General features: G+C 38.9%; 2 protein-coding genes across 9 annotated transcripts in view; both read right to left on the reverse strand.

Annotated features, from left to right (window-relative positions):
* Positions 1–2,363: 2,363 nt before the first annotated feature.
* LOC149313078 (nephronectin-like) lies at positions 2,364–83,917 on the reverse strand. Of its 7 annotated transcripts, XM_089526024.1 has the most exons (15): positions 83,412–83,917; positions 72,790–72,890; positions 55,165–55,215; positions 52,730–52,822; positions 48,556–48,648; positions 43,902–44,021; positions 43,003–43,122; positions 40,352–40,486; positions 35,005–35,127; positions 32,904–33,020; positions 31,127–31,585; positions 14,878–14,973; positions 13,456–13,554; positions 10,486–10,742; positions 2,364–6,619 (listed from the first exon to the last, which is right to left on the reverse strand). In XM_089526024.1, the coding sequence occupies exons 1-15, from the start codon at positions 83,480–83,482 to the stop codon at positions 6,524–6,526; spliced, it is 2,031 nt and encodes a 676-aa protein (XP_089382150.1). In that variant the 5' UTR covers positions 83,483–83,917; the 3' UTR covers positions 2,364–6,523. The 7 variants fall into 7 exon arrangements, with proteins under 7 accessions (XP_089382150.1, XP_089382143.1, XP_089382144.1 ...); XM_089526017.1 differs by lacking the exon at positions 48,556–48,648; XM_089526018.1 differs by lacking the exons at positions 48,556–48,648; positions 55,165–55,215.
* A 9,259-nt stretch (positions 83,918–93,176) lies between these two features.
* Positions 93,177–144,179, reverse strand: part of GSTCD (glutathione S-transferase C-terminal domain containing) — a 66,478-nt gene continuing 15,475 nt past the window's right edge. For both annotated transcript variants that reach the window (XM_089526025.1, XM_089526026.1), the window contains exons 6-12: positions 119,232–119,347; positions 118,965–119,009; positions 115,410–115,538; positions 110,852–110,985; positions 107,317–107,347; positions 97,562–97,631; positions 93,177–93,613 (exon numbers count right to left, since the gene is read on the reverse strand). In XM_089526025.1, the coding sequence (XP_089382151.1) occupies positions 93,477–93,613; positions 97,562–97,631; positions 107,317–107,347; positions 110,852–110,985; positions 115,410–115,538; positions 118,965–119,009; positions 119,232–119,347 (662 nt within the window). In that variant the 3' untranslated portion in view covers positions 93,177–93,476. The remainder of the gene's footprint in view (positions 93,614–97,561; positions 97,632–107,316; positions 107,348–110,851; positions 110,986–115,409; positions 115,539–118,964; positions 119,010–119,231; positions 119,348–144,179) is intronic.

Here is a 144,179-nt window from a genome sequence, read left to right on the forward strand (position 1 = left end):
ACACTCAGTGGATGGATGGGTGATCGAATGTATGAAAGAGAGATGCAAATTTCATTCATACATGTGATTGTCATTCTCTGATATCTAGTCACCTTTTCATGCTCTAATCTATCACAGGTCTGCTTAGCTGCATACAGAGAAGATGTAGTATACTGTGCATGCGTGTCTACATGGCCATATTTACATACACTGCATTTTGTTGATTTGGAAACATATTCTTTTCTTCCTTGCCAAGCAGTGATAAAAGGTATCCCTGTCACTCTTGTGCAATGTACACACTATTGTGTACACATCCCCATCACACTTGTACATGACACCATTTTCCTGCAATACATATGGAGCTGGACTGAGCTCATTGTGCATATAGATTTGTGGATGTTGCTTGAAACGATCATGAGTAGGCAGTTGTGGAATATAAACAGTCTTATTCTTTATAATTATACCTCCACAAAAGGCCCTGGAGAACATATCTAGAGCTATTAAAATATAGCATGAAACTAAGGAAAATTGGCCTATAAATGAGAAAATGAAATAATTTGATGAAAAGTCAAATAAGAAATCAATTAGATGAAAACAAGTTTGAACAATCAAGGTGCCAGTGAAATTTATAGGCAAAGGGGTACAACTCCAGATAGGACAGCTTTTTTAAAAAGCTGCCTTCTGATGGTGCATGGAATATGTGCATATGGCTTCAGCATCTGCTGTTTGCATTGCTTTTAACAATTAAAGGGGATGTAATTTAGCAGTTCAGTTTTGTGGTGCATGCACTGTTCTTGCATCTGGTGGCCATGCATCTCACCACAAAAGATATATGACTTCCCTCATTAGCTATTTTACACCAGAAGCATGGCAAGCAGATGAAGAAATAACTCATGCATCTAGTTTCTCTTCCATGCCAGACTTTACCCATACTGACATCATCTTAAACTTGATAAAATGTCACTAGAAATAGTAACTTGCATCTCTTGTCAGGGACTATTGGGAAGAGCTTTTGCCCATTATATGCAACAAAGCATAATATATGAAACCGTAATGTTCAGACCAACACTGAATGCACCCAGTGCCACTGGGGGGGGAGACCACTTAACCTGGTGAATTTTATGCTGGGTCCCTTACCACAGTGTCTTTTTTGTGTGTGCAATCCAGATCTTTGATAGTGTAATTATGCTGCCGAATCAATTTGGGTTGTGAGGCACCATTTCCTTTCCAGTGGATGCTAGTGTGAAAGGGAAGGTGGTTAAAATTGCCTCAGAGAGTTTTGGGGATGTAAAACTGATGCCCCCATAGTGAGAACGTCAATACGGTATTGCATCATCACAGACATCCGAATCTCCTTGATACAAAAAAGTAAGTATTAATGCTCCCATGGTGAGCTGTGTCAAGGTTAAAAGACCAATGCCTCAGTCCTGAATCTTCTGCATACTCTGACATCAACCCTTTATATGAACTAACATCCTATTCATTTCAGTGGATAAGTCACATGTGTGATTCCTCCATTGAACTGAACTGGGTAGCAAGTGAGGCTTGATGCAAAGGAGCCGCAGGCTTTGTTAATAAGGTCTTATTTAATAAAGTAAAATGAATCTTGACTTGGCCATGTAAACCCACTGGGTGATCTTGTACAAGTCACAGTCTCTCAGCCTCAGGGGATGGCAATGGCAAATCTGAAGGAACTTGCCAAGAAAACCCCATTATAGGTTTGCCTCAGGGTTGCCATACTAGAGCTCAAGGGGAAAAAATATGGAAGCATTTGGCTACAATTAAGAAAATTACTTGACTATCTACAACTATAGGAGCATTACTTTTTGCCCTCATTTGGTCCCAAAGCAACAGAACCTGGCTCCAGAGCCAGACTATGACAATTTGCTATCTGAGATGAAAGACAAGATGGCATCTTCCATTTGATGTCACCAGGGGCTTCATAACACTCATGATGGAACAGCTATCACTGCAGTTGATAGCAGACAGATAACTAGGTGGCAGAAAGCAGGTCATGTCATATGTTTGTCTTCCAACAGCTCACCACTATTCATCACTGGACAGCATTTGAAGTAGTTGCTTCATATTCTCTAACGACAGCGGTAGCCATGGTGCAAACTTTTTAAAAACAACTTTCAAAAATGGATAAAAGGATTATTTACATTGGGAGGAGGGGGAAAGCAAAAAAAGTCTCAGTGTACAAGACTGGTGCAAGTCTTCAGGTGGACTTAAGGGGATCCTAGATTGTGGCTTGTCAAAGTACTTCCCATTAGAAGACAAGGTTGGAGTAGATTCTCTGACTTTAACCAGGTGTTATCATTGAGCTAATTCACTTATCATGTTGTTGGCTAAAAGAGAAACAAGTAAAATTGGATACAATTCAGCAAATTTCAAAATTTACTAAATATTAACACCAAACATTAATACCGAAGTTGCACAGGCATCACTGGGGCTTAAATTAAAGGTAACCAAGCTAAAACAATCCCATTTCATTGCTTTTACAAGAATATGTCATGATTAACTTTTCCATGATTGTGTCCACTGCCTTCAAGCCATACTTCACATATCAAGATTGAAGTTTGTCTTGTCATAGCAATAATCGTAGAACATTCAAACACAGCTATACCTAAAAACATCCTTAAAATATAAAGGTAGTATTTAGTCTAAAGAAAAAAATGATTACATTGCAAGTATTGTTTGTTTCCACTTCAAATAGCACATCAAGCAAATTTAACACACTTCATTGGCATCCTAAATTTTATCATTCCAAAATGTGGACTAAAACCTACACATCTATGTGTCTTTGTGTACATGACATACACATAAGAACCCAATATATGAACAGCTAATGTGATCATAGATGCTTTTAATGTAGCCACTGGGCTGTGAAATTAACGTCAACCACAAAAACTGTAAGAACTCCACATCTGTCTTCAGGTTTACAACACTGACTATATAAAGAAAACACCATGAGTTACAATTAACACTGTTTTATCCCAGTATAGCAAAATTATTGGCTCTACAGACGGTTTATTGAACATCACCAATCTGAGACCCATAGCAAGAAGCTGCATGGTAGCATCATTCAAAGAAATTAATTTAATTGGTAAAACAAATTTCAGTGCATGCTGCTGCTAGCAGAAGATGACTGATTTTATTTGCATAATTGTCATTGCTCACTGTTGGTCAACTTAGCTGAACCAATGACTGAACTACCTGAGGACACCCTACACATGAATAGAAAAGTATGAACAACACATATGGCTTTACAATGAGGTGTGCACATCTGGAAATTGCAAGAGTGAATTATTGCCCTCATGATGTACTATGCCAAGTTAAAGATAAGAGTTTTTCCTTGACATGAATGTCTAGTCATAATCTCCATTACTAAACTGAAGAGCCAGCCTTGTCCAAGGACTACTATGGTGGTCATGTGGCCAACATGACTGTACCAAACATGTTACCTTCCTACTGAACTGTTACCTATTTAGCTACTTGCATGCTTTCAAACTCCTAGGTTGGCAGAAGCTGGGAACTAGTGACGGGAGCTCACCCCATCATGTGGCACTTGGGCCTCGAACTGCCAACCATCCAATCTTCCAATAATCGGAGTTGGCATCTTAACCACTAAGCCATCTTATAAATCAGCTGAGAATCATGGCTGCTTCTTAGTTCCAGCAGATGACTTCTGAGTTTGTTGTGACTGTTTCATGGGAGAACTGGTTTACCATAATCTGAAAAATCTTCAGGTCTCGCCCATGACCCTTTTGTATTGATTGTCTGCTTCTGTTATCATCCTATCTCCTGCCATCTTAAGCTCTTTTAAAGATGCTGCTACCATATGAAGGAACAGATAAAGGCAGCATCATGTAGTGGTTTGAGTGCTGGACTATGACTCTAGAGGTCAGGGTTTGAATCCCATCAGCAATGGAAACTCACAGGGTAACCTTGGGAGACTCTCACATTCTTAGTCCCAGAAGACCCTCTGATAGGTTTATCTTAGTGTCTCCATGAATCAGAAATGACTTGAAGGTACACAATAAAAGATTGCAACATTGAACACTGCTTGTGGATTCACCTCCCAGGGGATGCTTGTTTGTCCCCCATTCATCATATTTCCATGAAGAATATCTTGCTTTCCTAATATGTTTGTTTTAAATCTTCTAAGCCACTTCCATGTCTCTCATATTAGAATTTTACATTGTACTGTTGTCATTCTATTGTGCTTACTATTATAGTTCTATTTTTTCTGTCTGTTACTGTGGGACTACAAGCCAAAATGAAAGACACAATATAGAACTTTAGAAATAAATTTTGGAAATAAATATGTAATTAACAAGAGAGATGAGCTATGTGGCCCCTTCCACCATAAAGATCAGAGAAATATAGGACCATTTCTCCGATGTCCTAGTGTGGTCAGCAATAACTTGGGTGGGTTATAAACTGCCGCTTTGAGGCGGTCTGCCGCCGCCGCCACTTGCTCCGTGCGGGAGCCACAGCAGCCACACCGCGCGGCTCCCGCACGGACCGAAAAAGAAGCTCCAAAATGGAGCTTCTTTAAGCGGTGCCTCTGTGACGTCGCGACATGTTCGGACGCACAGCGTCCGATACGTAAAGATGGCGCCGGCCGTGTGGAATGGCCGGCGCCATATTGTACGGACAGAGTCCGTATTAGAGCCAGGGGCGTCTAGAAGAGACGCCCCTTTTTTAAAATGGGACGTCCTGCGGACGTCCCAAGTGGCGGTTTGTAACCCGCCTTAGTGTTTATTCACCTACTAGTCTTACTCTGCTCCTGAAGATCAGATTGTCTCTCCAAAAATGATAGTGATGAAAGAAGACAGAAACTCAACAGAAGGATACCTGCTGTTTGTTCAGGATGGCCAAATTCGTCTTTTGGCTTTTAATAGCTTCTGAGAAAAAGAACTCAAACCTGCCAATTACTTCCTGTCTATCAGTATTAAAATAGCCAGGTTTTCCTATTGTTACCAATTACATGTGCCCTTTCTTCACAGAGAAGACTTTTGGCTTGGATAATGATTGCTTCTCTTGAAACTTGATATCCAGTTTGCCATTAAGGGCTTGCATCCTGTTTATATTCATAAACTATACTTCATAAAATGAACCCGTAACTTTTTTGGAATTCACATGTATGGTCTTGCTGCAATGCAATGACCAAAAGTGTTCCCAAAAAACTACTGTATAAACCTGCTACCTCTATCATCGGAGGGGTTTCTGAAGGCCAGAGAACAAGGAAGCAAGCAAAGAAGTTTCCAACCCTCCCTAACCAGTGAAGTGCTTTGTGATAGCAACTGTGACAGTCTCTAAGTGGTTTGCTGTCACAAAATACCTTGCTACTGGGAGAGGGCTGGAAGCTTTTCACTTGCAATCCTGTTCCCTTGTATTTCAGGAAACTCTCCATTGGCAGAGGTGCCAGGCTTACATAGTAGGTGTTTTTAGGGTGGGGTGGGGAGTTGGGTCCAGAGACATAGTTACAATGCGCAAGCTCTGATGACATAGGAGATCCACAATTGTTGTTTATACGGTCACTTCAGTATGCAAAAGGATCTTGTAGAACCTTTGTGACTGAAAGAAAGAAGCTGGTAGCATGAAATTTCATAGACTTGAGCCTACTCCACACTACTGAGGAGGTAGATTCAAAAGCTTGTGCTACCAGCTTTTTTCTTTCAGTTAGTCTCAAATCTGCTATAAGTTCTCTTTGCATAGTGATTTTCCAGTCTAACACAGCTATGTCTTTGAATGCTCACTTCAGTTTTTTTATAACCATATAAAATAATTTGCTAGCTTAGAGATAGTGATTATCTATTAGTGACAAACTGTGAAAAGAGTAATTTCCCATGACTATCACAGTGGATATGTATATAATAATCTAACTTTGATGTGTTTAGCTGCCAATTTATCTTGCAACTAATTTTTACAAAAAACCACATATAAATACATTAGTATACATACATATTTATACAGAACACAGCACTACTAATATTAAGGGATGCAGTGCCTACTCTATAATTGCTTCTTCTTAATAAAAAGGAAAACAAATCCAAAAGAAAAAATGCTACTATATATATATATATAAATGTTGGTGTGTCTTCAAAATTCAAGAGTAGTAGAACCACAGTTGAGAGTTACTTTCAGTTTATGAAGCTGAACTAGCTCCATGATATTATATAAACAACAATAAAAATGGAAACCACACAAAATGCCATTATGTAACTGTTATGTGTATCAAAGGATCCTTTTGATGATGTCTAGTCACTTGTTCTTCATAAAGGATATTTATATCCATAATTCAGAATTCAGGATGTCTTTATCACATATCATATGTATGTGAGCCAGATAATTGTTAATTGCAGTCTTCAGCATAAGTTTGATCTTGCTGTGCCCTTACAGAAAATTTGCTTTATTTAGATGGCAGTCTACTGGGATTTCACAAAGATGAGGGAGAAGAATTATTCAACTCATCACCCGCTTTGGCCAAGAGGCATGGACAACAAAGTATGTTCTCTTTGCCAGACTGTCTGTACCACTAATGGTCTTGAGAGCATAGGCCTTTCCTCAAGCTCACATCATCCAGTCCAATTTCACCCGTCTGTCCTTTCCCTCTCTCTCCTTTGAAAATAACCTGGGGAAAGAAGATATGTTTCAAAGATAAGCCGTAACATAGTGAGTATATTACATGACCAAAAGTACAGCACTGCTTCTCAGAGTTCCCATCATAAATTCAGAGTGGCACTTGGGAACAAATACAACTCTGTCCCGTATCCTATTAAAAATGCATAAACAAAGATCCTTCCCCAGATATGTCAGGTTATTGGAGATGCCATCATGTGCATTTGGCCAACCTTTCTAACCTTAACTAGTGACTGCATCCTCTCAATGTAATGTAAATATCCACATGCACAGATATACTCTGCAAGTACTACACAACCCCAATGCAGAACAGCAACATGTCAATGACTAAAGGCTGTTGCATAATATATGATGTGCAACATGCAATGCACAGTATGTGAAGACAAGGCACATGCTATCTGTGCAGTTCTGCATTCTGCCACTATCAACAAAATACATCTTTTGCACAATGGTGATGCTTTGGCCCCACATTCAGAGCTTACCTTACGCAACTGTATGTCCTTCACCAGCCAGTCTGTGCATGAGATCTGCTGATATGGAACACTCTGAGAAGTACTTTGGTTATAAAATAAATTTTCTTTGCCTTCCAATGGATAGCAAAGAGGCAAGAGCAGCCTGAAAGCTGCGTCAGGAACATTGGGGCTGTTTTAGGGCTCTTTTTCTCCTGTAATCTAATTTGATGAGTTAATGCTAGAATTCTGATGAGCTTAGTTAGCTAATATTTGGACTGTTCATTTTACTTTAAAAACTCCTGTCTATGATCTCTCTGTTTTGTTCTTTCACTAATAGAATTGGAAACAGAACTTGATTTTACTCTTTTTCCTAGCCTTCATGTATTTGCTGACCATGTTAACCTTGCTGGTAAAGCATTTTAAAAGACTATCTTTCTTCATGAGAATTCGTGACATTTGTTGTTTGTTGTTAACTGCCCTCAAATCATCCCTAGCTCAGGGCAATCCTGTGCAAGAGACATCTCCAAGATCCCCTGTTCTTTACTGCTCTGCTTAAATCCTGTAATTTCAGTCCTGTGACTTCCCTGATTGAGTCTGACTGACGCCACTACCCTCTGGTATGCTGTCCTTGGGAAGACACTCCCCAAGTTCATGTGTCTTTTCTGGGTGTCCAATGACATTTTAACTTTGGTTTGCATCCTGTTGGTGAATTACAATGCCATAGGTCCAACTTGCACACCATCACAACTTTGTTAATTGTTGCATAGGTTGGAATTCTGACCATACAACAACCAGCCTTGTCAGCTGTGCACCACCCCGCCACACACACTCATATGGACATTTCCATGTTGTCAGAGAGCGGGGGATGAGCAGTGATACATCCAGCTAAATTCTTGTAGCTGAATGTGCTGCAAAGATGTCACCTGCAGAAACCTCTCAAGGGTGCCCTGAGGTTTCTGTAGATGCCTATTGCAGTGTATCCAGGTATAGGAAAATAGCTGGATGTGTCCCACTCATCCTCCAGTTCACTGATAATGTGGAAACATATGTGTTGGGGAGATTGCACTGCTTACAATGTAGGTTTTGGGGGCTAGCAGTAGGAGGCATGTCTACAAAGACAGAGCTACATGATATCTATATGTTTTCTAATGCAACATCTCTGACATCTTTCCTTATATACTCAAGACCTGTCTATGATTTGAAAGTGTATAGCTGCATCTTGTATGAGTATTTTCTGGCATTTGTACTTCCTCAATGAACACAAGAGTAACCCAAAAGCAAAAAAAACAACAACAAAAAAAACCCTCTATACAAACCAATTTGGTTTTATCCCAGGAGGTTCGGTCTTACTGACATTAGCACTAAGTGTTTTGTATCCCTGGTGTTTATTGCTTTGACTAGCATGTTTGGTGATCTTCAATAAATTCAAGGATATGCACAGTTTACAGATACTATCCACATTAACTTGATCCCATTGCAGCAGCTTTAGTCTGCTTAGCCAATGGTAAGGAATTATGGACAATGCAGTACAAAACAGCTGGGAAGCCACAGTTGAATATCCCTTCTTAGGATAAAGCACACTGTCTCCACAACTTCATTAATGATCACTTTGATCTCAATACATCTGCTTTAATCTTTCCAAAGAAGTTTATTATTTGGTATTCAAAAAGAAACCTTGTGAGCTACCATCATCTACTAGCTCATAAAATCTGCTGTAGTTCATCAAGTCTGGTTTTAAATATGGAAGTTCTTTTTGTTCCATGATAACACCATCTGGACACATTCTATTTCAAGGAGAATTCCACCCTGCAAAAATGAATTATTCTGAACAGTGAACCACTTGAGAGCCACTTTTGAAGTACAACAGGAATGGTGTTGCCTATGATAACTCTGGCAGCCATGTGCTCCTATTAAAATCTAAGATCCCCTTGGCCACTCAACAACTTCATAAAAGAGGAAGTATGAAAACAGTTGAAAGAATGCATGAATGCATGAGAACTTTCAATTGCATATACATTCTCTTTTGACACTCTTGGGCTGATCCAACCAACTACTGTTGGCTCCAACATGAATCACATCCAGGAGATCTCTCATGGTTCTCTGTGACCAAATTGGAAATTGTAGTTTAAGCAAAGCCAAGAAACAGAATATTAAAGAAAAACATGTGTCTTTAACAAAGACAACATATCTCAAAGGTTAATCTTGGGACAAATCATAGTTCATTAATTGGGAATTCTTTTAAAGCTGCAGTATTTCAGGCATGAGAGGACAGAAACACTTCAATCAAAATTCAAAACTGAGTCAATTATATAGCGTAGTTCAATTCAATTCTTATTTTGTGTTGCCAAGTAAATTACAATTCATATTCCAATTTGGTCATGTCCTACCATGGTTTTTTGAAGCATTGAAGTGGCAATCCTACACATGCATATCTGGGTAAATCTCACTGAACCCACTGGGCTCTATGGCTGAAATCCTGTTAGTGAGATATATCTGTGTAAGTTGGTCTATGTATGTGGGCAAATTATTTGCCTTAGTGCAACAGATATATTCAGATGACAGCTGTGGATGTGAAATTGCACATACTGTCTGTGCACCACAGTTGTGAACTGTACACTTCAGATGCACATTGTGCACAGAAGGTTGTAGAGTGTGTGGCACTGCACAATGGCACCCAGTTATAAATCTGCATTGTGACAAGTTGCTATTCTGCATGGGGATGCATAGTGATGACATAGTGTGTCTCTGCATGTAGATATTTATGCTATGAGAGGATATTGGATTGCAGCCTATCTCTGATTTGACATTTATGTATAGTTTTTTTTTACTTTTTAAATTAAGTTTTCACACAAAACAGAAATGAAAACAACAAATCAACAAAACACAGTCCATTATTTCCCCCGCCATATATATATATATATATATATATATATATATATATATGATTTCCCACACCCCCATACCTAAAACATGGATGTGTATCTTTTATGTACTTCTTCATTAGTATTGAAGACATTCACTCCTTCCTTATATTTACAAGGGTAAACAGCTATTTCATCCTTCAAAACTCAAAAGCTACTTGTATTGTAGTCCCTCTTTTCTTTTTAAGAAAATGGATAGACATTAATAGGATTTCAATGGAAAAGGTGTAATGTTAGGGGGATAATGATAATATGAAAATAACACATTTTAAAAGGATAGTTCTGCAAGTTTAATTTTTGGAATGTGTCACCAAAAAAGGTGCATAGCAGACAGTGCTTTTTCAAGATATATCTTACATTAACCACCCAGGACCCCAGGTATTTAAAACTCTTAGAAATTAACAGAAAGTAATATTACACCCAGCAACAGAATCACACAAAGCTTCATCTTTCTTCCATTCTCTGTATCTTAGAACTATACTCACACTTCTGATGCCAGATCCTTGCAATGTTATTTGTGTTTGTCTCCAACCATGTCCACCGTTCCTTCCCCAGACTGCTGGTCCATGAACACCAGCTTTTCTTACAAAGACTTGAAGCAAACCAGAATGCATCCCAGACACTTTATGCCGGAAGGACAGACACAGATCCCCCAACTGAGCCAAATGGCCAAGTGGAAGGATCAAACGGGCAGCTCGTCCTGCTTTTCCTTTTGGTTCAGAAATAGATAAATATTGTCCACCTGTTTTTTTTAAAAAAAGAACAACAACAATAACAACATTCTCAAAATATTTATAGGAATCAGAGCTTGTGAAGTTACATTTGAAAGCATAAATTATTGGCTGTAATCCTGCATTGGGAAATGTATGTATGGCACATAGCTAAGCTGCCACAGCTACATCTCTTGGTGCAACTTTTCCCTTCACTCAGCTTTTAAGTGATGGAGAGCCCCCAACACAGCCATCTCCATATTGTTGGAGAGTGGGGTGATAAACAGAGACGTGTGACAGGCATCCATATGGACCTCGAGAAGTCTTTGGGAAGTTGTGCAGATGATGCCCTTGCAGCATTTCCACCCTCCAACAATGTAGAAAGGACTGCGTAGCTGAAGAGGGCTAATTTGCAAAAGGTGGTAGTTGTGCAGTTAGTAAAGAAATCCACCACGAGAACCCAAAAAGTTGTGATGGTGTATGATCAACATTTCTCTGTGTGTGCATATCTGCATGTGCATTGGCCTTCAAGTTGCCTGACAACTTATGAGGAACCCAGATCAAGATCAAAAGGGATCTGGTGCCTTTAGGGTATTTAGGCCCTACTTGTTTTTTTGTTGTGTGCCTTCGGGGTTGTTCCTACTAGGTGAAACCCCGCGTTCTGAATCGAATCCAAGGAGTGGCGTTCCTATTAGGATCCGATTTAAACCTAGAACGGTTCTAGAGCAACCCGCAATCGTCCTCACTACAAATCGAATCGTAGAGTGGGATAGAAATTGAAATCGAGCTTTCCTCATTTAACGCGTGTTAAAAAAACACTAGGGTCCAACCTACGTTTTTCCATTGATTCGAGTTAGGAACCAGAGTATTTAAATAGGAACGACAGCCTTTGAATCGGGTTAGATGGATGGGAGGAGCGGACTGCGATGGGGCTGGCCTTGGGGGAGTTGCCCTTTCTGTCCCCATCTGTCATGGCTGTCGCCATTTTTGCTTCCCTCACCCCTTTGTCCGCTGTGGTCTTTCAATAAGAGATAAGGATTATTTTTAGTTTTTATTTTAATGGTTTACAGGCGCTTAATCTCTTCAGCGCTTTAAGCGCCTGAAGTCCCGGCGGTGGATTGCAACCTCCCCTCTGTGTGGGGAGAGCCCATTTCTAACGGAGGAGAGGCAGGAAGGGAAGGCTCCTCTCCAAGAGTCATTCCCTGCCTCTGATCTCGCCCAGACAGGGAAGGGAAGGCTCCTCGCGAGGAGGCATCTGATCTCGCCCAGGCAAGGAAGGGCTCTGATCAATGGCGGGGGGGGGGGGAATAGAGCCTTTCTCCCTCCCTTTCTCAAACGGAATCTGCCTTCTCCTCCAACCCTGGAAAGAGAATCTTTGGGAAGAGTGCTCCCTCCCTGCTTTTCCAGCAGCCTCCTTCATTGATCTCTGTGCTCTCTGAAGGGATTCTCCCTGGCTGTCTTTTGGGAGACATGAAGAGGGGATGCTGTCATGGAAAACCTATCCCATAGTTCCTCTGGAAAGAGCTTGGGTTTCTTAAATTCGCTTTGCCAGAAGCCTCCCCCATTGATCTCTGGGCTCTCTGAAGGGATTCTCCCTGGCTGTCTTTTGGGAGACATGAAGAGGGGATGCTGTCATGGAAAACCTATCCCATAGTTCCTCTGGAAAGAGCTTGGGTTTCTTAAATTCGCTTTCCTAAATTCGCTAAATTCACAAACAGTCAATGAAATGGAAACGATGCCAAAAGATAAATCGCTTCCAAATATTCCGGATTAACGTTACGTCATTCTGACGTACTATTGATTGACAGCTCCAAATAAGGTATGGAGGAGAAGAATCGCTTTATTTAAACACTGATTTCATGCCAAGTAGGAATGCTTGCAGGTAAAAACTTCAATGTAAATAACCAGATGGGAACGATGAACAAAGCGATTCGGATAGCGGGATAAGAACAGTGTTATTTTGAATCGATTTTATTAAAAACGTATTTTAAATCGTTTCAAATCTTAAGTGGGAACAACCCCTTCAAGTCATTTCCAATTTATGGCGACCCTATGGTGAACCAATATATATAACTATATAAAACACAATTCCTCTTTTTCTGTTATAAAAATAAAAGTATGGAAATGCCGACTAGAGAATAGACATTAGAATCCAAAAGGTGTTTACATAAAATTGTTCTACCTTAAATCTAGTTACTTTCAACTACAATCTCTTCAGCTATTTTTCAATGGCTGTATCAGAAAGCACATCCAGGACCTTTCTTCCTGAAAAGTGTTCTCAAATCCAAAATTACCAGTGTACATTTCTTTAAAAAAATGGTTGGCTGCTGGTTATTATTATTATTATTATTATTATTATTATTTTACTTATTTTATTCAATTATTTTCCACCTTTTTCCCAATAAAGGGACTCAAGGATACATACCAGATTACCGCATTACACTCTTATAGCACTGCTATTCCACTCAGCAATTGGGCCTCACTGAACTACAAACCTCAGAATGCAACAGGAGGCAGCCAGAGCAGTAAAAGTGGAACAGCAGCACTATAAGAGTGTAGAGCGGTAATGTGGATAATATGAAGCCTTCCCCAACCTGATGCTCCCCACCAGATGATTTGGACTACAGATGTCATATTCCTTCAACATTAGCCATTAAGACCAGGGATAATGGGAACTGAAGTCCACATGATATGCTCTCTTAATCTTTGGTGACTTATACTAAATGCAAGGAAATCAAGCCATACCTGAGAAATCTTTAACAGGTTCCCAGTGTGAATCATCATCTTTCTCTTTCATCCATCCACAAAGGCCATCATCAAAGTTACAACTGTGAACAAGAATACCTGCAAATAAGAAGGCAAAGGTCAACAGGAGAAGGCCTTGATTGTTACAGCAGATGAGCTGCAAAGTTGGGGGAAGCCTACAGTCATTGAATTACAACATGCAGAACCAGTTCTTTTTTAAATGCTGCCCTCTCTCTCCACTCTCCTTTAAAAGGTCATCCATTGACACACATTATTTCTTTGGTCAAAGTTTGAAGATATCAAAAGGTGAGTTTTGAATTTTACAATAAGGCTTCTATAAGGCTCCCATTTCTTCTATTATTCAAAAACTGAATGTGGTGAGTAACCTTAGGCCATGCTTTTATACAGTAAATACAACTGCTTTGTGTGCACAAATATTAAAGATGTGTATATGTTTGCCAATAATGCTGTAGTTGAAGTGAAAAATGCAGCATATTCCCATAAGTAATGTTTGCTGCCTAAAGGATGGATATATGGTCTATATGATTAGCCTCAAAGGCATACTGATAAAATCTTTAATATGCCCTTAGCTAATTTTCATGGATGACATCAAAAAAGTTGAAAGTCCCTCAAAGTATACATGCTATATGTAGGCATGGTTGGGAAACGCGGGACAGAATTTGGACAATAAATTACATATTGTTCTTGTTGGCCAATGTGTCTGAGTTACCAAATGTTGCAGCAGCACTGAAAGTAATCAGGTACAAATGTGTTCACAGCCCCCTCTAATGGGAGGCTAGTAAGGGAAGAGTGGTTTGAAGCTATAACAAATGCTAAAAACTGAACTTGTAACTCTGTGCACAGCTATCCTTACTGTCTAGGTTAACAGTGAGGTGGGTGTCCTGAAAAGAGAGAAAATTGTTACTTATTTAATTTGTTATTGTATATTTACTGACAGGAAGGAGGAGAAGTTCTCGGGGGATTTTTTTGCCTCATATACCAAGATAACTTGGATAGCTTTGGAGATTATGCACCTTGATGTGGTTGGATGTGTGGGTGTGGGGCGGACACCGTTTGCTGCTTTGCCTTGGGCAGCACAGTGACAAAACCAGCCCTTTCCCTGTAGATTTTACATTTTACATGAAGTCAGCTCAAACCAGTTTAATCCTTCTGTGTGACAATATGTTTAATGTGCTTAGTTTCTTTAAAGCATCTTGCCTTAAGGCTGGGCTGTCCAAACACTGTCTGAGCTATTAACTAGTTGATTTAGAAATCATATTCAAAGCACAAGAATTAAAAAGTGTTTTATTAATATACACACAGACACACAAAACACACACGCACAGGTTGCTTTTTTTTAAAAAAAGAGTTGTTTGGCAAATGAACCCACACAGGATCCCAAGGGAGAAATATGATGGCTACCTGGATCATCGTTTGCTTCATCCTCATCAGCACTAATCCCTCGTTCAATTTCAAATGTTTCAAAGAGATTATTGCTCACTCCAGGCTGGCGTGGAACTGGAGGGAAAGGAGGAAGGAAGTAATTTAAAAAGAATTAATAAAATAGATAAGGAAATAGGTTACTGACCAATTTCACCTTTAATGTAAAAAATAGAGGAAATGCTTCTGGCACTGAAGTCTCCAGGAGCAAAATCTAATTAATCGCTTTTCATGTATAGATTCATAACTGCCCACCCTCCATAATTCATACAGTAACATTCATTATCTAGTTTCTCTCCAAAGTGTGTAAAAAAAAGCCCAAGAAATGTTTCAAATGGAGCACCTCTTCCCTTGAATGCTTCCATTTTTCCTTCCATAATGGTTACGATGTTTTCTAAAAAATATAAGTCATTACAGTTCTGATAAGACCAACTCTTCTGTGGCATCTTAGCGGGACAAACTAGAGGTACAGACCTTAAAAATCATACCTTTTTTGGACTACAAGGTCAGAAATTCTCAGTCACACCCAGTGGCATGGTAGATATACTGTAGTTTGAAAAAGATAGCTTTTCCAAGCTCAACATCCACTATGCATGCAGGAGTCATAAGAAAATCCTGCACTATGCCTGCCTATGTCCAGCTAGTTGTATACCAGTTTTACCTTAAATCTGTTTTTTCATGATTACAAACGAACCATTTGTGTGCGCTGGTTCCCCAATTCTAAAGGGAAGATCTCCACATCACTGCACTCAGATACAACTGAAGAGTGGATATAAGATCTGCTCCCTAGACATGACTCCATGGTCTCTCTGATCCCACCACTCCTTGGACGGTTGTTACAATATAATATATGTATTCCAAATTTGTACAGCATTATCTGTTACACAAACACTAGTGATGCAAAACAGCTGTAAACTGTAGCAAAATCAATTACTTCACTTTTTTCAGCTGTCTTTAGAATTCCCTTTTCAGAGACAAAAAGACATCCAGTAACAGAAGCCAGGCATTTAAATTTTATTGTGGTTTCCAGATATTAATGCATCCTTTGGCTTTTTGAATATATGTCGTTTCATTTTATCTTCAGTACTGAAAGAAATTATGTATGAAAGGCACCAAAATAAGTTTGCAGTTCGCAGTTCGCAATACTGATGCAAAAAGTAATATTTGTTATCAGTTTGACATGGAACAAATAGGTTTCATGATACATAACAAATAACTGTAGTTCTGTTTCTTCTAAAGCTCAGCTGTTGTTCCTGTCCTTGCTGTAGCAACAATACAACATCTATACCCCCAAGCTATTATAAAAATCATTTAGAAAAAGAAGATGCAAAGCCTTTATTAGAAAGCTGTTTTACATTTTAGGCAATTCTTTTCCTACTGGCCACAAGTAGGAAGAATATTCTAACCAATGTTGACTAGTGGCTTCTCTGTCCACTCCAAGTATTACACCAAACTTTAAGCAAACTCTTCAGGATGCTGAACCCTATCTTCAAAATAGGATACCTCCTTCAAAGTCTGGACCCAGAGTGGAGTTCCTTAGCCATTGAAATGGAAGCCATCACCCGTCTCTGTTTCTGAGAGTGTCATTCTCAAAGAGCAACCTGAGGACAACAGCCAGCTATATCAGAAGAAGTAGCAGCCTTGGCTTCGCTACCCATTCTGCACACAACACCTCTTATCTGCCACACCTGAGACCCTGTTTATTTCTTCAGGAGGCAAATCAGGGGAAGAAGAAAGAAGCCAATTTTATAATTCTGTCAGATGTTAAAGATACAGGGGGAGCATCCTCAGGTTTGTGACTTGATAGTCCAGTCCAACCTGTATACAGGCATATGCCAAAGACCTGCCCAAAAGCCTTCCTAAAATTATTCCTGATTCTTGTTGTAACAAACATAAGTGGGTATTCTGGGAAACAAAACTGATAAGAACTGGTATGTTTAATACATTATTAATGAAAAAAGTAAGACATTTAAGAGGCTTACTGTGACCACAGGATAACCATAGTTATCTAGGCACATTGCTTTTATCATTTTAATGATTCACTATGAAACTGGAGAGAGCCAGTGTGACATAGGTCCAAAACACATTGGAGAAATAATCCAGTTTGAGACCGCTTTAACTGCCCTGGTTCAGTGCTAGAGAATCCTGGGAACTATAGTTTATCGTGGCACCAGAGCTCTCTGACAGAGAAGGCTAAATGTCTCACAAAACTGCAGTTCCCAGAATTCCCTAGCATTGAGTCAGCACAGTTAAAGCAGTTTCTAACTAGATTATTTATGCAGTGTTTTTTGGACCATAGTGTTCGGGTGTTGGATGGTGACTCTGGAGATCAGGGTTCAATTCTAGACTTGGCCATGAAACCCACTGGGTGACCTTGGGCAAGTCATGCTCTCAGCCTCAGGGGAAGTCAATGCCAAACCTCCTCTGAAGAAATCTTGCCCAGAAAGCCCATGATAGAGTCACATTACAGTCACTGTAAGTAGGAAATGACTTCAAGGCACACAACAACAGCCTGGAACTGGAATACTTAGTGTTCTCTCTCAGCCTCACATCAAGTTTAGTTTTCTAAGTATGACAAATAAACATGTAACACATTTCTACAACTTAATACTATTTTTAAAGCAGGAATGGGCCAGCTACAACTTAATTTCAAATGCAGTCTGTCAGCAATCAGTTCAGACATCTGGCAAGAGTCTGATTTCCCTCCTCTGGCAATTGGTAGGGAAGGGGATGGAAAAGAAGAAAGAAAAGATGTGGGAAAGAAAATAAGGTGGTAAGGAGGAAAAAGGAGATGACCTTATCCACTTTTGTCTGTGGCCCAGAACTCGGAAAATTTCCTTTATTAGACTGCAACCTCCATGCTAACTTGGGGATCCTTGGTACAGTGGTACACAAATGTAATTTTTCCAAGCTTTCGTCAGACCCCACTCAGTGGCACATTCAACATCTGTCCCCCAAGTTCTGAAGCCTTCATCTTAAAATAGTGCTTCTCAGGCTATTTGATTTGGGAGACCATAAATTATTTTGTTCCCAATGTGCCAGGGACAGGCATTAATCTGTGCCCATTTGGTACAATTGTTGCTTTCTTTCCTGGAATCTTGCCAGGAACCAGCAGCCATTGGCTCAGGAACTAGCACCAAGGACCACAACTTTGAGTAGCTGTGCCTTAAAGCAGACTTCATCTTGCTCTTCACTAGATTGAACAGCTCTTTGCTACATAAAAAATATTTTTAAACTGGAAGGTAGGACTCCTTGAAGCTTGTTTAGATATAAAAGCTCTGATTTTGCAACATATTCTGATAAAAACACACTGTGATAGATTTACCAAAATTATGAACAATTCATAAAACATCAGAATGGGCAACTGAAACCTGATGGAGATCAGTTGCTATTTCATGTTTATTTCTACTCATTAAGTTCATTAAATATAATTTTGATGTTTTCTGCATGCTCTGGCAGAAAAGTGAGGTCGTTGCAAAAACAGATACTTTGCTAGGCTAGTACATTAATTCCAAAAAATTCACAAAAAGCACATAAAGATCTCCAGAAAACTGGGGAGTGCCAACCTGAACCTGTGCAAGCAGAATGTTTTTAAAGGCTAATTAAATGAAATTTTTCACTCTGCCTTTTAATCTTGATTGCTTTTATCTATTTGCCAGTGGCAGAATTTGGTTGGGAATGAATTATGTTGTGGTTAATCATGATTAAAGGTTTCAGTTACAAGCTGATTCCAAGTCTGGCAAATGTTGTAGGAAAATCTGTGTACTAAATATCAGATATGAGATTAAACTGATTGGTAAATGAGACATTTATTGAAAGAGAATGAGTAAAAACAAGAGTACAAACATCCTTCATATATTTATTTATTTTCTTGTTGTTTTGTTGTTGTGTGTCTTCAAGTCATTTCCGGCTTATGGTGACCCTAAGATGAACCTATCGTGAGTTTTTGTGGGGCTGAAAGAGTGTGACTTTGTCAAGGACACCCAGTGGGTTTCCATGGCCAAGCGGAGAATCAAACCTGTCTCCAGAGTCCCATTCCTATTTTCAAACCATTACACCATGGTGGCTCTACTAATTATTATTTGTAAAATATTTATATTCCACCGTAAACCATCTCTGGAAAGCTTACAATAAAATTAGTTTAAGCAGTTTAAAATTTTAAACAATAAAAATATAGAAACAAAGAATTGGAAGAGGCGACAAGAGCCAGCAGTCCAACCCCCTACCATGCCGCAATACACAAAGCACTTCAGGCCTATGGCCATCCAATTTCTGTTTAAAAATCTCCAAAGAAGGAGACTCTGCCACACTGTGAGGGAGCATGTTCCACTATCAGACAGCTCTTACTGTTAGAAATACTTCCTAAAGTTGAGGTGAAATATCTTTCCCTGCAGTTTGCATCCATTGCTCCGTGCTCTAGTTTCTGGAGCACCAAAAACAAGCTTGCTCCATGCTTAATGTGACACCCCTTCAAATATTTAAACAGGGCTATTGTATCACTTCTTAACCATATTTTTTCCAGGCTAAACATATGCAGCTCCCTAAGTCACCTCATAGGGCATGGTTTCCAGATCTTTCACCATTTGGTTGCCCTCCTCTGAACACATTCTAGCTTGTCAACATCATTTCTGAATTGTGGTGCCCAGGACAGGACATAGTATTCCAGGTGACCAAAGCAGAATAGAGTGGCACTATTTACTATCTTTCTATTGATGCAGCCAAGAATTGCATTGGCTTTTTAGCTGCTGCATCACACTAACTCATGTTCAATTTGTGGTCTAATAGGACTCATGTCCTGTCGTCAAGCCCGGTGTTCCCCATCCTATATCTGTGCATTTCATTTTTATATTTTATTTGTTTGTTTGTTTCCCGCTCTTTTCCCAGGACTGGGACTCATCCTAAGTGTAGTATCTTACATTTCACTATGTTAAAATTCATTTTGTTATAGTTTTGGCTCATCTTTCTAATCCATTAAGTCATTTTGAATTTTAATCCTGTCCTCTGGGGCATTAGTAACGCTTCCTAATTTGGTGTCATCTGCAAATTTGATAAGCATGCCCTCTATTGTTTCATCCAAGTCATTGATAAAGACCTAGCAGTGGGCCTAGGACAGAACCCTATATCACCATACTAGTCACTTCTCTCCAGGATGAATAGGAGCCCTTTGGGTTCAGCCAGTCAACCAATTACAAATCCACCTTAGAGTTGCATTGTGTAGCCCACATTTTACTAGCTTGTTTGCAAGAATATCCTGGGGGACTTTGTCAAAGGCATTAGTGAAATGACGATATGCTACATCCATAGAATTCATTCCATCTACCAAGCTGTAATTTCCTCCCCTCCCCAAAAAAGACAGATAAAATTCATCTAGCATAACACGTTTTTTGAGAAACCCATGTTGACTTTTTAAGATTATGGCATTCCTTTCTCAATGCTTACAGACTATCTATTTAATTATCTACTCTAGAACTTTTCCTGGTATTGATGTGAGGCTAACCAGCGGTAATCCTTTGGGTCTTCTTTTTTTTCCTTTCTGAAGATGGGGACAATATTTGCCCTCCTCCATGTTTAGAATATAAACATTCTAAATACATATTAAACAGTTGTGCAATTTAAAATTTTGATAATTTTAAATGTTATAATAGTCTAAAACCTTATATACAATACATACAAATGAAGGATATAGGATGGGGGACGCCTGGCTGAATGAAACTACGTGTGAAAGGGATCTAGGAGTCCAAGTAGACCACAAGTTGAACATGAGTCAACAGTGTGATGTGGCAGCTAACAAGGCCAATGCGATTTTAGGCTGCATCAATAGAAGTATAGTGTCTAGATCCAGGGAAGTAATAGTGCCACTCTATTCTGCTCTGGTCAGGACCCATCTGGAATACTGTGTCCAGTTCTGGGCACCACAATTAAAAAAGGACATTGAGAAACTGGAGCGTGTCCAAAGGAGAGCGAGTAAAATGGTGAAAGGTCTGGAAACCATGCCCTATGAGGAACGACTTAGGGAGCTGGGGATGTTTAGCCTGGAGAAGAGAAGGTTAAGAGGTGATATGATAGCCCTGTTTAAATATTTGAGGGATGTCATATTGAGGAGGGAGCAAGCTTGTTTTCTGCTGCTCCAGAGACTAGGACCCAGAGCAATGGATGCAAGATGCAGGAAAAGAGATTCCACCTCAACATTAGGAGGAACTTCCTGACAGTAAGGGCTGTTCGACAGTGGAACAAACTCCCTCAAAGTGTAGTGGAGTCTCCTTCCTTAGAGGTCTTCAAACAGAGGCTGGATGGCCATCTGTCGGTGATGCTTTGATTGTGATTTCCTGCATGGCAGGGGGTTGAACTGGATGGCCCTTGTGGTCTCTTCCAACTCTATGATTCTATGATTCTATGATATACACAGAAAGAATAAATCATTAGGATTGAGAGACTTTACTAAAAAACCATCTTGGCACCAGAATGAAACCAACATAATAAATAGAGTAAGGTATGTGTGTTTTAGTCATTTCTTTTAACTTTTTGCAATTTTTTCTAACATATTTTTATATTGGTTTTAAATTATTTTGACTGTTTTAAATGTTATTGTAATGTTTTCTAAATGTTTTTTTTTCTGTGAGCAGCCTTGGGTCCCTTCTGGGAGAAAGGTGGCATGCAAATTAAATAAATAACTATATTAAAATAATAAATAAATGAATAAGATTCAGTTCCAGCACACTAACCCATATAACTCATTGATTGGAACAAGGGTTAATTATTTTTATTTTTATTACTGCTTCTTTCTTATTCTCTCTCAATCCTCCCCCCCACACACACACACATAATTGCAGCACTAGTTTTGAGCTTCTATTGCTTTTCCAATTACTGTCTTCATTTTTTAGATTTATATTTTGCCAACAGGACCCTTAAGGCAGTCAGCAATAAAATATAATGAAAATACTAACACTGAAAGAGGGGAAAACATAAATTAGTCATCAGCAATCATAAGTTAAAACACTAAAAAGAAATAATATTTTTAAAAAATGAATAACATTTTGCATTGGTGGGGGCTCACTTAACCAGCTCCAAAAATCTGCTAATGATTTTAATCCTGCTAGGTACTAGAAAATCTTTAGCAAGTGATACTCATTAATATATTAATATATTTTATCTTCTTCTAGGTTTTTAATTGTAAGCTACTAGAGGAAGGGAATGGAAAGCCACCTCTGAGTATTCCTTGCTAAAGAAAACCCTATGAAATTCATGCCGTTCCCATAAGCTGACACATACACATGCTATGTTGGCCACACATACTGATGTACAAAGGGTAGGCTTCTATTTGAAGAACTGCTAAAGGAGGGTCTTCTGTCTGAAGATGTACTGTGGCTGCATCCACACTGCAGAAATAATCTGGTTTGACACCACTTTAACTCCCTTCTGGAAACTGCAGTTTATTGGGGTACCAGAGCTTCACACATCACATCATATACAGCTATACATCTATATGTATAATATGTATGCATATATATTGGTAAGTGTGATATATACCTTCAAAGAGGACAAAAAAGTATATAAAATCTAAGTTTATATATTGTCTTTTGTCTATCTCAGGAGGCATTTTCTCTCCTGGGGTGGTGAATTCATGCTAGGTTTGGACTACTTTTAACGGAACTATCCAAGGTGCTGAACCTATTTAGGAACAGAGGTTACCACCTTCAAAGTCTGGATTAAAACATGAAGTCGATTTATTGCCCCCGCCCCGACATGAAATCCATCAGCTGGCACTCCCATGTAGAGCCTGTAAAAGTGACCTTTTGGCCCTCTACTCCCAGAATCCCACAATGACCATGCTTTCTGGGAGATTCTAGGTCATGTAGTCCAAAAAGTAACTTTTCCATGCCCTGTAATATTCTGTCAGTGACTGATTCAACATAAAACAAAACAGAAGAATGAGGTCAGTTTAACAATGGCAGATCTACACTAGACCTTTTTGGAACAGGTCTGTCTTGTTGTGATTGATCCAGCATTGTCGCGGGGTATGTGCACCCAAAGACAGTGAGCTATTGATCAGTACACTGCCACTTCTGATCACCATGGAAAAACACTGTGGTTTAAAGTGGTATGTGACCACAGCCTTTAGTGGCCAATATGGTAGTTGTGTGGGACATGGCTTGCATTCTTACCATCACAGTTTTCTAACTGGGCCACTACGGAGTAGACCCCGTGACCTGGGAGGTATGTCCCAAGATCCATCATTGATATTCTCTCACACGTTGCTAGAAATCATCCTCCATGTAGGAACAAAAGGAAGATTCTATGGTCAAGTCATACTTAAATCTTCAGTTATTTAAAAATCAACAATGCTCACTAGTTTACAACAGGAATTTTAAGTGAGCTAAATTTACCCACCACAGGTCTGTCAGGAAAGAAGGAAACAAACCAAATGAGCAAACCACTGAGAATTGACATACACTAAACACTTAGGCTAGTGCCCCAATTACACTTGGACTTTTTCTGGGGTTCCACAGTGATTATGAGTAAAGGCAGGCATAATTTGCCAGTTTCGAGCATCCTTTTGCTCCAATCCCTTATTCCCTTCACTATCACTGCACCATGACCTTTTCCCTCTTGTTCACTTCCTATTCCAGTTAATGTGATGCAATGCACCCTCAGGATCCCAGCCCTATATTTGCACACATAGAATTTTTAAAGTTTCTCCTGAAGTTGGATTGATAGGGGACTCTTGTGTTTTGTTTTGTTTTTGAAATAATAACGCATTAAGCTGGTCACCACAGAAAGCTTAACAAATTGTCTACATCCAAAGCATGAAAGGAATCTCATGTGTAGGTCAGACAGCTGTGCCTTTGATTCCATGTATACCAACTAAAGGATAATACATGATTACGTATTATGGTTTTAAATTGCACATATTTATAGCTCTGAATAACAAGGCACAAATGCCAAGTAACTGGTATTTCCCAGTTACTGGGAAAGCCAATAGAAACAGTAGATGTTCAGTGTGTGGCATTAATGCTGCAATCCAAAACACTCTTATCCAGGAATCTGAGTGGACCTTTCTTCTCAGAGTTGAAAAGAATTCCATTGGAAAGTAATACAGGCCTACTTGTTAACAAAATCTCCCACAATGAAGGTATTTTTACACCCACCCAGCCCTCTTTCTTCTTCCTTCTTCTAGATATTTTAACAGCATTGGCATTGGGAGGAAACACAGATTTTCAGTGCCCAGCTGAGCAGCAGTGTGCCTGCAGCAAACAGTGCGACAATACTTGAGCAGAAAAATAGCAGTATTCTACTTTAGCTCATCCTACTGTAGGTGCCTGTGCCTTCTGAAAACAGGCAAAGTAAACAGAAGCTGTCTCAAAAACCTTTTACTGAGCATGTACAAACAGCAAACTAGTGAGAATGGAGGAAAACAAATTAGACAGCTTCACCAGTTACCCCAACATACTGGAAGAAAACATCCTTGGCCACATGTTGGAAGAAGCTTTAAAGTGACTTCTAGAAAGTTCAAAATGGTTTTGTTTATTTATGCAAGGTTTACTTGGCATGGTTGTTTCATTCCACATGTGCATAAAGTTAGGTTTCAATAAAAACTTTGCTGAAACAAGTTGCATTGCTTTTTTTTTTTTTTTTGCTTTTTTTCTTATTTTGTGATGCAGTAACCTACTGTTTCCATGTCATTTCTACCTCTGGTACCAAACGTTCTGTTAAAAAATATTAATGTTCAGGAACAGAACTATTTCATTAACTGTATAAGGAAGTCAGCAACTATGAAGTTACGGTTCCTTTTAGAAAACTATTCCTGGATTTTGTAGTATGATGAATACAAAGTATTTAAACAGAAACAAGGTTTAAAACTGGGCCTGCGAAGTCAAACAGTTAATCACACTGATTTATTGGTTAAAATTATCTAGGTGATCTGAAATAATCCTCCCAATTAACCCAGTATTCTTCATTGCCACTCTAAGCAAACTAGTGGAATTTCTAACTGCTCATGGCTACTCTGAGTTTACCCTTCCTTCTTCTTACTTTAGTGGAGCCAGCTGAAGTGAATTGATTATTTCCCTCAGGCGATGGGCAAGATCATTCAGAGACCTTTCGTTGCGTTCAGGTTTGAATCAAACATGGAAGGATCAATTTCTATTTCTTCTGAGCATCTCCAGAAGTTTGGGAACTTGAGAAGAAGCTCTGACTCTGTCGTAGCCTGGTGTAAGTAAGGTAAGAGGCTGAGTCCTGACTCAAACTGAAAAGCTGTGATTAGTACAAATATTAATCTACCCTTGGAAGGAGTCTAATAGAGGCATTACCACAATATGGAGTTGAGATTGATGCTGATTGTGCCTCCGCAAGTATATACCAGCATCTGGAGGCCTTGTGATTAAACTGCATGTTCTGAGTATCTTCTCCACACATTGGGTTTCACCATATTTAAAACAGATTTTGGATGCAGAAGTTGTTAATAAGTTTAAAAAAAAACCCTGATGCCATGTGTTTCAACAGATATGTGTTGTATTTTAATCTGTTGCTGTTTCCCACACCCACCCATGGAGAGAGGTGGGAGTAGTAGTAGTAGTACTAAATCACTGGTGACATAATAACAGTGAAATCCATGGATTGCTGTACACCAGTCCATCTGCCACAGGATGTCTGTTCAGAAGCAAGCCCCACTGAGTGCAAGGAAATTTGCTGCTATGTTTAGGATGTATAGAATTGCAAACTAAACATTTTTCTGTTGATTAATGGCCTTAGTAAGCTTAAAATCACACAGAACTTTTGAAAACCAAAGCCCCATGGACATACATGTAAAATAATTGCAATGAGGTTTCTTTCTCTGTAATATATGCATTCATATCTAATATTTATCTTATCTTCTAAATCAAAGTTCTGTATTAACATTTGTGGAAACAAAAGGGTAAAATATTTTTACACTTCTTATCTTAAAACCCCTTGTTGTTGTTGTGTACCTTCAAGTAATTTCTCACTTATCACCATCCTGGGGTTTACTTGGCAAGATAGTTTAGTAATATTACAATATTACAAATACAATGTTAGCTCTTTTCTTCAACCTTTTCACCTTTTAGCAACAGGGTTGAAGTATGAGACAACACACCACAGAGGCTTCAGTACTTAACAAGAAATGATAAAGGAATGTTCACCTTAATATATAATACAGAAATCTCTTTCAAGTATTCCACTTTACCTTAAGCTATGAATGCGCCTGTTTACAAACTGTCTCTTAATTTACCAGCCCAAGTTTTATCCTTGCTACTCTAAGGCCTCAGGAAAAGATATAATTTATTCCAATTGAACAATTTTATTTAAATACCTATTTAAGTTGTAGTAATTATTTCTAAATGTGCATCTATCAATATATATTAGCATATGTGAATTTTATGCAAATCTGTGCCCGCTTTTGGAGAGAGGAGTGCATAAATTGACATCTTCTTGTCCCTCATTTGAGAATTCTAGCTTCTAAATAGCCATACAGGTCATTTTTAGATATTTTTCCTGTGCTCCTGTTTTCCTGTCCTTCCCCTACATATGTAACACCAGAAACATCTCTCATTCTTTCTCCTTCCCTCTGCTCTTTTCTAGTCCCCAGCCTGGGGCAACCACATTTATAGATTATGTGCTAATTACTTCAGTAATGTGGTCAGTCATGAAAGGGCTAATCAGCATGTATCCTTATAGAAAGGAAATGAGACTTTTCTTAGCTTTGTTCCATGTAATGGAAGGGTGTACAACTTAAGTCCAAAGGGTGTTGTTCACCTCAACAATGATTTCATTTCTTGATCCTTTCAGAGCTCCTGTGTGTTTATCAGCTATAGGAGATGCTTACGTTTAAAAGGCATGCCATTCCTCAGGAGGAGGAATCCACAAAGGTTAAAAATTTACATGAGGCACCAAAGCTGAGCCTCATGCCCACTTGCAATCTGCAAAATGGGAACAATTACAATGACCTAACACAGTAGGATTACTGAACTAATGTACGGAAAGTGCACTATATTGTCGGGAGGGGGGAGCATGGGCATATTTAGAGTACAATTCCCAGAAACCCCAGCCAGCATGGATACTATAGACATCAATGACTCATTCTTCACTTTCATAGAATCATAGAATTATAGAGTTGGAAGAGACCACAAGGGCCATCCAGTCCAGCCCCCTGCCATGCAGGAAATCTGAATCAAAGCATCCCTGACAGATGGTCATAAAGCCATCTTACATTTCTCTGTGTTAAAATTCATTTTGTTATAGTTTTGGTCCATCTTTCTAATCCATTAAGGTCATTTTGAATTTTAATCCTGTCCTCTGGGGCGTTAGTAACTCTTCCTAATTTGGTGACATCTGCAAATTTGATAAGCATGCCCTCTATTGTTTCATCCAAGTCATTGATAAAGACCTAGCAGTGGGCCTAGGACAGAACCCTATATCACCATACTAGTCACTTCTCTCATTTTTCTGCCCTAAGTGCAGTACCTTACATTTCTCTGTGTTGAATTATTTTGTTAACTTTGTCCCAGCTTTCTAGTCTATTATTTTGAATGTTCATCTCCTCCTCTGGGATATTAGCTACTCCTCCTAATTTGGTGTCATCTGCAAATTTGATAAGTATGCCCCCAATTCTGTCATCCAAGTCATTGATAAAGATGTTGAATAGCACTGGGTCCAGGACAGAGCCCTGTGGGACCCCACTGGTCACTTCTCTCCAGGATGAAAGGGAGCCATTGTTGAGCACCCTTTGGCTTCGGCCAGTCAACCAATTACAAATCCATGTAACAGTTGCCTTGTCTAACCCACAATCTACAAGCCTGTTTGCAAGAATATCATGGGGAACTTTGTCAAAGGCCTTACTGAAATCAAGATATACTATATCCACAGCATTCCTTTCATCTATCAAGCTGGTAATTTTATCAAAAAAAGATATCAGATTTGTCTGGCATGACTTGTTTCTCTGAAATTCATGTTGACTTTTTGTGATTATGGAATTGCTTTCTAGATGTTTACAGACATTTACAGATGTTTACAGATCATTTAATGATCTGCTCTAGAATCCTTCCTGGTACTGATGTCAGACTAAGTGGACGATAATTGTTGGGATCCTCTTTCTTCCCCTTTTTGAAGATAGGGACAACGTTTGCCCTCCTCCAGTCTGCTGGGACTTCTCCTGTTTTCCAGGAGTTCTCAAAGATTGTTGCCAATGGCTCCAATATTACATTTGCCAGTTCTTTTAATACCCTTAGATATAGTTCATCTGGTCCTGGAAATTTATATTCCTTTAGATTAACCAGATATTCCTGTACTTTACTATTCTGTGCTGAAATCCCCCCATTCTGTCCTCTGCTCCTCAGGTTGAGCACCCTTTTCCTTTTCTGAGACGACTGAGGCAAAGAAGGTGTTGAGTAATTCTGCCTTTTCTCTGTCCTCTGTTAGCATTTTGCCATCTTCTCCATGTAGTGGTCCTACCATTTCCTTTTGCTGCAGACATATCCAAAAAGCCATTTTTGTTGTTCTTAACCTCTCTAGCAAACCTGAGTTCATTCTGTGCTTTAGCTTTTCTGACTTTACCCCAACACTTTAAAAGCGCCAAGGTCTCAAAATGAAATAGGAATCACATCTGTTGTTTCTCTCATTGGCTAGACAAGCTGAAAGGCAGTAGTGATTTCTTTCCTGAAAAACTATTGCACTGCATGATGATTACACATTTTGCCTTGTATCTCAACTTCTACAAAGGCTAGACACATGAGATTATCTGTATGGCACTTTTATCAGTTTCATATCACTTTAATTGTCAGAACTCCATTCTAAGGAATATTGGAACTTGGTAAGGTATACAAAATTATCTGCTAAAGAGCTCTAAATCACATTCCCAAAATACCCTGTGTTCTGGCTTTCCTAAAGAATTAAACTGATTTATTCCAGAATCCCTGCCTTTGGAGGCTACCTTCAAAATACCTCACACAAATAGTCAAAGAAAAGTCAAGTGATCAGACAAAAGAAGATTGGACGAAAGTTTTTAAATTTTTAGAATCCAGATGGGGTAAGATAGCAACATGTTATATGTGATAAATATCTTATCTATACATAGGTATTTAAGTTTATGTTTAGAGTGCTGTTATAGATAATGAATTTAGGTGAGGGTTAGTGGATCTACGATTAAATTCACATTTTTTTTAAGAAAGGCAATATCAGTCAAGAATGAAACAAATACTGGTGAAAGGAAGTCACTTTGTATGTTAGGTATGTGTGTAAGAAAGGGCATGGTTGACTAAGTTAGAAGTGAAGACAAGAGAGAAAGGGATGGGGAAGATAGTGTAGTTAAGGTTCAGAAGGAAGGAAGAAGTAAGTGAAAGAAGGTAAGAGTAGGTAGGTAGATTGACATGTAAAAGAGAAGATAAGCTGGAGAGAGAAGTGAGAGAGATAAGAGGGGTTCTGGGAAGGAATAGAAGTTGTAGGTTAAAGGTCTGATATAGGGTAAGGAAGAGACTACTCTTCCTCTTGTTGTAAATAATGCGACTAACATGTGGTGTATGATTAGGATGAATGTATTTTTCGTTTGTCTTTTATATACATATATACATACATATATATATATATATATGTGTGTGTGTGGGTGATGTTTTATTTTTGGTTTTTGTGTTTTTCTTTAGTTCTAGTAGATGTATGGTTATTTTGTATATAGTGTTTTCATGTACTGTTTTAATAATAAAATAATTAAATTAAATTAAATTAAAAAAAGTACCTCAGCAAACTACAAATAGCATAATTCACTCAGATGAAGCCATACATTTAAAATGACATGAAACGTATCTGTGTCATGTAGATACACCTTCTAGCTCAGTTCTTAGACTATGAATTTAACTTTCTTAGTATTTTAATCCTCTACCCTAATTTACTGTGATAGCAGTTCAGATGAACAAAAATGAAACCAAACAGTTGTTTCAGGGAGCAGAAAACCTCTAAGATAATTGGGGAAGAGGGGAACTTCTAGTCCAAGGAATATCTGAAATAAAGCCAAATTCACTCCTAAAGCCATCAAGGAATGTACTTGTCTATCTCCTGTAAGATAACAAAAATCAGATTGCATTTAGCTCAGCAATGTTACTGTTTATGAACCTGAACAGTAAGACTTATCCAAACACCCTCCCAAGTTCTATAATTAACATTGTACTACTAAAGATGAAACAGGGTACTGGTTATTTCTTGGCAGGCATGCTGAAATGCACAAGCCAGCAAATGTCGTCTGTGGCATGAAGTCAACTTGGCATAAAAGTAGTGCAATATCTTTCAGTACAGCTCTGTAAATGATACTTCCTCATGCAAAGAGTGTCTTTACAACCATGAGCTTTAAATGTCTCTCTTTTGGTGGGCACATTCCAGAAAGAAGGAATCAAGAGTTATTTTTAATGTGATTTTTGCAGTTGCTTAGCAATAAATACCTCAGGGATGGCTACGTGAACCCGTGCAGAAAAGTACCATACTTTTCAAAAGATTACACTCAAAAATAGATTTGGGTCCAAAAATGGCACCAAGATGTCCATTTACTTGGTGTCTTTTTCAGCTCAGTCATAATATTTAAGAAATGTCTCATATCACAGCAACTTGTTCAGTTCTCAACATATATATATATTAAACAATGACTACTCAGGAATTCTAATCTTTGTTGTTGTTGTTGTTAGTGCCTTCAAGTCAGCTCTGATATAAGATTTTCTTGGCAAGGTTTATTCAGATGGAGTCACACTGCTTCAGCTTTCAAGGAAGGCAGTGTCAAACTTTGACACCGTCTTCCTTGAAGGCTGAAGGAGTGTGACTTACCCAAGGTCAACTACTGTGTTTTCATAGTTGAGTGGGATTCAAACCCTGGTCTTCCAGAGTCCTAGTCCAATGCTCAAACCACTACACCATGCTGGCTCTCTGAAATGTTAATCTAGGCCTTCCTTACACATTGGATGTTGCCAAAATTTCCATGACAAATTCAAAAGTGTGTCATAGTTCAGATATCTTGATAAATTCCACTCAATCATGTAATACACCAGATGTACAGTATATCAAACATGTGCAACAATATGCTTGAGTTATGTGCTTTTCTTACAGCACCAAGCCTGGAATAGAAACAAATCACAGTTACAACTATTTGCAAGTTTTACACATGAGACGTCTGAAGTTTCCCACAGACAGCTTTTCACACTTCACAGGTATTTTTAAAAAAAAAAAAAAAATCAGTGCTACTTACTAAACACATCCCCACGTGGTTTCTGAGGATCAATTGGTATCCTGTTGTCAACTGTAAAGCCCTGATAAGTCGTTGTTTCATCTAGTGGTTCTTGAGTTGTAACTCTTGATATTCTTGTTGTTATAGGCTTTGGTGGAGTTGGGGGTGTTGTTGGATGTCTTGTCTCTGGCGGAGATCTTGTCACTGGCTTCAAAGCTGGTCTTGTTGTTGCAGGCTTTGTTACAAACCTGGTAAATGGTCTTTGTGTTGGCTTCATGGTTGGCCTTTGGGTTGGCCTGACTGTCCTTGGAGAAGGCTTTGCTGTAGCTATGGCTGGTATATGTGGTGATTTGATGGGTTGTCTTGTAACACCAGTTTCAGGTATCCTATTGGTCATCCCACCACTGCCTTTAGGAAAGGTTGTATTGCCCTTAAATACATGATATGGACCAGATGGATCAATCATGACTTTCGGAATAACTGTGGGTGAAGAGGAGATAGAGAGAACTGTCATCTCTATATGCAAAGGAAATAAGCAAATTTCCCTGAATGCAAGGCTAACTCCACCCAATGCTAATGTCACTGAGAGTAAGACCTGAGCTCTCCTTTATTTTGAGACAGGGTTATATCAAAAGTATTGCACCAAAATCTTATGCATACCTTTTGCTAATGCCTTTTCTTCTCCTTTACATTTTACATGTGAATAATGATAACTATTTCTATGTCTATGTGGCAATATAAACTTATGGTAAAGAAAGTACATTATTTCATAATACTGTCAAAACACTATCCTATGATAACATTTTTGGATTACAACTTTCTTCTGCTGTGCTGCATCAAGTATCTTGAAAGTTGTTACAAAGTTCTATAGTGATAAAAGGCAGTTGTTTAATAGCATAGTTCCCCATCTGGATGCCCTCCAGATAGATCGGACTACAGCTTCCAGCTTTCTGGGGAATATAGAGTTGTAGTCCTGCACATCTGGAAGATGCATCCAGATGGGGAATTATGTAATAAGCAACTGCCTTGATATTATCTCTTCAAGAATTTATAAGCATGGTAGTGTTGGGCAAGACAAAAACAGATATCCATACAAGACCATCTGAATAAAATGGACAACACTTACAGATAATTATTCAAAGAGGGGGAAAACTGAGCATATGAACTGCATATATTGACTTAAACTACCATGTTTTATGTAGTCAATTATGTTATTGCAGCTATACTGTGCTTAAGTAAATGGATATATATTCCTGAAAGAAGTATATAATTTCATTGGCACATTTTTATTATAAATTACGTGTCTTCTGCAGTTTTACCCATATACATGCTATACATTATGGTGTCGCATGGCATAGCAATGCTGCATGGTGATGTCCCCATGAATACTAATTTACAAGGTTACCAGTTTTCTAAATTTCATTCTGGAGAATTCAGCAACTTCTTCCTAGCAAATCTAATACATGTTGCAATGCTAATTCCCTGAGTTACAACTTATATTGTTAACATGTTAGGCTTAAGACAGTACAAATGACAATCTTTAAAACACTTGAGATCATGCTGAATTCAACAGGACTTAGTGTTGAGTCAGCCTCTAGGACCTTCTACATTAAAAGCTACATTACCATCTTACTTTCCCACAAAAGTGAATTGGAAGACAATGTAATCCCAGCTATGAGAGATTATTTATAAGTTATTGCAACCTTTATATTGGCTTTCTAACCTTCAAAATTGTAACAAGGACTGAACCTTCACTGCATTAGGAACTGTACCAAGACACACAGAGACTGTCCCTTACCCCACATCTCCCTCTGAGATGCCGTCTCAGAGAGTACCACATTAAAAGGATCCTGTTCACCTCTGCCATGTGCCTCAGCTGAGCCAAAACCCGTCTCATTTTCAATAGCAGCGAAAGCTGGTGAAAAATTCAGTACTATCAGCGAGGCTACAGACTGAGTTCTCCAAATAAAGAGATCTCCATTGAGTTTTAACTTATTTTCATAAAATCACTGGTTCAAATCTGGCAAACTCTTACATGCATGTCTCATGACCAACTTCCTGTTTGTACACAACTCAGAAGCAAGCACATCTTTACAAATGTGATTCTTGTTCGCATTGTTCACATGCAAAAAAATTACTTCCAAAAAGTAAAGCCCAGGAACAAACATCTTTACTTGTATAAAACTTAGATCTCTCTTAAAATGTTGCCATATGCTGCCAAATACATGCAGGAAATAGAAACAACTAGATGGCCCGGAATATCAGTAGCAATTGTACCATGCAAACGTCCTTAGGACTGAGTAAGAAACTTGTGGTCATCCAGGTGCTGATTAGCTTTAAGCCATTAACTCATGGCCATTGTTTATGCTGATGGGGGCTGATGAGGATTTGAGTCCAACAGTATCCAGAGGACCACAGGCTACACAACCTGACTTAGAATGCCGACATATTAAAGCAACTGTTATGAGAAATAGCTGGGTATGAGGAGAAAACTACTAGGCAATGAAGGGTTTTATAAAGAAATTTCTAAGCTCAGCACTGTCCAGTTTAGGCCTCCAAGGTCTCAGGTACAGGATTTTCCCAGCTCTGCTACCTGAAATACAAGGAATTGAACCTAAAGAGCCTTGTGAACGGTTGATCCCAGAGTCTAGAATTCCCTCCCAAGGGAATTTTCCACTCTCTTGCCATATTCTGGCAGACAAGGTACTTTTTAATTCAATGACCCCACTGGCATGTAAGCTGGTATCCTAATGAACAGTGTTTAATGGGTTGGGAACTGTCTTTTGTTGTTTTTAATTTGCATTTAGTTTTTAATCTGTATTTTGTTATCGTTCATTGACTTCAGGATATATCTGGCAGAAAAGTGCTGTATAAATTTAATTAATAGTGCACACGCTGCCACTAAGCTACAGGAGCTCTCCACTAGCTTAAGGAAATAATCAGTTATGATCCACCTGTGTGACCAGCAGAAATAAGTATGAATAGAAAGAAAATCAATTTAGCTTTTAGATCAAAGAAGGGAAAAATACATATACCATATATACTCGACTATCCGTCGTCCTCACATGTAAGTCGAGGGCAGGTTTTGGGTATGAATTTTGATATGACCCGTTGATAAGTCAAGGGTAAAACTTAGGTGCATGGAACAAAGAATACAAAGGATGAAGGGAAGGAAAACAATGCCAAAGAATTTATAAAATTCCAGCAGGCATAACTGTGCTCACATTAAAGGCTGGCTGGATGAGAGAGTAAAGGGGGGGGGGGGGGTGTCAGTGCTTCCAGGACATATTACGCTTTTGCCTTTCATCAGAGCATGATTCCTTTTGTACGAGTTACAGTAGTTACATTGATCTGTGGATAAGTCGACTCAGTTTTTTGTGGGCAATTTTTTAACTAAAGTTTCTAGACTCATACATGAGTATATACAGTATGAAGGATTCCTTCTTTGGCGTGATAAGGTAATATTACTTAGTGGATGATCAATATGATATCATTATTGGAACCAAAATCCCTTACAGATGTTAACAACTGAAAACAACCTTGCAGAATGCATGCCATGAAAGTGTTAATAACCTACAGCAAAGATGTAGGGAAACAGATCATATGCCTGCTAAAAGCAAACAGCAGATTGCAGACCATTAAAAGAATTAGAGCAATGTACAGAATGAGACTCCAAACTGGGTTCACTGGATTTCAGTTCTAAAAATGAAGTGTGAGGAAATGTATTTTTACACTGGTATATTAATGCTCATAAAACTTTAAATATACTCTCCATTCCTTTAAAATTGCTCAGTGAAACTGAGATGGACATAACTGGACCACACAATTTATTGCACAATAAATTTTTCTTCCCATCTCATTTGGATTTGGAATGCAAGATGAAAAGGATTATTACTTACTTATGCAGTTCATTCCATCACCTCTGTATCCATCTTTACATTTGCACTTGTAAGATCCCTGTGTGTTGTAACATTGTGCAAAATTTCCACATTGATATTGGCCATGTGAACATTCATCTACATCTGCAACAGGTAAGCAAAACATAAAAGCCTTTTTTATGTGATGCAAGTTATAATGTCCTCACATTACTTGTAAAATCATCTTCTTCCCTCTCATCAAAAAACTGAACTAAATCATAAACTTGTTTTGAAATACTGATCATTAAAGAATTGAACAAATTACTAATTTAAGTTATATTTTATGTTCTGGTCCCCTAATAACATGTTCCAAATGAACTCTGGCAGTGACCTTCTGCAGTTATTCTTGATCTATTTAGTGTAGGGTTTCTAAAGAGGTCTTTTGTAGAGGACACCAAGAAGGAATAGCTCAGAGCTTGTTGGGTTTTTCATTTTTTTAGGGCATTTGTATTATGACTTATACATAGGATTGGCACAGAAAAGAAAAGAAAAAAATCCACATTGTGGTTGTTCACTGGTTATCAAAAAACCTTACAGTGATAACTTAGTCAGGGGTATTATTCAGCAATGATCCCAGGAATCACAAATTATCAGGACTGGAACTGGTAAAAAGCTCTTCCTCTTGAATAATTCTCCAATAAATGGGAATGCTGATACATGTTTGCACAGGGATTGTCAGCTAAGTTATTTTGCTAACCATAAGCTTTGCTCTGTGCATAAGTCTTCATGAAAGTAAATCTTGCTAAGAGAACTTAAATTATTTTTTTCAGAAAATAATCTACATTAAGATTTCCAAGGCTTCACAAACTATTTCACTATAATAAGTTTCTGCAGAAGCTAAAACAAATATTCTTTCTATAACTTCTTAGCCCCTAAATCTCAGTAGATCTTAAATTAGTATTCCACAACACACAAATTTAAGTGGAATCTGTCAAGCAAGCTGATTGGGAACATTCATTACCATCAAGATCAAATTACCAACTACATTAGTACTAAAGTGTGTTACACATAATTACTCTTGGGGAATTAATAACAACCCCTATGCAATTATGGTAAAATAGCAACTAGGGACAGTATTAGCATCTGGCAGGTCCAGGCAACTGCCAGGACCTCAATACTTGATGTGGCCAATGCTGTTCTTGCTCCCCCTTTATTTATTTTTTCTGAAACCAGTGGCTGAATCTCAATGCAGGTCGTGTTCCTTATCCAAATGCTTGGGACCAGAAGTGTTTTGGAGTTTGGGTATTTTTGGAGTTTGGAATATTTGCATATATAGTGGGCCCTCCACATTTGCTGGGGTTAGGGATGCAGGACCCCCGTGAAAGTGGAAAAAAATGCTAATAAAACACTACTTTTTTTACCGGACAAAACACCTCTTTAGGAACCTCTAGGTCCTCCAGCACAACTCTATGGTTAACATCAGATCACAGAATCATGCCTAGAGAAGTGTTTTCTCTAGGAATCTCTAGGCCCTCCAGCATGATTCTGTGGTCAACTTTTGCGAAAGCTGCACAGAAGGACCTAGAGATTCCTAGAAAAAAACTTGAATCAAATCTGGAAAATTCAAAGATGCAAATGTATATGGCCAACTGTAGTTAATAATATATCTTGAAGATAGGACTCAGATCTAAACACAAAATTCATTTATGTTTCATATATGCCTTATCCACAGAGCCCAAAAGGAAGTTTATACATAATATTTAAAATACTTTTGTACATGAAACAAAGTTTGTGTGCTATAAACCATCAAAAAGTTAAGGTGTCACTATCTCAGACACCTCATGAAAAACATTTTGGATTTTGGAGTATTCTGGATTTCAGAATTCCAGATAAGGGAAACTCATCCTGTTCCACTTTACTCTCTGATAGTGCCACTAATCCAGCATCACCCTATCTATTTTGGCGAGTTCTCAGAAAGGGACCCACCTATTTGTTACCTCCACAATCATTATTATCAGTTTCAAAGCCTACCAAGTACAGGCTGAGAATCCCTTATCCGGAATGCTAAAATCCAAAATACTCCAAAATCAAAAACTGTCCACATAGGTGGTTGAGATAGTGACAACTTTGCTTTCTGAGGGTTTAGTGTACACAAACTTTGTTTCATGGTCAAAATTATTTGAAATATTGTATATAAAATTACCTTCAGGCTATGTATATATAAGGTATATACAGAACAGAAATGAATTTCATAATAATAATAATAATAATAAATTTATTTATGTTTCCCCGCCTCTCCCAGTGGATCGAAGTGGGGTTACAGACTAAATAAAAGCACAAAGTGTTTACCTCAAAATTCAATTAAAAGCAGCTAAAAACAATAAATATCCAACATCAGACAATAACAATAGCATCAACAAGCAAGGCAGGGATCATACATAGACAGGGGCATATCATTCATATCTGGGGGGTATTCATATCAGGGGGGTATGCTCAGCTAAAAAGCTCGGTTTTGACTGCTTTTCTAAATGTTTCTAATGAAGCCGCCGAGCGGATCTCCTCAGGAAGACTGTTCCAAAGTCTCAGAGCCGTTGTTGAAAAAGCTCTTTGCGAAGTAGTAACGTACTTGGAGGTTACTATTTCCAATAAGTTCTTGCCCAATGTTCTAAGAATGCGGGGCAGATTATATAGGGAGATGCGGTCCCGTATGTAACTCGGGCCCAAGCCATGTAGGGCTTTATAGGTAATAACCAACACCTTGTACTGTGCCCAGAAGCAAATCGGGAGCCAGTGAAGATCTTTTAAGATCAGTGTAATATGGTCAAACCTTGATGACCAATCTGGCTGCCATATTTTGCACTAACTGAAGCTTCCGAACTTGTTACAAGGGTAGCCCCATGTAAAGCGCATTACAGAAATCTAGACGAGAGGTTACCAGAGCGTGTACCACCGTTTCAAGGTCCCTTCGGTCTAGGTAGGGTCGCAGTTGATAGCAAGCACTTCTGGCCGTCGCATCTACCTGAGATGTCAATTGCAGGGACGAGTCCAGAAGTACTCCTAAACTGCGAACTTCGTCCTTCAGGGCAAGTGTGACCCCATCCAGGACAGGTTGACAAATTTCCTTCCTTAGACCCAAGGAGCCTATCACAAGTACTTCTGTTTTCTCTGGATTCAATCTGAGTTTGTTTTTCCTCATCCAGCCCATTACCGACTCCAGGCAGGCATTCAGGGGAGAGATGCCATCCTTTGTCCCTGTATCAGTTGGAGACATAGAGAAACATATTTGGGTGTCATCAGCATATTGATAACACCACGCCCCATATCTCTGGATGATCTCTCTCAGCGGTTTCATGTAAATGTTGAACAGCATGAGGGACAAAATAGCTCCTTGAGGGACACCAGATGTCAGTTCCCTCTTAGAGGAGCAAGTGTCCCCTAGCCGCACCATCTGGAATCTGCCTGAGAGGTAGGATCGGAACCACTGGAGCACAGTGCCCCTGATGCCCAGCTCCCTCAGGCATTCCAGAAGGATACCGTGGCCAATGGTATCGAAAGCCTCTGAGATGTCCAAAAGCACCAACAAGGTCACACTTCCCCTGTCGATGCCCAGACGGAGATCATCGAGTAAGGCGACCATGGCAGTCTCAGCTCCGTATCCCACCCTGAAGCCGGTTTGAAATGGGCCCAGATAATCAGTTTCATCCAAGACAGCTTGGAGTTGGAAGGCGACTGCTCTCTCGATCACCTTGCCCAAGAATGGCAGCAGGGAGACCAGTCTATAATTGTTTCTCACCAGGGGGTCCAGGGAGGGCTTTTTCAGACTTGGAGATTAAGATTTCCCATCTCCAAGATATCTATCTATCTATCTATCTATCTATCTGCGCGCAATATATTCCAAAACATTTTTAAAAATCTGAAATCATGAACACTTCTGGTCCCAAGTATTTCAGATAAGGGATACTCAACCTGTATTACTGACTGAAGAATCTAGGACTGAATGAGATAACATTGGATAATGTGGTACATTCCCAGTAGTGCTGCTTTTTGTAATTATATTATTGTGATCCTATCTATGGAGATGTCATTCCAACTGTATTGCTATTCCATCCCAGACCAACTACCGCTACCAGAACCACAGTGGTTTTCTTTGCCCAAAAGTGCTGAATCTCAAAGATATCAATATTTCATAATCCCTTCCCTTTTTTGGGGGGAGGGGGGTTGATCATCTTGTCCCTTAGTATTGCTACATCTGTAATCCAAGCTTTCTTCTTCACAACCACAATTATGTCTGGCATGTTATGTTCTAATTCTTGGCTAGTTTGAATCCCATAGGATTTTTATAGCTGCATCTACACAGCAGGTATAATGCAGTTTGACACTGCTTTAATTGTTATCGCTCAATGCTATGAATTTGTAGTTTTGTGGGATATTTAGCTTTCTGTGTCAAAGAGTTCTGGTGCACAACAAATTACAAATCCCAGGACTCCATAGGATGGAGCCATGACTGTTAAAGGAGTGTCAATTTGAATTAATTTTGCAGCCTATGTCATCATTTTGGCACCATTGTAGTCTTATATACCCACCAATTATATGCAGACAAACTATACGCATGATCATGGTAATGATGATGATCATCATCATCATCCCTTCTTCCAGTCTGGGACTTAAGGTAGTTTACAAAAATTTAAACAGACACAGCTAAAATGACACAAATACAGCTAGATCAATCCTCTAGGGCCCCCTCAAAACAGGAGAGGACATGAGGTGAGCATCAGTCTAAGATTCAGGCATTAACACTGGCACTTAGCAGTGTAATGGCTTCTTGATAGGTGCCAAAGGATGTCACACTGATAGTATCTGCACTGTTTTAGCCTTCATAGTTTTTCTATGCTTCATTCCATCACACACAATCCTGTGAAACTGGGAAAGCAACCGAGACAACAATATTAGCTGGATGCAAATAACAGCTACTGTATTTTAACAGGGCATTATGTATGAGATGTATGCATTATGCATGAGGAAAAAAAGAACTTCCACCAAAAACAACATATCTCAAGTTCTACATTACCATCTCTATAATATACAACACCACTTAAGCTGTGTCATGATATCATTTCCCATTTCTCTTCTCCCATCTCCCCCCCTGGGGTAAACAACAAAGTGGGATACTGAGGAAGAAATAGACTGATATGGCTGTTGGTTAGGTGGGAACCTTCCTGGTAAAACAACACAGGTTGTCATGTACATTACAGAAGATAGTGGCAATTTTGTGTTCCTGTTGCCATAACATACAGTTCTTCTGTAAAACAGATGGGCATGGTGTAAAAAATGCAAATGCATGTTCACAGTGTTCCTCTAGGAACTGTTTTGTTAACATTAGTTTAATTACCGTGACACTGGTATTTGCCTCCAATGTACATCAAATCGAAGCCTTTGTGACACTTGCAAATATAGCTTCCAAATGTATTGACACATTTCCTGAATCGGGGACAAGTAACTCTCCCAGTGGCACATTCATCAACATCTACAAACAGAAAACCAAGAATTATTTGCAGGAACAAAATTTATGTCAGGAGTTCACAACCTATTCAGCCCCAAGGATGACAATATTGGCTGAGGGCTGCACAGACATATGCATATGTGTGTGTTTGCATGCATTACTAGCAACTGGGAGGTCCTGGTATGCTTATCTTACAGGAACTGAAAGGTCCTAAATCTTATCTGGAAATGACCTTTGGCTCTGGAATTGCATTACTAACTCCCATGCTGAAAATCTGAATTAATTTTTAAGACATAGCAATGCTCAACTGTTCTTTCTCTCTCACTTGCTTGTCTAATCTTACCTCTCTACCAAACAGAGCACATTGATTTAGTTAGTTTATACTGCCAACTGTCCTCAGGAACAGAATTGCCAGATCTCGGAGTCTGGAACTGAGTCTCCAGTTTTTGTGGGTCATTCCAAGCAGGAAATAAAGATGCAAATACTCCAGTTTTGGTGACCTCAGCTCCAGTCTCAAGGAAAAGACTGTGCAGAAATTGCCAGCTCACTTTTAGAACCATGATCAATGTACTGAATTTACTGAGACTTCTCCTTCCCTCCCAGTCACTGTGACACCAGGGTTCATCCTCCACTATTCTCTGCATCCACTTTCTGGCTAGAAATTAGTAGGGTAGATGTAATGTTCGTAATCTCATCTCCCTAAATAAGTAAGAAGAAATAATTCCATCATTTCACTTTGATTTGGGAACAGTCCCTTTAACTAACATTTCTTTCTGAATTTCCAAACAGGAAAATATGCCTCCCGCTTTCTGTGTTATGTGTGTGTAAGTGTTTGAATGAAAAGCTGTGAACAGCTGTAGTTACTACTTAATGCATAATGCTTAATGACTTCACCAGGAGCTGTCTAAGGTCCAAACTGCCCTGCAGAAATAATGCAGTTTGACACTGCTTTAACTCCCATGACTAAGTGCTATGGAATTCCAGGATCTGTAGTTTTATGAGTTTGCCACAACAAACTATAAATTCCAGAATTAACTGCATGGAGGCAATAACATCCAAACAATGATACCTTCATTCGAAGTCACACTGGCTTCTTCATCAGGCAAACAAGCGAAAGAAACTGAAGATGTTAGTCATAGACCTGCATTTTCTGTTTCTGGTCTTAGTTCAGATGATAGTGAGGGCTACCTGCAGGGTGGCACCTCCACCTTTGGCCATGTGGTCATGTATGGAGTCATGGCAGTTAAAAAGGTGTCAAGCTGTATTATTTTTGCAGTGCAGATCAGAACTAAGTCTCTGGCTTTGACCTGAAACAATCCTGAACCGACTGACCCTACTCAGTCAAAAACCCAAAACAATCAGCATCAACACCGAATTTCAGTATTAAAATATTCTGATTATATTAAAACATTATTATACCTTTTATATTAATCATCATATTAAAGTATTATTATACCTGCCAAAAGTAGAAAATCTTAGCCTGGTATTTGAATGTATACAATAAAGATACCAAGTAGAACTCCTTAGGGAGGGTTTTGTATACACAACAGAGTGAGAAACAGGCCTTTTCCCTGCTAATCACATTGGCACACAGAAGAGAACTTCCAAAGATTATTTTAAGAATAAAACAGGAACATATAGAAGAAATCATATTCTTCAGATAAGACAAGTCCCAAACTGTTCAGATCTTTATAGATCAGCACCTTTGGCTTATAGTGTATAATAATGTCACTGCTCAGTGTGTTTCCCAGTCCTGAGTAGTGTGTTCCTCCAGATGTTTTGTCAAATACTGGTTTTAAGAGAGTCATGAGTGGCATCAAAAAAGATTTTTAATGTATATTTTTAAAGGAGGAAACAGGGAAATCCTCAAGTGGTGCTTAAAAGCAGCAATATATTATCGTTTCAAGATTTGTCTGACACATTTCAAGAATAATGGTCCTCAGAGGTTCCTGAGTGAGTTGTTTCAACTGTTGTACCAGGGTAAGATTAGTAGCATAACTTCTTTTTCTCCCTAGAAAGTGTGTTCATGAAATGTGCCAGACAATCTGTTCTTTTCAAGACCCGTCCTCTATTCAGTTCTTTTCTGTAATGCTTGCAAATAAGATCACTCACTATGGTAGCTGGGTTTTTTGGGTTTTTTACTTAAAGTCAGAGTCATTGAATTTATTCATTTTTTGTTTGTTTGTTTGGCTATATGTGTTTCTTTTATACTCATGGCAACATTATGCCACGCACTTTTACAAACCCATACATAGTTATTCCTGTGCATGCTTGTCTTGAGGACATACTGCATCAATTATTTAAATAAAACATGACAACATAAATCATTATGGAACAGGGAACTGACTGTTATTGTGGTGAATCTGATGCTGCCTATATTGTTATTTCCACATTCATATAATATTTGCAAATAAACAGATCACTACATAAGGACTTCTTTTGTTTCCTAGACATGAAAATTAACCATGAAGGCTCTTTGGAATGTCCCATTGCTCATGAGAGAAAACTAATACAAGAACATATTTATCTCTTTCACATACCTATACAAGTTCTGTCATCAGAAGCCAGCTGTAAACCTGGAGAAGGACAGCGGCAGCGAATCTCCCCTTTCACTACATCACAGCCATACTGACAGTTTGCCATTGAACATGTGAGGGCATCTATGGAGAAATCATCATCATCATCTTAAAAATGTTGTGTCAGGTTGCATGTCTGTTCAGGCTTTTTAATAATGTCTAAGTGAAATTTAGGAACATAGGAAGCCAATGGACAAAATACAGCTGACTTTAATAGGAAAGGCATAAACTTTTTGGAGAATATGTACTAAGGCTTCTCTCATTCTCAAATGGGATACTTGTGAGTCAAGGAATGGCTACATTCATGTAACTTGTGATACCAATACAGCCTCTTCTTCTTCTTTTTTTCCATTAACCAAGTTTATGTTTTATATTTAAAAATCTGTTGATGTTGCTTTTTTTAAAAAAAATTACAATTGTGCATCTTCCTCCCATCAGTACACGATTAACTTTGTCATTTTTAATATTCCATAAAATCTAATCTAAATTTCCCCTTTTCCTTTATTTCCATCTTTCACCAATCAAAAATATTTCACTAATTTCCTTAAATAAGAACTCTTTGAAACAATTAATCACCATTTCTCTGCATCTTTTTATAAATATTCTTAATTCATTCTTCTAACAGAAGTTTATTACATAAAGTTTTAATATTTTATGCTTATGTCTTATCACCCCATTTCTTTCCAGCATTTTATTACTTTCACCCATTGTTCCTCGTATCATTCAAGTGAGCTTCCTTGAATCATCATCGTTTGTTTATCAATTTTTATCATATCTATTAGCTTAATTAACCAATGTTGCTATTGCTTTTTAAACAAGAGATTTAATTTTGTCTAAAACCATGCAGAAGGACATTGACATACTAGAACATGATCCATCTGGCATAAGCATATATCCATTCAGACAGTAACACTTGTAACTCCCATAGGTGTTCATGCATCGGTGCTTGCATGGCCTTGGTTTCAGTCCACACTCATTGAGATCTAATCAGGCAGAGACAGGAAGAGGAAACAAAAACAGAACAGGATTTAGGTATTAGCATTTTTAGAATTGCAGAAAATGACTGCCATCAGGTTCTCTTAATGACTTAATTCAGCCTTTAATAGGGACTGGACCCTAAACTGATTCCTATGATATATTCCCCTTTATGCAATAGGAAGGACAATATGCACAAAGTGTTACTAATCACAGAATCATAGACTGCCTCTGCCTTGAAGAAATAATGCAATGTGACACTGCTTTAACTGCCATTGCTCAATGCTGTGGAATTCTGGTAATTATAGTTTTGTGAGACATTAAGCCTTCTCTGTCAGAGGGCTCTGCTGCCACGACATAGATTTAGAATAATGTTTTAAATGTTTTTGCGGGAAAGTGTATTAATATGTTGTTCCACTGATATTCTATCACTTGTTGCATTTTAATTAAATGTGTATTGAATATTTCTGCTGGTTTTACTTAATCATTTAATCTATTTGTCAATGGAAGCACCCATGCTGCCAATACTTTGTTTAATACTTTAACAGTGTGACCTCTTGCAAAATGTGCTTAGGGTAAGATTTATTTTCTTGTACTGGTGTTCCATGCATTGTCCAGAACCAATATATGGTTGAATTAAGGGTCTTCACTGTAATTCCATTACATCAAAGAATACTGAATGATTTTTCCTCTTCCCAGATGGGAAATGTTTTACACCTGCAAGTTAGATTTTGTAAGGCCTTGTATATGGACAAATAAAATTTAAGTGATCAAAGGCCTAGGCCCAGCCTAGGGCTACCTTTGGGGGTTTGTGTGGGAAGTTTTTTCCATTCTTTTAGCCATTTCACACAATTTCATCATCTCACTCAAAATGTCTTTATAGTAGGCTTTTCTTCAGTAGTATTCTTCTCATTGGCTCTACTACTTTTTCCACTGGTTACATTAAAATCCTTTATGTTATACACAATTGCCTTGGAAGGGGAGCCACCGCTGGAATAAGCACAACATACAGCAATTGGAAGAGAAAAGGCCATAACTTTTATTGTAAACAACTACAAACAACCATAACATAGGGTTGACTACAAAGCATGAGGTTTGGATCTGCCATCCATCAATCCCAGATTGATCGATGGAACCCATCATGGCCAAACTTCAGGATAACAAAGAGGCTGACTGACTAGTTAATCAGCCATTTGAACTCCGGTAACCAATCATGCGATTGTTCGCATCTCTGTCCCTTGTTACCAGGGGATGCTGAATCAATGTTGCCCCAGCAATGACAACACCACATCGCTCTCAGCACCCCTGTGTCCCATTTGGACTCCCGATCCAGTGCTATGCAGCCCTAGAAACCACGCCCACCAGATCCAAGACCTATGCTACCGCCCCTGAAGTTGTGACAGCAAACCCCACTCCCAACAGAAAGATGGTGGGTGGGAAAAGCTGAGCTGGGAATGGCGCCGACCGGAGCCATTCTGGGATTGCACCAAGCTGAGAGAAGTGCAGCCAGCAAGCCACTGCTCCCCAACGTGGGAACCAGGCTGGCCCAGTAAGTCAGGCGGTCTCCTTTCCCATTCCCATGACTACTCCCATTAAAGCATAGGAATACCTACACACCAGGCAAGTCTTTCTCTGGTAGAAAAATTATGCCCAGAAGCAAGTCTCAGGCTGCATCCAGAAAGTGATGGTTTCCCAACATTGTATGATACAACACAGGGAAACATAGGCATACCAGGTATTTAAGTTTATTGTTCGCTGATCTTAATGGATTCATTTTAATTGGTTTTAATTCTATAAGTAGCATTTAAGAACATTTTCATATTATGTTTTAGTATGTTTTTATTTATGCCTCTGCTAGTGTTTTAACTGTGTTTATTTTAATTTTTAAAGTGACTTTATGTTCCAGTAATGGAGAAAGTGTGAGATAAAAATGAAATGATGGTGATGATGAGGCACAGGATTTTGTGGAATTACCCTTTGTCAATGTCTCATTTGAACAGTGTTCCTTGTACTGTCCTTCCATTTCAGCTGTTTAAACAACACCTAAGTTATATCAATATTATTATCTGTTTATTCCAAAGGGAAAGGTAGGATAATATTTTGATTGTAAGAACTTCCTGATTTGTAACTCAGACCCTTACCCATGACACCATACACAAGAATATCTTTGTTATATATTTTTAACGAAAAACTGGATTTTTTAAAAACAGGTTTAAGCTAATGTTTGCAAGACAGCTTAACATTAGAGAATTGTTTGATGGAAGAGCAAATGTAGCATGGGAGAACTCTTACTGAAGTGGCACGCACACACACACACACAGAGTGTTTTTTTTAAAAAAGGTGGACAAACATCTTTTCTCTATTTATTGTTTCATGAGTTCCCTAAACAGCTCACTCAGAATAAATGCTCTCTGGAACAGGAAAAAGCAGAACTTTGCCACTTGCTTCTTGTACAATACACAGTTACAAAGACTTGCAGAATTTTTTCAGATCATCTACAACCCCTCTTTACTTTTCTGCTGTCCATGAAACTTTTAATGGGATGTGAAAGTTGTTTTAATGAGCCCAATTTATGCTGTTTTCTGAGAACAAAATAATTTGGCAATGAAGTCATTCACACTTAAATGCTGCAATTATACAGATGGGATTAGGAGTGGGAATCAACAACAAAAACACAATAATATAGTCACATCAAAGCTGAATATGGAAGAGCATTTAGCAGACTGGTTGTTGTGGCATTTTGAAAATGCAATCTCAAACATAAGCGCAGGCTGCAAAGCTTGGGCATTGCACTAAAAGAAGAGAGATGGTTAATGTGATTGCATACCATTCTTCAGAAAAGAGAACTTGTGAGTTGCTGTATTTCAATATAACTAATAGCTGGTGTAATAGTCCGTCTTCAGTAATGACCCATGTACTACATGTCACAACGAAATGTGATTGCCACTTAATCACATAACAATATCCCTGTTTTTCATCTTCATAACGCAAATGCTTTGAAGCTGAAATCCTTCTAGGGAGAACACTGTTTCTTGCATTACGGAGCACTTGCTGGGGTTGACCTCTATCTCCTGTTTGGTCCAAGGCTATGTGGTCCTTCTCCATGCTGTCAATACCTGTTTGTTCATTCTCTCCAAGAATACAAAACCCACCAGGCTCCAGACACCACCCCTCTCTGTATGGTTGGCTTTGTGGATTGGATGCACAACCCTCAAAGAAGATTAAGCAAGTAGCAATGCCAGAAGGAAAAATACAACATACTTAGGAAAGAAGTCCAATAAAGCCTGCCTCCATTTTTCTAATCTTATAGTTAGTACTGGACCTTCCCTCAAGTTGTAAACATAATTGGTAATGGTTTACATTACCAGTTGGTGAACATAATTGGTAATTGGTTTAAAAGGGAACTCAGAAAGGATAAAGGGGAAGATAACAGCCCCAGGGCATAAGAATGATTATTATTTAAAGATATAGAGGGACTTACGAAGTCTTATGTCACATCTGAAGTTCCAGATAACAGCTGCCTTGACACTAGTGAGAAGACATTCCTACAGGGAAGGCTAGGATATATTGCTGATTGCTAGGCTGGGGCTAATTACAAACTAATAGTATCATGAGATTGTAATCTGAAGTGTAGATACATTACAATTCCACAACACCAACACCAACCGAAGCATTTGCCTGTACAATTTAATTTGGTAGTCATTTGTTAGAACAATAACATTTCTAAAAGATCAATAATAAGATACATCAATAGTCTGCCCAAGGGAAATAGGCACCACTATTGGGGAAGGATGACTATAGCTGTGTGGCAGTGGCTCTGCAGATTCTCAAGCAGAATTCTATCTCAGCAGTTACTACCTGAATCTAACATCTCCAGATAGATTTGAAACCACTTATGGCTGAAACCCGGAGACCTATGGTCACTCAGTTAATGTAGTAATACTGGTCTAAATGGACATGGTATTGCTTGATATAAGGCAGTTTCTTGTGTTCTTCATATGCTGCTAACTAGATATGTCAGCGTTTGAGCCAAGGATGCCGTATATGCGAAGACTTGGATATAGCTCCTCTTCGTCAGATATTAATACCTATATCAAGAAAGCATATATAGCCCAAATTTGCTGTACTGTATATGTCTTATACAATCCAATATGTATTATTGGCAGTCCCACAGTACATTTTACACATATTTACAATCATTTTACATGATTCTTGTTCCCCTTCTCTTAAACCTGTTTAAGCAAGCTACATATTTCTTGGTTTAAAAGAGAGCTAAGAAAAAGCAGCATGTATTTGGAAAGACTGTAGCACAAGCACAAATGAAAGAATTGTCAAAGGTCAAGCTTTTCTAGAACAGAGGTTTAGGGCCTCAAGGAAGTGTCAATGCTCAGTTGCACTGCATGCCAAGCATACATAGGGCTTTTATGTGGCAGCCAGAAGAAGTTAATTGTCCTTTCAGCATATTTGCAAGAAGTTTCACTGTAGGTTTGAAGCCGTGCAGGTGGAAGGAATGTACCACCTTAAGTAAAGGATTTTCCTCACCCCTCCATGGGAAATTTGTTGCATGATGATCAAGAGGGCTGAAAAAAGGTGGTTCACTGGGCCAGTCATATGAAGTTGAATACAGGTGCTCAGCTTCACCAGTTGAGAAGAAGGCATAAGAAGAGTCAAAGGTCAAGACCCAGTAAAGTATCAAAGAACACCGTCTAAAAGTGTTAAATAGATGGTACATGACACATGTACATCTATCTAAAATTGTAGGACACAAATTTTGGAGATAATGTGGGGGCATAGGAACCTATCTCCATATGTGGTGGTTGAGTTCAGTAGTAAACTACTTTTGTGTATAAAATCACAACTCAGAGTATCAGCTTCTCACCAGAACAGGGCTTACTTTCACTGTTTCATGGTAACAGTTCAACTTTACCTCAAACTCGTGTATGCATTCATTAAAGTGGAGCATGAATAACTCCAGGCATACATTCTTTTTCTGCATGAAGGACTGTCCTTGCAACATTACACTAAATACAAGATCCCCAACAGGTAAGACCTCTGTATTTGCACCAAAGGATCTCTTGATTAGAGCATGTGGCTTTTCGATTCTAGAATCAAACACGAGTACCATGTTAATTTTTCATAACAGTTATAGAATTGTTACAAGGGAAATTTAGTGTGCCCAAGGCCAGTTAACTGCCCTATCTGCCAACTCTCTGATCCTTCTGTCCAGCTATCCATCTACTCCACACCTCTATCATCTCAGCAAATTTAAGAATGAGACTACACATCTGCTGATATAATTTCTAGTTATAGAAATTAAATTAGAGAGTATAGAATTTGATTAACCTGGGTTTGTTTTTGAATGGTGATTATTTCAATGAACTATAGCTCGGTATGATGTTTTGAAATTCAACCTCAATCAGAGCTCTCCCCCCGCCCCTTTCTCTCCAGCCCTGTTACAAATTCATTCATTACAAGCCAGTCTCTCACTCTCCCTTCCATCCACCACCACCACCCCAAATTGTGGCAAAATAACAGACAAATGCTAAGTATGTACACAATGGACATTCTGTTTCCTCAATGGAGTTTAACTGCTCGCTGAGTTTACAGCACAAACTCTCCCACGGAACAGGAATTAACTTATTAACCATGCTATCCTATACCTAACTACTCAAAAGCAAGCTGCATTGGGTTCAGTGGAAGGTATTGCCAAGTAACTGTGTATAGGTTTACAGTTTTACTATCCCAGTATTGGGCAGATCTTATCATGTACTAAAAACATTTTGTTCATCTAGAAGTAACTATTTTAATTGCTACAGCTCCACTAATGTAAGTCAGGAAAAGGGGAATGTGGATGCCAACTAATTAATTAAGAGCCTGTACAGGGCCTGCAGGCGAACTAGGGTTGAACTAGGGCAGAACATGCACACGCTCCAAGCCCTAGTTCCACCACCCGGATGCCATCTTGGTGCGCACCTGTACACACCAATGGCACCCCTTCAGGGACACAAAAAGAACCCATCAGGAAGTGAGTTATTTTTCATCCTTCCAAAAGCTGCAGCATCTGGTTGCCGTGGCCTCCATTTTGGGCAAAAACAGGCGGTGTTGAGTCACCCATCTGTCGAGCCCCTAAGTCACATAAACATCATGGTCCCATTTCATGATTCCTTTATTTAGTTTGCAAGGAGTATAAAGAAATATAAAGGTTAAATTTCATGCTCTACAATTTTCTTCCACTTACTGCCTTGAAAATCCCCTGGTATGTTTGTTTGCATCTATAGCTTTCTCTATCTGTCCTATAGCTGTACCTGCATACTTGTATACATACTGACCATTTAGAGATAAGAATAAAAATGAGGGCCTCAGAGCGAGAGAAGAAGAGGCAGGTATACCCCCACCATGCCTTGCCCCAGAGGCAGATGGAGGACACTTCCTCTATTCCAACTGCCACCCTGCTGACCTTGGAAGGAGAACTGGCAGTATCTGGTGGACTTGATCCTCTTCCCCACTGCCATTTCCTTCTCCTTTTGTGTCATATCTTTTCATATTGTAAAGGGAAGAGAACTGTCAAATTAGCAATCCGCAATCTCGCTCTTTGTAGCTGAAGAGTAGGGTACATAGTCTAAATGAATAAAGAAATAATGGCAATTTCCTGGATTACATTAATTAGTCCACTTAAAAGAAACTGGCAGAGTTTCATAGTTCCATCCAATTTCATTGCCACCAAAAGACCCTTTATTTGAGGAAGATACAATAATCAGAGGAGATCTGATTTCCAAGTTTAAGCAAGCATGAAAGGGAATTTAATATTTGCATCCACTAATGTTGTTCAAGAATATATTATCTGGGCACTGAAGAAATCCCTCAGTGGATCATCAAACCCTTCCATGCAGTTGGTGCTAACTGCATTTTAAAACATCTGCACATTAAATCACATAGAATGCTTTAAATTAGGAGGGCTATATAACCTACTTTACAAATGACAGTCTCCCTTGAATGGCTGCTAAAGTCCAGTCCTTTATTTGAAAGCATCTTCTATTTTCCAGCAAGGCCACCTAATAGTATCCACCTGCTAACCTGGCAATGGTCTCCCTACAAGAGAGAATTTACTGGATAAGTTCAGGAGTCACTGCTGTGCTGCTGCCACTGAGGTTTGAGCTGTGAGCAAAAGAAAAAAGGACCACAGCACAGGCATGGCAGTGGCACCTGTCCCCCGATGGGGGGATGGAGCAGATGCTAGGTGACCTTGTGGACCGGCAAGCCACACTGATACCATGCCATCAAGTTCTGAGCCTAGAGGATCATTATCTGCCCCCATTTTCTGCTTGAAGCTTGGAAGTGCCAGTAAGCAGTGGCACCTTTGGCAGCCTCTAAGCTCATCCAGTAGTGTGGATGTTCTGCCGGCCTGTGTCGTACAAGGCCACCTCTTTGAGCAGGCTCAGCGGGCATCAGAGAAAGAAGAGAGATGGACAGACACATGATCACTGGCTCTCCTTGAGCAAGCCAACATCTCCTTTCTGCAGCACCTACTGGGTTTGTTTGAAGGAGTGGCCTTGTGGCCACATAGGCCAGTGTAGTAGTTGCACAACCAGGTGAGTTCATGAGCTGGTGAAGGTGTCACCACCACTACAAAGCTCCAAGCTTGGAGGACCTTTCTCCACCCACTAAGCCAGCTCAAAGGATGTAGTGTTGCTTGGTAGGTGGAGAAAGGCGATGTACACTTGCTCACTACAAATAAGTGAGCAAATGGATGTCTCCTTTCTCTGCTCACTGAGTTGTACCTCTCCCCACCTCCTGGACCCTTGAGGAGTAGTGGTGTCATCCAGTGCAGTCTGCTCTCCCTGCACCCTCCTAATGATGCCCCAGTTCTGCCTGAAAGGATGTCAAAGCACAATCTCTGTTTGAAGGCATCCTCTGTTTGAAGGACAGTCTTGTCAAAGCCCAGAGACATAAGACAGGAGAGCAGACAAGGCCCAACAGTTAGCACATGATCAGCAGACTTTGCAGGCATACAGGACCTCTGATCAGAAGCTTTCTCACTACTGAGAGATGGAATGCATTTCTCTTTGAATTATAGTAATTTTTAAATATGAAACTTTACATATACTTAGCACATGAAAAGTGCCTCTCTCATCCTCTCTTTTGGTGATGCATTTCCTCTTTTTTCACAATATGTTAAATAATCTTCTTAATTTTCGTTTAAAAAAGGGTACTTACTATATGCATCAGGATCAGTATTTTGAGGTAAAGATTTCACTGCAGATTCCTTCAATGTTTTAAAATACTAATACTAAAGTCATGATTTGATTGCACTAAGAATGACTCCTGAGCATGTTTCTTTGAGAATAATGTAAATTCAAGTGGATTAAAAGTGCCACTCTCTTCACCTCCTTCCTTACCTACTGCAAGAAAAAAAGGATCACAGGTGCATAAGACTATTGATCTTGAGCCCTGCCAAACCAAACCAATTGGCCCTGTCATGCCCCTGAAAACCTCTATAGTTTCTCCGATGACCCAGGGAGCCAATGATGTTTTACTCAGTATTAATCTCCAGAGTCCCCACCGATTATTTCATTTGAACAACATATTGCTCTGATAAGAAACTACACTCTGCTGCTAGATTTGACAAATCATGTAGTTAGTTTCAAATGTATTTGAAAAATTCCAAGGATCTTGCTTCCTTTTAATGTTTGCTTTGGGTTTGTTTTTGTCTTCTTACCTTGATTGCATGTTTTCCCAGTATATCCTGGATGACACTTGCATTTGTTTGGTCCAACACATTCACCATGTTTACATCCAGGCTGACACACAGCTGCAAATATACAAAAGCAGTTTTGTCATTCTCCTTATCTAACTGAAGCACACATAGTAGCCCACTATAACAATTCATTTTAATATAATGAGCAATGAGGGATGATTTAAAGCAAAAAGGATGGGATGTGTGACTCCTTAATTCTTCCCCATCCTCTGCTACAACTTTCCCCCACAAATTCTCTCCATGCAACATTTAATTAAAATGTTAACATTAATTTTAAAAGATGAACTTTCTTATTTTTAAGAGAGAAAATTACATTTAATTTATAATATAATATATGGTATGTATATTACTGAGATAATGCACTGCAGGACAACTAAATGCAAAGGGATCTTGTAACACCTTTGAAACTAACTGAGCAAAAGAAGGAGTAGCATAAACTTTCATAGATTTGGTCTACAGTACTTCCACAGGGGCATCTGAGGAAGTAGACCAATTCTATGAAAGCTTATGTTACAACTCTGCTCTGTTTATAGTATACTTAAAAGTGAATTTTGTTAAATTCAACAGAGTTTACTCTCAGGAAATTAAACACAGAACTATGCTGTAAGGAGCAATTATTCTGCAATCTCTCAAGCACATTAAACAGAAAGAAACAACAAGGGTAAGAGCTGCAAGAAAAAAAGCCTTTACTAAATGTGAACTAGCCCTCAAACATTTCAGTAGTGCTGTACTACTCTAATCCTGCAATTGGATTTTATTGTCAAAAATATTACAAACATATCAGTTGTGAGCAGCACAAAAAACACTGGAACACAATAGAATAGCAATAATATTGTCTAAATTTTCTATGAAAAAAGAGTGCTTGAAGAAGGGCACCAAAATTCTATTTGAGATAACCAAGAATTTAAAAATACTTAATAAATCAAATATGCATAACCTTATAAAATAACTACTTTATTCAAGGAAGATTATTACAGGTTGAGTATCCCTTATCTGACATGCTTGGGATCAGACATGTTTTGGATTTGGAATATTTGCATATACATAATGAGATATTTTGGAGATGGAATCCAAGTCTATAAACGAAATTCATCTATTTCATGTATACTTTACACACACAGCTTGAAGGTAATTTTATACATAGTATTTTTAATACTTTTGTGTACACTGAACCACCAGAAAGAAAAAGTGTCACTATCTCACCCACCCACGAAAAAAGTTTTAGATTTTGTAGAATTTCAGATTTCTGAATTTTTGGATAATGAATACTCAAACTGTTTGCTGTAATGGTAGTGGTTAAAATGTGGTTAACATTTAAAACTTGTTAATGTGCTTTCATAAATCTTTATTATGGGCAGCTGGCCTTTAATCTTTAAGCAGCTCAATGTGCAAATGCTCACTCTGTCATATTGGAATGACAGTGCCAAATGCTGCATACATACTTCTCATATGCAGTAGAGAAATAAATTAGAAAACTAATCTAATGATGATTATAAATAAAGCAAGCATTGGATTTCAAAAGAGATCTTCAACTACATGACAGATTCTGGTCTCAGATTAGGATTCTGTATGAGCTAATCAGTGCAAACAACATTCTACTGCAGCTTTCGACAATGTCCTTTAATTGTGCACACAAAAATGGTAACACTTACTTGTGTGTGCACGTGTACAGCACACATTGGCCTAGCAGTTAAACTACTTGTATTAATAGTAAATCAATATTGCATATAAAAGATAATGCATAACAAACATTCCTTAGTATAGTACATCATATTGGAATATCTCCAGAAAGTTACTCATACAGTCAAATCTGAAGCAATGGTTCTGAACTATCACACCTGGTACACTAGTATGCTACAAGGAAAGCTGGAAATGACATGGGAAAAAATTAAGACATTATGATAGATACATCCACCTTTTTTGCTTTTTGTACTGGTGCAATCCTATGCATGTTTGTACAGTGCAATCCTATGCATGTTTACCCAAAAGTAAGCCCCGCTAAGTTTCTATAGGACTGTTCTGTATTTTAACACTGCTCACACTTACTTCAGATGACTATGAATTCAGATCCTTTGAAGTGATATCTCACAAAAATTATCAACACTTCTAAATGGATGAAGTAAATTGTTTGGAGCTTAAAGTTATTTAACATTATTTAAATAGTTAAATATGTTAAGACACAGACACATTGATAGGCAGAAAGATATGACTGAAAATAATGTAGTCACATTAGTCATTAAATCTAGAGTTTACAGGGAATTCCTTCATCCTTCTAAAATCATGTCAATAATGCATCATATTTCCTTTTAGTTTATATATACATCTTATATCCCAAACATGACTTCAGACGTCACACCATTGTGCCAAAATTATTTCAAGAAATATGTTCAGCTAACCTTTGGGTTGGCACCTTATCCTGGCTATTCTCTGCCTTAAGATGTAGAAAGCTGCAAAACAAATGTCCATAAAAAGCAATTTCAACTCTTTTTCCACGTGCAGAGAGGATGGACTTGGCTGGGAATTTATCAACTTGCTACATTCCTGGAGACTTACACACATTCAACATTCAAAGCTTTTTTCCCCTCAAATAAAAATAATAATAAACTAGGACACATTTAAAAATAGAAACACCTTAAGTCACTATCCTATTATGAGATGTTTGGAAATAGATACATTCTCTATAAAAGTCACTAAAAAGGAACGGTGTTATGCTATTGTCGTTCTGACAGAAAAAGAACTCTAGCTAAACAGTGACTAGGTCAGGGATTTCCCCCCCTTTCTTCCAGTCATAAAAGTATGTCTCCATTCCAAGGTCTAAATGCAAACCATTCTCTAGAGAGAGAAAAATTGGCCTTAAAGAGACAGTATCCTTTCATAGCTATTTATAATACCAAAATGTGCCCGCAATAGGGCCTGGAGAAGTCCCTCCAAGCGGTTGTGAAACACCTGTTTTCACCAACTGGAACCAGTTTAACCAATGGAAAGGGTGTTCAAATTTTCAATGGAAAGAGTCAAATCTTCCCTATACCTTACCTAAGAAAATAAAAGGAATTGGCTTCACAATGTCAGTGAGGTGATAAAACCAGCTGTAATTTTAGTCTGAACCTGAAAGAAGCTATCCAGGATGCGAATTTTCAGGATAAGGGCTAGGAACTTAATAGTAACTTCAAAATCTAATGCCCAGAATGGATTCATACCAGCTTTCATTATTAACTGTTATCAGTTAATAATGAAGTGCCTAACCAAGGGAAGTAATAGTACTACTCTATTCTGCTTTGGTCAGACCTCACCTGGAATATTGTGTCCCGTTCTGGGTACTACAATTCAAGAAGGATATTGAAACGTGGGAATGTGTCCAGGAGAGTGGGCAAAATAGTGAAAGGTCTGGAAACCATGCCCTATGAGGACTGACTTAGGGAGCTGGGTATGTTTAGCCTGCAGAAGACAAGATTAAGAGGTGACATGATAGGCATGTTTAAATATTGGAAGTCATGTCGCATTGAGGATGGAGTGAGCTCATTTTCTGATGCTCCAGATACTAGGACACAGAGTGATGGATTTAAACCACAGGAAAAGAGCTTCCAACTTAGCTTCTGGTAGACCTTCCTGGTGAAAAGAGCTGTTCAACTCTGCTGGCTCAGAGTGTGATGGAATCTCCTCCTTTGGAGGAGAATGATTCAATCAGTTGCAACTTTAGTAGAACACTTGAATCAAAGTGCACCAATAGAGAGTAATGTAAAAGAATAAAATGAAAGTGGTCAGTGGGATGTGCAGTCTGAATTAATACAATTTTAGGCCATGGAGTTACTATCAGATGGAATTACATCTGAACAAATTAAACATCATTAAATTTCATGTGAACAAATTAAACTTCATTAAATTTTGTGTATTGTGGATGTAGCTTGAAGATATTTTTAAGATACAAGTTTGGAACTTGTACATTAGTAAATCACTGTTATAGTGATAGCAAGTCTCAGCATATTTTTGTGAACTTTTGTCAACTCTCGGAATATTCACATCTAATGCAGCTCTTGTGTCTGTCAGGTTTGTAATGAAAATAGGAAAACATGGATAGAACACTCAATTCACATTACAAATTTCTCCTCTTTTTCTGTTTTTCTTCCCTCAAAGGAATCTAGAATCTATGTAAAACAAAAACAAAAGAAAAAGAAGCCAGCCTAAGAGAGGTCCAAAACTGAAAGGAACCAGGTGCACAGGTCACCAAGAGAGCCCTTGTAAGGCATCCTAATTACCACAGCCTTGTTTGCACCATCAAATATCAGCAACAGGAAATGTGTATAGGAGTGAGGAATGGTACAAATTTATTACCATTTATTTACTGAATAAAGGTTATCAGTGCAGCTCTTTATCACCAAAGAAGTTCTAATTATATACTGAGAACGGTTAACCTCTGAGTACAACTGAGGACGCAGATGGAGAATGCTTGTGGGTATACATGCTGAATGAGCATATTCTCCATTTAGGTATTCAGCTAAACACATGGAGGTCAGGACAAGCAAGAGCTACCTACTTTCCAATCATACATGCACCCCATGTACAAAGTCTACCTATTGTGAACAAAATGTAACACAAAGATAGTGCAAATGAAAACACCAGGGAAGGGCTCACTAATAATGTATATTTTTAGCACAATTTTTGTTGTAAAGCAAGGACACTGTTGTGTATGGGAACAATTAGTTTCAATGGACATTGAGAAAGGATACTGTTTCCTTATTACACAGCACTTATTCCCTTGCAATGCGTTTCATCAAATACAACCAGCTGATTTAAAATAAAATGACTGAAGAAATAAAGAATAGCAGAACCTCATTTTCCTGCAAAAACACAATAATGCAGTTCTGTATTTTTAAATACAACATACATAAAGATTCAAAGTTTGATACATAAAAAATAAAAATAGCACAGGTTGAGTCTCCCTTACCCAGAATTCCAAAATCTGAAATATTCCAAACCCCCAAACATTTTTTCATGGATGTCTGAGACAGCTTTCTGATGGTTCAGTGTACACAAACTTTGTTTCATGCACAAAATTATTTAAAAATATTGTATAAAATTATCTTCAGGCTATGTGTATAAGATGTATATGAAACATAAATTGATTTTGTGTCTAGACTTGGGTCCCATCTCCAAGATATCTCATTATGTATGTATATGCAAATACAGGTATTCTGAAATCCAATATCCAAAACATGTTCATTTCAGTTGGCCAATAAAGGTATCACTAAAGGATTTTTGTTTGTATTTGTTAAATGGCCAACACAGCTACCCCTGCATGGTCTCAAGCGTTTCAGATAAGGGAGACTCAGTCTGTAGTCTGTAGTCCCAAACTATACAGCTCCTTCTTAATGAGTAAACACCATTCCAGGGCATCCTTTGATCAAAATCTTATTTTTACTGAAAAATTCAGATTAGGGCACCTGAAATTATTATACAGAACTGCACTGATATGATTGCCACTATGAAGTATAAACATGTATTAAAAGGAACATAAACTAGTCGAGATGGCAGATTGTAGCATATATTCTTAACCCCAAAGCATAAAGGAAGAACAGCATTTTTAGAGCATTGTTTCTTTGCAACTGTAGCAAGAAGGCAGAAAGCATGCAAAGCCCATTGGTTATAGCAGCATCTTCAGCACCCTCCATAATTCCCTGCATAGATTTTCATACATGCATTGTACTGAAAGTGCTTTAGTGAACTTGACTAAGCAAAGCAGCTGGTTATGAGGCTGTGATCAAAGATATTTTATTGATACTGGCTTTGAAAGTAATTCCCACTCAACTAATATCAAGAAACAGGCAATGGGGATGCTAGAGTTATTACTCAAGGAGAAAGGGGCAACAGCATGAAAATACCTAGGGACTACTGCCCTAAAGTGTGCTCTTAGTTCATGTGGAGATGATCAAAAAGGCTGATGACATGGAAGTCCTTATAAGGTCTTTAAACATGCCACCAAAGTTAAGTTAGGATACATTTGCTTTCCGGATGACAACCCCCAGAACGCCACTGCTAGCTATTTTTCCAAGCATTGGTAGTAAGACAGACAACATGTACAAGAGTATATTGGCCATGTTTTCACTTTCCATGAAGATCTTTGATTTGAAATGTATGTTATTAACAGAATCAATCCCACTGTATCTTCAGAATTTATTGCTTAATAAGTGTATTTATGACTGCCGCCAGATATGGAAAGTTTGATTCAGGAGACAGAAGCCAAGAGAAGTTCAAAAATGCAGCTATCTTTGCAAAAATTCTACTTAACACATATACTGACTAATGGATTAATACAATATGAAGGCTTTCTGTTGTTCAATTTCATTGGCAGTTATAAAGGTGACAGTAAATAACAGAAGCAATAAATTCTTCATTAAATTCTGACTATACACTTTAGGTATACTTCTGGCTCATCAAATTGGTTTGGCAAATCAATTAGGAACTGGATGTCCAAGGCAGCTATAATTGGGCTGTGGCACAGTCTATGGACAAAGCTTAACCATCTAAAATTAGCTTTCTCCATCCAGATTCATTATGTGAAGTACAAGATATTTTGGAGGAAAGGTGATAAAGTGTATGTTGGCAGCACAGTTTCAGAAGTTTCTAGATGAAATGGATTATCTAGCTCCATTTTAAATTGGCCTTGGGCCTGATTATAAGACAGAGACCACTTTGAGAGAACATTTGTCGATGGTCTGTGTAAAGAACTCAACAGAGCGAGTGTGTCCTTGTTGAATTTTTTTTATCTCTCACCTGCTGTTAATGGCCTCAATCAAGGTGTCCTTCTGAGTCACCTGTCCAAAATAGGACTTGAGACATCATTTTATGGTGACTCTAGTCCTTGAAGAAGTGAGTCAAGAAGATGATGTCAGAATACTTCCATTTGACACCCAGGGTAATTGGCCAACAGGGATCCATTTTATTCCACATGCAATTTAACTCATACACAAAACTGTTAGGAGTGGTCACTAGACTTGGAATTCACAATCCTAAGTACACTGATGTTCTCAGTGTAAGAGCAACCTGATCCCAGGGGGAGAAAAAGATCAAAACTATTACAAGTGTAAATAGAAGAGAACTATGGAACATTAATGAGGTGCTGGTTCATACTGTGCATCATGGTGCTGCATTCAGATTTTCCTTAAAATAATGAAAGGTTTTAGTTATTTTCATGAAAGTAAAGAGTTACATTTTTGAAGCATGGCAGTTACTTCTTTTTTATGGGCTTTTGAAACATATGGAAATATAATTTCACTCCCTGGTCCATGCATCTGCATTGCCATATCATGAGAATGGGACTTCACAGAGGTTTCAGGGGAGTGTTCTGATCCCTTCCACAATTAACAATCTCTGGCCAGACATGTTTAGTCAAAAAATAGCCCCATGCAAACTGAATTTCAGCTCTCCCTATGGATGTATATTATTGGATAGCATTGGTGAAATGTTCTAGAGAATCACACATGCTGTCTTTCATGTCTGATAAGCTAACATAAACATCCCAGATTTTTCTGAAGTGGTGTGTAGAAAATGTTGACAAGAAATACTGCAATTTGGTCAGAACTTAAAGACATAGTTGTGTTAGACTGGATCACTATGCAAAGGGATCTATTAAAATAATCCACATTGCTGGGAAGAGGAATTGATTACAAATAACAATGTAATCTGCATTTTGTTACTCCCAAACTTCAACTGTATGTGTGAGCATGTTTGCCCAGTGCACACACGTGTCCCAGCAAATCTCATTCTCTTACATCACAAATACATATGATTATTATTATTATTATTAAACTTTATTTCTAAAGCGCTGTAATTATACACAGCGCTGTACATATGAGATGGGGTAGACCTAGAAGAATCACAGAGATCAATTTTCCACTTCCCACCAGGGGTTCATTGTACACGTGGATCCCCATGGGAAGTCTATTCTTTATTTGGTAGGCAAACTGTCTGCTTTGATTTTCAAAAGGCAGGATGTTTGAAAACAGCTGACTATGTTGGATCAGCAGTTCATAAGAATGTGTTTATTGTGAATGAAGAACAATAACAATACATGTAACAAACAGTGGAGATATTGTAGTTCCATCAGTATTATGGCATGCCAAAAGAAAACTTCTTTTAAAAGTTTTGAACAAAAGTCTTTCATGGCCTAGTGCAATGTATTGTCAAAAGTGAAACCTATTAGCCAGGCAATCCAAAACTCATACATGCACAACAAACCTTGAGCAAGCCTTTATTGTCTAGTTTTGTTTATGCTGCTAAAAAGGAAGGTGTAATAATAGTGACCTTGCTTTACTGGTTTGTTGCAAGAGAAGCTGAGTTAGTATATGAGAAGTAGATGGTGAAATGAAGTAGTATCATTCTTTAATCATACAGATGGAAGCTTCCCCATCCTAGCGAGGTATGTCCAGATGTCATGGACCCAGACAACATGGTTATTAGCTTACATCAACCATACTCTTCAGAAGTAGTGGGAGTTTTGGTCCAGCACAAGATAGGGAAGGCTGCACTAGGGTAACCTCACTCACTCACATGCACAAATACACACACACACACACACGGGGGGGGGGGGGGGTTTCTAAAAGTAATCTGTCACTTGTGTCCATTAAAAATAGATATGATGTAACCAATATGCCTCCTATACTCCCATCATGGTAAGTGCCCTTTCATTCACCCTGCTCCTTAATAGACTGGTAATATTATCATGTTCAGCATAAATATACTATATGTGTCATGTAGGCATTTAATATATTCCAGCCATTGCTAACTTGTATTAGAAAGAGGATCATATCAGTCCATGCAAAGAAGCATTATCTTAAAGTAACCCTTCAACTTGATGTAGAAGACAGTTCCAGATTTGTCTTCCTATCTAGGAGAGATGAAATGAGACAAGACTGACAGCACAAGTCTATATGTTTACTCCCACTGTACTCAATGGAACCTACTTTCATCTGAAATGTATATGGAACCTTAACTGTCAGCAAAATGGAGCAGCTAGGCTGCTAACAGATAAATTGCCGCAGGAAGGGGATGGGAGTGAAAAGCCTTATTCTAAGTTGTAACAACAGGCTGGAATGTCATCTGATTCTGGGGCTTGGGACTTAGTGACTTGTCCTTCAGGTGCTGTTCAAACAGAAGTCCCACGGTTATTTCCTTCCGAACTTTGAGAGTCTTAAATATATATATTATATATTGTATTTTCAAATCACTGTTCCTCCAAGGAGCTCAGTGTACATGGTCATGACTGACCCCTGCTCTACTTCCATTTTATCCTAACAACTTGATTAACTGAGAAGGTCTGATTGGCCCAAAGTTAGTCCAGCGTGGCTAGATAAGGATCTGATGCACCAAATGATTCCTTGACCAAAAGTTCTAACTACTACACCACAGTGTTTTTCTTTTAAAAACAAGTCTGGTTGTGTACCTTGCCCTGTGCGGTAACCAAAACAGTTCTATTAACATACAAATATACAGAAATGGCAAAGAGTTTATGTGGTTTACAGGAAAGGCCTTGAGGCACATACCACTCTTCATTTGAATAGGATCGAGGCCAAACACTGTTCCCTCAAAAATATGAGTGGGAGGTTTTTCTTTCATTAGAATAGGGAGAAGCCTGTCATTTGCAGACCTGTGTTTCTGGAGATTTTTCAAAAGATTTTCTTCAAATATGCCATTTCTGTGCCAGCTTAGTTCCTTAAGGCAGGTATAAAACACCAGAAAGTAATCCAGTAAAGCTGACTTTGATTTCAGTCTTGCTTTCACAGGAGGTTGTTGTGGTGGACTGTAGCCTTAACACAACAGAAGGGCTGCTTCTGGAAATAGATGGGACAAATCTGTTCTCCTAAACCCACCAGGAGCTGCACCCTATTCTCCAATTTTGCTGCCATACTAAATGTCTTCCCAACCTCTAGATATGACTTCAGTTGAAAACATAGCATAGCATTGTTGATAAGTCAATATGCTTTCATTAGGGATGTGGTTTGGTTTAAACCCAAGGTGAATGCACACTGTTTTCAAGTGAAAATGCATGTCTCTTTCAGCAGAACCTAGGCAAATTTAATGATGGAGCTTACAAAAATGGATTTATGGGGAGACTGGTTTTCCCACCCTTGCCCTAGTGGTTTTGATTTGGCTTTTTAAAGAAGATGCCTTTTCAAAATCATGTCACTATGAGTGCTTAGAGTTGCCATTCCTCTGGTTTCAAAACTTATCCTACCTTCAGAGAATCTTTGGAAATCAATATATTTGAGTGAAGAGCAGGTGCATTCTGCCTCCGCTAAGCACACACATTAAAAGCCTGCAATATATTTGAAGAGCAAATGAATTCTGTCTCCACTAAGCACACACATAAAAAACCTATAATCTTGAACTCTGCAGGAAATAAGCTTGCTGTTTCATATGCTACGCTGAAAAGATCCATGCCTGAATTTCTGTTATGGCATTCTTATTATCAGCCAAGTATGTTTTCTATCTGAAAGTGCAAAGTACTCTTTTTGCTTTTAAACCAATGCAAGACAGGATGTTGCAGTGTAAATAAATGCAATTATACAATAGCCAGAGAAAACCTTTTTACAATCCCGTAACCATAAGGTGATATATGATCTTCTTTATGAAGGTCAGCTTTTCCTCTGACAAACACCATAAAGAGGCAACTTCTATTCAGGAAAAAGAACACTCTGGATTCTTAAAAACTAACTACAGTGCCTTGTAGAAATATTCACACACATGCACCTTGACATGCATCTTGTTGTGGTACAACCTGGCATTGTTACCACTTGATATACATGAGACATTCAGCACTATCCACTACACTCTTATAGTGCTGCTATTCCACCTTTACTGCATTGGCTGCCTCTTATTGCATTCTGAGGTTTGTAGTTCAATGAGGCCTAAGGGCTCTTTGGCTGAGAATTCTAAACACCCCTCCTAAAACTACAAATCCCAGAATGCAACAGGAGGCAGCCAGTTAAAGTGGAATAGCAGCACTATAAGAATGTAGTGTGGTAATCTAGTATGATAGTGCAAAATATTTTTATTGTGGCACAAAAGCTACAGAAACAAAAATAAACTGGCACTTTTTAGCTGCATAAGTATTCACCTCCTGTTTCAATACTTCATAGAACACCTTTTGTAGCAATTACAGCAGTAAGTCTTTGAGGTATGTCATTATCAGCTCTGCACATCTAGATACTGCAGCTTTTGCTCCTGCTTCTTGGCAAAATTCATCTATCTCTGTCAAGTTGAATGGGGACCCTTTGCCATTTCTAGTCTTACCACAGATTCTCAGTTGGAATGAGGTATGAACTTAAAGTGAATTCTTTTTAAGGTTCTTGTTTTATAACCTCTTCAGTGTTATTCTGGCTATGTATTTAGAGTCACTGTCCTGCTGTGAGGTGAACTTCACTCTAGGCTTGGGTCCTTTGCAGATAGAAACAGGTTTTTCTCTAAAGTTCGCCCTGCATTTGGCTCCATCCATCTTACCATCCATCCTGACCATTTCCCCAATCCTTGCAACATCATTTTCCAACAGCAGCATGCTTCCCTGTGGGAATAATGTTCTTAGGACAATAAACACCATTGCCTTTGAGTTATAAACAGAATTTTGTTGGAAGGTCAAAAAGTTAAATTTGATCTCATCAGACCAGAGAGACCACTCTTTACTGTTTACTTTGTCTCTCATATGTCTTTTTGCAAATTCCACAAGGCTTTGATAAGTGTTGTTTTTCCCCCAGCAACTGCTTTTTTTCACCAGTTTTCCATAAAGTCCAACTTTGTGGAATATCTGGGCGGCAGTTGTCTCGGGGATGGTTTCTCCCAGCAGCTGCTGATCTCTCCAGCTCCTATTGAGTTACTGTTGTTCTCTTAGTTGCTTCTCAAACTAATGCATTCCATAAATGCTCACTGAGTTTTGGTAAATGACCTGTTCACCAAAGTCGCAGTTCAGCCATATTCTTTCCATTTTGTAATAATGGATTTAATGGTTCTCTAATGAGCATTCATAATTTGGAAAGATGTTCTACAACGTAATCCTAATTGGGACTTCTGTACGACTCTGTTCCACACTTGATTGGATAACTCCTTAGATTTCATGATACTGTTTACTTAGATGTGTTTTCTGGGGCCTATAGGTGTATTTCATCTGAGAAATGCACAGGAAATGCACACAGGTAGATTCCATTCAACTATTTAGATGACTTCTGGAGGCAGTGGGTTGTACCAGAGCTTATTTAGGTATGTTACAGCAGAGAGGGTGAAATCCTATGCAACCCAACATGCCGGTTTGATTTTGACTAACATGCCACAATAAAAAATATTTTGCACCCTCACAGTGTTGAGTATTTTGTGTAAATGAAATAGTAAATAATACTAATGAAATTCAATTGCATTCCAGGGTGCAATTCAACAAAAAGTGGAGAGCTTGAAGTAGTTTCAAGGCAGTGAAACTATGCTCATTGCTGCTTACCTTCCTTCATTTATTTTCATTCTTGAACATCTTTTTCCATACCAGTTACAGCAGCACCTGTCACCCCACCCCCAACTCAAGACAGTGGTATTACACAGGATGAGTGGTTAACCCATTCTGCACTGCAGTTACCAATGAATCCTCCCTCATAACTGCGCCACTCCACACAAAGCTATTAGCCATAAGAGGTCCTGATGGAAGTTTTCTGGTGCACGTGACACTCAAATAGACTCACAGTTACAACAGTGCCACTGGCTGCTATTTCATTTCCATACACAATTCAAAGTGCTTGTTATAACTACAAAGCCCTCTATCAGTTAGGTCCAAGTTATCTGAAGGACTGTATTCTCCCACACGAGTCTGCCCATAGTTTCAGATCTTCTGGAGAAGCCTACTCTCTGTCCCACCACCCTTACATGTACACCTGGTAGGAATCTAGGAGTGGGCCTTCTTGTTGGTTGCTCCCAGCCAGTGGAATTCTTTTCCTACAGAAGCTACAGTGTCGCCATCCTTGGCTGCATCCGGACTGAAGAAATAATCCGGTTTGATAACATCAAACCAGATTATTTCTCCAGTGCAGATGCAGCTGTTGCTATCCTTTCATATCTAGGGAATACTTTTTGATTTCTACAGGTCTTTGATGACTGATTGCTCACGGGGGGGAGGGGGTTCATTATATATTGTCTTGTTTATATGTTTCCCCCCCTTTGTTAATGGTTATGCTTTGAACTGCTTTTAAATTTAATTATAGTTCAATTATGTTTAAACCTTTGTATGATGTGAATATTTAGCTGAAACTGTTCTAACTTTTGTAAGCCACCTTGAGTCCCAGTTCTTGGGAAAAGGCAGAAAATAAACAAAAATAAAATTATCATCATAATCATCAATAATCAACACTGAGGTGAATATGAAAACAGACACAGGGACTGAGCAATGCTTCAAGTTAATTGCTTTCTGATAAAAAACAGTTATACCTACACCTTAGAAGACATCTGTCTTTTTTAAAAGTCATTACAAGAAAAAGGATAAGATATAGATACAGATAAATAGATACAGTCGGCCTGCCCTTTACATGGGGGAATCGTATAAGGGGGATTGAGTTTATGCTCAAATCCCATTAAGGACAGTGGGGCGAGCAATTGTTTCTATCGGGGTTTCTGCGTGAGCTCAAGCCTGCGGAAGGGGTGATCCAACTGTACATGGATGTGACAGATGACTAAAGATGGTCTACAATGTAGCATAGGATTTTAAGCTTTTTTTATAAAAAAAAAAAAAAAAGTCCTGTGTTATACAAATACTGTACCTAGCTGTGTTCAGGATGATTAACCAATTCCTCATAATGGAGAGCATGTAATTATTTACATCTGTCATCATGCAGTATTCTGTGGCTGATTTAATCTGTTCGGCAGCAATTAACATTGCAACAATTCTGAAAACATTTGCTAGTCTGCAAAGCTTTGTGGGAGGTAGTAACAGTAGAAATAAATTCCAGTGTATTAAGCACCCCCAGACAGAATCAGTAAATCCAGGTGAGACATAAGCCACTGTTGCATGCATCTAATTGGATCCACATACACAAGGTAAAAGAGGCCTAAGTGCTATAAAGGCACCAGATTCTGCCTGATCTTGGAAGCTCAGCAGGGCCAGCCCTGATTTGTACTTGGATGGGAGGCCACCAATGAATACCAATGTAGGCTGTACCTATGCATATTTCTTGCATAAGAAAATCCTATTAACTTCATGGAGTTGCTATAAATCAATAGGTGTTTTGCAAGTACACAAGGTCAGATGAGGCCATCCTTTATTACTAGAATATTTTGTAAGGAACTTTAAAATATCTGTTGCCTTCCAACAGACAGGTCCAGACCTACCATCAGGTAGAGTGAAATTGTTGCTTCAGGTGACAGATTCCAGCAAGATGTTGGAACAAGAGAGAGCTCTTTGCCACGCAGCTTGCCTGCTAAAGAAAGATTCAGCTACCATCCCAAATATTTAACTTGTTCCTTGCCTCAGGCAGCAAAATATTCTGGGAGGGCCATGCCTCTTCTGCAGTGTGCAGTGTGCAGTTGTAAATTCAGGTACCAGCTATGCTATAAATCTTCCTACAGAATCTAGACTGCTCAGCTGATGCAGTGCCATTGCATCTTAATTGACTTGATATTCTGGTCTCAGATGATAGGTAAGGAGAATGATCGTTCATCTTTGATTAACTTGAGTCTTGATATCGGGATCAGAATCAGTTTCATTTAGGATTTTATTTTGATTTGTTCATGGTGCAACATGTTCATGGTGTTATCAGTATCTAAACTGAACAGATGGGACTAACAGGCTGAATTCCAAGGCATTCTTATAGACATATTACACTGGATTACCTCTTGCCAGAGCTTGGAAATGTTGCTTGAAAAAGTAATGCATTACTCATTAATTATTGTTGTTTTTTGCAAGCCACTCATTAATTATCCATATAACTAATTTTTCATCCGCAGTAAGTAAACTAGTTTGTTATTAACCAATTACTATCAACATTGTTTTTAAAATGTTGTAGCAAAAATAGATAGAAATGGCAAAATATGGCCAAAAGTACTTTAAAAAAATAACACTTTGCCATAAGGAAATGTTAATTGTCATGCAAATATTACAACATAAACAATCTTCTCATTAAAATGTTAAAAAGTAACTGATTCTTAGAAGCCATGTAGCATTGTGGTTTGAGTGTTGGACTACAACTCTGGAGACCAGGATTCTATTCCCCACTAGGTTATTCTCCATTCATTTTTTTTCATTTTGAATATGATTTTAATTATTATTTTCCTTATTATGGCTTATTCCAGTTACAGAACACAATCAGTACCTTCAGAATTCTTTTCTGCCTAATGACTGCATTAAAATATCTTCTCTGTTCATAGCAAGGCAAGTCATTTTGAAGGAGTCACTAAGGATATGCTTATGTTAGAGACCATCCATTACAGTTTCATCCTAAATCTTCCTCCCTTGTAGATTATTGTTCATTGCATGTTGCTTCGAGCACATTTGTTGAAATAAATGTTAAGAGAATAACAGTGAAAGGCATGGAAAAGCAAACTATAATTTGAAGAGCCAAGTTAATATGCATATTTGTGAGCTGAGATCATAAACTGACAAATTTACTCAGGGATAAGTGCAGCAGCACACCTTGACAATTTGGATAACTGTGCTAGAACACATTGTGTCGTGATCATTATTTTTCCCCTCCTAGCTTCACTGCAGACCTTTGTGCCCTCCAAAACTCCAGAGGGTTTCCAAGCCCCTTGAAGCTGATTTTGGGGTGCACAGGGACCTGTAAAGGAGAAGATATCACATACGCACTGGTTTTGCTGATGGGAGACAGAACCACCCCTTTGGATTCTGTTCTTAAGTTTGTCAAGACACTACAACAGATGTTGAGAGAAATTTAGTACTGACTTTCCTATAACAAACCTGGAAATAGAGCACTAATCAAGGATACTAAACAGGATGGCATTCTGACTGCACCAGCTGTTTATATTATGTTTTCTGACACATGACATGAACAGCTGGTGCAGTAGAATGTAAACTAGCAAGAAACAGTATATCTCTAAGTACCTGAAACTGGACACAAGCAACAGGGGATTGTTTATCGCCATTATGTCCTGCATGGGTTTGACTGGTTGGCCACTCCTGGAAAGCAGAATGCTAAGACTTTTGGTGTGATACAAGACAGCAGCCCTTGTCTTCTCAAAAAGGAAATAATTGTCTATGGAGAGCCACGTTCCTACAGCACCTGAATGCAAAATGATCCTAGTGACAGCAGCATTACTTAATTTGACCACAATTACCTAGGCTGAATACCTGTGAGAATTCACAATACCTTCCCCTCCTCTGGCAACAAGGAGCTCCTTGGATGTCAAAGCCTAACATTTTTATAAGCTCCAACCCAGCAAGAAGAGGTCCTCAAATAAGGACTGCAGTCCAAAATATCTGGAGGTTACTATTTTGCCTAACTCTTAAAATGATACCTTCAAATTACAATATCATATACACAACCTAAATGTGTTTACATATACATAGTGAAGATGTGGTTAAAATGTGATGTTTTAAAAGAAAATTTAAAAAGAATAAAAAATTAATTTAAAAAAATTAAATTTTGAAATTTGAAATTTTAATTTTAAAAAATCCTGGGTACTCTTTTCTCCTCCCACTGAGCATCACCCCACTCCCACCATCTCTTAAAGCATTTTAAAGGGAAGCAGGTGAATTCCAAAGCCCCTTTATGCCAAAATGCAGGTGTTTGAGAAGCAGTGGTATCCCCTGCCTTAGGGTGAACTCCGCACCCTCCAAATGACACCACTGCCACCACCCACCCCAATGAAGATGGGCATGTAAAAAACCCAAGCAAAGTGATTTTCCTGGAAACTGCAGAGCAAGAAGTGAGTTTTTAAAAATTGTACTAAAACCTAAAAGAAATGGTTTCACTGCTGAAATGGTTGTACACCATCTGTTTCTATAGGATCAGAATCACGGTCGGTATGGGTTCTTTTCCTGTTATAGACATGCCCACAGATTGCTTTTGAAAATCATGGGGTGTAAATTCACCAAACATGACAACCTCTATTAATGTCAATGGGGTCTGCTCCAGAGAATGAAATTGAAAATACGCTGCTAATAAGTAATGCCAACAACAAAGCACACCGAAACTGGGCAAAATCAATCAGTGAAGGAAAAAAAAACCTATGATTTGGTGTAATGTGTTCAGCGCTACCTTTCAAGACATTTTAGGACACCTTCCATCTGACATCAATGTAGGTATTTTTTCTATGGAGCCAAGGTTGCATATTAACTTCAGATGATATGATATGCCACATTTTATGACAATTGTTTACAAAGTAGTGTCTGTTTGCTAGGAAAACATAATTTCTACTTGAATATCCTGAACTATGTCTCAAAGGAAAACTGGCATATAGTCAAAAAACCCTCTTGTCCTCCCCTTAAACTAAGAAGATTATGTCTATTGTGTGAGCATTACCTTTCCAGAAGCTGAATTAGGAGACAGGAAAGAGAGCATACACAATTTGCAACATCTGGAAAAGATTATACATTGTATTCTGGGGTGCTGCTAGGCTAGATGTTATTGCCAATCCCAGCAGGATATTAAATGCTGGGTTGGTTGGTTCAATATACTTTCTTGTCAGGCACCATCCTTTCGTAGGCTGGTAAAATGAGTACCCTGCTTGTTGTGGGCAATTGGTTTACACACTGTAAACCCCTTAGGGAGTGCTAATTCACTGATAAGCAGTACAGAAAGGTACAATACTTGTATTGCTATTTATTTGGAAATCAGGTTCTGCAAAGCTGCAAGAGATAAGTACATCACTGGATTGGCTTGAGCCCTATCCCTTCATTGATGGTTCAAAGGGAACCCACTTTTCAAGGCAGCACTCTCACCCTGATATTCCTCTTCTTTCTCTTCAGATCAAAAGAAAAGATGCCAGAGCCTGAGTTATGTGAATCCTATTATCAACTGAAGCAATTAGACAGAGAGCATTATGGTTTTGGACAGACATTGGAGTGTCGCTGGAGGTCTGAAAAAGACTTTATGGGAGGCATGTCCGCTACCATCTCTGAAGACTTTTCAATACTTTTTATCTACCCAATAACATATGTTTTTGTTTTGTTTTGTTTTTACCTTGGGCATCTCAGTTTATGATTCCATGGCTGTAATTTAGTATGGTACTTATGTAAGTGAACTTACTTCTGCAGAAAAATAGAACTGAGCAGTTTTGCAATGTCTGTATTCAGCAAGGACTGCCAAGGGAGCCAACAAAGTGACAGTTGTGCATTAGGACTGTTTTGCACTGGGACCATTGCACAACAGGGGCCAATGAACATTAGGAGATCCTGGTGTCCATCCGGACAATGGCTAGGAACTGATTATGCATATTAATACAGCCCAATAGCATCCGAACACTGGCTAGGGAATGCTAATGTGCATCAGGACACTCTTGCCAATGCCCTCATACACATCTTCACAATTCACTAGGGGATTTTCTTGAGCATCTTTGCTTTGTAGTTAAGTATGTATAAAGTTACACAGCATAGACCACACTATAGGATCAGAGTCTAGATTTTAAATAGTGTGTTTAGTTTCATTCATTTTTGTTATTTTAGTGTTGCACTTGCTTGTGAGGTGACCAGAGAATGTCTGTTGTGAAAGACTATATACATTCATTAATTGATAATTTGTGAACTGAGATGCATTTTAGGTCAATTATATCTATAATTAATTTAACTGTTTGTAATGCTCACAGATTTTTAACACAAAAAATGTATTATCCAACCAAGTTAAGGATTTTTTACTTAGATTTATTTCAGTGGAAGAACTAAGCATAAATATCACTCTTTTCTACAAGAAAGAGTGGGGCTCAGAAGTATATAATTTGGTTTGGATTGCACTTATTGTGCTCAATTATGGGAATAAACTTCTAATTTGATTTTGACCAAATGCCAAACACCAATTAGCAGAACTGACAGACTGTTGTGGACGTTAAAGACGAACAAACTGTGACAGGAAATACACACATGTGTCATATTACAACCAACTGCATTTTGTTGTAAACTTGAAGACAGATTAATGTTTGAAAAAAATGTACTTAATTGAGTGTGAGCTGGTATCTGATTATACACAGTATGCCAGATTTTTTAAATTGTATTTTTCTGGAATGGGTAGGCGATGTGCTTTCTATTGTGGAAATTTATAATCTCATAAATATTCCATGATTAGACTCACAACCATTACACAGTATTCAAATAGTCAAGGAGAAGAATTAACAGGATCATGAACCACAACTAATTTTGCTAGTGCCTCCAATTCAGCTGAAAGCCAGTATAGCTTTTATTCCCAACACTTCCCTAGCTTCTAGTCTTGTGCTACATTATGAACTAGAAAGGAAAATAAGAGAGTAAGAAATGTTATTATAAAACGAACTACTACAAGACACTGTCAGGTTAAGGAGAAAAGCATAATTTTGGCCAGGGATTTTTGTTTTGTTTTGTTTTTTGTTCTGTTTAAATCTTTCCCTTAACATTGGTAGGGATATTTCCAAATAGTTTTTGATTAATTATGAATGAGGACCATACATTTTTATTAAAGAGCCAAAAAAGATTTTCTTCCTATTATGTTGCTTCCGGTTAGTAACTGGCCATCATGTTTTAATTTTAGTTTTTAGAATTGGACAACAGGTAATTGCATTATCCAGATGAGAATTAAATGGACTATTTTAAAAAACAGATTAAAAGTAATGCTCAAAAGAAAATAATCTGTGCTCTCTACAGTATTTCATTTCCAATCCAATAGCACTATCAACATAGAAAGCTAGAATTTAAAATGTCTAGGATTCTTAAGCTGCCAGTGTCCTTCCATGTAAAAGCAAAAGCCCCATTGTAAGATATAAGCCCTGCATCATGTGAGTGTCTGTGATTATATGAAAGCAGTTATTAAGAAGTACAAGCCCCATTTTAAGTTGCTGAAAGCCCCAGCAGTTGCAATACTCACGTTGGCACTGGCCCCATGAATGGCGAACCCAACCCCAGCAGCAATCGACTCTGCTCCCAAATCGGCACAATCCAGTTGTGGAAAGAATTTGCCTGGGCCACCTACACCACCACCAAAAAATAAAATTGAAACAGAGTAAACACCATATCACAGATGTAACCCAGTCCTGTTGCAAGTAAAATAATGCCATTATTCTGTACATACATCATTTTTGATGGAATGGCTATCCAATTTCTTTTAAAAAAACTTATTGGGAATATTGTAATAAACAAGGAAGTCATTCCACAGATCAACATTAATAGTACATGAGTCAGAGTATATTTTAATTGTAAAAGTAAACATATTAAACATACAATATGTTAAAGAGAACTTATCTGGCATCTTGTTCAGATGCAACGGGTCTTACTATACAGTAAAGAACATTGTTCCAAAGTTTGCATGTGTTCCATGACAGACAATTAATTCTATATTCTGATTCTAGTAAGCAATAAAAGCATATCATGTACTTTAAAACAAATGTATAACGTTTGGATTTGTATCTTCTTTAGTCCGATAAAAAAAAATTCCATGAGGTTGTTGTTACAATATGGATGTCCAGTTTTTGAGTTTTTTAAGGTCAGAGTATAACTGCCCTTCCATCCTTGTGTTATCTCTGTTCCAGTTGCTGAACAAAAAAAAGGAGGAAATTAACTTTTCGTGTAAAAGACTCTAGTTTGTACCAAGCACAGCACGACACAGACAGTAATCCCATTGAAGAAGACATTGCTAAGTTTCTGACCTGTAATTTCAATAAATATGGTGTTCCAAAATCTGTTTACATCTACCACATACATAACAACTCATCAAGATTTGTTTCCCACTGATTTGGGTGTTAATGTAGTCAAGGTTTTCGGTACCAAATGTCAATGCATTCCCTTCTAACAGAGATGGTTATGAGTGGCACTTTGGTCTTCATTCTTTTTAAACTATTGTCTTCCTCAACAGCTCTTTTGATTACTATGAATTGATCTTATACTTAGACAAGATTTAAGGCTAGTTCATATATCACTTGTTGACAGGAGCATTAAATAATAGCCTGTATGTATGTAGAGTCATCACAGACAGTAGCACCATATTTCAGGGATGAGGAACATGTGGCCCTCCAGATATTAAATGGCCCAGCTATTCCTCACCCTGGCAGAGTGTATAAGGGTTCTATTTCATTTCACCTGAAATGCAGTATTTTTCATTACAGTGTGTTCTGACACTCAGTTTCCAGTTGTCAAACGTACAAAGAAAATGAACTTCTCCATGTGTATATCAGCCAGCCCCCACAAAAGCTTTTCAGAGGTTTAATCATTAATCTACTTGCCAGCTGTGATATTTGTGAGAAGCCATTTTCTATGGCCCTCTGCTGAGTTGAAGCATTAAGTGACCGAAGAGAAAACCTTTTTGGTGGTGGTGCCCAGCAGGACTTAGAACTGCAGTGGGAGATTCTTCTTGATATGATGCAAAACTTCTAAGTTTCATCATACAATGAAGATACAGACACTAGCCTCTGTGGAAATGGCAGAACCGGGGGGTAAGTGCTTGGCTTGTCCACATTATGTTAGGTTTATAAAGTATAATGACATGATAACAAAACATACTTTATCTGATATAATCGGACATCCACATGGGATGAATACCAATGGCTAAATGAATTGGGAAAAGTGTGGTAAAATTATCCTTCAGTTTAAGATCCCACTCTGTCTGTTTTATACTCTGCATGACCTAGTCCATAATTTGCATCAGTTTTTCTTCACATTTCGACACAGTATAGATGTAGCAATTATACACACATTCCTGCTCTTCAGCACTCACTGTAACATTTCACTTATCTAGGTTCATGTTTAAACTTGAGTTGCAGTCTTCTCTGGGTACTGTTTCACTGACTCTCTTCTCAAGTTATCAATTATTCAACCTACAAGATTTATATATTAAGTAGGATTTTTAAAAATAAGCCCTCCAAGAAATTTGTATGATCATGAGGTAATACAATTTATTGGGACTATAATCCAGAGAGAAATAGGGAAGTCATTACTGCATTTGTTCCAACAATTGATGCAAATACCGGGACTCTTGTGCATGTGTATACGTGACTGTCCTACTCAAATAAGTAAGAGCATTCACAAAAGCAGGTTTCTGCATGTGCAGCACTTGCCAGAGATCAGAAACAGCAGACATAAATCAGATGTTTACTGAAATTCTCATCATGATGCATGGATTGCACCGCCTTCAACTGGATGTGTTCTGTGCTCATTCGGATCTGTATCTGATTAATTTGTGCACATATAACTACTCACTATTTTTTACTCATTCACTAGATCAGGACCACATTGACTTGAAGGTTGTGGGAACTATAGACTCACAAAATAACTTTTCGAAGCTCTGACAATTGCTTAAGGTGGATTTCCATATTTATCTAGCAAAACTGTGTAACTGTACTGTCTGTGTGTGATATTGTGGTCTACATTTTACAAGGCGGGGGAGAAACAGTCCTTCATAAAATAGTTCCAGACAACTATTTTATCACACATTTTTCCACATATCTGTAACTGATACGTGGCAAAATTCTTCTCATCTCTTGAAAGGATAATGCAGGCAGCCAAGCTATTTGGACAGAGAGTAGCATGACTGCATCCTAAAGTGTATAGGTCTCAAACTGGAGGAATCTTCTTTACTAACAACTCTGCTCAGCTGGCAAGTAGACTATAAATAAATTATAAAAACTGCACCAAGATTTTTATTCTTTTCACTCCTGGCTCCCGATGTAAATTTTTATCTTACTTTTCATTTATTCTGTTCTTGTTTTGTATTATTATTGTTTGTTTTTAAACAACTTTGAACAGTTTAATTTAACTATTTTTACTCACCTCATGACAACCTGCCCTAAAAGGCAGGGTAACCATTAAAAATAAATGAGTAAATAAAGACTAGGAGTGGCTTGTATAAGCTTTGGCAGATTAATCCACTGCATCACTATCTGGAGAAAGCAGACTTAGCTGTAGTAATCAGTACTCTGGTTAGACTAGACTAGAATTAAAGCAGTATGACACCACTTTAACTGCCATGACTCATCCAAAAAGGAGTCTCTCCTCACCTGCTTCTAGGTTCACCCCTCCAGGAAGAATGAAACCACTATAAATCAGTGTTTTTAAGTCCCATTCCTGCAAAGATGCCCATAGGGATAGAATGGTTGATGATAGGGGGGAAAAAAGCTGATCATGTTCCAGCTGAACCACTGGCCCCATCCAGTTGTAAACCGCTTAGACACTGCTTAGGCGGTATGAAGTGGTATATAAATGAAGCTTGTTTGTTTGTTGTTTGTTCCCTATGTAGGCCATTCACCGAGGCGAGTAAAGTTATTTCTGCCCCATCACTAGACTTTACATCAGACTGAAATGGATCTAGATAATCCATCTCATACAGAAACCCACTGAACCAAGTGGTCATACTCACTACATGTGCCAAGAGTTTACCCAAAAATGTAATGTTGGAAACTGGGCCAGTAGTTGTCCAATACAGTAGGATCCAAAAAGGGTTTTTTTCCCGAAGCAGTGGTCTTGTAACTGCTTCCTTATGGTTTGATGAAAGTCTGCCATCTTTGAGCAAAGCACTAACTATTCTTACCCATTCAGCCAGTCCCCCTCTAGATCTTTTTAATAAGTCAGAAAGGGCAGGAGTCTAACACACATGTGCTAGCTCTCACCTCTCCAAGTATCCTGTTTACAACCTTGGGCTGTACAAACTGAGATGAATCCATTGCCACAAGATAAACAGGAACCAAAATCACATCCACTGCATTGGCATTAATTATAGCATCTGTCAAGTAAATCTGAATGATTTTACGTACCAGGCAAGTTGTTCATTGAGGGCTGTTGAATGCTTTGGATTCACCTTTCATGAGCAAGTGTGTAAAAGAATGCTTCCCACTCAAAACAGCTCTTTGCAGATGCAATTATGGCAGAGTTTTTGTTGTTGTTATTGTTTGACTGTCCATACTGTCACAGACTATGCCTTCAGAGGCTTGGTTTCAGTTGAACCTACTCTAGGTTTTCTGCAAATGTTGCTCTAGTCACCATCTCATTCAATTCATAATTGCTAGAAAAGAACTCTAAGGAGCTGATTTGGCTCCATGCCCTGAGCATGGAGACACTCAGAAGCAATTGTGTGCACTGCCCTGGTTATTCCCCCATTCCAGGGGTCAATCAAAGCTTCAACAGAATCATCTGACCAGGAAGAAAATTCCCCCCAGAGCTATTAGGAAGCCATTCCAATCCATAAGCCTCATGGGGCAAACCATCTTAATCAGTCACACATCCCTGTAGAGATTTTGAGTCCCAGGAAACCTGAACCCCACCACTGATCTGCCCATGACAATGGAACTATAGATAGTTCCTCCATCTCTGCATCAACATTGCTCCACCCAGCAAACAAACAAACATAGTCCAGTGTCTCATGCAGACAGTCTCAGCATGGTTGTAGCAGATGCAGTCCATGCCAAGGGGACTCCAACATCAACCCAAAGACCACCCCAGGTAGCTCAAGAAGAGAGTTTGTTGGCAGCAGGATAGGTGAGATAGCAATAGAAACCCTAATCTACGAAGCAACCCACCTCCTGTACACCACTGGGACCTAGAAATTTTTGGGAAATTGCACTTCATCAGTGAAGAGAATCCTAATAATGCTGGTGAGAAGAAAAACCAACTACTAGTGCAGTCTGGGGACAAACCAACCCAGATGCAGGTAAACAAGATTGTAGCAGCAGAAAAAGAAAAACCACAAAAGCTGTCAGTATTTGCAATGCCCTAACACACTTTTCACGCATGTAGAATAAGACTCACAGACGTAGTGATTCATCCAAAGTTCTGAAGGCTTTATCTTCAGTTACAATGTGTACAATACACCATATATACACACTCGAACTTCTCTCCATCAGCTTCCAACCAACTACTATACACTGTTACTCCAACCACAACACCAGCTATACCTCCACACTAACATATTTATTTTATTTTATTTCATGTGTATGCTACCTTTCTCACCATAGGGACCCAGGGTGGCTCACAGACAAAAAACATTTAAAATCTCAGAAAAGTTCAAAACAATTAAAATCTACACAAAATCACACAAAAATATACAAAAAATTAAAAGTATAGCTAAAACACACCTGCTTCACAATGATATGACTTATATACCAAATGCCTATTTAAATAAAAATATCTTGGCTTGACAACAAAAAGCAGTCAGGGAGTGGGGCATTTCAAAGGGTGGGAGCAGCCACTGAGAAGGCTCTCTCTCATGTCCTCACAAGCAAGCGTGTGATCTTGGTGGGACCAAAAAAAAGCCTTCTACTGCAGATCTTAGGGCTCTGGCTGGTTCATATGGGAAGATACAGTCTCACAAATAGTGTGGACCTAAGTCGTGCAGGGCTTTATAGGTTCAAGACCAGCACTTTGAATTGTGCCTGGAAATGAACAGGTAGCCAGTGAAGCTGTTTTGACAAAGGAGTTATATGCTTCCTGTAACTGGCCCCAGTCAGCATTCTAGTTGTGACATTTTGCAGTTGCTGGAGTTTCCAAACAGTTTCTGAAGGCAGTCCCATAGGGTTCATTACGGTAGTTCAAACAGATGTAGCCAAGGCATGTATCACTGTAGCCAGATCTGACATCTCAAGAAATGGATGCAACTGAAGCACAAGTTTCAACTGAAGCACAAGTTTCAACTCCTGGCTACTACTGAAATCTGGGCATCAAAGCTAAGAGTTGAGTCCAGGAGCACACCCAAGCTGTGAGCTTGAGATTTCAAGGGGAGTGTAGCCCTATCCATCACAGGCAAAGTTCCTATTCCCTGATCTGCCTTATGACTGATCAGGAGCACCTCTGTCTTGTCTGGATTAAGTTTCAATTTGTTTGCCCTCATTCAGTCTATGACTGACATCAGACATCGGTTTAGCACAGAGATGGCTTCCTTGGATTCAGATGGAAAGGAGTGATTGAGTTGGATCCCACTGCTCACATACTAAAAGAGCCCTGGTGGTGCAGTAGCTAAATGCTGGTACTGCAGCTACAAGGTTGTGACTTTGATCCCAAGGGCTCCAAGGTTGTCTCAGCCTTCTGCCCTGTCGTAAGTTGGTAAAATAAGTACCCAGCTTGTTGGGGCCAATTAGCTTACAGATTGTAAAGCACTTGGACAGTGCTGAATTCACTGATAAGTGGCATAGAAATGTACATGCTATTGCTACTGGTGACACCGCACCTCAAAACTCTGGATGACCTCTCCCAATGGTTTCATGTAGATGTTGAATAACATGGGGGACAAAACAGAACCCTGAGGGACTCCACAGGCCAACAGCCAGCAGGTCAAACAGGAGTCCCCCAACATCACCTTCTAAGTTCACCCCTCCAAGAAAGACTGGAACCACTGCATATCCCCAAGTCCCATCTCAGAGAGGCGGCCCAAAAGGATACCATGGTCGATGGTATCGAAAGCTGCCGAGAGATCCAGCAAGACCAACATATACACGCTCCTCCTGTCCAGGTTCCTGTGTAGGTCATCTACCAAGGCAACCAAAGCTGTCTCCATACCATAGCCAGGTCTGAAGCTAGATTGAAATGAATGGATCTCTTGGTCAACTTATATAGGGGGGTGTCTCTTGGCCCATTTATACTGTATAGGAGCGTGGTTCTGAGTCATTACTCTGCCTCACATACTGCTTTATCACACTAGGGGGCAAACAGGATTTAAATGAGAGTTAACAGGAAATGTTGTGTGATAAACATCAGGCATTTCCTGTTTAACTCTTGTTTAAATCCTGTTTGCCCCCTAGTGTGATAAAGCAGATAGCATGATGTACGTTTGCTGCAGCTTTGTCCCATCCATGTGCTCATGACTCAGCTGTCTGTGTCTGTCACATATAATACATGTCACTGCATGTCACCTGTCACTCAAAATGTTTTCCTTTTGTTTAAGTCACAATTACTCCAACCACTACAACTCCACCTCCCTGTTGTACAGAAAATCCAATGGAAAAAGCTGGGAGAGATTCACTCACACAGACACACACACCTCGCCCAGCTAGGTCTCTGTGATACATTCCAAGTCTGCATGTTCATCCAGGATCAAATCCTGAATGACAACGTAGCATTAGTTTTGTTTTTTTATCATTTATGATAGCTGTAGTCCAAAAAAGTAACTTTCCAAAACTCTGGACTAAGCTGTCAGAGCATGTTAACAGTGATCCTGTAATGATGATTGTGGGTGCACTGTTTCTAATATTTGTAGGCCTGATGCTAGTGATCACTTTTAAGGCCCTAAACTGCTTGAGTCCAAACACATTAACTGCATCTATATGAACATGTGTCTCTGTGCTGTGTGACTTCAAGTAGTTACAGACTTATGGTAACCCTAAGGTGAACCTATGATGGGGTTTTCTTTGTAAGATTGGTTCAGATGATGTTTGCCATTGCCTTCCCTGAGGCTGAGAGCATGTGATTTGCCCAAGGTCACCCCTTGGTCAAACTGAGAATCAAACCCTGGTTTCCAATCATAGTTCAACACTCAAACCACTATGCCATGTGAGCTGCCCAGGCTATAAGATCAACCACAACTTGATACCCTTTGGTATCATCTGTTAATTGGGACAAATAGTAGAATCTTTTCTGTGGTGCCTCTATCTGTGGGGAATGCTACACAGGACAGCCATATAGTTTCCTCCCTGACTGCATTTAAAATGACCTTAAAGATACGTGTGTTCCAATCTGCTTTTAAATGAATTAATACACAATTTTACTTTTTAAAAACCTTTTCTGTTTTTAAATGATGTGTGCTTTTTGTTTCAGTTCATTTTATTTTATATGTTATTGTTATGTTTAACTTTGTAAAACACTTTGAGGAGGCAGTATGAAAATATTCTAAATAAATCAACACCACACACCTAATTACCAAACTGGCTTTTGCATGTTTTAGTTACCATGAATGCAACATTAGCTCATTACACTGACTTATGCCAAATCGCATGCAAGGAAAATCTATTGCCCTTCGCCATGCCCAATTGTCTTTATATATTGCTTAAGAAACAGACACCAAATCAGCCTGCAGACTTCATCATTTCTAGTCAATAAATGAAGCAAGACTTCCAGGTGTACATCTTTTACATTGCTTGAGGGATAATAGAGCACACGGAACAGATTCCACAGCTGGTTTAATCAGCTTGACAAAACTACTCTTTTGCAAACTGCTTTGCAACCATCATTTGTTCCATTTCATTTCAAATTGAAATTGGCTTTACATACAAGGTTAACACAGCCATGGCTATATGATAAATCACACACAAATATAATATAGGTAGAGAAAGGTTAAGATTATCAACTGCAGTCTGTGGGAGGGGAGAGACTGAGTAATAAAGTTAAAAAGAACCCTGGGTTGCCCAAACCTGTCAAAGCTTGCCTATCACTCATCTTTGCACAACTAAAGTATGTTTAGCCTATGGAATATAACATAGCTTTACGTTTTACAGCTTTTCTGGTTAATTTCTCTTTTAGATATGCATTTTATAGATACATTTCTGGAAGAAAAAGTAGTGCTGTGAAATGATTGTGAGTTTGTTATTGGTTTGCTTGACTGCACAGTTCATCCACGGGGTATTCGGCAAAAGTGATAGTGTCCCCCATCTTGCAACACACACACTGAACACACACACAGACACACACTGTCCATCTGGAGATGTGCTGCAGTTGTTACCACTGTTATTCAGTTGTGACAGTCTATATAAATCTGCAGGAATTATACACAACAGCCAACAGGCAAACATGACAATAATAAATACATTTTATTCTAAAGCTCTTACTGTCATGCTTCCTTTTGGTGAACTTATGTGAAAAATATAATGAAATCTAAATAAATGGGGTTCATAAAGTCTGGGCTAGCTATGGAGTACATTCCATGGAATACAGTCAATACCCACAGAATATAATAACCTGTTGTGCTTTCTGACCCTAAAGACACAACATCACACCCTTATGTTTTCTGTCAGTTAATCCAGAACAAATGCTTCCAATTGATTTCATACTCTTGAAATTCCTAAAGTTGATTAGAATTCTCCAGCTAAAGTATAATCATTCATTGAATAAAAGCAGCAAAAGAGCTCTCTTGTCTGATCATACTTTCATCACTCCAGTTGTATAACATTGTCGCTTTAACAAGCAAAGTACTGTACTCAGTGGCAGAGTTTCATGTAAAATCACAGGTTTTATCCCCAGCATCTCCAGATAGACCCAGTCATTATTGAGATGAATCCCAAATGATCTGACTCTGTATGTGATAAGAAATTAAGATTCAAATTGCATGCACATTTATATAGATGCAAGTTCTGGTTATTTTCTTTTTTTAAAAAAAAAAAAAATTTTATTGAGTATAAAATTATAGTCCTTTGCCCTCTGCAAATCTGTCAAATGCGCAGGTGCCTCCTGCTCTCTCCAGGAGCCAGTGTCAAGCAGTGGTTTGAGGGCTGGACTCTGGAAACCAGGATTCGAACCCCAGCTCGGCCACAGAAACCTACTGGGTGACCTTGGGCTAGTCACACTCTCTCAGCCTCAGAAGATGGCAATGGCAGCCCCTCCTGAAGAAACTGGCAAAGTACACCCTCTCAGCCTCAGAGGATGGCCATGACAAACCTCCCCTGAAGAAACCTGCCAAGAAAACCCCATAATAGGATTGCTGTAAGTCGGGAAAGACTTGAAGGCACACAACAACAACAACAACAACAACAACAACAACAGCTTACTTTCTCCAAGTGTTTGTGTGCCAAGTTCTCTATCTATCCCTTGCACACTGCTGGCTCTGCTTTTTCCACAACTTTGGGACTGCAGATTTATTTAGACCTGGGTTTTTGGTTGTCATGTTTGAATTACATTTAACATCAGCAGCAACAACAAAAACCCTCAGGCGAATGTTGTCAAAGCTACATGAAAATCTTCCCTGGTTTGGGATTTGTCAAAGTTTTCTCCCCCTTTCTGCCTCAACCCCAAGGCTGGCTCCCTTCTCTCTCCTATTTCAGAGGATTTTTTAAAAAACCCTGGAAAATGGGAAATATACAAGAAGTATTTAAAACAAATGAAAACCATACTTGCCCATAGGGAAACATTGGAAAATACTTGTTCTCATAGGATTGTATTATTTAGGGGCAAATATACAGCTCCCATTATATATGCCAATAGAGGAACCATACTTGTCCATGTTTCCCTATGGGCAAGTATTCTCTGATGTAACCCTATGGGAAAGTGGTCTCCAGAGTTTCCCTATGGGCAAAGAGTCCCCTATGTATCTCTATGGGCCAGAAACCTCCAATGTTTCCCTAGGGACAAGTCTACTCCTCTGTATCCCTGGGGGCAAGGACTGCCACTGGCTTTAGACTCCTGTATTCTGGGGCACAAGTCCTAGGGTGAAGCTTGTTGCCAGGGAGGCTTTTTGCCTGTCTCCAGCGGAGGCGTTTGGGGTGCAAAGCCTCCTTCCCCAGCGAAGGGCTTCTCTCTCTTATCCCAGCTAGGGATAAGAACAACAACAACAGCAACAACCCCAAATGGCCCCAATCTTTGGCTTACCTCCCGTCAAAGTCCCCTGAAGCCTCCAGGTAAAAGCAGGACAGGAGGAGGACCCTCCAGGACAACTCCATGGCAGGGAAAGGGGAAAGGGGGGGAAGGAAACAGAGAGGAAAGGAGGAGGAAAAGAGAAGGAAGAGGGAAAGGAAAGGAGAGGGATGTGAAGAAGGGGAGCCTTGGGGAGTTTCTCCAGCAGCAGGTTGGAGGGAAGAGGGAAGGCTGAGAGACCAAGTGAGGAGGGAGCCCTCCTTCCTCTCTGGAGAAGGCACTCCCAGCTTCGGGAAACTGGACTCCTCTGGAGGCTGGGGCTAATCCTGGCTCCTCCTGAGGGGAAAGAAAGAGGGAAGCCCACTACCAGCAGCAGCAGCAGCAGGAGGGAGGCTTTCCTCTCGCCTGCCTGGGCTTTTTCTTCCCCTGACTGGCTGCCTCTTTCCCTCCTTTCCTCCCTCTCTTTTTCTTCTTCTTCTTCTTTTTCTCCTTCCCTTGCTCCAAGGACAAGGAGGGAAGGAAGGAAGGAAGGAAAAAAGGAGGGCGCTCTGGTGAGGGACGCGCGCCCTCCTGCTTCTCTGGCGCGCCATGGAAGGAGGAGGGAGAGCCAGGCAAGAGAAGGAGGGCTGCCCTCCAAGAGGGAACCCAATCCCTGGCTCCCAAGAAGGAGGGAACCCAAAGGAAGGAGAGGGGACCAATGGCCTGACTGCCCCCAAGAAGGACTAGGCACCACAAAAGGCAGACCTGGCCAAAGGTGGTTGGGACATCAAACAGAAGCTAAAAACACTCAGATACATCCATTGCTGCTGCTGCTGCTGATGATGATAATTAAATTATTGCATATTTTATTTTATTACATATTTTTATTTATAATGATTAATTATTATGTAAATAATCCTTAAATAAAACATGCAGGGGGAGCCATGTTGGCCATTTAACAAACCCAAACAAAAATCCATGAGTGATCCCTTTCATGGCCAACCCAAATGCACCAGATACTTGTTTCAAGCTTTCAAAGCTCCACTGGCTTCTTCTTCATCGGACAAAATGTTACAAACCAAACAGGAGGGGGGGAAAACAACAATTGGAGATGTTAGATGCCTGCATGTTGTTTCAGTCCTTAGTAAAGATTGTATGTTGGGGAGGATATATTTTGTGCAGGCAGGCACCTCCTACTCCTTCTTCTTCTCTTCTGCATCACCAAAATGTCCCTGATGCAAAAACATGGAGACTTCTTGCGGAATCCATTGTTCTCTGCCTGCAAAGAGGCCTGGGACCTTACTGGAATGGAGCCATGTTGGATTGCCATAGAGAGGGGTCCCTGGAGAGATTCAATCAAAGAAGCCACAGTCAGGTTGATCTTGGAGGTGTCACACTCACAGGGTCACCATGCGTTGAAGTCAACTCAAGGGCAATTAACAACAAACAAGAAAGTCAAAAAATGAAGTCTTCCAAGGTGAGGGATAGATTTAGAGCAGTGGTTCCCAACATGTGGGTCGGGACCCCTTTAGGGGTCGAACGACCCTTTCACAGGGGTTGCCTAAGACCACCGGAAAACACATATTTGCACAGAGCAATGAAAATAATTGTATGGTTGGGGGTCGCCACAACATGAGGAACTGTATTAAAGGGTCACGGCATTAGAAAGGTTGGGAACCACTGATTTAGAGAAATAAGGAGGCAAGGACATGGTGGCCGGGAGATTTCTGTAGTTGTAGTCCAAGTCTTCCAAGCTCAGGGACAGATTTGGGGGAACAGCTATGCAAGGATGGGAGGTTTGGGGAGTCAGAGAGATAGTGTGGTGGTTTGGGTGTTGGACTTTGGAGACCAGTGTTCAAATTACCCCTTTGCTATGGAAAACCACCGGGTAGCCTTGGGCAAGACACTCTCTCTCAACGTGAGAACATAGTAATAGGTTAGAAAAGACTGGAAAACGCTCAATAGCAAGTCTTAAAAAGCAACTCTTCCAGACTCAAGTTTGAGATTAATGAAATGAGGCAAAGCCATCCTGGCTAGAGGATTCTCAGTGCTGTGTTCCAAGGGGGGGGGGGGGGAGTTACTCTTCTAAACTCAGAGACTGGCATTAGTGAAAATAAGACAAGTTCTCAGAGTATAAAAAGGAAAACAAAAGAGTCCAGTGATGATATTTAACTGCTCAGATTCTTTCAGTTTTATTTTTATGCCTGCTAGGGGATGAAAAATAGAACTGCTTAAGAAAGTTCATTCCACAATATCCAAAGTACTCATGCATGGATGTGCCTGTGTGCATTCCCACATACACCTGCTTGATTCAAAATTGCACCACAAGCCTATACATGCCAAATTTGAAGTTAAGTCCATTGAACTGAACAGAGATTACAGCCTCTAGTTAAGCCCATATAGGGCTGCAGCCTCATCACTAGAGAAACAGTAATAGGCTAAAGCCCACTTCATTAGATATACAGAGTTCTATTCAGTTGACAAATGTTACACGTATGTTTTGACCATTCTGTTTGTAATTTCTTCCCTCTACAATCATATTTATGTTTAGATGTGTATTCAATGTATTTACACATATTATTTTGCTTTTCAGTCATCTTGTGTACTGAGAAGTTTTCAACAGCTCTGTTCCATGTGGAGGTCCCCGGATCCATGCTGGTCCACAAGCCACTGGCTCCTGGTCCACAGAGAGGGTCCAGGAGAGAAAGAAATCGTTGTAGCCCATAGACAAAAACATTGTAATGGTCCCTGGCACACCATGAGAAGACATGACTCATTAGACAAGACAAGACAATGGCCTGTTACAGACAGGCCAAAATAAAGCTGCTTCGAGTCACTTTGGAGTTATGGTATTTCAATGATGCATGCGTCCTAAGAGTCCAAAAGCCGCACCAAAGCCACACTCCAGTCCTAAGGACTGGAGTGCAGCTTTGGTGCAGCTTCCAGACTCTTAGGACTCATGTATCATTGAAATACCATACCTCCAAAGTGACTCGAAGCAGCTTTATTTTGGCCTGTCTGTAACAGGCCAATGATTCTTGCTAATTTGGAAGGTAATAGGAGAAAAGGAAGACCCCCTTACAGGTAGATAATATTAAATCAAGGAAGCCACAAGTTTGCAAGCAGGATTGTTGATAACAAGGTGATCTGAAGGACTCCCATTGACTTAATGGCAATTAACAACACCTTCTGCTGGTCTGCCACAGACAGCCTGTGAAAAGCAGTGGCTTGCACCATTAAAATGAAGTATAACCTAATAAAAGAAACACATCTAGTGTTATCTTTCTCATTCTAACATAGGAGATCGTTTTCTTCCTTTATATCTGTATGTGAATAACAAAAATAGGAGCAGAGGACAATATGTGAAGTTGAATCTATGAAAGTATATAGATAGGATAGGTGTTCAGTGAAACAACAATTGGACAAAACAAAATCTCTGTAGAGAAAACGTAGACGTTTCGCTAGATATTTGTTATTTTATTTACTCACTAAACTATTTCTGCATCACTTTTTTTGCTAAAAATCCCAATATTGGCATTAAAATATTACATTGCCATTAAAGCCCAACAAAATGCCACACAATCAAGAAATAAAAAAACGATAAAGTAAAACCTTTCATTAGAATAATTAAAACCACATGTATTCTGTCTCTTTAAAAATGACACCTCAAACCTATTTGTTTGTTTGTTTAACTTACCATTTAATTCAATGATTCTCCATGCAGAGAGCAAAAAATAAAACCAAACTGCAATTTGAAGAGAGGGATGAATACTATAAAAGTGAAACAATACAGGAAAACCAAGTTGGTAAAATTGTCATTCCTGACAAATTATTGTCTTTTCCATTGAGTCATATCTTCTCATGATATGTCCAAAGTACAACAGTCTCAGTTTATTCATCTTAGCTTCTATGGAGAATTCAGGATTGGTTTGCTCTAGGACCCATTTATTTGTCTTTTTAGCAGCCCATGGGTAGGACTCTTCTCCAACACCACATCTCAGGTGTGTTGATTTTCTTCCTATGAGCTTTCTTCATTGTCCAGCTTTCATAACCATGCATAGAAATTGGAAATACGATGGCATGCACAGTGTAGCTGTTTGGCATATTTAGTCTGACTGCTCAGCAAAAGCCTGGCATGGAAGGCCCTGCTACAAGCAGTGTAGACTTTTGCTTCAAAGCATGCAATCCCACCACTACAGTATAGCTATAGCACCTCAAGCAAAAGCAAAAATGAAGGCATGTTAGATTCCTCTTCAGTACCCCTTTTAGCCAAACTTAATTAGGTTGAACTGAATTCATTTTCAGAGTTCTCAGAGGCCACATTTGAAAGGCAAAGTGTTGGGATCAAATGTCTAGCATATTTTAGCTTAAAACCTTTACTGCCTTAGCCTTAGGATAGGTATTTCAAACTTTAAGAATGGGAGGGGGAAACACTTACAAAAGCTGGAAAAATACCACATAGTGGCAAAAGGTGTGATTATGATCATCAAGAGAATCCAAAAGTATCAGGATGGCTGGATTCAGCCTGAGCCCATCATTCCCTGTTCCAACTTTACTGGAAAAGATTGCAGTGCTAATTTCTGTTCCTCTATTATTATTGTTATTATTATTGAATTAAGGGTCTAAATTAAATTGTAAGTTATAGACATATATTATCAAGACAGTACAGAAAAACAAGAATAAACTTGCTTGGTGTCCTGTGTAGTAAATACCTGCCAGGAATTTTCTCTAACCTTCAGCTACTTCTTACAGTGAATTGCAGATGCAATCTTCTAGGGCTAAACTAGGCATATGTTAAGTATATAGTATATGTTTGCATTTAACTTGCATGCTATTAAAAATCACAAGTAGCTGTTCCTGGGCAAGCTAAAATCTCAGCACATGCAGAATAGACTTAATTTGTGAAAAACATATGCATTAAATGGAAGACTAAGGGCCCATACAGACAGGCCAAAAATCTAGTTTTGCCATCACATTAGGAATGATGATGCATCTGATGAAGTGGACTGATGTACACTAATGCTTATGCAAGATCTTACCACTGGACTACTGCATGCATGAATTCAAGAAAATATTGGGATCCCAATCTTTTTCATTTCATATTATACAAGTACAGTTAAACCTTGTTATCCATTGGGGTTTAGTTCCTGGATCCCCATGGATAACAAAATCCATGGATGCTCAAGTCCCATTGACTATAAAGCAGAGCAAAATGGTGTCCCTTATGTAAAAATGGAAAATTGAGGTTTGGTATTTGGAATTTATACTTTTTAAAAAATATATTTTCAAGTTGTGGCTGCCTGAATCCATGGATAAAAAAATCTGTGGATGAGGAGAACCAAGTGTAATGCCATTGTATGACATATTTTGAATAATTGTGCAGGGCACCTTCCATGGTTTTACAGCAATATATAAAAATGGAAGGTGGCATAGGTGAATATCAGGTGGCAGATAAATGCTCAGTGAAAAACATCTTGATTTTCAATAGAAGTTACATTAACCCTATTCATTTATACCTTAAAGTGTATAAATACAGGGAGGAGGAATTCCATTTTCTACTGGTACTCTTCTGTGTTATGTGTGGAGGATGATAATCTGAAACTGTAAGTCTCATTAACTTTGATTTCCAAGTTACATGGACAGCCTACAAATACAGTGGAGCTTTTCCACTTAATGTGCAGAAGGCGTGGAGTGACAGTGCATTGGGGTGAACTAGAACATTCTCCTTCCTTGACTGCTTATTATACAGTCTTAAAGGAAATGGCTGAACAGGCTCATTAATTCTAATACTGTACATATAAGTGTTATAGCTGTTCCACCCAATATCAACTACTACTACCATCATTTCAAACTATTGGCCAGGGATGAGGAACTGGAGATGAGTATGTGGAGGGCACAAGTTTCTCAGCCATAGCACAGAAGAAAGATGAAGCTGTCACCCTATATGTACTACAGTTCTCATCCTAAAGAAACCTAATCTTGTATTTAGAGGTGGCATATGTCTACTTAACAGTGGCTCAGAATGAAGATAAGATTGGTGTATCTCTCTGATACTTTTATTTTGACCTGTTAGAAACATTTTGTGAAGGGCTGGACACCTCCTATAGGCTATATGTTGTTAGACTGCCATAACTACCATAAGCAATGGTGAGGTGTGATGAGAATTGAGGTTCTGCATCTGGAAGGATACTACTTGCCAGTCCATAATTTAGTGGAAATTACATGATAAACTAGAAGTGCACGTCTTACTCAGCAAAACAATCTTATCACCTCTGTAGCTAATACTTCTGTGTATGTGGGTCAGTTAAAATCATGGGTGTTCAGTATATTTTAGGAAAAGATCTAATCCCCCATGTAAGTTGTACTTTGGTCTTCAACAGAAAATTTTAGTATGATTGTTCCATCAGTCTTCATAACATATGTTTATGCTACTAAACATTGTCAGAATAAAAGTAAAAAGTTAAAAATAAAACTTTAAAAGTGGCTTGACCTTTTTTGTAGAGAAAAAGGGTTGAATGCTTTGAAAGCCACTTACTGATTTGGAAAGATATCCATGGAATTCTTTGCTAACACACCCTAAACCCTAATCCAAGTTGGAACACTACTATCAGAAGAGGGAAAAAATAAACAACTTAGAAAGCACACAGTTGAACATATGAAATTACAAGCTGTGTGGTTTGGGAAACCATGTAATAATTCAAACACAAGTACAAGTTGTTGATGTATTGCAGTGAACAAATGCAGGGAATGACAAAGGGAGAGATGATCTGAATTCATATGCTATATTAATTACACCAAGTTTGGTCAGAGTAAGTTGATCCAGACCATTCAAGCAAAATTGTCTGTATGTCTGTCTGTCTCTCAGGTCACACAGATACAGCACAGGATGATAAGCAAATTGTAATGGTTATATGAGTTACTGGAAGTTTCCTAACCATTCTGATAGTAATTCATTTAAATATATGAAACTAAGAATAAGTAAGATCATGCATATTTTAGAAGAAGTGCAAGAACAAGGTGGTGTAACACTGAGCAAGATGTTATAGCAGGCAAATGGATCACATTCAGACATGACACTGGTACTTCTTGCTTCCCTATCCACCTCCCAAAATAGAATAGAAAGCAGTCAAAACAAGTACCCAAGCCGCAAAAACCACTACAAGTGAAGGCAAACATATTTCTTGTCCAGAAATAAAGAGTTGTGGCCAGGGTCTGTGGGGCTATGTGTATCCATATCATGTGGTGTCCACAAAAAATCCTCTACTTAACATTCCAGTGTTACATTGCTGTTGCACAGCTTGGGCAGGCTGTGACCCACCTGGAAGATACTCTCCCATGTCTAATCTACTAAAGAACCTTCATTAGGCACCGAGGCCAGATTTTTCTGGAGGCATGCTGTCACAGCTGCTGGCTGTTCTTCAGACATTTCAGTACTGAAATGGCATTACCAATGCACACAAGGTATATATGAGCCATGTTTCTTGGCTATCCGTTCTCTCTTTACCAATGAATATGTGAGCTGTGTGAATAGATTAACAGTGTTAGGGGTCCTGACTATGGTTGATGCCAAAACTGATTATTTGCCTCCTTTTTGCTGTGTGACTGTTGACCTTTGAAAACATCTTCTGGTCAATGTCAACAACCATTAGTCTTGCAAATAATGTCTTTCTGTACACTGGAAGGCTTTATAATCCAAGTTTATTTGTTGCATAAACAGGAATGGAATAGAACAGTTGGCTAGAGCAGAGCTTTTAACGTATCTGATGTGAGGGACTAACAAAACAATTCCTAATGTACCAGGGGTTGGTACCATATTTGTGCCCATTGGCTATAATTCTTTCTTTCCTGGAAATGCTTCAAGCACTGGCAGCTGATGACTCAGAGCCTGGCACTGGTCCATGAACCATCACATTGAGTGCCATAGCTATTCTATCACTCTTGTACTGAGATTTAAAAGTACTGGCGGGATACATACCGCCATTTAGTACGTATAGAATACGTACTAGGGTTAGGAAGGGGCAGTGCTTCCGCACCCCCCTAACCCTAGTACGTATCCTATACGTACAAGATGGCGGCGCCCCTTCCACATGGGCGCCGCCATCTTGACGTATTGGACGCTGAGCGTCCGTACGTGTCGCGGGCGTTGTGACGTAGCGAGTGCGCCCCTGGCGCCTCGCTACGTCACAAACGCGACTCAAGAAGAAGCTCCATTTTGGAGCTTCTTTTTCGCTCCGCGCGGGAGTCGCGCCGTATGGAGGCTCCGGCTCCCCTGCGGACTAACCGGCGGCGGCGGCAGACCGCCGCAAAGCGGCGGTTTGTATCCCGCCACAGTCATATTTTCAATTTTGCTGGAAACCTCTAGTGTGTTCTAGAAAAGTCTCCCTTCTGATTTTTTTTGGTTTGACTTTCCTTGTTTATTCTACTTCATAACCTGTGAGCTCATCCCTTTTATACTAGTGAATTACACTACTGTTCCTCACTCATATGCTATTCAAATATGTTAGATTGCAAGCCCCATAATCATCAGCCAGGACGATTTAGTGTTTCCCAGTAACAACAACACTGTGGCTTCTGTATCCACCAAATTTAACACATATTTATCTAAAACTGATTTCTGTGTCTATAACCTTAGATGTAATAATGCTTCTGAAATTCCAAAAACAGTCAGTTTGTAGAGTCATAGAACTCTACAGTTATGAGATCCTAAGGGTAATCTAATCCAACTATGTGATAATATAGGATTGATGTTGTGTGCTTCCAAGTCAATTTTGACTTATGGCAAACCTAAAGTGAACCTATCATAGGATTTTCTTGGCAGTTTCTTCAGAGGAGGTTTGCCACTGCCATCCTCTGATGCTGAGAATGTGACTTAGCCAAGGTAATCCAGTGGGTTTTTATGCTTGAACAAGGAATCGGACCCTGATCTCTAGAGTCATAGTACAACAGCCAAACAACTACACCATGTTGGCTTTCAAGAGGTGTAAGGGAAATCTAATCTAACTCTGTGATGACAAAGGATATCCATAGCCAATATATCATTGGCATATGATAATTAAACTTTCTGAAAACCCTGAACAAGAAACAGCCCACCATCTTGCCAAGAAAACCCCATGGCAGGTTCACTTTAGGGTCGCCATAAGTTCAAAACTATTTGAAGGCACACAACAACAACAACAACAACAACAACATACAGTATACTGACCCAATATACTGTAAATCCAAAATTGGCCATGAAACTTACGAGAATTGTAACATGGGACTTAATCACATATGTGTTTTTTTAAACGTAAGGTGTGTTTTTGAAACACTGATTAGGTTTGGAATGCTTTCAAATTTATATATAAGAGGAATTTTGCTATAAAAGTCCAACATAACCATAATTAAAGTTAATGAAGACAACTTTGGAAAAATCAGGGAACAGATAAAAAGGATGTTGAGAAAAATGTCAAGAGGAGCACTTGTGGGTTCATGAAACCACAAATTCCTTAGAAAAGATGCTCATGATTAATGCATACGCTGACCAAGTGGCAACAAATTACTTAGTATTCTGTGCCACATTTTTTCAGGAAAAGATCTCTTTTTTAAAAAGTTATGTCTTCTAATGGAGTAAAAGGTTACACCATAAACACGTGACAAGATTTTTTAAAAGAGTCTCAGCTGGTTTTATTCTGCAGTTCGACACTCCTATTGGTATTGTCAAACTGTATGAGCACAAAAACATTTTTGCAAAGTATGTTTTTCTAGTGGAGGGACTCATCTTCATAGAAAAGGCAAACATCTTTCCAGTAATGAAGCTTTATTTATTTATTTAAAAACAGCACCTTTATTGTTTGCTATTACCATACAATAAGATGAACATTTTGAGATACCTCTGCTTTAAAAACTAGCTGTCATTTAATCAAAGATTTCAAGCAAGAGTTAGGAAGCTTTGCAAGGCAGTCCCACTGCCAAGTCTCTTCCCTTCTACTTCCTTTTCCTGCAGACAATAGATTCAAGATGTGCAATGTCTGCTTCCCAGGCAAAGTTTAATATCTCAAATATTACTAGACATTGAACACATGGCTTGATTACTGGTTTCAATTGATCAGAAAAGCCTTTGAACTAGATTGGGACACCCACTATCAAATTGTTCTTTGGGGAACATGTCTCTGGTTCCATGGATATCACTTGGACGGAGTAGTTGCTTTTTTCTGCGCTCCAAGCCCGGTCCAGATCCACTAGTCCCATACAACATTTACCTAAAACATAAGAACAAGTATAGGCTAGTTAAACTCTGCTCCAGTTATTCTATATGAAAATGCATTATCTTAGCATTAATGATAGTACTATTAGTACCAGTAATACTTTGGCCAGTAGACATCTATTACTTTCTCCCTCCCACTGCAGCAGCTTGCACTCCCTAAAACCTTATCTGTAAAACTAGGAAATTCTCTGGACCCAGTTAGATGGCACTGAGGGCTGAAGAAGGGAGGAAAGTTCCATTGTGCTGATGCTGCAATGTTCAATCTAAGTCTAAGTAACAATTCAAACCTTCTTTTGCTTGTAGTTAATTAATACAAAATTTAAAATTTTCCTAATATGGTAACTTCTAATGAAGCTGAAAAATCTCATTATGCTAAGAATAGAAAAAAATTGTTGGCAAAACAGAGATTAAGGGATTAAGTTATAATGCACACATGATCATGTGCAACATGACTAATGTGTCTGTGGGGCCACAATGGAAGTAGATAAGGAGAAATCTAACATTTCACTGTAGTGTCACTGGTTAAAGAAGACCTTTAAGCAGGACTGAGCTGCTAATAAACTAGATAAGCTAGTATTTCCTTTTAATGTGTATTTTTAATTGTTGTATGCCACTTTGAAAGCACTTTATGAATTTTAATATAAATGAATCAAATACACAATTCATGGATCATGTCTCATGCTTTCTACTGTAGGAGAAACCACTATTTGACAGGTTATATCCAGTATTAAAGAACCCAGTATGCTCTGCAAAGAACGAGAGGTAAGAGAATATCTGATCGGGAGTTATTTTTGATATGTAAAAAAACTTTTAGAAGTATGTTCATTTGAACAAGTAGTTTCTAAATAACCTCCTGTCTACCCAATAATTTATGCTTTTTATGTCCAGTTTTGCCAAATTTCTGTAAATTAATGTTTAAATACAGGATTTTGAGGAAAATATAGGTAAAATCTCACATTGTTATCAGGTACAAATCATCTCCCTTAGACAAACTCAATAATAAAATTAAATTGAAAATCCTGTTTCAAATTTCTTAATGGTGTGTTTGTTTAAAAGATAGGACATTGCATAATAAAACCATGCATCTATGAAGGATTACATGGTATATGATTACATGGTATATCCTTACACTATTATCAAAATCATACATAAAAGAGACTGATAAAAAAATAAGTCAAAGGGCAGTAGGAAAGAAAATATTGTGGCATTCCTTTGTTTAAGAATAATATTTTGGTTGGAAATATTAATGACAGATGTCTTCTTTAAAGTAAAGCGGTATATAATGATGCACTTTTAAACAGCACAATCCTAAGTTGAGACATAAACCACATTGTATGAATGGACCCTACTCGAAGGTAGGCCTCAGCACAATTACAGCCACAGTGTACCTTATGAGACATCTCACTTTTAGAGTCTTCCTTTAATAGAACATGTGGTTTGTGCTAATCTAATTTGACCTTTACCCTAGCCATCTGAAAACAAAACTTAATCCATACCAACCACATACCAATTAGCAAGTTTAAAAGGTAAAGAAAGATGACTGAAATTGAAAAGATTTTTTTAATGGAACAGATAAGCCTGATGTCAAGTATATCCTTTCAGAAACAATGAGAATAAAAATGCTACGGGATTACAAATATCTGTTCTACTTTATGCTTAAAAGGAAAAGACACTATATAGTGTTGCAGCATCCATTTTACCTGAAATGCTGAGTCGCCATTCATATCCATCTACTCCACCCTTCATTAAGTGATACATTTCCTTTCCATATCACCAAATTGCTGCAAAAAGTGCCTCCTCCCATTTAGTGGAATAATAACTTGAATTTACAGCTGTGACCCTGGCAGTACATTTTCCTTTTCAGATACAGGGCTAGCTTTAAAGTTCTGCCAGTTTTATTGGGAGAGGAAAAAAGGAAGATTATCTTAAATCATCACTGCTTCCTATCCACAGAAACAACATTTTAATATTACAAATACTACTTTTAAGATACTTTGACATCACTTATTCTGTGTCTGTGATAAATTATAAGTACATTCTATATGCAAATATTCACTGGTATCAAGCCCTGTTTTGTCTATTTATCCCAAACACCATACCTTTATATTGAATATTTGAATCCTGCTTTTCATCCAACAATATAATAAATAGAAATAATGACAAATTAATAAACTAGTTTTAAAAATCAAGCCAGTCTAATAGAACAGCACACCAACAGCTATTTTCCCCTTCACTTATAGTTTCATTATTTTATAAAATATTGCATAACTCCGTACAATTCAATACCTAAACATCTCTCTACAGAGAGATGGACTTGTTTTGTTTTTCCACTACATAAAAATGACAGAAGACATAAATGTTGAATACACCAACTTTTCCCTGATTCTAGTAAGGTGGAAATAAATGTTAATATTGGAAGGGGAAAGGAAAGATTATACACCAATGAACATGTAGGAAAATAACTAAAAATTTAAAGCTAGGACTGTAATTATTCATTTTTTTATATATATAAGGATATTTGAGGAGTACAGCTTAGTGAAAGGGAATTATTTTAAAATAAGAAAGGTGTCACAGTAGCTCTTAGAGTTGTTAAGAACCTCACTCTGGAGCTCCACCACTAGCTGCAAGGGCAGTGTCCCCCATATATTCTGAATTGCCTAATATCTGGCCATTGTTCATACTGGCTATGACTGAAGGCACCCCTGTGGTAAAAATAGGCTTGCCAGGTTGAACACAAAACAGGGTTTCTACATCTTTAATGGTGATCAGTCCCACGGTAAGAAGATATAGGCTGCATCCACACTGTAGAAGTAATCTGGTTTGACATCACTTTAACTGCCATGGCTCAATGATATAAAAATCTGGGAAGTGTAGAATTGTATGTAGAATCCCATAGCATTGAGCCATGGCAGTTAAAGTGGTGTCAAACGGGATTATTTCTGGATTGTGGATGGACTGTTAGTTCCACTACAGATGGATGTAGTGTGGTTCTTACAGCTGGATGCACCTCTGCTGCCACAGTCCCTAGTCTTCACTAGCCAGTAAATGGCAATTTGGGGGGGGGGGGGGGGCAGAATTGAGGATTTAGGCAGGAAAAGTGCCATATATATATACACAAGACATGGGAGAGCCCACCACCAAACTGTTTATTGCAGCGCTGTGGAAGGTTGTGAGAGATGCACTGCGCATGTGAAAATGACCGTTTTTGTGTGAGTTGCAGAGACCATGAAGAAAAATGAGGCAAGGTAAGTTTAAGGTGAAAAGACATAGCCTAGATGAAGTTTATCTTATTCCCTCCTGCCTTTGAATATGAAAGATACAGGAGCCTGACCAATAGGACATCTGTAAACCCTAGAGAAAAGCTGTATTAGACTGTATATATAGTGAGGGATCTGCATAAATACCTTCACTGCTTTTGAAACCATTTTCAGGAAAATTAGTCAACACTTTTGCAGGGAAGAAAATGTTCACAAAAAGAAAAACATATTAGTTTTATTTCTATCCTGCATTTTAACTAAATATAGTTTTCCAAATCTCAGGCTGACAGAGAAGCGGAGTAGGACAGAACATAAGTTTTGTATGAGGGATTTTTCATTTTACAGGCAATACATTTAGCAGCTACAATGCAACTTTCAATAATATCAGAAAGAGCATTAGTATTTTTCTGAAATTCCATAATCTGCTTTAAAGAACAAGTGAAAAAAGAATGATAAATATGTCATGGCACAACACATTCAATCCTGGATTTGAACTGAGCATCAAAAAACTATTTCACTGTTATCTCTAAGGATCTCTAAAGATTTCTGACTATGCATTCTCAGAAACCAGCATGTTAATATCTTTTTGATAAACATACCAGAACTACCCATTTATAGTATGCTAAGCACACCACCAAGTATAGTATGTGTAATCTACAGAACAGCTGCTATATAGAAGAGCATACCTATTTGCCTGCGTTCAGGGGAAAGCTGGACAGCTGTCTGATCAGCAAATCTGCAGAGAACCATGTGCTCCTAGAATGAAAAACAAAACACAAATACTCACAGCCATCTTCGATTACATTCTTCCAAAATAACTATTCTATTAGCAATGTCCAGGGAATTATATATCTGAAGTATCAAATATTGGTTGCACTGGCAGAGATTCGTCTAAAGGTTGATCCTCAGTTTCCTTCCAGCTCTGTGGTTGTATAAGTGAAGTAACCACTTTTTTGCTATGAAAAATTCTTGACTGTTCTTTTGGCATACCATTATTATTATTATTATTATTATTATTATTATTATTATTATTATTGAAAGAACTGTTAGCTAACATCCTAGCTGCCCAATGTGGTCTGTTGTAACCAGGTAACTACCAGTTTCTTTCTGCATTTTGCTTCTTGCCCAACTTATTATAACTTCACTGTTCCCTTTCCTTTGTATTACACAAATATGTAAGGTTGGATGAGGTGATATAGTATATAATGTCTAATAAAATAATGGGCATCCTCAGCCTGTAAATCTTGCCTGGCTCAATGATTTTCCTGGGATTTGTGATTCTGAAAGAGGTAATACAATTAGAGCACAAGCAGAGGATTACTTTGGAATGATTCAGACTGGATGCTACATAAAGGCCATGATCAGACATACACAGTGGAAAGTGGGCTAAGGGCCAACTCCATTCTCATTTTGTCATGGCAGTTTTTCTAAGCAGTTAAGTTTACTGTAATGTATTACTCTCAGGCATGATATTAAAAGCCCACTGTGACTTATTTGCAAGACAATTCAGGTGTAAAATATATTGTACCCACTCTGATGCTGACTGCACAATTTCTGCAGATGTGATTAAGGATGTAAATATGTTGTGAGGATGTAAAGAACAGCAATAGGAATAGAACAGCAAGAACAACAAGCTGGGTACTCATTTCAACGACCTCCGGAAGGATGCCAGACTGAGTTGACCTGGAGCCCCTGGCTGTACTGGACTTATTGTGGTTTCTGAATGAATGGCAGCAGTACAGGCATTTAACCGCTGTGTCACCAGGGCTCCATCTAACTGAAAATGGTGTCTCAACATAATGAGAAATCCTACTGAAAAAATGGTCAACCCCTATGAGCCCCGCCCCCCTCATTTTTGGGCTCATCTGTGAAATTTTAATTTGGACACAAAATTACCATAAATACTCATCTATATGTAAAGAGATTTATGGCCAAAATTTGACCCCCAAATCCCAGGTTGATTTATTTGCGGATCAGTGTGGTAATATGATAGCAGCTCTTTCAGATTTCCCCATGCAGTGGGAAGAGCAGTTTGTTTATCTCTTGAGCCAAGCAGAAAGAGTCCTGGGTGATTTGATTGCTTTTAAACAAACTGAGTCCCTCTCCCATCCGCAATGCCACTGTCTGGGGAGTGAAGGATGAAACGAAATCTGAAATGCTGAAGCAAAAAGCCTCAATGAAAGTCTCTCTTGCCATGCACACATATACACACACTGAAGGAGCCTCCAAGTTTTACCCTTGACTTATCCAAAATCCATAATTTTGGCTCCAAAACCTCTCCTCAATTTATACATGAGATTAATTTATAGTCCAGTATATACGGCACGGTCTTTTCCACAAAAAATATTTTTGCACAGAAAGCTTTGTTCTGCAAGATGTCCTGCTTTCTAGAGAAAAAGATGGTGGAGGTTTTTTTTTTTGGGGGGGGGGGGGGGGTTTGGCATATGTGAAATTTTTTGAAAATGTGAAATACCATGAAAAAAGGTGCAAAAATCTTGCCTTCTGCCCAGGCAGGCAGGAAACCTTTGAAAATCTTTATTATTGTGTGCCGTAAAATGAGCTAAGATTTACACACCTACTGAATTCTTTCTATCTGCTCAGGTATTTGGCGTTTTAGTTTCAAGTGTTACAGCCTAAAGATAGAAACAGGATCTTTGGATATGCTCATCAGATTCCTTTTCTGTTTGATATTGCCTTTCATTGTTAATAAGTGTAGAAGGGTGTAAATATTATAAATATTTCAGTTAAGGAGGCAGCTGTTCCAGACACCTTGATAAAGGTTGTTATATACCGACTTCTGAAGAAACCATCAGATCCAAATGCTATGACAGTGGTTCCCAAACTTTGGTTATCCAGATGTTATGGGGTGCAGCTCCCAGAATTCCTAACTGTTGGCCAAGCTGATTGGGGCATCTCCAAGTTGAAGTCCTATACACAAAGTTTGAAAACCACTGTGCTATGATATATTGTAGGTCAGTGGTTATTTTGGCAAGATGCTCATGTGTGCAGTTGTCGTACAGTTCCAAAAGATACTGAAAGAAACAAATTTTCTAGATCTACTTCATTCAGTATTTTATACTGATGACTCCAATGGACAGCCTACTTGAGTGGACAGCAGGAGTGTACCCTTCTTTATTCTTCTAGATTTCTTAGCAGCATTCAACACCATTGAACATGCTATCTTTTTGTATAGAACGTTGGAGTACTATGTTATGGTGGCTCATGCATATGTTGCAGATAAAACAACATGGGGTTTGGAATGTCTCCTGAATTCCATAGCATTTAAGCAATAAATCTCACAAAGCTCACAAGAAAAAGGGAATTTTCAGTCTGTGGGGTGGTTTTAAGCCCCAGGAAATAATCATGCCAGCTTCCTTGCTGATTGCAAGAGACTCCTCATCTCACATGTTCATTTCATTCCTTTGGCTTAGTCAGATCAGACCACAACTAAATTTGATATAGAGGACTGGTGATCAATTTTTCCAACAGGGAAAGCATACACATGCCCAACTTGTACCTCTATAGTAGTCCCTCCATATCCATGGATTCAACCATCCATCAGTTACAATTTAAAATATATATATATACAATCCAAAAAGCAAACCTTGATTTTGCCATTTCATATAGGGAGCACAATTTTGCTATGAAGCTGTATTTAATGGGACTTAGAATCATAAAATCGTAGAGTTGGAAGAGACCCCGACAGATGGCCATCCAGCCTCTGTTTAAAGACCTCCAGGGAAGGAGACTTCACTACACTCCAAGGGAGTGTGTTCCACTGTCGAACAGCCCTTACTGTCAGGAAGTTCCTCCTAATGTTGAGGTGGAATCTCTTTTCCTGGAGCTTGCAACCATTGTTCCGGGTCCTAGTCTCTGGAGCAGCAGAAAACAAGCTTGTTCCCTCATCAATATGACATCCCTTCAAATATTTAAACAGGGCTATCATATCACCTCTTTCTCTTCTCCAAGCTAAACATCCCCAGCTCCCTAAGTCGTTCCTCATAGGGCATGGTTTCCAGACCCTTCACCATTTTAGTTGCTCTTTGGACACGCTCCAGTTTCTCAACATTCTTTTTAAATTGTGGTGCCCAGAACTGGACACAGTATTCCAGGTGGGGCCTGACCAAAGCAGAATATAGTGGCACTATTACTTCCCTTGATCTAGACACTATACCTTTATTGATGCAACCTAAAATTGCATTGGCCTTTTTAGCTGCTGCATCGCATTGTTGACTCATGTTCAACTTGTGGTCTACTTGGACTCCCAGATCCTTTTCACACGTAGTTTCATTCAACCAGGTGTCCCCCATCCTATATCTGTGCATTTCATTTTTCTGCCCTAAGTGCAGTACCTTACATTTCTCTGTGTTGAATTATTTTGTTAACTTTGTCCCAGCTTTCCAGTCTATTATTTTGAATGTTCATCTCCTCCTCTTGGATATTAGCTACTCCTCCTAATTTGGTGTCATCTGCAAATTTGATAAGTATGCCCCCAATTCTGTCATCCAAGTCATTGATAAAGATGTTGAATAGCACTGGGCCCAGGACAGAGCCCTGTGGAACCCCACTGGTCACTTCCCTCCAGGATGAAAAGGAGCCATTGTTGAGCACCTTTTGAGTTTAGCCGGTCAACCAGTTACAAATCCATGTAACAGTTGCCTTGTCTATCCCACATTTTACAAGCTTGTTTGCAAGAATGTCATGGGGAACCTTGTCAAAGGCCTTACTGAAATCAAGATATACTACATCCACAGCATTCCCTTCATCTATCAAGCTGGTAATTTTTTCAAAGAAAGAGATCAGATTTGTCTGGCATGACTTCTTTCTCTGAAACCCATGTTGACTTTTTGTGATTATGGAATTGCCTTCTAGATCAGGGGTAGGCAACCTGCGGCCCGTGGGCCGGATGCAGCCCGGCAAGGCCTTGGGACCGGCCCCAGCCCGGTCCTGCCACCGATTGCCGCCAGGGCCTTTGGCCTCTCGCATGCAGGGGCAAGGGGGGCAATTGTCTATAGACGCCTCAGAAACATGCATTTATATTAACATTTTTTTTTAAATCAGCAAATTTTTTTGCGTGTCCTCCACTTTTTTTAAAAAAAGTGTCCACCATTTGAAAATGTTGTCCTACATTTGTCCTGGTTTATTTATTTATTTAAATTTTAAAAAAAATATTTAGTTATTTATTTTTTGGCTTCGGCCCCCCAGTTGTCTGAGGGACAGCAACCCGGCCCCCAGCTCAAAAAGATTGCCTACCCCTGTTCTAGATGTTCACACACTCTCTGTTTAATTATCTGCTCCAGAATCTTTCCTGGTATTGATGTCAGACTAACTGGACAATAAATGTTGGGATCCTCTGTTTTCTCCTTTTTGAAGATGGGGACAATGTTTGCCCTCCTCCAGTCTGCTGTGACTTCTCCAGTTCTCCAGGAGTTCTCAAAGATGATTGCTAATGGATTTGATATTATATTTGCCAGTTCTTTTAATACTCTTGGATGTAGTTCATCAGGTCCTGGAGACTTAAATTCATTTAGATTAACCAGATATTCCTGTACTATCTCTTTACTTATTCTCTGCTGAATTTCCCCTGTTTTGTCCTCTGCTCCATTATCCTCAGGTTGAGCATGCTTTGCCTTTTCTGAGAACACTGAGGCAAAGGAGGTGTTGAGTAATTCTGCCTTTTCTCTGTCTTTTGTGAGCATTTTGCCCTACCGTTTCCTTCTTACTTTTGTTGCGGACATATCCAAAAAAGCCCTTTTTATTGTTCTTAACCTCTCTAGCAAGACTGAGTTTATTCTGTGCTTTAGTTTTTTTTACTTTACCCCTACACATGCTAGCTATTTGTTTGATTTCCCCTTTGGTGATTTCCCCATTTTTCCATTTCTTATACATGTTCCATTTAAAACTTAGCTCAGTTGAAAGTTCCTTAGTCATCCTGACCATGGCAATTTAGTATTCCTGACTTGATCATCCACAGATTTTGTTATCCACAGGGAGTCCTGGAACCAACTCACAGGGGATACCAAAGGTCCACTATACTACCACTTCACCCTTGTTTCAAATAGCAGTTCGAAGAAGGGCACAAATTGAAGAGATGGGGAAATATTAATCCTTTTCTCATGCCAAGGTCTCTGACAAAGTTGGTCTCTTTTTACTACTTTTGTCTTACTAAAAACATGTAAAAACCAAACAAAAACAAACAACTGACCCTATGACTCATATATGTTTACTTCTATTCTGCCTTACTCTCTTGGATCCATCATGTTACTTGTACGCTGTTTTCTTACACGTGATTCATGTAAGCTTTGTACCAGTATAGGTGAAAATGAGCTTGGCAGGGTTTCGATAGCTTGGAATGACATCACAGACTTGCAATGCTGCATTACCAAAGAACCATGGTGCATGCGGCCATAGAATCATGCTAGAAGAACCCACCTATCCACATTAACTTATTATCAACTTTATGATCAACTTTGAATATACAGTACACTATGTAATATTCTTTAAGTAGGCAGGACCTTAGAGTTAGCCTTTCCATGGGAAAGATGCTAAGAAAAGAAGACTAAAACTATGATAGTGCTTTTGTTGACAGCTGCACTAGTTAGGACAGCTGCAATTTCAAGTGCCAAGTCACCACAATCAGAACTATTTTAGAACTGTACATCTTCACAGAGCTGCCTGTAACGTTAGATAAAGATAAGTATGTGAGAACACAAAACACTTTCATATGTAATTCTGGCAATATCATTTGCAAAGAATAAATCCTTCTAAGTGAATAAAAATATAGTGATTTGCATACTTCTGTGTGTTTTCTGTCTGTAAAATTTCATTATGTTTTTAGTTTTCGAATTATACTATTTGGAGATTACATTCATGATTTAATGATGTACTAAATGGACATGAGGCTTTGGGGTAAGGAGATTTGAAAGAATTAAATAAACTAAGGCCTGTTACAGACTGACAAAATAAAGCTGCTTCAGGTCTCTTTGGAGGTATGCTATTTAAATGATGCATGGGTCCTAAGAGTCCGGAGGTCGCACCAAAGCCACACTCCATTCCTAAGCACCGGAGTGCAGCTTTTGGTGCAGCTTCCAGATTCCTAGGATGCATGCATCATTTAAATAGCATACCTCCAAAGAGACCCAAAGCAGCTTTATTTTGGCAGTCTATAACAGGCCTAAGAAGATGACAGAGCAGAGATAGAGTATTAAAGCTTTCCACAATCTCATGGTTTCCAGATGTTTTGGATTACAACTCCCACCACCTTGACCATTGACGCATGTTAGTTGAGATGATAGGAACTATAGTCAAAACATTCAGAAAAGTATTGCTTACTCCTAAACTCTAATATAAGTATGTTTTTCCTGATTTAAAGTCTAAAACTTTAAAACTCTAAAAAAATTAAAATATTAATAATATTTATAAACTATGGGAAGGGTTTCTGTACCTTACTGATTAAATACCAACTATGTCTTTGAGATAGCTTTTGGGAAGCTGTAGAGATAAAGGTACATGGAATAAAGAGTAAAGAGATAAATAGCCTAGCTATAATACCGATAGCCTTGTTATACCTGTGCATGAGCTTACATTCACAGGAGCTTTTGTTTTTTAACTAAGTTTGTATATTTATTTAACTCAAAACTGTCAGTTATTCAAACAAACAAAAAAGTTTGCAACCAACAGATCTAAATGATCAGCAATATCTTAGCTCTTCACTATGAGCTGCTATGGTTGCCATTTTGCAAGTGATTTATAAAGGCAAGTCTTCACAACACTTCTGGTTCTACTTGATATAAGAATGTGTTGGATCTCACAGCAAAAGGAAAGATAACATTCTGAGGAATTATGGAAAAAGTGACACTGTGTCTAGCCACCACATTCCAGATTTGGCAAAATGTCACTAATCAAATCTACATTAATCCAATATGAAACGATGTGCATAATACAATATAGAACCAGAGATATATACATGGAACTGAGAAACCATCTGGTATAGAGATCCATATAAAATATAAATGAATCAGATATTTCCTTGCTCCAAGTTTCTTTTGGGTTTTTTTTTTTGGGGGGGGGAGGAACTTAGACATATCTATCAAAACAAAATGCTTTTTAGAGCCTGTGGGATTCAAAAAAAATATTTTATTTGTTATTTTAAATTGCTGTGTTAATTTTTCCCAGTGAAGAACAAATTTCCAAAAAATAATAGAAATGGAGAATGAAATAATGTTTACATATTCTCAAAAGGCAAAAAACAGACTGATATATGCTCAAATTTGTGTGGAAGGCTTCTACATTTTGGCACATATTTGTACAGACTTTGGGCCCATACAGACAAGCCAAAATAAAGCTGCTTCGGGTCACTTTGGAGGTATGCTGTTTAAATGACCCATGCATTTTAAGAAGCCAGAAGCTGCACCAAAGCCATGCTCCAGTCCTTAGGACTGGAATGTGGCTTTGGTGCAGCTTCCAGTCTCTTAAGACGCATGCATCATTTAAACAACATACCTCCAAAGTGACCCGAAGCAGCTTTATTTTGGCCTGTCTGCACAGGCCTATAGTCTCCAACATATAAATAAATACACAAAGGGATTCCTTCTACTGAAGATGTATAGATCAACCCTTCTCATGGACAAGTTTCATTTATATACATGTGCCCAGAACAGACTAGAATGACAAACAATTTAAACTCTTTGTTCCTATAGAAATATTGCTACACCTCCTTAAGGCCAAAACAATCCATGTTCAATACAAGCTGGTGTAAAAAGTATCATGTTAATACAAAGGCAGTTAAACTATATAATAATAATAATAATAATAATAATAATAATAAATTTATTTGTATCCCGCCCCTCTGAGAACAATCGGGGCAGCTAACAAAGTTAAAAATACAAAACATATAAAATCCCTGGTACCCTCCCCTCCTTAAAAAAGTATTAAATTCAATGCAATATCTAAAAAACAGAACAAAAAACAACCACAAACAAACAAATATACAACTTAAAAACTGACCAGAATTTAATAATAAATTCACTGAGAAAATAATACAGTATTTGAAATGCACACCACTTCAAACTACCAATGCCTAAGCAGAATCTAAAGAAAATCAAATCAAATAAAAAGGGGAAATAGCAAAGCTACGTGGAAGCAAAATGGCTGTAGAACTAGGAAACTGTTTCAAAACATGTTGCGTGTGTATGCTGATCCAATATACTGTCTATCTTGACAAGAACCACCAGACAATTACTCTAGACAGCTTAACCCATATTTTGAGAGCTATTCCTCCAATAATACTTGATAGATAGATATAATTGCTTTATAAATAAAACCCCTAAGTAGTTCTATTATTAGTTCTATTGTTTTATATTTTAAATAATTAATGACTTCTTTGTTGTTGTTATTAAATCTGTCAAAATGACTTGACATATGGGCAAGCCTAAGAATGAGACACCTCCAAGCCACCCTGTAATCAACAACCCTGCTCAGGCCTTGCAGACTCAAGGCTGTGGCTGCCTTGACTCAGTCTATTTATCTTGAATGCAGTCTTCCTTTTTTCCTATTGCCTTCTACCATCCCAAGCATAATTGCCTTTTCTACTGAGTTCTGTCCTCATGATGTGTCTGAAGAATGACACTCTCAGTTTGGTTTGACTTCTAAGGAGAGTTCGGGCATGATTTGCTCCATTTGTTTCTTCTTTTGGCAGTCCATGGTATTCATAGAACTCTTCTCCTAGACTTGAAACACATGGGCCAAATAGAGCAGCTTGTGGCTGCTTTGGGGGCATGGTGTTCAAATCACGCATATCCCCAAAGCAGCCGGAAGCTTCGCCAAGGCCATGCTAAACTGGCCCAAAAAGGAGCAGATTTAATCCACCCCTTCCAGTTCGGAATTGGAGCAGCAGTCCGCTTTGCAACTAGGTAATATGGTTGCTCCTTTCCTGGCCCAATTGAACTGATTTTCTTCCTATCAAATTTTTTCACCATCCAGCTTTCACAACCAAACATAGAAATTGATAATACTATGGCATGGGCCATCTTGACTTTAGTATTGAGTGTTAAATTTTTACACTTCAGCATCTTTTTTAGTTCCTTCATCGCTGCCATTCCAAGTCCTAGTCTTCTTCTGACTTATTGACTGCAGTCTCTGCTCTGAACCAAGGTATAGAAAATCATGAACTTTTTCTACGTCATCATGACTGATTTACATTTTTATAAACTTCTGAGATGTCCTTAGGGAGTCATGTATTTAAAACATGTAGTAGAAGTTTAATTAAACACAATTATTTCATTATATTTACTTAAAATATTTTCCCTGTACTTAAGAAAAAATACAGTTGTCAAGCTTCACTAATTTCATTTTAATCCATTCAGCAAAAGAGAAATTACTAATTCAATTCCAACCATAGAAAAAGAAACAGATTCTAAACCACAACTCTATTTTTGCATACCTTATAGGATAACACCTCCTTGAATTGATGGCTGAAACAGAAAAAAAGATAAGAAACATTTTAAACATAGATGGAGTCTTTAACATATCAACTAAATTTAAGTAAATACTTATATGTGCTTTTATCTGGAAGTTGACTAGAATTCAAAATCAGGCATCTTGACAATGTTTGTATTTTTGAGTAAAAGTCTTTCATATGCCAAGTTTTGGAGGAGCATTTAAGATAAATAGTGTCCAATAAGGGGGAGAAATCATGACACTGTTGCAGAGCAAAAAAAAAGCATACTATCTCTTAATACAGTAATGCTACACCAAGCTGATGATGAATTAGTTTTCAGGATAGGGTTGCATTCTCATCCAAGAACTTTATTTACAGCTTGGGTCTACATCTGAATATAGTGTCACTTTTGTCTTCAGTAGTCAAGCTGTGGCTCTGGCCAGGTAAGTTGATAAAACAGTGGCACCTTTTTTTTTTTTTTGACAAAATTGATCTTGACCTAGCAATCCATGTACTCATGTGATTACATTCACTACATTAGAATTAATCATATGTTCCTTGGATGACCAGCTTCAGTTTTTACAAGGTTAACTGTAAAAGCCAAATTAAGTGCATCCATGGCCTTCCCAACTGACAAAAATGTTTTATTTCATAGCAATCTAAAATAAAATGAGACCAAGCCAAAAACTACAAGACAAGGTCACAAATGTTGAGGTAAATCTGTAATCCAGAATGCAAGATAATAAGAGAGATCAGATAAGCCAAAGTCCGTAAGTCAATACCAGGGGAAAAAATCCAAAAAGCTTAGATGCTAATGCTGCAGCAGACAAAAAGTAACTGAAGGTTTAGGCAGGAAGTATGCTGGTCACATGCAGAGAGGATTGCCAAACCACTTATTCTCTAACTCTAGAAGATTTCAAAAGATGCACTGTGCAGGTGCAGGTAATCCATTTTTTTGAATCACAGGACCCACTAAGAGGAAATATTTCCTACTCTATTTAGAACATTGTTCTCTAGTAAAATACCAAAACATGAAATTCAGTAATTCAGAAGGTCTATTCAAAGCCTGTAACCATAACTGGACTGCAAGGAAAAGGTACTATAAATAAAAATCATACGATTTGAACTTTTTCTGAAACAGTGCTTCACTACCATTATTATGTATTGCAGTCCTTTTATAGATATGTTATGGCTGCAATTTAACAAACTTTTCCTAGGAATTAAACATCATTCAATGGGACATACTGCTGAGTAGACATGCACAGAAATGCACTACAGAGGTTTGTGGTCAAAGGCTTCATTTAAAAGGATTACAAGAATTAAGGCCCAGGACAGACAGGCCAAAAGAATCATGCCGCCGCCAATACTAGGGTTCCAGAGTGCACAGCATCCACATGCTCCAGAGCCCTAGCACGTGACGGCAGCGGCATCATGGCGACCTCCCATCCATAGGGCCCCTTCCTGCTTTTGGCATTGCAAAAAAGAAGCCATCTAGGTGGCTCTTTTTTGTGGTGTGTCTGTGCTGCAGCATGGGGATGCTGCAGCACAGACACGGGGCTTACAGGGACAGCATGGAGCCTCCCGTCAGTACTGCCCCTAACATTTGCAACTGTTAGAAGACAAATTTATCTGAAAAACAAAAATTGAATGGATGAACTGAAAAGAGAAAACAAGCCTACAAATAAAACAGAAATTGAGATTCCTGTTGTTTTCCTTCAAGTTCATACTTTATCACAGAGAGCTTAAAATGTTACTCTTTAAAAGGAACCTGTTACTCTGTTCATTACTCTGATCACCCAGAAGGTCATTACTCTTATTCTAGTCCTGAGAGCTGGGTTATTCATTACTAACATATTGCCATCACTGTTACTACTGATTCACTGAAAAATACAGGAAAATGCTTGCTGTGTCTCCCTCACCTTCAAGCATCATAATTGTGAATGAACTACCATGCCTGGTCTCCCCCTCAGAAGCTTTGGGTGGCCATGCAAAAGGAGTCAATCACTCACTCCCTTTTCCTTCCCCATTTTCCTCTCCCCTAAACAACTGCTCTAAATCTCATGCCTGTATTAGCCTCAGGCATGCAGACAAAGCTCCCTCCCCCTATAAAGGAGCAGCCAGCCTGGTGAGACAACACACACACCCCTTGAATTCACACTGCCTCTTTTTCTTTCTGGCAGCAGCAGCCACCTCTTTCATTTGATCAGAATAGAGGAAGGCTGAAACGGCAACATAACTTTTAAAAAGAAACCATTTTAGACCAACCTGAATCTCTAGCACAGCTCATATGTTCAATGTGCCATCTTCACCTCATCTTCCTTCTCCATCTCCTCCCTCTTCCTGTCTTTTTCCTCCTGCACCCCTTGTTGTTGACTCCTCTGTTCCTCACTAGCTGCACAACACTCCAAGAAGAAGGGCAAATGGGTAGCCACCATGTAATCCTTCCATTCCAGTGTTCAGAGTGAGTGAAAGCACACTCAGTAACCAGTAACAAGCAGAGATCCCATTGTGCCCTGGCCATTACAGGTAAACATGTACACTGTTACAGCTCTTTACTGGTAACTAGGTACCAAAGTAATTCTCTACAAGTAACAAATTATTTATTACCTTTGATCATAGATAAGTTCTCTTTACAATTGGTAAGAAAGGTATTTGAAATCATTGCTGATGATTTCTAGAACCATTAGAGATATATCTTTGAAGCTAGAGTTGTGATTAAAGCTCTAGCTCACAGGAGGGACCTGTGGCCCTCCAGATATCACTGCACTTCAACTCCTGCTAGCTAACATAAATAATTATGGAAACTATAGTTCAGCGTCTGGAGGCCCACAAGTTCCTCATCCCTGCTGCAAATGACACATTTTCTTGGCAAGTGCGATAAAGCGTTGTAGGGTATTAATTACAAATTCACCTTATACAAGAGTAGCATAATCATACTCTATATTTTACTTCAGAACACCCCATTCTGAAGTATAGTCATGACATGACATGACAAGTGCCTGGTTTCTAGCAATTAAAATAGCAGTTGTTTAAAATAAAGATATTGCTTCACTTTGCTTTCTTGTTCTTCATCTTTTATTTCTTGTTATCTTTGTTCTTGGAACTAATACAGCTAATACCATAGTGTGAACACATACTATAAAGCTATGCATGTGCACTTGGAATTAAGTTCCACTGTATACAGGACTGAAATAAAAGACAATGGGCTGAAGCACACAGTCTGGAAGTAGTAGCCTCTAACCGCTCCAGCCACAATCAGGCCTATGTGGGCCGCCACCACAGTCCCAAGCCAGCCACCAGCAGGAGTGGATTATTTCCTGTTCTTAATGGTCAAACCAGTTAGCGCGACCTCGGAGAGGCTTCCGGCCGTTTTAGGGGCATGTGTCATGTTAATGCCATGCTCCCAAAGTGGCCAGAAGCTGCCTTATTTGGCTTGTGTGTTTCGGGCTCTGTGTTACATGCCATACACTTGAACTCAAGTTCATCTATAAATACACAAGGAGACAATGGGACATAGAAAAATCAACAAGTTACTCACCTTAGTGGAAATGCAAACTTGGCTGTGTTCTGAATAAAGCCATAACAGCAAGGGGAAACAACAAATGCTGCATGAACTTTGACACAGCGTTCAATTACCATGTCTGTTGCCACTCCACAAGCATGCAATGCTACCTACAAGGTAAAAAAAGGTACATACAGTGATAATTGTACATTCCATTAGGATTATATTCCTATACCATTTTTTGAGTGCCTGAATTATCACAATGTCAAAGAAAGAGTGCCATCAAGTCCAGTGATAGACTCTTCTTAGAGTCTATTGTTCAAAGATAAAAGTGGAAAGGAATATACTAGGTCAAGAAATATATTTGGCAGCACATATGAAATGAAAAAGTGAATTATAAAGTTAATGCTAAATGTGTTGCCACAACATTTTCAGCAATTTTAACCATCACCATACGGAGCCATATTACATTTATTTTCTACATTAAAAATAAAACTGGCTGATATTACTCAAACAATGCATTAAAATGATACAGAAAAGTTTGTAAGTAAAGGATTTTTTACATTTCATACTATTCCAAGTACATTTCATTCACATGGCTCCAAAGGAATCATGGCTGATTACCCTGATGACAGAGATGGCTGAAATCTGACAGCATTCCAGCACAGATCATGTAAGAAAATAAAATGCCTGCTGCCAGTTTTAGTCTCAACCACATGAAATAACAGCCTCAAATGTAGATATTATCACTATACGTGCTAACTACATAGTGCATAAAGAATGTTTGGTTTTATCTGATGAACTCAAGGTATCATGTCAAAAAATCTTTTTTGTTGAGAGTCTAGACAATAATGCACTGTTATGCTAGGTTACAGACAAATTGGCTAGAATAACATTTACATAAATATTTCATCAACAATAACAACCATAGCGTGATGTAACATGAGTGTATCATGGAATTTTTCCAATAATTATTTTAATATCTTCCCCAACATACCTCCAATAGACATTTGAAAACGTTGTGGTACAACTAACTTTTTGGTAACACCTACTACTACGTGCAGGCAACTTCCTTTGGAAGCATTTCCCCTCTAATACTGTGATCAGTTCCCACCCCTCCCCCTCTTCTTTTATTCCTTTTCAGTCTCCTTTAGTTATAACTGTAGTTAAGGATTTTATCATCCTCCATCTTTAAGTATAACTACTACTCAATACAGTTTGATTATAACCAGGATTATAATGCTGATTGAGATCAAGCCTGGTATTATCCATGACTGACTACGGCATTAAGAGAACCCATAATCATAGTTAAGGCTGGAGAGAGGAGAACAGGGAATTCATACTTAAAGGAGGAATGGGTAGTAGATAGGAAAATGTAAACAGCAGAAGCAGAAACAAGTGTAGCTGGAAAGAAGTATAGCAATCTCTCCCCTTAGAACTTTCAATGGTGGGTTAGAAAGGAATCCCCCCAGCAGGGATAAGGAATAGAACCTGATGGCACCATCTGGTGTAACGTAACCAACAATCCTCTGTGATGGTAATGAATTGTTGGTTACGTTACACCAGATGCTGATATGGCACTGTAGAAGACCTGAAGATGGCAATGTTGACTGAGGAGGCTAACAGCACTGGTAGTCATCATAACCTGATGAGTCAAAGATGATGTTTTGAAGATTTCTGGATGATTTCTTTTGAATGTGAACGATACTGTGACTACCTAAATTGCTTCTTTTGATAGGATCTTTGAGATTACTGTTTGTAGGACCACAAAGGTAAACAGAACCTAGAATATCCTGAAAGACAAGAATATTCTTGAGATGATCTGTAACAATTAGTCTTATGTTGGTGGATTGATAAGAACTAGTCATTGATTCCCATCTTCTTGCCTGTAACTCTTGTTTTACAAAGATGGTAAACAGCTTCACCTGTTTTATCCTTAAAAACAGACCCAGATAGTTGAATGATAAATCTTCACTGCAGGATCTACTGTCATCTGTAATGCCTGATTATCTAAGCTAAGCATGCCATCTTAATGGCACAGCTGCTGACATGACCTCTGAAGCACAGTCATCTGAATGACATGCCACACTGATCTCATGACATGCTAGTCTTAAGTGTTAGGTTAAAATTGTGTTTTCACAAAGGGGGGAAATTTCTCTCAAGTGCACTGCTAATGTGCAAACTTGCAAGTCTGACAATGGATCACTGTCATACTAAAGGCATCTGAAAAATTAAAACTTCTTCCCATCAGGTTGAGTATGTCTTTCTCTCTCTGTTAAGAGGAATTGAATGAACTTTCCCTCCTACTTTTGTTTGTGCATTTTCCACTATAATAGAATTAGGAGGAGGGTGTTGGAACAAAAAGTTACTTCCATTATGAAGATGGTGCAGTGATTTTCAGTTCATTGTGAAGTTGGAGACTTGGAAAATAGTTTAATCTGTGAATTCTGACTACACTCAGACAGTGTGGACATCAGAGGCAACAGAATGTACTGCACAGTATTCATGTCAAGTGACTGGAAGACTGGATCAAGCACCTTTGGAGGTTTAATTGAGATTTAACTTTTGTCTCTAAGGATCTGGCCATTCTCAAAGTCTTTTCAAAGTAAGAACGGATATCTTCAGATGGTGTAAGAGTTGTAGTGTCAGTTACTTTCAGATCCAGCAAAGATAACAGTGGTGATAGGGAAAGGAGGCTCAGTATTGTGAGACTGAGAAAAGTGGTAATATTCTCTGTGGCTTTTACCTCAGGAATAAATCTCAGACTGTGCACAGTAATGAGGAGATTGATGCTATGGGGAACTCTGTCTAAATGCATGACAGCTAGGAGATCCATAGTTTCTTTCATAATACAGCGGCTTGAGCATACGCGCCCAAGCCGCAGGGTGCGTGCAGGGTGGAAGGGGCGGGGCGTCCCATTCAACTGCATGGGCGCGCGCCCCCGTTGCGCCCCGCGCACCGCCGCGCCGCCGTGCACAAGCCCACTGTAGCATGGGAAATCTTTTATAGTAATACTGTAGGAAAAGACGGACAGCAGAAAGTAAGGAAACGTGTTGGTTTTCAATACCGAAAAACTGAGGTAAATCTCCTGCAGGTATCCATCAAGGTTCCTTGGTATTCTAGGTGGTTGTGCTGAAGGGGACAATCCCAACTGAGAAGAGGACTGTCTACAATCTCCTGAGTAGGGGAAGACTGAGCCAGTTTCTATGTTGTTGTTATCAGTACGTGGCACAGATGTTGATTATGAAGCAAGATCCAAGACTACAGAAGACGGCACCAGGAATGTCCATCTCACTAGAGAGTTTTGCCACATAAGGTATAACTCTCAAAGAGGGCTTTACATGGTCTTTGATAGATGATGAAGAGCTGAAGCAAACTGGTGGCTTAGAGGGCCCTCTGGCCACTCCAGCCACGATTGGCCAGGGACTGTGGTTACCAGATGGCCTGCTCTGAAAGCGGGCTGCCACCATGGTCCCAGATGAGCCACTAACAAGGAGCGGATTTTCCCTGCTCCTTTTGTCAGTGGCTTCAGGCAACCTTAGGTGGCCACAAAGCAATTTCTGGCTGCATGGAGGGGGGGGGGGTCATCTGCACACCACACCCCCGAAGCAGCTGGAAGACTCACCTTTTGGTCTGTCTGTTTTGAATAATGGAAATTTTAAAAAGTGGAAAAATAACAAAGATGAACAAAAAATAATAACAAAAAATGGCAAACATCTACATGGCACTCATCTATTTCTGGAGAACATTTCCAATGCTGCCACTCAGACAGAGAACAAAAAAGAACTGAAGAGAGTAGCTAGGCCTGCCTAAGCATGAGTGACAGGAGATGGGGAAAGCAAACCTGCCACAAAGCTACTCAGCTTCAGAAAGTTTTGGATGGGGCTCTGTATATATGCAAGATTCATTTATATAATTCACAGAGACCACTAGGAAGAATTTCAGTTTTCATATATTAAACATTACTTGATGTCATTAGGCTGGATCCAGATATAAGCTCATGTGGTTGAGGTGATCAAAGCAGACTTCCCCTTTCTCCTGACAGTAGCCACTTAGGTCACCAAAACTATTATGGAACATCAAGGGACCCAGCTGAATGGGTCCAGTTGCGGCATTGACAGAGGGGGGAATCAACGGTTGAAAACACAATGCAGAAATAATTCATTTTGAGACTGTTTTAACTGCTCAGTGCTAAGCAATCCTGGGAATTGTACTTTATTGTTGCACCAGAGCTCTCTGGTGCCACAATAAACTACAGAGAAGTCTAAACGTCTCACAAAACTACAGTTCTCAGAATTCTCTAACACTGAGCCAGGGTAGTTAAAGCAGTCTCAAACTGGATTATTTCTGTGTGTTTTGGACCAATGAAATTCAGACAAGCATATTCTGTCATATTTTTGGAATCTGTTGTTCCCTTCACCATAGCCACCCCAATATGTAGCACCCACCATCTGTGCAGCACTTTCAAGGGGGTGGACATGCTCTTGTGGGAAGTCTGCTTGTTTGCTTCCATCAGCTCAACCATATGTGTCTAAATCTGGAATTGATCCAGTTTCCTTTTAAAAAATGAATTTATAATTTCAAGATAGCTTACCCCAATATTAAAGACGCCTTTAAAATAGTCCATATTTGCTTGGAGGAACCAAACATTTTTTAATCTTAGTTCATCACTCCTCTCTTTAGCACGGACTAGTGACAATTCTTTATTTTCCACCAATATAACCTACAGTAAAACAGCTGTTAGGTGTGATCAACTTTTTTGGATTTAAAATCTTCACATCATAAGAACAAAGTAAATATATTTTCTGTTTTCAAATAGAACTTACATTTAAATTGTATCTAATCTTATTTTTGAGCCAAAAGAGATAACACCTGATTTTGTGCATGCCTGCTGGCCTGGAACAAATTTAAAAAGTGGTCTTCAGTTTCACTGTTTCCCCATGAAATAATATACTTACATTAGAGCATGAGGTTGCTATTTAAACTTTCAAAACTTACAGTAAGGCACTGTAGGTAGCTCCAGCCTTTTCTGCTCCCCTCTGTCCTCAAAAACAAAACAAAACGAACTTCTTGCTCTCATAGGGGCATGTGACCTTACACTGATTAAGCAAGATATCCATGACTACTGATGTGCCAGTACAAAAAGGAAGTGTTTCATTCCTAATGTCAATGCAGAAGGATAAGGTATCTTCTTACCAGATACCTTATTTCTCATCCCTGGCTCAGTGTTAGAGAATTCTGAGAACTGTAGTTTTGTGAGACGTTTAGACTTCTCTGTAGTTTATTATGGCACCAGAGATATTTCTCACCCAGCTGTATCTTTTCACCCCTGACCTTTCTCCAAGGCTTGAACAGCAAGTTTCGTCCTGTCTCGCAGCTGTCTCGCAGTGGATGCGCCATTGGCGTTTGAAGCTCAACATGTCCAAGACGGAGCTTCTTGTCTTTCCTCCTAAGTCCGCCCTTCAACACTCCTTTTCTGTCTCTGTTGACAACATTTCTATTCAACCAGTCCAGCAAGCCCGCAGTCTTGGTTTTATCTTTGATTCTTCTCTGTTGTGTATCCCGCAGATCCAGACCACAGCCAAGGCTTACCGATTCTTACTATACAATATTGCCAAAATCCGACCTTATCTCTCCGCCTCTTCTGCCAAGATCCTGGTCCATGCCCTTGTGGTCTCACGACTTGATTACTGTAATGTTCTCCTCGCTGGGCTTCCTCTTTCTCACCTCCGTCCTTTAATCTCTGTCCAGCATTCAGCCTCATGCATTATCACATCCGCCCACTGCTCTGACCACATCTCTCCTGTGCTGGCATCCTTTCACTGGCTCCCCCTCCCTTTCAGCATTCAGTACAAGCTCCTGCTGTTGACATTTAAAGCCCTCCATGGACTGGCCCCTCCTTACTTATCAGACCTTCTTTCTCCTCAGCTTCCCACTAGTGCCCTCCGTTCTGGTAGTCAAGGTCTGGTGTCCCAGCCCAGGATTTCCTCTGCCCCATCTCGAATTCGCCCCTTTTCACTCGCTGCCCCTCACTCCTGGAAGCTTCTTCCCCCGCGAGCAAGAGCCATCACTTCTTAATGGAGTTGAAGACCATCCTGTTCAGAGAAACGTTCCCAGGCATTTCATAATTGTCACTTGCTATTTGATGTTCCTTTGTTGCCTGTTTTATTGAATCATTTCCTGTATTGCTATGTCCTCCCTCCAGTCCATCTCCCCTGATCCAGGCCTCGGAGGTAGAGAAGAACTGTTGGCCCTCATCCCCTTCCCCTTCTTTTGTGTCGTGTCTTTTTAGATTGTAAGCCTTAGGGCAGGGAACCGTCCAATTAAAAAGATTGTATGTACAGCGCTGTGTAAATTTACAGCAATTTATAAATAAAGGTTAATAATAATAATAATTCTTAAGACAGTTCCCTGTACTTAGCATCCTACTTCAGATGTAACCGCTACTGTGAAGCACAATACGGGATTGCATATTTATTTATTGACTGTATACTTATTTTACTTGCATCCCACCTTTATTGCAAGATGGACTCAAAGAACATGCTAAACATGTTGCATGTATCTTGCAGAAGCAAGAAATAGGAAAGATGTTTGCTTATTATTACATCAGGTGTCTCTCACATCAAATTTCCATAAGCACATTTATGACAATCAGGCCTGATTAACACATTTTTGCACAATGCAGTTTCCAGCAGAATCAGAGAACAGATCTCTTTGGTTCATTTTCAAGCATTTGGAAGGAAGCCAACTTCTTCAGGTTCACTTGTAGGCCTAAACATGACTGACTCCAATTTCCTAGAGAAAATCTCTCTAAAACTTAATACAGATATGTGATGCTCCTCAGAGAAGCAGAAAACTTCTACTGTTGTTGTTTATGTGCCAGTAACACAATTTTCCAGTACATCAAAGTATTTCTTACATAAAGTATCTGCATTCAAGGAGAAAAGGAAAAAGCAAGATTTGCCAATCTAGTCTTCTGATTAGGAGATTTCTGGGTTTCTAATTAGGATTTTAAAAAATGAATTGTGACCGGATTGCTCACCTTTTAAAAAGTCATGGCTTTCTCTGTTACCATGTCACAAAAAGGAGTAGTAAGAGTGTTTAGATGCTAGCCAGCAGTAATTTATGTTTGCTTTGTACTTAATTCCTAAGATAAGGAATGCTCAGACAAATTGCCTAGAGTTCAGCTGAGATACGCCTTTCCTGTTTAAACAAACTAAAATAGCCCTGTCTCACTATTTGACCTCCTAAGCCATGGTTGGAAATGCGATCCTCTTGTTTTTGTTGAACTATAATTCCCAACAACCCTATTCTAGTACAGCCTATAGTGAGGAATGCCAGAAGTGGCCAACCAACAATGTGTGGAGGACTATACAATTCCCACCCCTGTCCTATGTATATAGCCTCTGACCTGGATATTCATATCTGAGTGTATTATGCCAGGAAAAGCACAAGGACTAGAACCTGGGAACAGACTGTTTAGAAAGCTCTGTCTCACATGCACATCAAATGTACTTCCAATGGTGCAAAAACAAGAAAAGGATCTATCCAAAGACTTTTAAATGGGCAGGTTACTGAGAGAGCCTGGTATTAAATCTTATAAGGCTTAACAGGTCATAACCTGCACTTTGAATTGTGCCTAGAAACAAACGCATAGCCAACAGAATGTTTGCAGGATTCTGGACCATATGATGTTTCCAAACATTTTAAAGAAATAGTCTCTCATAAAATATTGATCCAGTCCAAATACTCCATAGTCAGATGAGATATCTTGTTGTCTCGTCAAGAACTGGGCACCATTGAAACTTGGCCATCTACACAGCAATGGCCACCACTGAAGGTGAGATACAATCATAAAAACATGGCCTTTGTGTCAATAGAAATATATCCACGTAACCCACAATGTAACACAATGAAGCTTTTTAATCAACCAAAGCAATATTCATGTCAGTTTGGGCTCAGTGTTTAAATTATGAGGAGAAAAGTAGGAAATCAATAATGGCAACACTTACATCTTGACTAAGATCAACAACTTTATCCTCTCCTATTGGTCCTCATTAGAGATAGAAAAGCGGTGGGGGGGGGATGCCACTATGTTCTATTATACTAATGTAACTGACATTTAATTACATTGATTTTGAAAACTTACCTGGCATGATGGCAGTATGTGAGCAAGAACAATTCCAACATGGCCCTGTTCAAATGAGAAGAAAATGCAGATGTAAGTCTTACCAGTAATCCCCACACAGCTACTTGATTTTACAACAAACTATTCAACAGAATGCTGACAGAGATTCTGAAAGCAGATCAAGTTTAAGTGTGATTGCTCTGTCCTACATGTTGCCATGGGCTGTTAGACTTACAAACCTGAAAAACAACTTTTAAAAAGCAGTTTTTAAAAGAAAATATTTATTACCCCACCACTGCAAAAATCAACGATCATGTCTCCAGGCTTAGCCAGTTTTGTCACTAAAGCCACCAAATTGTTGAGTTGCTGTTGTTTCCTTAAAGCACGATCACTGGACATCTTTCCTATGTGTGACAACAAGGAATATACATTTACAATGATTTATTGCAAGATAGTCTTCCTAATATGTCCCTTTTTAATTAAATTATTTTGATTTATACTTGATATATCTGGTAGCAAATAAAGTGAAAGAAAAGGATCCTGTGCCAGAATGGTCCACGATATATAATAATGAAAGAAAAAAAATTAGGAGATTAGTAATTAAAGGAAAACAATGACAAACAAAAATTGATAGAATGGACATGTCTTCAGGCATCACAGTTTATGCTCTTGTAAATTTATTCATGTATACAGATGTGAATAGCTAAGAATACATTGAGAAAACTTATAAATATTAAAGAGTGACAAATATTTCCCAAACTGCACAATAATCCAATGAAATATTTTATTGAATGATTTAATTTTTACCACCCAAATATTTTGGGTGGTATCCAAAGTTAAGATTCTATGAACAGAAAGGACTCTTTCTTTGGTGGATTAAACTGGCATCCAATGGAGTCTCCCTATTAGAGAAAGGAGACAGAGTACTGACCAGTGTCAGAACAGCTCTTTTCCCTATGGCTCCTAGCAAACTTCCTATGCACACCGCTTCCATTTCCACCCAATGCTTCAGCCTCACCCACAGGGATACCTAATCAATGGCATTTGTTTATGGAAACTCTGGATCCAACCAGGTGACTGGATCTATAACATCATATATTTGCTCACATTATGGGCCTCTTCAAGACATAAAAGGCATCAGGAGTGCCCGCTGCAGCCTGGATGTTTTGCCCCACTTTCACTATGGCGGTATCCAGACTGGCGCTTTGCACTGGCCTGGATACGTGCTAGGGTTGCCTCGGGGTGTCCTTTCCAGACGCCCCCACAACCCTAGCATGTACCTGCGGCGTTGGAATGGCGGTGCCCTGTCTACATGGGCGCCGCCATTACAATATCACAGTCACGCCACCTCCAAACGGAGCGGTGCGGGCGTGACGCACATGCACCACTGCAGGGCACTTGTGGTGCCCTTTCAGTGGCGCCGGAAGGAGCTCCGTTTTGGAGCTCCTTTTGCCATTTGTGTCACTGGCGCAGCCTTTACATGGCTGCGTCAGTGACACAAAAGAGAAAGGGGCCGAGTGGCCCCTTTCTCTGCCTCCCCACTGCTGTTGGGGTGTCCTTGGGGCATGAAGCCCCAAGGACACCCCTTTCCAGGCCAAGGTCTGCCTATATATCTTAAAATATGAGGATGACACCATAGGTAAGCTGCAGCCAATCAAGAACAATCTACCGGTAAGACGTGTGAAGAATAGTCTTGGAAAGCCAAAGTCAAAAGCGAATGAAACCTCATATATCAGAGTAGAAAAACCAAAAGAACAGTTGAAGAACAAGCCGTAAGCCAAAACCAAAAGTAGACAAGACACAAGCCAAGGTTCCTTGATGCTGCTAATGTGGCAAACAAAAAGGAACTGAGGGAGATAAGATGGAATCCTGGATATAAATAGGGTAGGCAAAGCTACCACCAAAAATCTTGCCTAGCTGTTTTAGAATGTTCCGAGTGTGCTCTACACTGGCACAGATAAACCCAATTGTGTGATTCACAGAGACTACAAGGAAGAACACAGAAGACATTCTGTTTCCCATATAGATTTCTTTGTTATGGCTTCTTAATATGCTCCTCCTCCTATTCAAGTGCTTAAACATTCATTCTCCACAGAATCAAGGATAACTTAGAGCAAGCATGATATAGTACTTTGAGTATTGAACTATAATCCTGGAGACCAGGGCTGAATTTCTGACTCAGCTATGGAAACCCTTTGGGTGATCTTGGGCAAGTCACATAGGAAGAGAGCGGGATGGAAACAGAATGGGGGAAATCACCGCTGATGCTACTGGAAGTTCCCGTTCTGTTCCTGATCCATCCCACTGCGGGACGGATCAGGAACAGAATGGGAACTTCCAGCAGCATGGAGGCATTCTGGTGTGTGATAAAATGGGTGATTTTCCCCATTCTGTTCCCATCCCACCTCCTTCTGTTCCTTCCTGATCCCGTCCCAAGGGGCTGTGTGATAAGCTCCATACTCTCAGCCCCAGAAAACCCCGTGATAGATTCACCTTAGGGTCACCATAGGATGGAAACAACCTGAAGGGACACAACAGTAACAAGAACCAGATATTTATTGTACATCAACGTATCAAAAACAATTCCTATTTTAAACGGTATTTTGTAACTCCAGCACAGCAAAAGGTGGCTTGGATTCAAAGATACATGGGCAGAGTTGTACTTGCATAACAGGGTTCTGCCTTGTCCTTATTGCTGAATCACTGCGTGGTCGCTTAAATCATGCTCCTGAGAGGGTGAGAAAGCACTCTATAGCAAAGAACTGCATGTTTTTGGGGTGTACCTGTTATTAGTGGAAATCACTGACCACACCTCATAAGCCAATCTGACTTCAGATTCTGTAGATTCCACTGTTGTCAAAATGAAAGGAAAATGTGACATAAAATCCATAGAAACTAAGTACTGAGTGCAATCCTTTTGGCACCAAGCAAAAAACATGTTTATCTACTCAGGAATTTTAATCTGTGGAAATCTTAGACTCCTTTTAAGGATTTTATGTGCTATTTTGTAACTGTTACTCTGTTTTAGTATTTACCCTTATGTTCTACTCTGTCAAATTGGATGAATAATAATATACACATCATCATAATCATCATCACCATCACTACCACTGTCATCAAAAATTATAAACAGAAAGTACTGTAACAAAATACTTAGAACACTTTATGTGCTCAGTAAAATGACCGTTTACATCTAGACATTTTGTTGTAGCAAGCCAGACTTCATGAATTACACAGGTGAACAGAAAAGCAATGTTTCCAAATTTAAAATTGTGACTTTTAAAAAGCTTTTTATTTCATTTTTTCATACCCATGCTATATAGCAGGCATGAGAGGTGGCCTACTGGTCATATGCAGCCTACCAAGACCCTCTAGACTCTTTGTAAAGGTAAAGGTAGTCCCTTGACATGAATGTCTAGTTGTAACTGTCTGTAGGGGGCTGTGCTCATCTCCGTTTCTAAGCCAAAGAGCCAGTGTTGTCCAAGGACTGCTCTGGTGGTCATGTGGCCAGCATGACTCCACCGAATGCTGTTACCTTCCCACCTTGAAGTGGTACCTATTTATCTACTTGCATTTGCATGCTTTCAAACTGTTAGGTTGGCAGAAGCTGGGACTAGTGATAGGAGTTCACCCCATCATGCAGCACCCAGGCTTCGAACTGCCAACCTGCCGATCTTGCAGTCAACAGAGTCAGCGTCTTAACCACTTGAGCTACACTTCAGTTACACTACATAAGCATATATGAAAACATGAAATTGCCAAGCAATGAGTCAGACCACAGGTCCTTCTATTACCTGCACAACCTTGCAGGGTCTTAGACTGGGGTTTTATTACCTGCTACCTAAGTTCCATTTAACTATAGCTGCCAAGATTTAACCTAGGAAATTCAACATGCCAAGCATATGTTTTTCATAAAAGTGTATCCCTCTCTACTGAAACATATGCTTTAAATAGAACTGACAAAGCAATACTGGGGAAAGGTTTTCACAATAATTTCCAAGCACAGATATAATGGATATCTCTGGATTCTGTCAGTCTGTCCACTATAAAAACACTGCAGATTTTAAAAAAAGAAAAAGAAAAGAATTGAACATTCAGGATGTGCTAGTTTAATTACACATTCTCTACTTAGACAGTTGAAACAACATGTGCATTTTTAAATTCGGTCTTAAATTAAATTAAAATACAAATCCAATAAAATGCAATTTGAATTGGCTAAAAACAACGGCAGCAACAACTGTAGAAAACAAGGAAACTACCGTAGAGTAACCTCTGTAGACTTTCCCCTTTCCATAACTCGCTGGCAGAAATGCTAATCTTTATACCATGTTTGGTGGTGTTCAGCTAGTGGGTATAAACTTGTTGCAGAACATAGACCTCATCTGAAGTTTAAGTATTTGTTGAAATGCAGCGTTTTGCTTGATAAACACACAACAATTTAGACATCTAGTCATAATTTGTCATATGGGAATAAAAAACAGACATCTATTTTAAAGGAACAATATGTGCACCAAGATAAACATTCTCCATTCCCTATCCTCACCTCTAGCTAGAGAAAGTATGGTGTAGTGGTCTGACCACTGGACTACAACTCTGGAAACAAGGCTATGAATCCCTGGCTCAGCCATGGAAATCAACTGGGTGACCTTGGGCAAGTCATAGTTTTTCAGCCTCAGAGGAAGGCAAAGGCAACCCCCCCCCCGAACAAATCTTGCCAAGAAAACCGCACAATAGGTAACAAGAATCATTTATAAATGAACCTAGTTTTAGAAAGTAACTTCCTAACCACATAACTATTGAATTAATCTCCCATGCAAGCAAAGTGATGCTAAAATTTGTACAGCAAAGACTTTTACCATATATAGATTGAGAAAGACGTCCAAGCTAGATTCAGGAGAGGAAGGGACACTAGGGATCGTAATGCAAACATATGTTGGATAATGGAGTGCACCAAAGAATTTTGGAAGAAATACAGCACATTTATAAATTATAGCAAAGCATTTCATTGTATAGGTCATAAAAAACTTTGGATCTCTCTTAAAGAAATAGGTGTGCCAAAATATTTGATTGTCTTAATGTGTAACTGTAATCAGGACAAAAGACTACCACCAGAACAGAATGCAGAGAAACAGAATGGTTTATAATTTGCAAGGTGGTCAGTCAATTTAGGGTGATACTAATTTATCACCCTAACTATGTAACTTTCGTGAAGAATACATTACATGTAAAACAGGATTGGACTAAGAGGAAGAAGGCATGAAAATTGGGGAAAGGAACAACAAATTAAGATATGGACATGACACCATATTACTAGCAGAAAACAGGAAAGACTTGGAAGGATTACTGAAGAAAGTCAAGAAAGAAAAGTACAAAGGCAGGTTTACAGTTCAACATTAAGAAAATTAAATTAATGACCACAGGTGATTTACATAACTTTAGAGTAAACAATAAAGACACTGAAATAGTTCAAAATTTTCCATACCTTGGCTCATAATCAGAATGCAGTCAAAAAATAAGAAGATTAGGACTAAGAAAAGCAGCTATGAAGGAACTAGACAAGATCCAGAAGTATAAAAATATATAACTGAATGCTAAATTTAGAATAGTCTATGCTACTGTATTTCTAATTTCTATGTATGTTTAGAGAAGATGGACAGTGAAGAAAGTTGATATGAATAAAATCAATTCATTTGAAATGGGAGGACTGGAGAAGATTTCCATGGATACTGTGGACTGTTACAAAGACCAAAAAATGGCTTCTATAACAAATCATGCCAGAACTCTCCCTAGAAATCAAAATGACAGAACTGAGACTGTTGTACTTTGGACATATTATGAAAAGACATGACTCCCAAGACAATAATACTTGATACAGTAGAAAGCAGTAGTAAAAGAGGAAGGCTGCAGATGGATGCAGCCTCAACCAAGGAAGCCATAGCAGTGTGCAAGTTCTGATTCCTGAGCAGGGTGGTTGAAAATAGGGCAACTTGCAGGGCTCTCAATAACAGGACTGCCATAAGTCAATGTTGACTTGACAACAGTTAACAACAACAACAACAACGAAAATTTCAGTCACTGACATTTCCAAGGTAGACTGAATTATGGTTCTGCAGTGCCTAATCACTGCTATTGGTAATATGTCATCAACATATACTAATGTAATGTCAAAGGAGATGCAAGAAAAGGATTTTAGAGGGTCAAAAAGGAATGAAGTCATGGTACTGGGAGGCCCTAACCAAGTCACTGACACACATGACGTATGCATAGGTTATAAATATATACAGTACCATATTTATATCTTTGTCTGCATCTGTATCTATGCTAGAAAGGTTGACTCTGGCTTGTCTATTCTTGCCTGCCTTCTTTCTTGGCCTCAGACATGAATGGCCCTTAGTCCACCTGTTCTTTTCAAAGCTAATCTGCGCTGGATCCTGGGCTGCAAAAACAGTTTCTTCACAAATAGTTTATCCACAGTAAAGTCGAAGGCTTTCATGGCTGGCATCCATAGTTTTTTGTGGGTTTTCCAGGCTATGTGGCCATGTTATAGCCGAGTTTCTGACTTTTCGCCAGCATCTGTGGCTGGCATCTAGATGCCAGCCACAGATGCTGGCGAAACGTCAGAAAGAAACTCTGCTAGAACATGGTCACATAGCCCGAAAACCCCACAAAAAACTATAGTTTATCCACAAATATAATAGTTGAACCTTTTTATTGTGGCCTCAACAAAGGTTGCCTGCTGCTGTATGGCTATCCAGACAGATACTTCACAACCAACCACTCAAATGAAATCTCAACTTTATTCTTGAATTTATTAAGGACTACTAAAAATAATGAATAATAATAAAAATAATAATATTAAAAATAATAAAAATAAAATGGGAGATAAAAGACAGGTGAGACAAGTGGTAGGATGAGAAAAAAAGGATACAAGAAGGCCTTTGTGATGAAAAAATACTTGAGCAGAACCAAACCAGATCCACAGGTGTCCTAAGGATAACCAATCAATAGAACACAAAGACCTGATTGGTTGCTAACATATCTATGCACAAACAGCAACACAATTATTATTACAATCTAGGGCCAGCGTGGTAAGACCAGAGTTTGAATCCCAGCTCAGCCAGCTAAACCACTGGGTGACCTTGGGCAAGTCACACTCTCTCAGCCTTAAGTGGATGGCAGTGCAACCCCCCCTGAAGAAATTGGCCAAGAAAACCCTTTGATAGGTTCACCTTAGGGTCACCATATGTTGGAAATGACTTGAAGGCACAAAACAACAACGCAACAATGATAAGACAACCTACGGAAGAAATGCCCTGTTGAGGGATAACACTTTTTAAAGTTTAGAATAACAAGTACCTAAGGAAGGAACTGACAAAACTACCTCTGAGTACTCTGACCAAGAAAATCCAATGAAATTCATGGAGTTGCCATAAGTCAACAGACAATACACACACCATCTTTATATCAACCATATTAATACCTTCATAAATATAGATCCTCATTCTTTTTCTTAATATGAAGTCACATATAACGTGCAAATAAATTAAAATTAGGAATAATTATCCAATTTTCTTTTGCAATGATCACATTGATCCTTAACTAAATATTTCTGATGAAGCATAAAGCTATTCGTCCTTTTCTTTTCCAAAAAGAGCATATAAAGGACAGCAGCATTCTGTTCTTGCAGAGATACTAGGGATTAGAACAGTTTCAAGCAGCTAACTGCAACTCAGTTCCTTTATGTCTGCTTTGTTGGCATAAAAGCAAGCAGTCCTCGTTTTTGACACAGAAGTACGCGCCAACATTTCCCCAAAATGGTAAGTCATGCCGGCAGAAAAATGAAACTCAGCTAATCCTGTTTTAATAAAGACAAAAATCAGTACATGTTCTCAAGTTTCTAAGTTTAGAGTATTATGATTTATAGGTACTCCAAACCTAGCTATTTGTTAATGCAATTGAAACAACAAAACACCTAGCACTCTTGCACTCAGTCACCTTTTCAGGGTGGGCTTTAACATTATTCATTCTGTTTTATGAAGATAACATACCAAAGCAGCTGTAAATCCTTTTATTAGCTTTTTGAAAGAAAGATCAAGATATGGGTGGAAAATAAGTTTTCCCTCACTACTAAGATTTTGGACACCAGCCTAATCCTGTGCTTCATTCCCTTACAGCTCTGCGATAAAAAAGAACTTAGCATGTGATGACCAAAAATATTGAAACATAGAGACAAAGGCCTTTGAAACAGGCTCTAAATTTCACCTGCAGGATAATTGTATGATTTTCATCAGTGGCATCTCCTGATCCAGTTTTTGTCATTTGTTCCTTCCTGTTGTAGATGGCAGCAACAGTGGCAGGAGTGCAAAGAATGTCAATAATAATAATAATAATAATAATAATAATGGCCATTTGAGCACTGGGGTATGGTCAGTACTGTAAAGTGTTTTTATTCCCATGGAGTTTGGAGTATTCTAAGCATTTCTCTTTTTAAAAGGTAAAGGTTTCCCCTTTAACATGATTGTCAAATCATATCCGACTATAGGAGGTGGTGCTCATCTTCATTACTAAGCCAAAGTAGCCAGCGTTGTCAAAGATGACTCCATGGTTACGTGGCCAACATGATTAAATGCCAAGGCACAAGAAAAACTGTTACCTTTCCACCAAAGTGGTACCTATTTGTCTACTTGCATTTTTACATGTTTCCGATCTGCTAGGTTTGGCAAAAACTGGGACTAGTGACAGGAGCTCACTCCATAATGCACCACTTGGGTCTCAAACTGCTGAACTGCCAACCTTGTGATCATCAGAGTCAGCATCTTAACCGCTGAGTCATCATGTCCCCCATTTCTCTTTTACTATATACACTACATCTCATACTTCCAAAGAGGAGAAAATGGGGGAATTATATTCTCACGGCAAATTATATTCTTACAGCAAATTATATTCTCACAGCAACTTTAAAATAGATTAGGTCGTAGAGAGTGTAACTGTTCCAAGGTCGCTCAACTAGACCAGTAAGATTACTGAGTTGGATTAAACTCCCCTCATCTGGCTCTTTAACCACACCACAACATGGTGTGTACTCATCCAGTAAAAGAGCTTGCAAATCGTTTTCTGTAAAGCTCAGTTTGAAAAGCATGAGCCACAATACCTGGCTGTTCAGGTCCAGAAAGTTAGCATCTTCATACCATTGCAAAACAAGTCAGCTTTAGAAAGGGAAAAAACGTATCTCACTGGTGCAAGAAAAAGAAAATAAATCATAGAAGATTTTATTTGGCAGTTCTTTCATGTGCATTTGACCTATCGTGGTTAATTGAGCAATAATCCATAGCTGATCAAAGTGTGTGTGTGTGGGGGGGGGGCAATGTAGTTTGGATCCTTTATGCAAGTTTATTTCAAATTATCTGTTCCCTCAGTCTTAACAAATGTTATTTCAATTTAATCAAAACAAGATTATGCAGGATGCAACATTCAAAGTTCTGCATTAGTCAATGAAAATGAAACAGTGCTTCTTACTTGTGAGTCAATATCAAAAAATAACATCATGTTATCACCAGAACTGGCAACAACCTTGTTCAAAAAGAAACCCTCAAGGTTAGCAAGTTGAGCTATACTAAAAATAATGAATAATAATAAAAAATAATAATACTAAATAATAAAAAAATAATAAAAATAAAATGGGAGATAAAACACTGGTGAGACAAGTGGTAGGATGAGGAAAAAAGATACAAGAAAAAGGTGTCATACAGAAAGATTACATTACAGTGTAAACTTTGACTTGATACAAACAGCTAATTCTAGCAAATGTACATAAAAACAAAATTAACATAGATCAAAATAGTCTCTGGACATTATATATTAATTGTTTTAGATTCATGAGTTTTGCTTCCATATTTCTTCTCAGTGTATCTTGAATAACTAAAAGGTCATATACAGTAAAAGTTTAAGCAATCTTTGTTAGCCATAAGACTGGAAAAAAGGAATATACAGTATATTTAGATGAGGTGTTTTAGAAGTGCCATTAAATACAACATACAACTATAAATGAAGTTTTGCTGTTGTTAATTGAGTACAATATAAATTGAATTTGCTTAGGGTCTGATTTTGTAGTTATGGCAATGTCTCGGCCCAGAATACTATCAATACAGGAACTGTGGGGTTAGTGGCTTGATGGTGAACAAGACATCTAATGTCATGGACCAGGACCTGGAGGACTGAGACACAGAGGAAGAGTCGGATGAGGAGGTAAGTCTTCCAGAGAACAGCCTACAGTTCTCCCTGTTGCAGAGCAAGCTCGACCAGCTCTCCCTGCTGAAGAGCCTCAGTCAGTTCATCCTGTTGAACTGAAGCTTCAGCCAGCAGGACCAAAGCAAGACTCACCTTCTGATGAGGCAGAGGATACAGCTGGGGTCTTAAGTCCACAATCAAGGAGATGGGACAAAAGGATTTATTATTTATTTCATTTATATGCTGCCTTTTTCCCTGCAAAAACCCAAGGCGGGTCACATAAAATCACCTAAAATTACTATAGTTAAAAACAAACTAAAACCCCACCTGCTCCATAAAAACCACCCTGCTATGCATTACAAAATTACATTTAACAAAGGGCCAAGCAGCAATAGGCAAGCTCTGATTAGAACCAGGTGGTGTCAGGCCATTTAAGAACTGAGTCTGCCTAAGGCTAGTGCAGGAAGCAACTCATCTATAATACTGAATATGGCTTCTTACTGGGCTGGCTCTCCAGGATGGGGTAGAAATACAGTGTTAACAGAGCTTTCACCATCACATAGGGCAAGTTAGGGGCAAAACTGGTGGCTTGATGCTGCCCCTTTCAGAGCCTTATTGGGCCTGCAGCAGCTGTATGCTGCGGGCCTGATCCAGCGCTTTACCAGGCCTAAAAGAACTGACAAATGCTGCTCCTTTTTAGAGCAGCAAAAGCCACCCTTGCTGCGGTAGTTTTTCTGGGTTTCTTTGGCGCAGTGCGTCTAAACTCTGCACCAAAGAAATGGCATGACATCTCCCGTTACATGTGTGGCATGACACCGGCATCATGGCAGTCGGGGCATCCACTCCACCCCGATGCCGGTGTTTTATGCCCATCTGTTTAGTCCCTTAGAGTGGTATTGGAAGATACCTGTTCAGTCCCATGTGGATAGTAAGCTGTTGGGCACCACATGGTGCTATTCTGCCCTCCATGCTGTTTAACCTATAAAGGAACTGGACAAGGTTGTAGAATGTTCGATAATTAACTGAGTTAAACACCATCAGTTGGTTTTGGGTACTATATCTACAGTGCACGTGTCATACGCACCCTGCACTAGAAGAAACAATAGTACATGCGCCTGTGGCACACATGCACCATCGCGAGCACAAGCCTCATTACTTGTAATGGGGCTCGAGCATATACGTTTTTTCATTTATGTGGTGAGTGGGGCCGGAATGGATCCCTCGTGTAAAACAAGGGTGCACTGTATTTTTGCTTGTCATGAGCTAGTTGAGGCTATGCAGGTGCTGGATTACAACATGGATACTATATTGGGCTGGATGGGGACCAATACACTAAATATGAATCCAAGTAATATGGAATTTTTCACCAGTGGCATCTCCTGATCCAGTTTTTGTCATTTGTCCAGTCTTCCTTCCTGCTGTTGATGGTAGCAGACAGCAACTGTGGCAAGAGCGCAAAGAATGTTAACAGGCCATTTGAGCATTGGGGTCTGGAGCTTAGGTAAGCAAAATACCATATATAGGATTCCCTCCTTTTGAAGGTGGAGGAGGTGCATAGCTTAAGAGTGTTTCTTCATTCATCCTTCGTTTGATCATCAGGTAGCCTCTACTACTTTGGCAAGTTTCATTTGGATTCATCAACAATGCACAGGGCTAAACTGGGATAACTTGGCCATAGTAATTCATAACATGATAACCTGCCATCTAGACTACTGCAGTGAGCTTCATGTAAGGCTGTCCAAGAGGACAAAGAGAAAATTACTATCTGCAACATAGAAAAACTACTTCATTTTGTTGGATTGTAAGGTTCCTTTTTTGTTTTGTTTCATTGTTTATTTACGGTGATATTTTAATTAACTGTGCCCTATCCTGATCTCTCCAGAGATAAGGGGAAATGTAAATAGAGTAAACAATTAATAATATTGATGAATATGACTGGTATCACAAAGGCAAGGAGTATGAAGCAAATTATCAGGTTGGAAATATCAGAATACAAAGGGGGTTAGTCAAATGATTGATTCTTGGATCGAACACAAACAAAATCCTCTATCCAGAGACAAATTACAGAAATTGTTCTAGCCTCTTACCCTCTTAGTATTTGACAGAAAGGCTTTCTGAGCTCACATGGTACCATGAATCAGCAAAACAAAGCAGCAGCAGAGCAAAATGTTGAGCAAATATTTAGTTATTTTATTTTATTCATATACTCCCTTTCTCTAAAAGTGGGACCCAAGGCAGCTCACAAAATACAAGATATGAAAGAGATATGCATGAGTACAGTTAAAAACATCCTCTGATTTACCACAATATCAAATACAGTGTTAAAAGCCATGCATCGCTGAACTTTTAAACAGTAAACAATGGCTGATTTAAATATGGTTGTAATTACAGATTCCCTTCTTTTGTGACAAGGAAACACTGATGCTCCATGCAGAAAATAATGCAATTGCACAAATGTGAATTTATAATATTAGAATATTGTGATTTTACAGTACATTGCGTTGGTGTACAGAAAACTAATGTAAAAATGTAATAAATAAACTTAGTTCCACACATCCATTTATGTTTCGCAGCAGCAGCAATTATTATTATTGTTGTTGTTGTTGTTGTTAATGTTTATTTATATATCACCATAAATTTGCATGGTTTTAGTTAGGTCCATTTTATCAGATATGGCATTATTACTTTTAACCTTCAGGTAGCTGTACAAAAATTATGGTCCTGAGTTGCACCAAAGTGTATTCCTGCATGGCATTTTTCTTCATTTATGCAATGTCTTCAAGCTGTTCCAGATTCCATACTGCACACTCCTCAAGGTGCTTCCAAAGTGCAACTGAATGCTACACAAATCTTCTTCCTATCTCTAAAAACCAGGGGGAAACGTAAGAAACCCTGGATTGTTGAATTCCTTTGAAATACAGTATGACAATACCAAGAGACATTGGGCCCGAACAGACAGGGCAAAATGAAGCTGTTTCGGGTCACTTTGGAGGTATGTTGTTTAAATGACACAGGCATCTTAAGAGGCCAGAAGGCGCACCAAAGCTGTAGCATGGCTTTAGCGTGGCTTCTGACCTCTTAGGACGCATGCATCATTTAAACAGCATACCTCCAAAGTGATCCAAAGCAGCTTTATTTTGGCCTGTCTGTTCAGGCCCACTGTTGCCTCCTCCTCCTCCTCTTTTTGTTATGCACCGAGTTGGTAAAAACTATATAGAACAGCTGGCCAGCATAGACTATCAGAATGTATAAGCCTATGCATGACTCCATGATCATAAGAATAATAATTGGGGGGCGAGGTGCTTATGCGGGGCAGAAATTACAATAGTTTGTAGATCTTCCAGATTAGTCCTCTCAAGTCTATGGCTAGTATACAGCAGAGCTCCTGGACTCACAATTATCATCAGCAGGTACCTCTGGTCTTGCACATGACTTGTAAGCATGAAACAAAACAAACCTTCCAGGAAGAACATACACAAAATATGCTTCCAATTATATGCATGCAATACCAATCTCTGGACCATGCAATTTTTTTGAGATTTAATCTATTTTTAGTTAGTTTTCAAAACTAATCTCTAGTCAGTAACACACACTATTGCTAAATTTAACTGACAGAATTTAAACTGAACAGTACAGCTTGTTCTTTTTAGGTACTAGAACAAGATGAACTACAAAGCAAATGAATATTTTGGGAATTGTTCAATATGTGGCATATTTAATAAATATTCCCAACATCCAAAATAAAATAAAGACCTTATCTTTGTGTGTGTGTTTTAAAAAAAATTCCAGACATTTTAGGACTAATTCGATGAGACACTGGTGGTCCCACTGGCTGCATCCCTAGTCTCATCAGATTTCTGTACAGCTATGCATGTCAAGTCCCAAACCACACTGTGATCATACTGGCAGAAATAGGTTTTAACCCCTTCCCCACTGCCAATGCCCAAACTAAAATCTCTGTCCCAAGTTCTTTTGTCTCATTTGGGAAAACATATGGGGATTTTTAGAAACAAACATAGGCAGTTTGACTTCTACAGATGCTACTTTAAAACACTGTGCCACAAACTTTTGCTTATACACAAAAAGCTAAAATGGATATAACCAGGGTGGCTATCAGATTCTGACACTTGCTCCTCTGCTTAGTCTGAATGACAGTGATGAGAAGGCTTTTTCTAATTGTAAAGTTTTTACCTGATTTTATCTGTGAGCTGCCTTGGGTCCCTTTCTGGAAGAAAGGCGGCATATGGATGAAATAAATAAAGTTTGACTTTTACAATATGGACCAAGTGGTTCTATTTTTTTCAATTCAAAAGTTCCTTTCTTCCATTGGCCTATTAAACCATATGTTACATTTACATTTTTACTGAAGTTTGGTGAAAGATAAAACAGCAGGAATGAACAGACACTGCGGAGCTAAAAACAAAAAACAAAACAGGAGAACATAGTAAATCCCATCTGGTGACATAAACTGCTCTACTGGATGATGACCAAGAGATTCACATCTGAAATCACTTGGTCACAGACAATAACACCACCTTCAGTAAGGCTATTCACAGAAAAGTGTTTTCTGGATTTCTGCCAAATTAAGTGTGGATCAGCACGTCAACAAATATAAGAACATAATTAAATTTTAGCCAACCTAAGATTTCATGTAAAACAAATTTTATATCATAAAGATTCTTGCTTGGAAAAAACTAAATAAAGCTATATTTTTCAAATTAAATTATGCTTCTGTGATAGGCACCTGCCTACATCAATTTAAATAGTGTGCAAAACAAATTCAACAGTCATTAAATTAATTTTCACTCTTCTAAATAAAAACACTAAAAAGTCAATAAGTATGCAAAGTACAGTGGCCTATTAGTATCCTCTAGGGTTTGGTTCCAAAAGCACAGTGTATACCAGAATCCACGAATGCTCAAATCCCATTATATACAATGGCATAAGGTGTTGAAGGGGAAAGACATGACGGTTGTCATCACAGACCTGAGGGGCATATATTGCTATTATTATCAAAAGTTCTCTTGATCTCATATGAAAGTTGCCTTCCTCCAACCTAGATTTTACCCTAAAACCTAATTAACATATAGTACTACCAAAAAACTTTGGCCTGTTACAGACAGCCAAAATAAAGCTGCTTCGAGTCACAGTGGAGGTATGGTGTTTCAATGATGCATGCGTCCTAAGAGTCCAGGAGCCACACCAAAGCCACGCTCCAGTCCTTAGGGCTGGAGCGTGGCTTTGGTGTGACTTATGGACTCTTAGGATGCATGCATCATTGAAACACCATACCTCCACTGTGACTCGAAGCAGCTTTATTTTGGCTGTCTGTAACAGGCCATGGATAGCTTTCCCCATTATGCCTTACATAGTGAGATACCTAGCAGTATCTGACCACTTACTGTTAAACACAATTGCCTATATGGCAATTGTATTCTTAAAATCCTATGGACTCAAAAATTAGGATTCCGGTTGCATTTCTTTCCATCTGTTTAATTATTCGCAGTGAAATTTCATCAGTTCTACACTTAGAACAGAACAAAAGAATAGACTAAGAAGAGTTAAGTATACCAATTACTGTTATGAGATGTAAAAAAACTACCAGAATAAAAATAACGGAACAAAATACTAGAGGTGGAGCAGGAAGGGAATATAATCATTGTTTTTATGAAATAACTAAATAACTAAAGGAAACATTGCTGTCTAAAGCAAATATACTTGTTTCTAAGTATCAGGTATGTTTACATTGTAATATACATGCACAACTTCTTGTTATTACAGTCCATCTGAGCATATACCAGAAAGATCACAGTTGAGGCAGAGCCCAAAATCAGCACAAAAGGATTAGTGTGAAAAATGTGCATAAGATAAGCTGTAGACTTGAATCTCTGGCACAGTTGGTCTTCCTTGTAATAAACACTGGCATGAAATATGTTTGGGGGTCAGATCAAGTTTGCAAAGGATGGATTTTGTGAAGAAAATAGAGGTTTCATGAATTGGTACTAATCTTAAAAAACAAGGAAGATTTTTTTTTACTAATGTATCTCTCGTTTTTCTTACACAAAATAACTACTATTAGCTACTGAATTAGGAATTCAGATTCCTTATCAAAAGATGCCAATATATAATGATACATTTTATTTGAGAGAACTATGTATAACTCCTCAAGTATTTTCAGACAAATGTTTTTTTTTAAAAAAGTAAGAAACAAAGACCCACAATGAATGTAATTTGTATAGCAGTGTTTTTCCCCAAACCTCTGAATATTTTCTTTTCACTTCTTTGAAAAGTGAAATTAAATACTCTTCCAACATATTCTGCGCTAAATGGAACACAAAGCATTTTCCCCCCTTAATATTCTACTGGCTAATTTTCTATTGGCTTATAATTAAAACTGAAAACTACCCCCCCCCACTTTCTAATGAGAGCTGTAGCTGCATTTTTTTAATGCTGAAACCAAAACTATTATATATTCAGGGTAAGCCATGTTGGCCATATAGCAAAGTACAATAACATCCAAAATCCTCAAAAAAGTGATACCTTTTTTGGACCCGCCAAAATGCACAAAATACATGATGAAAGCTTTCAAAGTTCTGCTGGCTTCTTCATCAGGCAAAGGTGTTAAAAATCACACCTTTGCCTAATAAAGAAGTCAGTGGAGCTTCAAATGTTTGCATCATGAAAAAGCCAATGGAGTTTAGCAAACTTGGATTTTTGTGCATTTTAATCATCCACATAAAGGTGTCACTGTTTTTGGCTTTTAGCTGTTATTGTCCAAAACGGTTAGTACAAGCTCACTACCTGTACAGATACAAATATGCTAACTCATTTGTCTTCTAATACATTTCAAAATTCTCAACAAATAGTATGCGATACTAATCAAATGATATTTAATTAAGCATTTAATCACAATTGATTTCATTCTACAAGGTATGCTAAAAGGATTTCAGCTTAGAAGGTATGCTAAAAAGAAGAGCAGCCTTAAAGAATAATAACCATTTGAAAGTTACAACAGTCATACGTTACTTAATTCATAAGAAATAGCATTGAATATGATAGGTTTTTCTAGCAAAAACAGCCTAAGTTTGGATAATTCCCACTGCAATATATTATGATACTCACAGTACTGAGCAAAAAGTGTGCACAGGGTGCAGCCACACTACAGAATTAAAGCAGTTTGATACCACTTTTACTGTCACAACATCATACAGAATCCTGGGATTTGTAGTTTGCCAAGGTATTCTGCCTGGTCTGTCAGAGCAATCTGTTGCCTCATCAAACTACAAATCCCAGGATTCTGTAGGATAAGTCATGGCAAAGTGGTGTCAAACTGTTTTAATTCTGCAATGTGGTGCACCTACATACAACTTGTGGCCCTCCAAATATGGTTCTGCTACATCTCTCACCATTCTTCACAACTGGGTATACTGGCTAGAGCTCACAGAAGCTGCAATCCAACAACTGGAGGGTCAAAAGCTAAACAAAAATCAATAATATCAGAGCTTAATCAGATTGTAGCAACAACAGAAAGTTTATGCTGTAGGTTATGTAATTATATAATTCAGATTTACACCATTACTTCATTCTTGTCATTTGTTTTTGCCACTGTTGAAATGCAGGCTGTAAGATCTTTAGATCAGTGAATGTTCCTTTTGCAAAATAGATCTTTGACTTTGATCATGTTAAATCATTCCTCCAAGCTGTAAAAAAGGAGGAGGACAAGGGTACCATCACTCCCTTAAGAAACATACTCTGTTGCACTTCACTTCTTTCCAGCAGCCATCCAGAAACTATTTCACCAAGCTGAGTAGCTTCATAACTTACAACCAAGTTTTTCCTTTTCCATCCCCCTTTCCTTCTGCATCCTTTTGTATTATGTCTTTTAGACAGTAAGCTCAAGTGAGGGATTGTCTTTTCTTTTCTTTTTTACTGACATGTAAGTTTCTTTTGACATCCTTTCCAGGTATAAAGTGCTGTATACAGCAGGTAATTTCTGTAGCTGACCAATACCAATAGAGTAAAAGTAAGTGTGGAAGAATTACAAAAATCCAGTTTAAAAAGATTTAATGACACTGCCAACAAAGATGATGTGCAGCAACCAGGACCCTATGTTGTCCATCAGATGATATTTGCATAATAAGTTGCATTATTGTCTTTCAACCTTCAAAAGCAGAAAAAATGGAGAGCTAGCTGCCATGTCCTATCTTTTGCCAGGCAGACCTGGAAATGACCTTGCATGTAAAGCCCTGCCAGTTAAAACAAGGCAAACACCATGCTCTCCAGTAACATTCTTTTTGGAACAAATCAAGTCTGTTGAAATGGTGTCAAAAGAAACAAAACAAAAACAAAAATGTGACCTTGGATGTACTTTTTAAGGGATTTAGACCACAATGCTGATTAAAATATAAAAATAGCAACATAAAAATAGCAAATTTGGCAGACTCTTGGACAAATATGGGATATGTAATGAATTCAGATAAATCAAACATTGGCCTCTTGAAGATCAGCAGAAAGACTGAAGGCATCTTTCGATTCAGACATGCAATTTTAAAGGACCATGCAAGTGGGCCAGAAATTATCTGAAGGCATAAAGCCTCCTTAATGTCTGCAGCTGATGTTAAGGAGGCTTGACTTTGGGACAAGGCAAGATAAAACACCTTCAGAAAACCAAGGGCCTAAGCAGACAGGGAGAATAGCACAAGCCAAGCCCATGCTATTCTGCCTCTGGTTCTGACACAGGTCAGTCTTCGGACCAATGAAGCGACGAACATGTATTTATACACAATGGAGCAGCTGTGTGCCCCTTACCTGCCTCCATCCTTGCATCTTCTCAGAAGACTCCTGTCAAGCCCCTTAAGGGCAGAAATGGGGCACCTGGCTACACCCAAGTAGCCAGGTTCCCCCATACAACATCACAGGCCATGACAGGGGCTTCTGAGAAGACGCAACAGTGGAAGAAAATAAGGGGGCAGGCACACAGGGCCATGCAGTGTGCCAGCTGTCACCACAGAAGCAAGCACCAGGCCTTTTTGCCTCAGGTTAAGTCTCCTCTGGGCAGGATAGGTTCAGAACTACCAGATCAACATCCAGACTGGCAGATCCCAGCTCAAGGTTACAGGAGAACACAAGGCCAGGGGGGAACACGGGCCTTTTTGCCCATGCGTATAGGCCCCAAGTAGAAGGATCTTTCAGCTTCTCTGAGAAAGTGAACAATATAAAGAAAAATGTTAATTCCTCATATCCTAAACACTGTTAAGATCAGGACACTAACACAGACTGATATGCTCTTTTCATTTCCCCTCTTTTACTCCCTTCCTGAAGCATCACCCCAACTCCCTGGCATTTCTAGGCTATCTGCCACCAGAAAGAAGTAGGAGGTGATGACAACATTCAACATCTCTTTCTACTTCAGCTGAGTCTTGTTTCCCTCAGGAAACTTAACAAAAAGAGCCTTGTGGGGCGGAACATCATGAATGGTTCAACTCTCTATGCAGTTGGTGTGATTGTTTGAGTCTTCATATTTTCACTGTATTTTACAAATAGTGTAAGTTTGAGGATTCCAGTAAAAAAAGAGGGATATAAATCTACTTAATAAATAGCTAAATACTTCAAAAATGTAAAAAGTTTATGCCATAAGTGTCTTGGGGCCCAAACAACAGAAGAAGCACCTCCTTCTATATCATTGTGCATGATCATTCAATCTCCAGAGTAAGTTCTTCTCAGTACCATCAGTAAATGTCTCAGTACCATCAGAGATGGTGGAACAAGGAAGGGGAGCAATAGCAAAGGCGAATACATTTCTATACCACTTATCAGTGCACTTAAGCACTCCCTAAGTGATTTACAATGTGTAATACAATTGCCCCCAACAAGCTGGGTACTCATTTTAGCGACTTCAGAAGGATGCCAGGCTAAGCCAGCCCTGAGCCCCTGGCTGATAGTAAACTCACAACCTTGTGGTTTGTGAGTGAGTGGCTGCAGTACAGGCATTTTAACCTCTGTGCCATCAGGGTTCAGGGAGGGGCTGCATGTATTTGCTTTCAATAAATTCTCCAACTGATCTCTACCGAATATATTAAGAAATACATTATAAGGCACTCTAAGTTTTAATATCAAGCAGTCTCAACATGTCATGATGAAAAGTAATGATGTGGTGAAGATCTCACACACCAATTGGATTATTTTTTCTAGGCAAATTGTTATTAAAAGCTACTTCAGGATTAACATATCCTATGCCTTTTCTTTTCTTTAAACACACACACACACATAAGTTCAGGAGACATTTCATCCCAAAATAGATTTTTTTAAAAACAGGAAAAACAGCAGTTATCATGTTAGGTCTCTATAGTCTTTTAAATAAAAGTGTTGTGTAATAACAGAAGGCCAAAAGGCTTCACTTTCCCTTTCTATCATTTCCTATCTAGAAAATTCCCCTGCCAGTGAGGGATGGCAGGTTTACAGTAAGCTCTTTGTTTTGGTTATCTCAGGTACTGAGCCCTGAAACTCTGTCTCATATCAAAGCCATGTCATCATCTGTTGCTACAGGCTTTAAAAACTTTGCTCTGGATGGTCTTTGTCTATATATGCACATACTCTAACATCAACTTCGGTCAAATCTGAGAGATTAATCATTTGGCAATACACCAAAATATACCTAAGCATTAACTCTCTCTTTGCATGTAGCTTGTTGTTCTTGTTAACTGCTTTCAGGTCAACCTCAACCCATGATGACCCTATGTATGAGAGGCCTCCAACCATCCTGTTCTACTCCTGTAGAGTCATGACCATGGCTTCTCTGATTATGTCTATCCATCTGAAATTTGGCCTTCCTCTTTTTCTATTGCCCTCCACTTTGCCAAGCATTGTAGTCTTTTCTGGTGAGTCTTTGCTTCTCATGATATGGCCAAAATATGATAACTTAAGTCATTTTGCTTTCATTTTAGTCATTTTGCTTCCAGGGAGTGTTTGGCCCTGATCTGTTCTAGGACCCATCCATTGGTCTTTTTTAGCAGTCCACAGTATTCTCAAAACCCTTCTACAGCACTTCATCTCAGATGAGTCCCCCCCCCCCCCAATTAGCTTTATTCACTGCCCAGCTTTCACAACTATACGTAGAAATGGGAAATATGATGGCATAGATTTAATGATATATCTTTACACTTCAAGATCTTGTCTAGTTCCTTCCTAGGTGCCCTTCCATGTCCTAGTCTTCTTTTGGTGTCTTGACTGCACTCTCCACTCTGATAGATGATTGAACCCAAGCATGAAAAATCTTGGACTATTTCAATCTCTTCCTCATCTACTTTAAAATTATGTAGCTCATCTGTGGTCATAATTTGTTTTGTTTTCTTTATCTTAAGCTATGAACCTGCCTCTGCACTTTCTGCCCTGACCTTCTTCAATAATCTTTCTATACCTCTGATATTTTCTGCTAGTATTATGGTATCATCTGCATATCTTAGATAGTTGGCTTTCCTTCCTCCAATTTTCACACATCCTTCCTCCGAGTACAACCCTATTACTTGTATAATGTTTTCAGAAAACAAATTAAATAGATAGAATGATAGAATGCAACCTTGCCTGACCCCCTTTCCAACTGGAAACCATTAAGTTTCTCTATATTGTGTCCTAACAGTAACCTCCTGTCCTTAAAGATTCCGCAACAGAACTATCAGATATTGTGGCACACCCATTTCTTTAAGAGCAATCCTTAGTTTCTCATGATCTATACAATCAAATGCTTTACTATAGTCTATAAAACACAGGCTGGTCTTTTTTTGAAACTCCTTAATATGTTACTGTAGTGAGGAGGTACCCTTAAGAGAGAGGGCTGAAGGGGCTAATGAGGGTCAGGTGGGACAGGAGGGGCGTGAGGTGGAGCCAGGAGAGGGAGGAGTCGGCCCGGGGGGAATAAGAGGAGGAGAGAGGCGGTCGGGAGGAGGAACATGTGGCGGAAGAGGAGGCCGGGGAGTTGCGGTCGGAGAAGGGAGAGAGGAGGTGAAGCGGAAAGCAATAAGGGACGGGGTGCCTGCAGTGTTACAGACAAGGTCGGGTGGTCGGCGCAAGGGGCCGCACGAGGAGGCTGTCCTAAGAGACCCCCGCGTGGAGGGAGAGTTCCCTTTCCCCGACGCTGAGAGTTGGGCTGTAGGAAGGAGAGACCCTCTGGAGGGTGCCTGGTGGGACCCTAAGGGAGAACAGTGGCAAACGGGCCCAGAGCCCCGAGATAAAGAAAAGGCAGATTTAGAACCCCTGGAAAAACACTCCGGAGGAAGACTCACATCACGAGGCCGTGTGGCGGAGGAAGACAACTGAAAGACAAAGGTTTCTGCTTTGGCATTGTTGGGACTTATAGTTTATTGAGGGCTAAGGGATAACCCAGTTGGTGTTATGGTGTTACTTTAAAAGTTGCCATTAAAGAATTTAGTTTTCTTGCAACGTGCCTGCAAGTTTGTTACCGCCTACCGCCTACACCGGAGGGAGGAGCTAATTAAGGACGCTCATTATGCAACCAGCTAACCCAGCCCCGCCCACAGTTACATTATCCAGTGTATGTTTGCCCTATGATCCTTGATGCCTCTTACTTTCCTGAACTCACTTGGGTCCACATATGGTAAGCATCTTTGTTGGAGAATGTTAAGCATAACTTTGCTTGCATGAGAAATTAATGCAATGGTTTTGTAATTACTGCAGTTCCTGGTGTCTCCTTTCTTGGGGATTAGAAGGACAGGTTGCTCACCTGTAACTGTGTTTCTTTGAGTGGTCATCTGCGAATTCACACAAAATATTGAGCATTTCCAGTTGGTAGGCCATTGTTTTGTTTTCCAAATTTGTTGATATATCTCAGTTAAAACTAAAGTAGATTCTGTCTTGTAGCTTGGGGCAGCTCTACTAGTACATCATCAGTTCCTGTTGATTTATTTCTCTCAAGTGCCCTGAGTGCAGCTCTCACTTCAAAAATTTTAAGTTTGTCCTCATATGGTTCTTTGAATCTGTCATCAATTCATGCCTTTTATATATTTCTTCCATGTATTGTTTCTATTGTCTTTTTATTTCTTATTGGTCATATAAGTTACCCATTCTTGGCTTAAAATTTTCCTTGATTTCTCAGATCTTGTTGAAGAGATCTTTTGTTGTTTTTTTGTTGTTAGCTTCTGTTTCATTGCTCTGATTATTATAGTACTGTACAATAGTTCTTATCCCTACACACAAGTTGGTGTACATTTGGATTTAGGGTTCTGGTCCTATTTCTGTCACCATTCTTTTTTGCTTCTTTTCTGTTCTTGACTGCTTGTAGAGTTTCGTCTGTCATCCATTGAGGCTTTTCCTTTTTGGCTACAGGATTTGTCTTTCTGCTTTCCTCTCTAACAATGTCCCTGGCTTCAGTCCTGAATTCTTCTGGCTCCTGGTCCATTAGGTTTAATATGCAAATCTATTCTTCACTTTGTCTTTAAATTCTTCATTGATGTTTTCCAGGTTATATTTTGGTATGATGGCTGGGTTACTGTTTTTCTTTAGCTTTACTCTACTTTTGCTATTAGTAGTGCATGGTCTATGCGACAGTCTGATCCTGGCTTTGTTCTTGTAGAAAGAATGGAGTTTCTCCATCTTTTGCTTTCAGTTATATAGTCTATTTCATTTCTATATTGGCCATCAGTGATATCCATATATATGGTAACTTACTATATGTAACTTACTTAGAAACTAATGTTACAAGAAGGCATATTTTACTCCAGGTATATTTATGGTGTAGGAACGTAATGACATTTTGCATGCCCAAGTCTATGTGTATAAAGGGGCTTTCTGGATCACTGTAACCGTTTTGGATGCTGTATGAACAATAATAAAAGAGCACTAAATCTAGAGCAGTGATTTCCAAACTCTGGTCCTCCAGATGTTTTGGACTTCAGTTTTCAGAAGCCTCAAGCATTTTGGACAAGTCTGGGATTCTGGGAGTTGAAGTCCAAAACACCTGGAAGGCCAGAGTATGTGAACCACTGATCTAGAGGAAGACTGGAAAGACAAAACAGAGACATAACAAATATCCACTTCTTTTATCTTCTTAGACCCTTCCTCTTGGAATTCAGGGAAATTATTCTGACCATATTTTTAAAATTTTGTTTTAAAGGGATTGTTTCAATTCCATGTTTCGTTTAGTTCCTAAATAGTTTTGAAATGTAGCTCTTGAAAGAAACCAGAAATTTGATGTATGGTGTATACTAAAAAATAACTCTTCAGAAGCTGTTCCAAATCATCTGGTCAAGAACACTTTAACTATGGAATAATTAAAGCCATCACCACTAAAATGCTGCATATGCACAGTAGTCTGACCTTTAATTAGAACAATGAAAACTTTTTTACGTATCAGAAAGCCATTTTGAACAGATTAAGAACTGCACATAATGAAATACTTAAGATTCGTTTGGTGTTTTTGTAATACTGCTTATGCACAATTTGCCAATATAAATTCTAAATCCATAAACATTTAGAACTTCACTTGAAGGAAGTTGAAGGAAGAAACAAGATAAAAGTCTGACCCTGTTAAATATAAGATTGGATCCAATTTACAAGATTCATCTGCAGTCCTTAATATGGATATCTAAAACTATTACAAAGCCAACTGGAAACAATAAGCAATTCTGGCAAGTGAGATTTCCTTTGTCTCTGCTCTTCTATATATTATTTAAGACCAAAAACATCCCTGAATTTCACAGAAATGTGTCACTCAATCAGCATCAATCATAAAGACTTTAATTGGCTACAAAGGGATTCTTTTATCTTCATTAAATGCCAGTGAAGTTGTTGCTATGAAGGAAGTTACTGTGCACTGTAGTCAACCCAAGCTTGCGATCTGGCTGCAGGTCTTTGGACATTTGAAGCTTCTGAACATTCTTCAAAGGCAGTCCCATGTAGAACATGTTACAGTAATCCATCTGGGATGCAACTGTGGCATGTGTCACCATAAATCTGATGTCTCAAGGAACAGGCACAGCTGGCACACAAGCTTTAATG

The sequence above is a fragment of the Sceloporus occidentalis genome, unplaced genomic scaffold (assembly GCF_023333645.1).
Source record: "Sceloporus occidentalis isolate IW3139 unplaced genomic scaffold, rSceOcc1.0.p SCAF_5, whole genome shotgun sequence".
In the NCBI taxonomy this organism is placed as follows: domain Eukaryota; kingdom Metazoa; phylum Chordata; class Lepidosauria; order Squamata; family Phrynosomatidae; genus Sceloporus; species Sceloporus occidentalis.

Excerpts from the sequence above, each read along its gene's own strand:
- LOC149313078 (XM_089526024.1), bottom strand. The coding sequence starts at position 83,482 with ATGGAGTTGTCCTGGAGGGTCCTCCTCCTGTCCTGCTTTTACCTGGAG. Across the intron at positions 48,649-52,729 it reads TGGGAAAACATGCAATCAAG|CTGAGCACCTGTATTCAACT; the intron begins GTAAGAAGACAA and ends CAACTGGTGAAG. Across the intron at positions 13,555-14,877 it reads TGAAGCAAACGATGATCCAG|GTATTCTTGTTCACAGTTGT; the intron begins GTAGCCATCATA and ends TCTTATTTGCAG.